Genomic DNA, 144179 nt, shown 5'->3' on the forward strand with positions numbered 1-144179 from the left:
CCTTAACTATTTGCTCTCATTTCAATGGTTTTCCTCACGTGTGCTGTCTGCATAGAACAGTTTACCAAATGCCCTTCATATTCATGGGCTTTCACATCAATTCTGGGAATACGTCACAACTTTGGAGGATCTGTATGGATAGCACTGAAATGCTACAGGATTAAAGGATATTAAGTGTGATTTACGTTTAAACTGTTTATCCCTTTAGAAGTACCCAATTGTGTGGCAGGGGCTGCTAGCTCTGAAGAATGACACAGCCGCAGTACAACTACATTTTGTGTCTGGCAACAACGTGCTTGCCCATCGGTCACTTCCAGCACCTGAGGGCGGGCCTCCTCTCCGAATTGCTCAGCGCATGAGGCTGGAGGCAACACAGCTGGAAGGTGTGGCACGCAGGATGACGGTAAGTGATTTAACAAGGGTTAAAGCTGCTGAAGGGCAGTGAACGAGTTATCTTTTTAAAACACTGTCTTAAACATCGTGACTCTAATTTGGGCAGAAGCAGGGTAGAAAGTAACTATTGTAAAGACTACCTGACATTCCTTTTTGTTTTCTAGGTGGAAACTGATTACTGCTTATTGTTGGCATTACCATGCGGTCGTGATCAGGAAGATGTAGTAAGTCAGACAGAGTCATTGAAGGCTGGTTTTATTAGCTATCTACAACTCAAACAAGCTGCTGGAATCATCAACGTTCCAAATCCTGGCTCAAATCAGGTATGTGATCAAACAGAAATTCAGATGCATGATTTTTGTTCACCATGAGGTCAAAACAAGGGATTAATGCAGGTTGAGGTGCAGTTCTTATCCACACGGGAGTGACTGATTATTCCCCTCTGACCTCGTCTTGTATACTGTATCAATGTTATCAATTTGAATTAGCTTTACTGCAGCAACTGGAAAAACCCTGATGTCCCCAGCAAGCGAAGAGAAATCTGGAATGCAGCCAAGCAGCATCAGAGGAATGTAAACCATTCCAGTGGACTGTAGGAACCAGCTATTTCCATTTTGCATTGAGATGCTGTAAACAATAATGTGTGCTTCAGGCAGAGGCAGTTCCATAGTAAAAGAAAGGTCACTCTAGTCTCTTCCTTCCCTCACCAAAATTAAGCAGTTTTGCATTTTTTCTGTTAACATCTGCCATCTTCTCTTGACCAGTTTCAAATGCCTCTCCTCATAGTATGATTTTTCCAGTTAACTGAATTTCAGAAGAGGAATCTCTGGTCATTGTAGAAATTGTACATGTTGATGGATCAAAGGAGAGGGTTTCATTTTTTTGATATTTCCAGCATATGAGTGCTTGAATAAGGCTGTTGTTTGCACCCCCTCAAGTAATTAAAATGAAATCTTTGTTAGTGAGCCAGTTTTTTGAATTTCAAAATGGAACATAGGTTGAAATTTGTTGGGAATTATTTTGCTATGTTGAAAGTGAAACCTTTTGTGTCAGTTATTCTACAGAAAACCTGTCAATGTTTTTATGTTTTGAAGGCTGCACCCACTGATCTTGTGTTTTATCTCTTTGCAGCCTGCTTATGTTCTTCAGATATTCCCACCCTGTGAATTCTCTGAAAGTCATCTGTCCCGTCTAGCCCCAGATTTGCTCGCCAGCATCTCCAACATCTCCCCTCATCTAATGATTGTCATTGCTTCAGTGTGAGCATTTGGTTTGCTCTCCTTTTTAATCTTGGACTCCGTTACACTGCCAACTGCCAATCTTCTTCCAAGCAGGGCCCGATTTGGACAATGGGCAGCTACGTGTTTACAATGTTTCCAGCCCTGGGCGAACTGGTGGGTTCCAGTGGCAGAGTGGAAACCCCTCTATGTAATCCTGCACTCTCGGCGATTCCTGTTTATGTGAATTGGGATTACCATTGCACTATATTAGTGACTTGGTGACTGTATGGCAGTAGATTGCTATGGATCTTATCATGGTAGCATCCTGGATCCCCTCTGATGGACTTGAAGGCAGGACCTCAGAATCCCTACCTGTATCAGCAGGGCCAGAGTTGGGATGCTTTTCAACCCCACCATCAGTTGTAATGATCAACTCTTTCCTTTTGTAAATCTCCTTTCTTCGAGAAGGAATCAAATGGGCTGATTGCTGAGAGAAGAGGGATGAACAGTTTAAGCTGAAAAGGGAAATAAAGCTGGTGGGAAATGCTGAATCCTTGGAACCATGAATTCAAACTTTACTGAGATGAAAAAAAACATACAATTTTACCTGTGCCAAAATGCATTTTCAGAGAAATCTTATTTTCATATGCGGACTTTGTACTTTCATTCATTCTTAAGTGCGCTTCACTACTCCCTAACGCTGCCCTTCAAGATGTGAGAGTATTTTATGCTTGTCAGGACATCTGTTCGGTCTGATTAATTTATAAATTCTTTCCACAGTCCTTCCTTTGTTTTTTTAATCCTTTGTTGTTTGGAGCGATCCGAGTCTGATTTAAGCCAATGTGGTGAAAAATGGTCTCCAATACGCAGCAAAAACTGGTACTCAGTAAACAAGCCCCCCTACTCCTAATAGGACGGGGATGCAAGGGGACTGGTACTCCCAAGAAAACAGAGGCTGCGCCGTCTGAGCCAGCCATGAATGCTGTAACTACCTACCGGCAGCAAGCAGTCTCCTTGTACTTTTTAATGGCGTTTGTACATAGTACTTTTGGAATTCTGTGCTTTGGTCTGATCTGATTAACTTGTGTAAAAAAGAAAGGAAACCCCAAACCCCCAGACTTGAACCGTGTTACACAGTGCTGTAAATATTTGTAAAACTCAAAACAATTCTTTCATGGTAATGTTGAAGGCACTTATAATTTTGATACACAGAATAAAAATCTTAGCACATTATAGAATTTATGGCAGCATTCTCTCTGTACTGAGTATGTAAATAGCCTGCCAGCTGGCAAAGTCTAGTCCCTGGACAGCCAACCTTTTCAGGTGACCTGTAAAGATGTAACTACCTTTTTGATGAGTAGATAATTGTTAAGATGTCTAACAGACTTGTCTCTCCAACATCACTTGCTTTAGCCTGCATACTCCATACAACTGTGGTTACTGCACCTTCTGGAATTACCTTGTGACCATAGATTCCTCTAAAGTGATTTCAGGGAGTAACTCTAATAATGAATGTGTTAATTCTGACACTGTGACTGTATGTTATGATGTGCTTATATAACTATACTGTTAATGCACTGGGAGCAACTAGAGGAGAAAGTAGTACCAACTTGCTCAATCTAAGAAATGTGTGTTTCTTTCCTGGTTTTAACTCTTCCCTTTCCATCTAATTGGATGCATAAGGAAGGAAACTGCTAATTCATCTTCCTTTTTATATCAGGCGAAGGGATGGAGACATCTCATTGGAACTGCCCTAGCAGTCTGCTAGCTTTATTATATAAAGTTATCAGCAACTGCACTATTACATCTTTAACATGATTTTGCAATTTAACAGGGTATTTTTTTAATTGATAGAAGTAGAAAATAGTGGAGCTTTGGTTAATTGTTGAAAAGTTTGAATAATTTATATTGTGCACATGCTAGGAGAACACTAGGCCTTTAAATTATTTTCCTAATTCAAAATTTGATGCGATTGTGTGTTAGTCAAATGCACAGTGGTTAGCACTGCTGCCTCACTGTGCCAGGGACCTGGGTTCAATTCCCACCTTGGGTCTGTGTGGAGTTTGCACGTTCTCCCTGTGTCTGTGTGGGTTTCCTCCGGGTGCTCCAGTTTCCTCGCATAGTCCAAAGATGTGTAGTTTAGATGAATTGGCCATGCTAAATTGCCCCTTAGAGTCCCAAGATGTGTAGGTTGGATGGTTTAGCCATGGTAAATGTGTGGGGTTACGGGGACAGGGCGGGGGGACATGGCCTGGGTAAGATACTCTGTCAGAGAGTTGGTGCAGACTCAATGGGCAAAATGGCCTCCTTCTGCACAGTAGAGATTCTATGATTCTATGAATGTTTAATGTAATTATCCTAAACCAGGAATTTGAGTTTACTAGTTTTACAAAACTAATAATTAATTAGAAGTTTTGAAGTCACCAAAACCTAAAATGGAATATAATCAGAATTTTAAATCTAATTTAGATAATTATGAAAATTAAGGTGCTTTATACATTTCTCTAATTCTGCTTTATTATCTTTATAATTGTCATAAAAATCATTGTTCAAGCTTGAAAGGGTTTCAGCTGTCAGAAAGGTCAAGTCTCTTTTTACCTTTCTAACTGAAAGAATTCGGTATTTCTAGTAATCTTATTACGGGGCTGAGTCATCACAGCTGCTTCAGAAATACTTGATTATCTTTGTTCAGAAAACAAATTGAGAGGAAAAAACCTGTTGTGCTTGAATAATTTACACTGTTGGTGTTTGGAGATGTTGGTGTTTGGAGATGCATCTTTGCAAACCTGTGTTACACTCCAGTAACATCAGGACATTTTGTACTGCGTTATATTTCTAACAGGCAAGTACCAGGAGCAGCCAAAAACAAGAGTGTTTTAAATTTATAAATGAATGTCAAGATCAGATCGTGTGGTCTCTACAAGATAAAACCATGTTCTGGAGCCGTGACCTTCAGCAGATTCCGTTAAAGTTTTGACGGGTACCATAAAACTGAGCATCAGTTAAGAAATAAACCTACCTTGGATCAGATCAGGATACTTTTAAAGCAAGACACAAGTTGGAGGGGTTCCTCCCTCATAGTTCTGTGGATTTATTTCTGAGTCCAGGAAGAGATCCATGTTCAGTCTCTGGTCTGTGCTGAGTTGACCTCAAGAGAGACGATTGTAAGGACTTCAGTTGTTTTGTGTTTGGAAGAAGGTAATCATCCAGGGTTCCTGCGACTGATTATTATTCAGTTGCTCTTGCTGGAAGCATGTGTGCCAATGTGGAGATGTTGGGTAAGACTTAGCTATGCCAGCCCTTAAACAGCCTACTGCCACTCATTATCAGAGCTCACACATCTTTGGAAAAGGTAGCAGAGGGGGATCTGTGATTTGTGCTGTGCTAGCTTATTGCTGCTCAACTGATACCCACTATTGTTAACTAGCCTCTCAACTAGACTTGAAGATTGGCCACTGGACCAATAAGCTGGAGGACTGTCTGTATCTGGAACTGCACCCAATCACATTAACACTTCCATGAGGAAGGGAGAACATTTGGGGGTAAATAATAGGAAAATAATTGAAATCAGATAAATCGTAAGGAGATCTGATAAACGGTTGCTGGTTTATTCTGTACTGCTATGTATTATATCAGGATGTTGTCACTATATTTTTCCATCTAAACCTCCCATGATTTGCAACTGTTTCTGTCACTGTGATATATTTATGTTTAGACCTGATATTTTAAAAATTGATATACTGTGAAAGACTCCGTTACAAAGCTGTTTTACCCATATTTTTACGTGATATTGGCAGCAAAACTCATCATTATTTTACTGAGGCTGTGATAGTTTAACCCCACCATACAAATTTACAGATTTGTCCATGGTTATCCCATTTACTGCCTCCACTTCTTGCTGCCCTACAGCCTGATGCACTCCATATAAAATTTGTTAAGATCACATTGATTTTACTTGAGTTAGTCCCAGGAGCATCATAATCGGGCGGCATGGTAGCACAGTGGTTAGCACTGCTGCTTCACAGCTCCAGGGTCCCGGGTTCGATTCCCGGCTCGGGTCACTGTCTGTGTGGAGTTTGCACATTCTCCTCGTGTCTGCGTGGGTTTCCTCCGGGTGCTCCGGTTTCCTCCCACAGTCCAAAGATGTGCGGGTTAGGTTGATTGGCCAGGTTAAAAAAAATTGCCCCTTAGAGTCCTGGGATGTGTAGGTTAGAGGGATTTAGCGGGTAAATATGTGGGGGTGGGGCCTGGGTGGGATTGTGGTCGGTGCAGACTCGATGGGCCGAATGGCCTCCTCCTGCACTGTAGGGTTTCTATGATTCTATGAATCAGTCCAAAGATTACAACCATTAAAGTTGTCATTCGTTCATGCCAGTCTCCCTGTATTGGTCCCTTCCAAAATGAAATCTGCAATCTAATGTGATCAATACAGTCAGGACATGTCAATTTCATTGAATCATTTATCAATATTTTGACTAATGAATTCCAATTTTTAAAAGACGTTATCCATGATGTGGGTAAATGTGAATTCCTAGTTGCTCTCAGAAGGTGATGTTAGGCCTTTGTGAACCACTGCCTGGTTTGATACAACTGAATGGTGTCAACAACGCTGCATGTTGGAGTCACATATAGGTCAGACTGGATATGGATTTCTTCCCTAAAGAGCATTATTTATTTATTTATGTCACAAGTAGGCTTACATTAATACTGCAATGAAGTTACTGTGAAAATCCCCTACTCGCCACAGTCCGGCAGCTGTTCGGGTACGCTGAGGAAGAATTTCGCACGGCCAGTGCACCTAACCAGCATGTCTTTTGGACTGTGGAAGGAAACCGGAGCACCTGCAGGAAACCCACGCAGACATGGGGAGAACATGCAAACTCCGCACAGACAGTGACCCAAGCTGAGAATCGAACCCGAGTCCCTGGCACTGTGAGGCAGCAGTGCTAACCGCTGTGCCACCATGTCGCCCAATTAATGAACCAGTTATGTTTTTATGACAGCCCAACATTTACATGGCCATTATTAATGATACCAACTTGCTTAGAACTTTTTAACATTAAATTCAAATTCTCAAACTGCCTCGGTGAGATTTGAACTCTTGTTCCCTCGATGGCTGGTCCAATAACATAACCACTACATGGACAAAAGAGTTGAACTCCTAAGATGAGGTGAGAGTTACTGCCCTTGACATCAATGCAGCATTTAACCAAGTGTAACATCAGGGAGCCCTATCAAAACTGGAGATAATGGGAATCGGGGGGGGGGGGGGGGGACTCTTTGTTGGTCGGAGTCATACCTAGCACAGAAGGAAGCCATTTGCCTTCCATATTTGTTCAAAAGAGCTGCACGATTTAGTCCCACACCCCAAACTTTCCATAAGATCATAAAAAATAGGAGCAGAATGGCCCATTCACTCCATTGAGATTGCTCCACCATTTGATAAGATCATGGGTGATCTGATTAACTGCACTTTCCTGTCTCTCCTCCCTAAAACTGAAATCCTTTGCCAATCAAAAATCTGTCTTAACTCAACCTTGAGTATATCCAATGACCCAACCTCCACTGCTGTCCGTGAAAGAGTTCCGAAGACTAATGACTCTCTAAGAAAATTCTCCTTGATGTCTTCTTAAATGGGAGATCTCTTACTTTTAAACTGTGCCCCCTAATTCTAGATTTCCCCCAAAAGAAGAAACATCCTGTCAGCACTTACACTGTCAAGCCAGCTCAGAATCTACGTTTCAATAAGATCACCTCTCACTCTTCTAAACTCCAGAGAGTACAGGTCCAATCAACTCATCCTTTCCTAATAACACAACCCTTTCATCCCAGGAATTAGCCAAGTGAAACTTCTCTAAGTCACATACCTTGTTGCGAATGCTGGTTTAAAGGCACAAATAGAGGTAAGTGGATATGATCTAATTGCCATTATGGAAATGTGGCTACAGGGTGACCAAGACTGGGACCTGAATATTCAAGGAGAGTCAACGTTTCGGAAGGACTGGCAAAAAGGGTAAGCAGGTGGTTTTGTGCTGACAAAATAGATGGAAATCAGTACATTAGTACAGAGTGGAAAATTAAAATGTGGAATCTGGGTGGAGCTAAGAAACAGCAAGGGGCAGCAAACATTGGTAAGAGTTGTTTATCGGCCGCCAAGCAGTAGTGGTAGTGTAGGGCATGGTATTAAATGGGAAAAAGTTAAAGTTTGTTTATTAGTCACAAGTAGGTTTACATTCACACTGCAATGAAGTTACTGTGAAAATCCCCTAGTCGCAGCACCTGTCGGTATGCAGAGGGAGAATTTAGCATAGCCAATTCACCTAACCAGCATGTCCTTGGACTGGGAGGAAACCAGGGCATTTGGAGGAAACCCATGCAGACACAGAGAATGTGCAAACTTCACATAGACAGTGACCCAAGCCGGGAATCGAACCCGGGTCACTGGCGCTGTGAGGCAGCAGTGCTAACCACTGTGCCACCGGTTAGAAAAGCGTCTAGTATGGGTAATAAAATAATCATGGGTGATTTCAATCTGCATATAGACTGGGTAAATATGAGCACTAATGCTTTGGAGAACAAGTTTCTGAAGTGTGTTAGGGATGGTTTTATAGAGCAGTATGTTGAACTGATGAGAGAACTGGCTATTTTAGATCTAGTATATAATGGGAAAGGACTAATTAATAATCTTGTAAAAGAACTTTTAGGGATGAATGACCATAATATAGAATTTTATGTTATGCTTGAAAATGAGTTCAATCTGAAGCCAGGTTGTTAAATTTGAACAAAGGAAATCATGAAAGTATGATAGATGATGAACAATCTTTAAAGAATTATTACACAGTTTACTGCAACCATACATCCCTCACGTCACAAAAACCCAAAGGTAGAGTCAGTTAACCGTGACTAACAAAGCAAGTTGAAGATTGTGTAAAATAAAAGGGCCTATAAGGTTGCCAGAGGGTTGTCTTATGAGGTAAGGCTTTTCAGATTGGGTTCATTTACACTGAGTTTGGAATAGTGAGGGGTGACTTGATTGAAGTAAATAAGGTCCTGAATTATCTTGACAAGGTGGACGTGGAAAGGATGTTTCCCCTTGTGGGTGAGTCCAGAACTAGGGGGCACTGTTTTAAAATTAGGATTTTAGGATGGAGATGAGCCTTGTGCAACTTTGGAATTCTGCCCGGAAGGTGGTGGAGGCAGGATCATTGAATATTTTGAAGGCAGGGGTGGATAGGGTGTTAGGCAATGGAAACAAATGTTGTCGGAGGTAGATGGGGATGTAGAACTTGAAGCACAGATCAGTCATGACCTTATCAAATGGCAGCGTGGGCTCAAGGGGCCAAATAACCTACTTCTGCTCCTATTTCATATGTTTGTTAATAGTAGTAAAGTTGGCAAGATTTTAGAATACAACAAACGAGGACAAAGAAACTGATAAAAGGAGAATAGAATATGAATGTAAATGAGCAACAAATATAAAAACAGACTAAATGCTTATGTGTGTCCGTTACAGGTAGAGTCAGGAGAATTTATAATAGGGAATAGGGAAATGGCAAAGAAGTCTAAATGATTACTCTGTGACTGCCTTCACTGAGGAACATTCAAAAAATCTCCTGGAATTAGAAATCCAAAGAACTAGGGAGAATGTGGAATTGAAGGAGATTATTAGTAAGAATGTTGTATCGGAGAAATTAATGGGACTCAATTGGTAAGTCCCTGGTACTTGTTATTCTGCACCCCAGAGTGTTGAACAAGGTAGCCTATGGAGATAATGAGTGCATTGGTGTTCATTTTTCAAAATTCTATAAAATACAGAATGATTTAGAATCCTTACAGTGCAGAAAGAGGCCATTCAGCCCATTGAGCCTGCACCAACAATCCCACCTAGGCCCTATCACCGTAACCTCACCTATTTACTGTGCTAATCCCCTGACACTAAGGGCCAGTTTAGCATAGCCAATCCACCTAACCTGCTCGTCTTTGGACTGAGAGGGGAAACCGGAACACCCGGAGGAAACCCACGCAGACATGGGGAGAATGTGCAAACTCCAATCAGTACAAAAGCCACACAGATGTCTGCAGATTAGAAGGTATAAAATGTCACCGCACTATTTAAGAAGGGAGGAAGAGAGAAAAGAGGAAAGCAGAACTGTTAGCCTTGTCATCAGTAGTAGAGGAAATGTTACAATCTATTCTAAAGGATATGATAAATGGACACTTGGATAACAATGATCTGATTGGGCAAAATCGACATGGATGTATGAATGAGAAATCATGCTTGACAAACATGTTAGATTTTTAGGATGTTACAATTGATAAAGGGGACATATAGTAATCGGAGGTTAATTTGCAAAATTAAAGCACGTGGAATAGGAGATAATATACTGGTATTGATTAAGGATTGGTTAACAGGCAGAAATCAGACAGCATGAATAAATTAGTCATTTTCACGATCTCAGGCTGAGAGTAGTGGGGTATACAAGGATTAGTACTTGGTTCCAGTTGTTCACAATCTATAGCAATGATTTGGATGTGGGACCAAGTATAATATTTCCAAATTCGGGGATGACACAAAGCTAGGTGGGAGTGTGTGTTGTGAGGAAGGTGTACAGTGGCTTCAAGGGAATTTGGACAGACTGAGTGGGCAAGAACATGGCAGATGGAACATAATGGGGAAAATTTGAGGTTATCCACTTTGGTAGGAGGAATAGGTTATTTTTTAAATGGTAAGAAAATAGAAAGTGTAGATGTACAAAGGGACCTGGTGTCTTTGTAAATAAATCAGTGAAAGCTAAAATGAAGGTGCAGCAAGTAATTAAGGAAAGCTAATGGTATGGCGTTTATCATGGGGACTTGACTACAGGAGTAGCAAACTCTGCCTTCAATTGTGTAGAACCTTGTTAGACTGCGCCTGGTGTACCGTGTGCAGTTTTGGTCCCCCTACATTAGAACGGATATTCTCATAGAGTGCAGCAAAGGTTCACAAACAGGATTCCTGGAATGAAAGCTACAAAATATTTAAAGGGATAGACAGGGTAGATGCAGATAAGATGTTCCCCCTAATAAGAGAGTCAGAACCAGGGACACAATTTCAAAATAAGGGGGACTGGAGGATACATGAAATTCTTGAAGATGGTGGAATCAGATTCCATACTTCCAGAAGACAATTGGACACTTTGAATGCCTTTTTGAAATACAAATACGCATCTACATCTACTGGTTCCCCTTTTTCCATCCTACTTGTTCTATCCACGAGGAACTCTTAATTTGTTAAACATGATCTTTCCTTCCCTGAACAGTGCTGACCCTGTCTGATTGTATTCTGATCTGCTAAGTGTCCTGCTACTACCTCCTTATTAATGGATTCTAGCATTTCCCCACTGACGGATGTTAGACTGTCTATCGTTTATTGCTTTCTGGCTCCCTCCTTTTTTGAATAGTGTTAGAATTGCCATTTTACAATCTGCTGGGACTTAGAGTCATAGCGGTTTACAGCATGAAAACAGGCCCTTCGGCCCAACTTGTCCATGCCGCCCTTTTTTTTTAAACCCCATAGCTAATCCCAATTGCCCGCATTTGGCCCATATCCCTCTATATCCATCGTACCCATGTAACTATCTAAATGCTTTTTAAAAGATATAATTGTACCTGCCTCTACTACTACCTCTGGCAGCTTGTTCCAGACACTCACCACCCTCTGTGTGAAAAGATTGCCCCTCTGGACACTTTTGTATCCCCTCCCACCTTAAACCTATGCCCTCTAGTTTTAGACTCCCCTATCTTTGGGAAAAGATATTGACTATCTACCTTGTCTATGCCCCTCATTATTTTATAGACCTCTATAAGGTCACCCCTCAGCCTCCTACGCTCCAGAGGAAAAATGTCCCAGTCTATTCAGCCTCTCCTTATAACTCAATCCATCAAGTCCCGGTAGCATTCTAGTAAATCTTTTCTGCACTCTTTCTAGTTTAATAATATCCTTTCTATAATAGGGTGACCAGAATTGCACACAGTATTCTAAGTGTGGCCTCACCAATGTTTTGTACAACTTCAACAAGATGTCCCAACTCCTGTATTCAATGTTCTGACTGATGAAACCAAGCATGCTGAATGCCTTCTTCACCACTCTGTCCACCTGTGACTCCACTTTCAAGGAGCTATGAACATGTACCCCTAGAGCTCTTTGTTCTGTAACTCTCCCCAATTCCCTACCATTAACTGAGTAAGTCCTGCCCTGGTTCAATCTACCAAAATGCATCACCTCGCATTTGTCTAAATTAAACTCCATCTGCCATTCGTCAGCCCACTGGCCCAATTGATCAAGATCCCGTTGCAATCGGAGATAACTTTCTTCACTGTCCACTATGCCACCAATCTTGGTGTCATCTGCAAACTTACTAACCATGCCCCCTATATTCTCATCCAAATCATTAATATAAATGACAAACAACAGTGGGCCCAGCACTGATACCTGAGGCACACCGCTGGTCACAGGCCTCCAGTTTGAAAAACAACTCTCTACAACCACCCTCTGGCTTCTGTCAAGAAGCCAATTTTGTATCCATTTTGATACCTCACCCTGGATCTCTGGACCTGTTCAGAACCTAGGGAGTTTTGGTAGATAACAATCCAATGCATCCACTATTTGCTGTCGTTTCTTTAAGACCATCAGGTCCTGGGGATTTTTCAATCTTTAATGCTATTAATTTTTAATTGTACTCGTTCTCCAGTGACGGCGACTGTTTAAAGTTTCTCCTTTTTGCCTCTTGATTTTTAACTATATTTGAGAGGTTTTCTGTGCCTTTCACTGTGAAGATAGATTCAAATGTTTGTTCAAATCTCTTCTGTTTCCTCTTTTTTAATTTATTCAGGGGGATGTGGGTGTCACTGGCCTTGTATTTCTGAGGACATTTTAAGAGTCAACCAGATTTCCTTCCCTAACGGGCATTAGTGAACCAGATGGGTTTTTACAACAATCGACAATGGTTTCGTGGTCATCAGTTGACTTTTAATTCCAGATTTTTTTAAAAATTGAATTCAAATTGCACCATCTGCCTTGGTGATGATTTGATCCCTGGTCCTCAGCGCATTATCCTGGGCCGCTGGGATTACTAGTCCACTAACAATACCACTATGCCACCGCCTCCCCCATTTCCCATTACTAATTCCCCAGTCTCGCCCTCTAAGGAACCAGTGCTTATTTTGGTTACTCTCTTTTTATATACTCGCTTTTACTGTCTGTTCTTGTAATTTTTGCTAGTTTTCTCTTGTTTCCAATTTCTCCCTCTATTTTATTTTAGTCAGCTTCTGGTTTCTAAAATTATCCCAACCTTCTTGGCTACCACTAATCTGCTAATCTTTTGTACATAATTTCTTTCAATTTGATACAATTCTTAACTTCTTAGTTAGCCACAGCTGGCGTATTCTTCTAATGGTGTCTTTCCCCATAACCGTTCAAGTACATGTCCAGTTGTCTTTTGAAAGTATGGAATCTGGTTCCATAACTTCAAAGATTTCTATATATGGATCTATGTATCCTCTGCTGACCACACTGTAAAAAGTGTAATGTGTTTTGGGGCAGCCAGTGGTCATAAAAGGCAGTACATAAGGGCAAGTTTTTTCGGCTCTTGCACTCATGACTATGGCGCTATTTAGATTATACTGCCTCACCATTTCATTTCTCCCAAAATGTGTCACTTCACATTTAGCCTCATTAAATGATGTGCCTGCCTATCTAATCAACCTGTCCGTGTCCTCCTGAAGTTTGCTACTGTTCTCATCACTGTTTACTACATTGCCAAGTTTTGTATCATCCACAAATTTTGGAATTATACGCTCTGTAGCCATGTTTTGATCATTCATATATAACCAAAAGTGCAATGGGGTTCTAATACTGGGAGCCCCCCCATTCCTTTCCAGTCAGAAAAACGTGCATTCAGCGCTACTCTCTGCCTCCTAACTATCGGCCAATTATTTACCCAAGTTATTGTTGTTCCTGAATACCATTTACTTCCGAGTGCAATGAGTGATGTCTTGAAAATCCAAATGTTACAACATCTACTGCACTACCTTCATCAATCCTCTCTGTTACTTCATCAAATAACTCAACCAGGTCAGTCATATCCTATTTGCATACAATGCCGGCTGCCCCTTAGTAACCCATGCCTCTCCAAGTAAAAATTAATTTAGTCCTTGATAGTAGGCTCTAATAGTCTTCCGAGCGCCAACATTAGACCAAAGGCCTATGGTTACCAGGTTGATCTTTCTGTTTGAGATAGTTTTCTGCTATTGCTTGGCCTGCAAGTATCTTTCCAAGATGGTCAATTTTCTGCACTCCTAAAGCAAAATGCATTTGCCTTTTTGGTTAGGAAATCTACACTTCAAAGAAGCATGGATCTGGGGCGATCTGATCAAGTTTTATCAGATGATTAAAAGGAATTAATTGTATTCAAACAAATAGTTTGTTCCAAGTAAATATATAGGGCTGTCACAATTTTAGGTTCTATAAAGCAGATCTAAGCTTGACACCAAGAAGGTGATTCTTTTCACAGAAATTGGTCGACCTTTGGAATAGGCTAACCTTTTCTTCAGTGCGTGTTAATTGTTGAATTTCTTCAAATGAGAACTGGGGTGAAGATGATTCTTAAAGGCAAGATTGGTCTTTGTTCTTGACTGCTAAAATGGCTTAGAGAGGAATTTCCTAGATTTTTTATTAAATCTGTTTTTTCAACTCTCCCCGGAAATCACCTAATTTCAGGTAAAATGGGGAGTGTGTAAATTGTGATGCACAAGCTATCACAATCGTATGGGGCAGGCTGGATAGACCAGGGTGTCTTTTACATGTGAGTGGAACGGAAGCAATTGCAGATTAAGCAGGAGAAAGAGGTTAGAATGTGTGCAGTCACATCAAAAAGATTGAATTGTCTGGAAAGTCGGTGTATGTAGATTTTTAAAAATTCATTTGTGGGACATGGGCGTTGTTGGCTGGCCAGCATTTATTGCCCATCCCTAATTGCCCTTGAGAAGCTAGTGGTGAGCTGCCTTCTTAAACAACTGAGTGGCTTGTTAGGCCATTTCAGAGGGCAGTTAAGAGTCAACCACATTGCTCTGGAGTCACATGTAGTAAGAAGTCTCACAACACCAGGTTAAAGTCCAACAGGACTAACCTGTTGGACTTTAACCTGGTGTTGTGAAACTTCTTACTGTGCTTACCCCAGTCCAACGCCGGCATCTCCACATCGTCACATGTAGGCCAGACCAGGTAAGGAAGCAAATTTCCTTAAAGGATATTCGTGAACCAGAAGGGTTTTTCTGACCATCGACAATGGTTTTTAGTAGATTCTTAATTCCAGATATATCTTATTGAATTCAAATTCCACAATTTGCCGTGGGGGGGGGGATTCAAACCCGGGTCTCCAGAACATTAGCTGAGTTCCTGGATTAAAGGTCTAGTGATAATACCACTAGGCCAGTGTCTCCCTAAGATGTGATGTAAGAATAGCATCTGACTTAATACTGATGCCCACTCACCAAGGCCAAATAGCCCAACAAAGCCTTTTGCAGTCCCTTGTGTAAAGCATGGCCATTTAGATGAGGTACCAGAGGACTTGACACCCTCTGAATGAAAAATAGAATTGTTGGTTTTAGTGTTGGCCAACATTGAAATTGGAACGAACCACCGTAAATAAAATCCAAAATCAATCTGACTCACATTTTTTGGCGCAGTGGGGACCCTTGGGGTGAAAAATTTATATTAAGTTCTTCAAAAGGATATTGAATAGATTGCATGACTTGGGGTTAGTATCTGACTGTTTATGTGCAATGGGTCTTGTTCCTTGGAACTCAATAGGCTAACTTAAAACCATTTTTTCCTTCAATGCAACCCTACTTTCCTAGTAGGCCAATGGTTTCAGCATTTATTTAAACAAAAGAAAAATGTTTATGTTTCGGAGATTTGTGCAGAAATATCTGATAATGGGAGCATTATTGTTCTAGGGGATTTTTTTTTGAAAATTCTGGATAACAATGATCTTTTTTCAAAACAGCATCCGGTATTGTGTCAACCTGGGTCCTTCAATCGCACAGTGTGTGGAAGTTTCTGAACAGCGTGGTCGTTTTAACTTGTAGCAGGATTTCAAGGTGTTCCAATGAAAAGATTCCAGCAGAATTGCTAGTATATCTCCTATCTTATTTGGTTTGTGCTGATTTGCTTTCTGAGCTGTTGCCATGTTTTCCCATTCCCCCGACAGGGTGACAATGATTCTTTAAGGCAGTTGAACCGTATTCCACAGCTGGATCCACTCTGGAATCATTTTGGTACAAAGAATGCTGTGTAGCTGGGATTCTTGGCAGAATGCCAGCAAGTGGACTGAAGACAATGCACACACTGTGCTTTTCACTCACTCAGACGTTGCACAAACAGCCAAGAAACTGAAGCTTGAACGACAAGAGGGTTTTGCATTTCAGAGGCTCAGGTGTTCACCAACTGTGACTGTCAACAAGGCCAACAGAGCAAAATATTTCCTTAATTTTTCAGAGCTTGGCCTGTGTTTCGGTTCCTTATTAAGTATGTACAAAGGCTGAGAATACAAGCTGTGGCGATCCTTTGCTGTTTGTGGTAATAATCCAGGTCCTCTTTCTCAACCCTCACAATGTGGTCACCTTACATTTCTGTCGTGGCATTGACCAAGTCAAAGATATTGGAACAGGTGACCCAAAAGCTTGGTCAGTTATGTTTTAAAGTGTGTCTTAAAAGAGGGTAAAGAAATTTGGGGAGATAATTTCAGAGCCCAGACGGTTGACAGCACAGCCACTCATGGGGAAACTGAGCTGAAGATGCACAAGATGCCAGAGTTAGAGGAGTGCAGAGTTCTTGGAGGATTGTCGGGTTGGAAGAGCTTGGAGAGAAAAGGAGGACAGAGGCCATGAAGAGATTTTGAACACAAGATGGTAGTTCTAAAACAAGGCTTTGGTGAACTTTGCACCACTGTAGGACAGTGAGTACAGATTGATGAGTGATGTCTGCTTCTCACTTTCATGATCTTGTTCTGAGCTCCATTGCTAACTCATTAGGTAAATTAGATGGCACAGTGGCTAGCACTGCTGCCTCACAGCGCCAGGGACTCGGGTTTGATTCCCGGCTTGGGTCACTGTCTGTGTGGAGTTAGCACATTCTCCCCGTGTCTGTGTGGGTTTCCTCCCACAGTCCAAAGATGTGCAGGTTAGGTGGATTGACCATGCTAAATTGTCCCTTAGTGTCAGGGGGACTAGCTAGGGTAAATGCATGGGGTTACGGGGATAGGGCCAGGGTGGGATTGTGATCGGTGCAAACTTGATGGGCTGAATGGCCTCCTTCTGCACTGTGGGATTCTCTGATTCTATGACATGGCCTTGTGTTACTGAGCACAAGGAACGTGAAAGATCAAGTTTTGATCCATGACTGTGCGGAAATTTGCTTTGAATGGAAGTGTCCCAGTTGGCTCCTCAGTGTTGTCAGTGGGCTTGGAAAGCGGAGAAGGAATGAAATATGCACAGTTCATCCTGATCAATATCAGTGACACGTACAAGAAAGCTCAGTCATGGATATCGGACTGGGCTCCTGCATAAATTACTGGCATCTCATTGTCTAGACTTGCATGTGAAAAGTGGTTACTTGGATGTGCTCCATGGCGAGAGCAGCACCGTTTAGAGCAAGGTGGCAACAAAACGGAGATACTCATCAATGAACAAGTATACTCATTAATATTCTCTTCCTGACCTTAATGACTAACAGATAAAATCAGTATACTTATAAAACATCGCTATGCCTGGCCAGATTTGAGACTATACTAGTGGCCTCCAGGATACAATGAGGAGCCAACTGAAACTGTTCTAGAGTTTCAGAAGAGTAATGCAGTGGTTTTATTACACTTTTTAAAAACACTTCCCTCATTGAATTCCACCTCCCTCCCCAATCATCCCGAACAACACCACATCACCCATTTGGTATACAGAAAGCACACCTGCTCCCCTGTCTTGACACATTGCTTTGTCTGTAGCAGTATAGTGCACAGGATGCTGAGATACTGGTTTTCCTTGTTAGAAAGGGTAGCCTTTTGCTTGGAAGCTCCTCCAGAATCAACAGTATCTACACAAGGGAACACCTGTAATTATATAGAAGCATGAATTGATACAATTCCAAATCCAGAAGGACGCTTTGACCATGTGACCTTCAAAAGCTTCTAGAAAAACTGAGGGCATGGGATCCAAGGGGCTGCTGCCCTGTGGATCCAGAACTGGCTTGCCCAAAGGAGGCAGAGTGTGTGTATAGATGGGTCTTTTTCTAAATGGAGGTCGGTCACCAGTGGTGTGCCCCAGGGATCTGTTCTGGGACCCTTGCTGTTTGTCATTTTCATAAATGACCTGGATGAGGAAGTAGAGGGTTGGGTTGGTAAGTTTGCCGACGACACGAAGGTTGGTGGGGTTGTGGATAGTCTGGAGGGATGTCAGAAGTTACAGAGGGACATAGGTAGGATGCAAGACTGGGCGGAGAAGTGGCAGATGGACTTCAACCCAGATAAATGCGTAGTGGTCCATTTTGGCAGGTCAAATGGGATGAAGGAGTACAATATAAAGGGAAAGACTCTTAGTACTGTAGAGGATCAGAAGGACCTTGGGGTCCGGGTCCATAGGACTCTAAAATCAGCCCCGCAGGTGGAGGAGGTGGTTAAGAAGGCGTATGGTGTGCTGGCCTTTATCAATCAAGAGATTGAGTTTAGGAGTCCAGGGATAATGATGCAGCTATATAAGACCCTCGTCAGACCCCACTTGGAGTACTGTGCTCAGTTCTGGTCGCCTCATTACAGGATGTGGAAAAGATTGAAAGAGTGCAGAGGCGATTTACAAGGATGTTGCCTGGATTGCGTGGTATGCCTTATGCGGATAGGCTGAGGGAGCTCGGTCTTTTCTCCTTGGAGAGATGTAGGATGAGAGGAGACCTAATAGAGGTATATAAGATGTTGAGAGGCATAGATCGGGTGGACCCTCAGAGGCTTTTTCCCAGGGTGGAAATGGCTGCTACAAGAGGACACAGGTTTAAGGTGCTGGGGGGTAGGTACAGGGGAAATGTTAGGGGGAAGTTTTTCACACAGAGGGCGGTGGGCGAGTGGAATCGGCTGCCGTCAGTGGTGGTGGAGGCAAACTCAATAGGGTCTTTTAAGAGACTCCTGGATGAGTACATGGGACTTAATAGAATGGAGGGTTATAGGTAGGCCTAAAAGGTAGGGATATGTTTGGCACAACTTGTGGGGCCGAAGGGCCTGTTTTGTGCTGTAGTTTTTCTATGTTTCTAAAAGCACCTTGATGCATTGTCGGGGGCTCAGAATGTTACCCCAACCCCTCTTCCCAAAATAGGAGAAAGTTTTGTGATTAGTTTAGTTTTTTTATTAGTGTCACAAGTAGGCTTACATTAACACCGCAATGAAGTTACTGTGAAAATCCCTTAGTCGCCACACTCTGGCGCCTGTTCGGGTACACTGAGGGAGAATTTAGCATAGCCAATGGGCTATGGGCCACGGTAGCACAGTGGTTAGCGTTGCTGCTTCACAGCTCCAGGGACCTGGGTTCGATTCCCGGCTTGGGTCACTGTCTGTGTGGAGTTTGCACATTCTCCTCGTATCTTCGTGGGTTTCCTCCGGGTGCTCCGGTTTCCTCCCACATTCCAAAGATGTGCGGGTTAGGTTGATTGGCTATGCTAAAATTGCCCTTAGTGTCCTGAGATGTCTAGGTTAGAGGGATTAGTGGGTAAAATATGTGGGGGTAGGGCCTAGGTGGGATTGTGGTTGGTGCAGACTCGATGGGCCGAATGGCCTCTTTCTGTACTGTAGCGTTTCTATGATGAATGCACCTAACCAGCACGTCTTTCGGACTGTGGAAGGAAACCCATGCAGACATGGGGCGAACGTGCAGACTCCGCACAAACAGTGACCCAAGCCGGGATTCAAACCGTGTCCCTGGTGCTGTGAGGCAGCAGTGCTAACCACTGTGCCACTATGATTACTTCTGTTGTTAGAAATTAAGAACTTTCTTTCAGGAAATTAATAGTCTGAGAGTTCCTGTGAGGATAGATAATGCATCTCTGAAGGGGGAATGTTGATCAGTGCTAAAAATTTATATTAAATAACAGCTTCAGCCGATCTTTGATATGGTAAATTCTACCATTCACAATTACAGATCACTAACATGGGCAGGGTAGGAATAGCAATAGGCACCAAATTTGATCTTGAACAGCTGGTTAGTAATCCCAGAGTCCACAGGTACACAGAACAAGAAAAAGACATTTTCTGCTCCTCCCTTTCTCAATTTCCTCCCTATATCTTGTTCCCTGAAGACAGGAACATACCAACACATTGCTCCTTGTGTGACAGCAGTCCTTTGCAACTTTATATGGAATTGCAGTACTAGGACCCACCTGTGTGAGTGCTAGTACTGCAATTCAATGGAGGCCATTTAAGTTAAACCATCTGCTGCCTTCATGACATATCAGACATATATAGATCACCCAATGGTGATCGGGAATTGTGGTCTGGAGGTACAGAGACCAATCTTACCACTTCTCGTATTACTCAGACTATCAGCTAACAGCACTGACCTTGTGTCGAACTGGTGAGCTTCCTGGTCAGTAAGACTGCATATCACACCATATTTTTATCCACTGAGTTAGGCGGGGTTAATGAGGAAGTAACTAATGCAAATGAATAGGACACCATATAATTTCAGGCTAATAAAACAGGATTTCAGAAACAATAGCTACAGTGAACAGCTTGTCAAGTCAAGCTTTCACACTAGCTCAGAGAAATCCATAGCATTAACCATTAGATTAATTTGGGTCCAATATAGTTTGGCTGGATCCAGCTCCTGCTCTGTTTTAAGAATAATTAAATTGATCAATAATCATTAGAATCCTTACAATGCAGAAGGAAGCCATTCGGCCTGCACCAATAGCAATCCCACCCAGGCCCTATCCCCGTACATAACCCCTGACACTAAGGGGCAATTTAGCATAGCCAATCGACCTAACCTGCACATCTTGGACTGTGGGAAGAAACCCACGCAAAAACTGGGAGAATGTGCAAACTCCACACAGACAAGAGGCTGGAATTGAACCCGGGTTCCTGGCACCTTGAGGCAGCAGTGCTAACCACTTTGCACTCTGTTTTAAAAGTTCTGCATTATAACAGTAAATAGGGAATAACCTAATCATTATCCTGATTCCTACCAAGTGTAAACAGTTGTGTGAGATGCACTGTTGGCTTCTGAAACACATTCCTCTAGACATTGCAACGTTGAGCAGACTGGTAGACAATGAATCATTGGGTTGGGTGGTGAACTAGGTGAGTAATAGATTGAAACACTGACAACAAGTTAGAGGTCTTGCAAACAATCTATTGCACAGTTAGTGCAATGTATGAATAAGAAAAAACAAGGGACTCTTCCAAAAGAAAATCCCAGGCATTGGCTGCTCTTTGGTACACCAGAATAAGTTGTCTGTTCTGGGAAAACAATTACTAAGTAGGAGGCAGATTTACTACCACTATCTGCAAACACTGATTTATTAATTCAGACACAAAGATTTCAAGTTGATATGTGCCATTACTTGGATTTAAGACTTTACCTATTAGGATCAGGTTACATAATACATAGGGAATTTCAAAAGGAGTTCTGTCCATTTAAGAGAAGTCATCAGAATCTCTATGGCCAGAAATAGCACTCACTCTCACCTGGCAAAGTTTCCAATACTTCCCAACCAAGAAGGCAGTTATGAGATAAAAATCTATTTTCCTTCCAGCTGATTAGTGTCACAAGTAGGCTTGCATTAACACTGCACTGAAGTTACTGTCAAAATCCCCTAGTTGCTACACTCCGGCGCCTGTCCGGGTACATTGAGGGAGAATTTAGCATGGCCAATGCACCTAACCACCCTGTCTTTCAGACTAAGGGGGGAAACTGGAGTACCTGGAGGAAACCCAGGCAGACATGGGGAGAATGTACAGACTCCGCACAGACAGTGACCCAGGTCGAACCCGGGTCCCTGGTGCTGTGAGACAGCAGTGCTAACCGCTGTGCCGCTCACCTGGAAATGGCCTGTCTTTCTCTTTCAGATACTGATTGGCCTGTTGTGTAAAATATCTAACATTTGCAGTTTTGCTTTTCATCTCTACCCTGCTGCGTGCGCCACCGTTCTGAGGTCCACTTTTGTGATCAAACTGTTGCAGGGGGCAATTGTTGTGCCATCGAATACCTATACGCGCCAAATTACTGTCCTAGCTGCAGATGTAATCTTTGAGGTGAATCCAGATATGTAAACCGCATGACATAGGTACATAGCTATTGTTTTCAAAGTCAATGAAAGCTCTCCAGCATGAGAAATATCGTTCCATGTTGAATCCTTTCCCAGTAATAAGTATACAGGAATATGTCCGTATAGAACTCCCAACACTAGTGTCCGAGACCAATGACAAGAAAGTTCTCAGTCTTCCAAGGTTAGAAGAAAGTTAATTAGACTCTGTTTTTAATAGTTCTTGGAATTTTGTATAAACAACATTCAGGTTTAAATGCCTTGCTGCGGTAAACTCTTCTGAACCATAGAAATGTAATTGTGCAGAAAAAGGCCATTCAGCCCATCATGTCTGTTCCGACCAACCACGAGAAAAAGGAAACTAGCTGCTCATTTTAATCCCATTTTCCAGCACCTGGTCTGTATTTTGCAAGCTCCAGCACTTGAGACACAGATCCAGATACCTTTTAAATGAGTTGAGTGTTTCAGTCTCGATCACCAACTTAGGCAGTGAATTCCAGATGCTCACCACCCTCTGGGTGAAAATGTTTTTCTTTATGTCCCCTTCATCCTCCTACAAATCACCTTAAATCTATGTCCCCTGGTAATTGACCCCTCAGCTAGGGGAAACAAGTCATTCCTCTCTACCCTGTCTAAGCCCCTCATAATTTTAGGCACCACAATGAGGTCACCCATTAACCTCCTGTGTTCTAAGGAAAACATGATGTGGAGATGCCGGCGTTGGACTGGGGTAAATACAGTCAGAAGTTTAACAACACCAGGTTTAAGTCCAACAGGTTTATTTGGTAGCAAAAGCCACACAAGCTTTCGGAGCCCCAAGCCCCTTCTTCAGGTGAGTCACCTGAAGAAGGGGCTTGGAGCTCCGAAAGCTTGTGTGGCTTTTGCTACCAAATAAACCTGTTGGACTTTAACCTGGTGTTGTTAAACTTCTTACTAAGGAAAACAACCATAGCCTATCCAATCTCTCCCTATAGCTGCAATTTTCAAGTCCTGGCAACATTCTTGTAAATTTCCTCTGCACTCTCTTCAGAGCAGTAATGTCCTTCCTGTAATGTGATGATCAGAACTCTACACAAAACTCCAGCTGTGGCCTAACCAGTGTTTTATACAAGTTCCATCATTACATCCGTTTTTATATTCAATACCTCACCCAATAAAGGAAGGTATTCCGTATACTTTCTTGACCACCGGGTCCTGTCACTTCCAAGGACCTGTGGACATGCACCCCAAGGTCACTCAGTTCCTCAAGCCCTCTCAACATCTTCCCATTTATTGAGTGTTCCCTTGCTTCGTCTGCCCTCCCCAAATGCATTACCTCACACTTTCCCGGATTGAATTCCATTTATCCACTTCTCTGCCCATGCAACCAAACCATTGATAGTCTGGAGTCAACAGCTATCCTCTTCACAATCAAGGACACAGCCAACTTGTGTGTCATCTGCATTTCATTCTTGTTACTGTGACACAGCCCCAGCTGCGTGTGGCGTTTACCAGTTCATTGAAATCCAGTCCTGCAGCATCTACTGGTGGCAACAAAGAGGCAGCACAAGCAGACTCCATTAACAGCACAGAAACAAAACAGATTAGTCATTGTGCAGCGGGCGCTGTGGGATATCTCCTCTCTGTCTGGGGTTGTGTTTCACTGCAGGAAAATACCGTGTCCCACATTAACTACAGTCCGAGTACAAACCAAAAAAAAACCAGAATTAAAAGCATGTTTTAGGCATTTTCAGTGCGTTTGCCTAATTTCTGATGCATTAATCTTCAGGGATAGAAGACATAAAAGATCTTACTTAACTACCCCAACAGAACAGGAAAATCTGGTAATTAATTCACCAGGCCCCTAGTTTCTGAAACTTCCCAAAATCCAAACATTTTGCTGTCTCCTTTTCCATACTGTGTAACAGCGCCACCCTCTGGCCACCCAGCTATTTTATAGAATCATAGAATTCCACAATACAGAAGGAAGCCATTTGGCCCAACAAGTCTGCACCGACCGACCACAATCCCACCCAGGGCCCATCCCCTTAACCCTAGCTAGTCCCCCTGACACTAAGGGGCAATTTAGCACGATCAATCCACCTCACCCACCCCTACGGGTGGCATGGTAGCACAGTGGTTAGCACTGCTGCTTCACAGCTCCAGGGACCTGGGTTCGATTCCCGGCTTGGGTCACTGTCTGTGTGGAGTTTGCACATTCTCCTCGTGTCTGCGTGGGTTTCCTCCGGGTGCTCCGGTTTCCTCCCACAGTCCAAAGATGTGCGGGTTAGGTTGATTGGCCATGCTAACATTGCCCCTTAGCGTCCTGAGATGCATAGGTTAAAGGGATTAGTGGGTAAAATGTGTAGGGATATGGGAGTAGGGCCTGGGTGGAATTGTGGTCGGTGCAGACTCGATGGGCCGAGTGGCCTCTTTCTGTACTATACGATTTCTATGATTCTATGATGATGATCTTTGGACTGTGGGAGGAAACTAGAGCACCCGGAGGAAACCCACGCAGACGTGGGGAGACTCTGCACAGACAGTGACCCAAGCCGGGAATTAGACCTGGGTCCCTGGCGCTGTGAGGCAGCAGTGCTAACCGCTGTGCCACCCCATGCTTCCAATTTTGATTGGAAGAAATTCATTCAACACAGCAGGAGGCAATCTGGCCCTTCAGACCTGTGACTTCCCACTTCACAGTCCTGCAAACGTTTCCTTTTAAAGTATATATCCAATTGTTTAATGAAAGATACGATAAAAGCTGCGTCCACTACCTTTTCAGGCAGTACGTCTAATAACTTGTTGGGTTTAAAAAAAAACTAAATGTGTTTTTAAACATGGAACAAAAAAAAACCATGAAGCCCAAACTGGAAATTCATGCAGCCGGGAATCCCCAGCTTTCTCCCCGGCTGGGATACAGCTGCCTGGATTCACGTAGTCTTTCTGTTTCTCAGGTTTGCACCAAGTAAGATTAACAGGAATTTGATTGTGGGCATTAGTTAAACCAATCATAATCCTCACCCAAACATCCACACAGTAATTCTGTGCAGATTCCTGGGTAATGATCAACAGTAAAAACCTTGGATGATTTTTATTTCATTCCCTTGCTGATGATTACTTGGGTGGCCCCGAGGCAGCAGTGGTTAACACCGCTGCCTCACAGTACCAGGGACCCTGGGTTCGATTCCCAGCTTGGGTCACTGTCTGTGCGGATTCTGCACGTTCTCCCAGTGGCTGTGTGGGTTTCCTTCGGGTGCTCCGGTTTCCTCCCATAGTCCAAAAGACATGCTGGTTAGGTGCATTGTCCATACTAAATTCTCCCTCAGTGTACCCGAACAGGCGCCGGAGTGTGGCGACTAGGGGATTTTCACAGTAACTTCATTGCAGTGTTAATGTAAGCCTACTTGCGACACTAATAAATAAACTTTAAACTTAGCAATGTCACTCACTCCCCTTTTTACAGATCCCATCTCCCCATTCATGGCCCCTCCATTCTCCCTCAGTGTACCCGAACAGGTGCTGGAATGTGTCGACTCGGGGATTTTCACAGTGACTTCAACGCTGTGTTAATGTAAGCCTAGTTGTGACAATAATAAATAAACTTTTAAAAAAACCATATGCAAGACTTCGACTACTGCCCTGGTTCGGATCAATTAACGCAGCATGGATGACTGAGCCTGGATTTGTCTGGTTATAACTCAACTTATATAATATTTACCACCTAGCCATTGAGGGATGTCCAACTATCTGTTTTAACTCTGCTCCGTATTCAGTGACTGAATCTGTATTAAACCTGTGGTGAGTCGGAAGATATCCCAAACCCTCCACCTATTGGGTAACATACTCAATGAAGTTGCCCACACCATGGGGGCGACGACATGTTCAGAAGCAACCAGTCCAATTAATTTGGAACCCTGTTTATAAAGGCGTTCACCAACTAAAGGTAGATGGGTCCTGTAAATTACCCAACTTGGAAAAGACTATTGTTTGAGCTGGAACTGCGGTGCCTCTGGTAAAGCGATGACCATAACATGAAATAAGGCAGTCCAAGAGTTATCTCGTGTGGGAATTGAGGAAAGGAAATGGAACCTTCACTCATAAAACACAGAACGGCATCACTTTATCTATTATATTCTTTGGAATTGATCCAAACTTTTAAAAATTATTTACAGAAACAGAAGTGCCCATTCCGATAGGTGGAAAAGCTCAAGACAGGTTGTGAGTGCAGAATTGAGTATTCATCTTAAATTAATCATTGTCAGTTTTCAAATAAATTTGATATACCATGGACACAAGTCACTGCAACTTGTGTGAGGTCGGAGGGGGCGGGGAGGGGGGTGGGAGAGAGGAACAGAGAAATTACTGAAAGACCTTTAAGGGGCTTTTTTTGTTATACCATTCATATCTCATTCCTCCTCCTCAGCATTTACTCCAAGTTCAGACAACGACAATCAACATTTCGATTGCCAGAGACACAAGCATGCAACCCACAAGAAATCTGAAAATTCCTACATCTTGCTTAGACTGAGGAGGAGAGACAGACAGGCATACTGAGGTTATTTGGCAGGGACGAGTTGAGGTAAACCAACATTGCAGATTCTGAGAGAGGTCTTAGCCCCCGAGGACAGGAGTTTTATGGTGGGACCAACTCAAGAGCCCTCCCGACCTTCCTTCTGCTCGAACTGGTGAGTTCAAATGGACGTGAAAGGAAATGAAAGACTTGCGAACTCATGTCCCTGCACCATGATTTAAATTCCTGCTTTGCTCAGAATTCAACTGGAGCAATTCACTGAAGCATCAAAGTCTCTACCACTTCATAGACAATATTCAGACCAAGAGATATTACAGAGACACCGGGTACACAGCAGAAATTACCCTTTGAAATTGGGGCAACCTCAGACACTGTGATCTAATGGGGTTCCCAGAAATTGTGTTAAATAAGTAAAGGTTTGAGAGCCCAAGTTCTGAAAAGTTGAGAGAATTTCAGCTAGTGCCAAAACCACAGTGATCGATAGCATCGATTTGAGGGAAAAAAAACTAAAGATGGCAGTTCATCTGTGCGACCAAAGAAAGGAAAATCATGTTCCTTAGAGGGGAAAAATCTCTTAAAGGGGCAGGCAGTTTATATTCCAAAGATGCAAGCTCTAATGCTGGCTAAAAATGTTAACGCTGGAGCACGGTTTAAACGTTGAAGCACTGTTTGCAATGTGCTGTAAAAGTGGTTGCTCCAGTTTCAGTGCTCGGAACGGGTTGGAGGTTTGATGGCTCGGATAGGTGGATGGCAGGTGGAGGGGGCGGGGGGGGGGGGGGAAGGTGGGATGGTGGTATCTCCCTAATCACAAACAAGCTTTCTTCCCGCACTTTACAGTCCACTGGAAGCCAATACCAGGTGGCGTCAACTTCCAGTCTCAGAACTGGCCCCAGATTCAGAGCAGCAAAGACGTTGGTTTAAAGATCACATCAGCTGCAAGACTGAATCGGCAGCAATGCGGCACTGATATAACCAGCCAGTGGTAATGGTTTGAAAGTAGTGTCAAGCTTTTACATAAGTTATGCCAATGGCACATCCGCTTTGCAGAATATGGATCCAATCATAGAAGTGCTTTAGCAGGATTCTCAACAGCTTTGCTTCTGGGTGACGCCTCTACAACCAGCAATAGAAGCTGATGCCCAAGGTAGGCTGTCCACTTTCTCTTTTATTATTAAAATGGGCCTTCGGCTGGACTGTCCCACATTACAGAACCACTTCTCGTCCGACACAGAATATGCCATCCAGCACAGGGGAACCGAGCACAATCTGTGCAGCAACGAGGGAGCTGGAGTTCTGGTGGGAGCTGGGCCCCCCCCCCCTCCAGTGGAGTGCACAACACAACATACCCTCACCTAGTACTAATCACAATACATTAGACTGATCCCATGTAGTGCATAATGTTGACTCCAGCTTCACAATCGTGGGTTCAAACCCATGGGGGTGCTGAAACCGCGAGTTTCCCCTCCTCCCCACCAACCCTTACCGAGCTGGACCTAGTACATTCAATATGAAGAAAATCAGAGATATCTGGGACAGGGCACCCATGTCCAGCTGAACAACAAGTGCTATCAGTTTCAGTTTTCCATCGTCCTGACCTTCTTGCTTTGTCACAGTTCTCCAACTGTAAATCCTCTGTGTTGTTGCTCATGTTAAGTCTCATTTTACAATGTGATTCGATCTGGAAAATGCGTTGGTCTCTTCACATGTAGTAGCGTAGCAGTTACTGAGTGAGTCTTGCAGCTTCCTATTCTTTAATGAGCGAGTCGTGGCTGCGTTCAGCATGGTCGATGTAACAGCAGTACATCTCTGTGTTATTATGCTACATATCTTTGCACAGTGTACCTGGCGTGCGCGCGTATAGAATGCCCCTCACTGCGAGGGATTCTGGCAGCTCACGACTTGAGTCTGTTCGGCGACAGCGGACGGGAGATCTGTCCCATCCCGCGTTCGGAACAGGAGTTCTCCCGGCTGGATGACATGCTCAGTTTGCCAGCTGCCATTGCTGTATTGCTGGTAAAAGTCTGTGTCAGCCTGGAACATGACCAGGGCCTGGGCTGTATGGATGCGCACATGCTGTGCCAGGCTGTTGGCATCTAGGAACTTCTCCCCACAGGAATCACAGGCGTACAGGATGTGTGCATTTGGATCTGAGAAGGGAAAGCAGCCGTTAGAGATGCCATGAACCAATGATGCCAACACTAAATTAAGTATGGTTGATATGATCCCCCCATTCTGCAAAATTATGGATTGATTCATAGTTGTTTGGTAGCACAGAACTTGAGTATTGCTAAAAAAAGGAACATGGTATTGAAGCTTTTAGTCCTGCACTCATCAGGGCAGATGCAAGAATGCCAAATTTCAAAGGAAGTAACTATTTATACTGCATGACAAAAGAGTGCTGATTGGTTGGCAAGTCAACTCTGGTTGAGGAGTTGCCACGGTGAATGCACCTGGAAAATATTGTCCTCCATATCTTTTTTCTTAATTAAAAAAGGGGCAATTGATAGAGTGTTGAATGAATACTTCACATCCATCTTCACCCAAGAGAATGAGGACATTGGTATGGAATTCAGGGAGAGAGACTGTGAAGTTCTTGAGCAAATTGACAGAGGGAAGGACCAGGTATTGGAGGTTTTTGCAGCCTTAAAAGTGGATATATCTCCAGGCACAGATGAATTGTGTCCCAGGCTGCTGTGGGAGGCAAGGGAGGAGATTGCAGGGGCTCTGACCCAAATTTTCAATTCCTCTCTGGCAACGGAGGAGGTGCCAGAACAGCTAATGTGGTTCCGCTATTTAAGAAGCATTGTAGAGATAAACTAGGGAACTATAGACCAGTAAGTCTCACATCATGGTAGGGAAACTATTAGAGAAACTTCTGAAGGAGAGCATCTATCTCTGCGTGGAAAGACAAAGCTTGATCAGGGATAGTCAGCATGGCTTCATCAGAGGGAGGTCATGCCTAACAAATTTGATTGAATTTTTTGAGGAGGTGGCCAAGTGTGTCGACGAGGGTGGTGCAGTCGATGTAATTTATATGGATTTCAGCAAAGCCTTTGACAAGGTCCCACATGGGAGACTTGTAAAGAAGATAAATTCACATGGGATACAGGGTAATTTGATAAAGTGGATTCAAAATTGGCTCAGTTGTAGGAGACAGAGGGTGATGACAGAAGGCTGCTTTAGTGACTAGATCCAGTGGTGTATCACAGGGATCTGTGTTGGGCCCCCTATTATTCGTCATTTATAAAAATAACATTGATGACTATGTGGAGGGTAGGATCAGTAAATTTGCAGATGACACAAAGATTGGACGGGTGGTTAACAGTGAGGCAGAGTGTCTTGGGCTACAAGAAGATATAGACAGATTGGCCAAATGGGCAGATAAGTGGCAGATGGAATTTAACCCTGAAAAGTGTGAGGTGATACACTTTGGAAGGAGTAATTTGACAAGAAAGTACTCAATGAATGGTAGGACACTAGGAAGTTCTGTGGAACAAAGGGACCATGGCATGTTTTTCCACAGATTCTGAAAGCGGAAGGGCATGTTAGTAGGGTGGTGAAAAAGGCATATGGGACACCTGCCTTTATCAATCGAGTAAGAAGTTTAACAACACCAGGCTAAAGTCCAACAGTTTACCCCAGTCCAACGCCGGCATCTCCACATCATGTTTATCAATCGAGGCATAGATTACAAAAACAGAGAAGTCATGTTGGAGTTGTATAGAACTTTGGTGAGGCCACAGCTAGAGTACTGTGTGCAGTTCTGGTCGCCACATTATCGGAAGGATGTGATTGCACTGGAGGGGGTGCAGAGGAGATTCACCAGGATGCTGCCTGGGATGAAACATTTAAGTTATGAAGAGAGGTTGGATAGGCTTGGGTTGTTTTCGTTGGAGCAGAGAAGACTGAGGGGCGACCTGATTGAGGTGTACAAGATTGAGGGACATGGACAGAGTGGATAAGGAGCAGCTGTTCCCCTGAGTTACGAGGGGACATAGGTTCAAAGCGAGGGGCAGGAGGTTTAATGGGGAAGTGAGGAAAAATCTTTTTACCCAGAGGGTGGTGGTGGGCTGGAATTCGCTGCCTGGGAGAATGGTATAGATGGGTTGCCTCACATCCTTTAAGAAGTATCTGGATGAACACTTGGCACATCACACCATTCAGGGCTATGGGCCAAGTACTGACAGATGGGATTAGGTGGGAGTTCAGGTGTTTCTAATGTGTCAGTGCCAACTCAATGGGCTGAAGGGCCTCTTCTGTGCTGTATGGTTATATGATTCTATGAATTCCTAGATATGTCCCTTTCGCCTATGCAGGACAGGTCCCTGTGGCTTCTAGCAAGTGGGCCACATTGCGAGCCCGACTAGTCAACTGTGACAACCAACCAGCATACTTCTGAAATTTGGCATTCTTGCATCTGCTCTGATGAGTGCAAGATGAAAAGCTTCAACAGTTTGTCTCTTTTTCAGCTGTACACGTCTATTATTTAATTTCATAACTATGCATCTTAAAAATCTAGGTTTTCACTTCAGTTCAATACTGAAGGAGTGTTGAACTGTGCCATCTTTCAGATGAGACATTAAACCAAGGCACTCTGCCTCAGGCCACGTGGAAGATCCCAAGACTCAGAAGAGGAGCAGAGGAGGTGCCCTTGCTTTCTAGTCAATATTTATCCATCAATCAACATCATCAAAATAGATTCTCTGATCATCATTATCATGTTGCTGGCTGAGAGAGCTTACTGTGCGCAAATTGGCTGCTGCGTTTTCTACATTGCAACAGCAACGACACTTCAAAACTCTTAGAATGCCCTGAGGTCATGAAAGGCGTTATACAAATGCAAGTATGTTTTTATATTTGGTGATGTGTTATTTTCCAATTGACCAAGTCCAATCTGGATTGGCTGAATATCAACAACAGGGACCCGAGGGGAGCATTCAAGTCTTCCTCAAAATGGATAACTTAAACTGGGAACTACTTGAACGAGTGGAACACATGGGGGCGAACAATGGGATATAGAAGAGTTACAAGAGAATATAGAGGAGACAGGAGAGACTGGGATGCACAGGAGATACAAGGGGGGATACACAGATACAGACAAGTTGGATACACAGATACAGACAAGACAAAATGGGGAGCAGAGGAATATAACGGAGAATCAACGAAGGACACACTGAGTCTGGTTAGGAAGTTGTGTTGTTTACTTGGTAGAACGTTATGTCAGTGTTTAAGGAAGTCTCAGCACTGAGGCTCCAGTCATTAACTCCAATTGCCTCTTGTGATGGTCAGAGTAATCCTCACCTGCTTCCTGAACCTGTTCCACCGCCTTTGTAATCTCTGCTTTCAGCACTTCAGTCTCATCTGCAGTCACCGCTGTTGCCACAGGGACCACTAAAAGGAAATTAACGGTTAACACTGTGAATACAGAGGCAACAGTGCAACTGGATCTATAAAGGCCATCACTGATCGAGAGACAAGTATCAGAGCACGCACTGCTGCAATGCAAACATAAATCTGGCTGGTGATATTTACACTCACATGATGCAACCATGTTGATCCCTGGTTTAGATCAATGTTCACTTAGTGTTGGCTCTAGATTTACCAGTCATGTTGGACACAGCAAAATGGTTCATCGTTTCATTGTAAAACCACAGTTTGCTTGGCAGTTCAAATCACTATTTGGCAGTTTGCTGCCTGCATTGTTTCAAAGGTACGTTTATACAGGTACGTGCATGTACAATGGGTGTCAGCTGCGGCTTAGTTGGTATCATACTTACCTCTGAGTCAAATCTCACTCGAGATGTGGGCATAAAACTCTAGGCTGACACGGCGGTGTAGAGTGAGTGCTGCACTAGCTGACTAACTAGTCAATATTATATTGCTGTGGGTGGGAGCAATTTAGTTCCTGTGTTTCCTACAACAGTGACCACACTTCAAAAAGTACTTTTTTTATATTCATTCGTGGGACATGGGCGTCGCTGGCTGGCCAGCATTTATTACCCATCCCTCGTTGCCTGAGGGCAGTTGAGAGTCAACCACATTGCTGTGGCTCTGGAGTCGCATGTAGGCCAGACCAGGTAAGGACGACAGATTTCCTTCCCTAAATGACATTAGTGAACCAGATGGGTTTTTCCGACAATTGCCAATGGTTTCATGGTCATCAGTAGATTCTTAATTCCAGAGTTTTTTTTATTGAGTTCAAATTCCACCGTGGCGGGATTCGAACCCGGTCCCCAGAACATTAGCTAGAGTTTCTGGGTTAATAGTCTAGCGATAATACCACTAGGCCATCGCCTCCCCATTTTGGCTCCAAGCCACTGTGGGACATTGTGAGGTTATGGATAGTGCTATATAAATTCAAATCTATCTTTTTTTTGTTATATGCTGTGTTCTTGACTGGTGTCATAGTAATAGGAGTGTTCACCTGTCAGCTGGGTCACTGCAGTAGCAGCCAGTGCCTCAGTTGCTAAGGTAACCATGGTATCTGTTGTTACAGTGACAATATTCCTTTCTTCTTCATCTTCTTCTTCATCCTCGTCTTTAGTTTTGAGTTTTTTAAGGCCGGTCTTTCCCTGATGGACAGTTTTGACGTGTGATCGCAGATTGTCGACGCGATTAAAGCCCCGTCCACATGTGTCACAGAGATAGGGCTTTTCGCCTGTGCAGGAAGTGAAAGATTATTAGAACCAGCACTTAATAAATTCAGCAGGCTGCAGATTATACTCAATGTACCTTAACTAGTCATTGGATTATGTAACCAGGCCCCAGATTGTACCCAACATACTTTAACCTGGTCTTGTATATCCCCAGCAAGCATTAAAAAGGCCCCACATTATAGCTGCCAAACTCTAACCAGCTTCTGCCGATGCACCAGATTACACTGAACAAAAATCTCAGACTAAACCCGACACACTTAAACCAGGTTCCAGGTTTTTTTTTCATTTGTGGGTCATGGGCGTTGCTGGCTGGCTAGAATTTATTGATGTGGAGATGCCGGCGTTGGACTGGGGTAAACACAGTAAGAAGTTTAACAACACCAGGTTAAAGTTCAACAGGTTTATTTGGTAGCAAAAGCTTTTGCTACCAAATAAACCTGTTGGACTTTAACCTGGTGTTGTTAAACTTCTTACAGAATTTATTGCCCATCCCTAGTTGCCCGAGGGCAGTTGAGAGTCAACCACATTGCTGTGGCTCTGGAGTCACATGTCGGTCAGACCAGGTAAGGATGGCAGATTTCCTTCCCTAAAGGACATTAGTGAACCTGATGAATTTTTCCAGGAATCAGCAATGGCTTAATGGTCATCAGTAGATTCTTAATTTCAGATTTTTTTTATTGAATTCAAATTCTAACATCTGCCGTGGCGGGATTCGAACCTGGATCCCCAGAACATTAGCTGAGTTTCTGGATTAATAGTCTAGCGATAATACCACTAGGCCATCGCCTCCCCTGCATATACCCAATATGCATTAACCAGGCCTCAGGTTATACCCGATACACCATGGACAAGCTTCAAAATTATACATGGCATTCGTAAACTAGGCTCCAGATCATACCCGGGCCAGGCTCCAGAGAAAGGCAACTGCAGTTGATCCAATCTCTACACTGAAGGGTCGTACATCTATGGAGTGTCTTCCAGTTCCAGGAATGAAACAATCCGCCTCAAGTCCACCGACAGTGGGCGAGTTGAGTACATGATTCATGTCGTGAAACTGGAGTGGAGTTTCAGATTGACTAAACTGATTTTTAAAAATAATTTGTCTGAAAATGCTAATATTTATTTATCGGCAACAAAGTGACCTGATTATCTTTAATTAACCATAGAAGGTAAGCCTGGAGTCTCATGATGGCACGGGTAGGTAGGGGTTTGGCCCCTCTCACTTAAAGACATTAGGGAACCTGTTGGATTTTTGCACCAAAAGATAGTTTTCATTATATTTTTATTTCCCCTCGATGCTGGTGGTATCAACTCCTAGGCTGCTCCAATGGCAGAACCACTGTAAGAAGTTTAACAACACCAGGTTGAAGTCCAACAGATTTATTTGGTAGCAAAAGCCACAAGCTTTTGGAGCCTTAAGCTCCTTCTTCAGGTGAGTAGGAATTCTGTTCACAAACAGGGTACATAAAGACACAAACTCAATTTACAGAATAATGGTTGGAATGCGAATACTTACAGCTAATCAAGTCTTAAAGGTACAAACAATGTGTGTGGAGAGAGCATTGCTACCAAATAAATTTTGCTACCAAATAAACCTGTTGGACTTTAACCTGGTGTTGTTAAACTTCTTACTGTGTTCACCCCAGTCCAACGCCGGCATCTCCACATCAGAACCACTGTACCCAGTCTAATTGATTGCTGTGAAACTATACTCCACATGCAATACATTATCTTGGTATCAATACTGGGAATAGTAATCCTGACAGCACCTAGGATATAACGAGGAATCTTCTATATAGCATGTAAATTCCCTGAATGAACTCAAAATCTGCCAATCCCAAGCACAGACAGGTGGCCATCAGTGGAAGCCGCCACTGCTCACCGGTATGGATGATGACATGTTTGGCGAGGTCCCCGGCATTGACGAACGCCTTGTTACAGATATGGCACTGGTGTGGCCGGATGTTGTCATGGTGCCGAATGTGATTGGCCAACTGACTGGACTGGGTAAACCTGAGGGAAGAGGAAGACTCAATGAACAGAGTGAGCATGACATAATAAAAAACCTCAGAACTGGTCACCTCTGTATAATCTTTACAGGTTACCTCAATATAATCCCTCACCTTGGAACTACCCCATTAACCCTCCCTGGAAACTGGTCACCAGCCAGTCTTTGGTTGATCTTAGGTCTTCTCTCTAATTTTCAAACTTCACGATGGTAATCCAAATAGATAGAACAAAGAGCACAGGAACAGGTCCTTCGGCCCACAATGTTGTGTTGAACATTACGCCAAATTAAACTAATCCCTTCTGCCTGCCCTCGGTCCAATCCCTCCATTCCTCGCATATTCATGTGTTATCTAAAAACTTCTTAAATGCCCCTATTGTATCTGCCTCCACCACCACCCCTGGCAGCGCGTTCCTGACACCTACCATTCACTCTCTGTGTAAAACACTTGCCCCTCACATCTCCTTTGAACTTTCTCCCTCTCACCTTAAGTGAATGCCCCCTTGATAATTCTTTATGCTGGCTGCTCTCTATTACTGACCTTTTCCCACAGCGATCACAGACGTATGGTTTCTCCCCCGTGTGCTGACGGATGTGAGCAATTAGAGAGCTCGCCTGAGTGAAGCTTTTCCCACATATGATGCAGATACACGGCTTCTCACCTGCAAAACACCTCATTTAATGTAGCCAGGAAATCACAGGGGAAGGCAATGGAAAAGGCGAAGGTGTACTTGTCCAAAAGCAGTGTCGCAATGATTCAGCTTCTCGCCCATTCCCCCAGTTTAAGAATTTCTTCTCTTTCCCACCTCCATGCCTTCCAACAAACCACCAAAACTCTACCCTCCTCTCCAGGAAGTGCCAGTTCTTCCCGAGTGGCACAGACCCTCACCCATGAGTTGAGACAATGAGTGCCAAGAGGTTACGGCAAACACGGATGGCAGCCAAGCCAATCCTGACCCTGTCTTCTTCGCCCGTTGATTACATGGGCATTTTCTAGCAGGGATCACGTGAGGAGAGATACGAGGAGGGAATAGACGCGACTGATTTCTCCCCTCCTTGGGGCACTGAGTCGAATGTAGCATCTCTGTCACCACTCTAGCCAACTGCAGGGATTGAATCTGGGACTTGTTTGGATCTGGGTGTAGGCAGGCCTGTGCTGTCTCTAGTTACTAAGCAAACAAATTGCCAAAGTGTGACTGTGGCTTAGGGTGGGGTGGGAAACAACTTAAAAGAAAAACAAAAGTGAAGAATGGCCCAGCCTGCACTTGGTAAATGTCGATCCAGGGCTGGCTGCACAGGTCACATGGTTTGAAAAAAAAAACACAGCCACAGAGACCTGACATAACCACAAAGGAACGTTCCCTATGCCCCAGGCAGGAACAGCCTCGAATATAACTCTCTAATTGGCATTGCAGCTCCACCTATGGCCCTCATGATGCTGTTATGATTCACCGACAATTACAGCCAGCTCTCGAGGCATCTGTCAACAAGAGTTAAGTAAAGTTTATTTATTAGTGTCACAAGTAGGCTTACATTCACACTGCAATGAAGTTACTGTGAAAATCTCCTGGACGCCATACTGTTCGGGTACACTGAGGGAGAATTTAGCATGGCCAATGCGCCTAACCAGCACGTCTTTCGGACTGTGGGAGGAAACCGGAGCAAACCCACGCAGACGCGGGGAGAACGTGCAGACTCCGCACAGACAGTGACCCAAGCCGGGAATCGAACCCAGGTCCCTGGCGCTGTGAGGCAGCAGTGCTAACCACTCTGCCCCCCCCCCCCCGAGGCACAATTAACAGACAATACAATTCCCACAATAGCTTCAAACTTGATTTTCAAACCCATCTTCTTTTTTTTGGAGGTGCTGGTGTTGTGAACACAGGGGGTTTAATTCTGAACGGCAATGTTCCTCACCTGAAGGTATTTCAGACGCTTACCTGTGTGAATGCGCACGTGACGTTGCAAAGCTCCAGGATCGGAAAAGGCTCGCTGGCAATGTGGGCAGACGTACGGCTTCTCCCCACTGTGGATCCTCAGGTGCCGTTTAAGATTTCCTGCAAAGTAGATACATTGGGTGAAGAGAGATTGAATAACGGAGAGCGATCTGCAGGACAAATGGGTTCCAGCCCCAGGAAAGTCACGCGGCAGCTCACAGCTCTGGAAAGAGACACCTTTTTGTATTATTCATTCATGGGATCTGGGCATCGCTGGCTGGACCAGCATTCGTTGCCCATCCCTAACTGCCCTTGAACTGAGTGGCTTGCTCGGCCATTTCAGAGGGCATTTAAGAGTCAACCACATTGCTGTGGGCCTGGAGTCACATGTAGATCCAGGTAAGGATTGCCTTTCCTAAAGGATATTAGTGAATCAGACTTTTTTTAACAATAATCCACAACTGTTTCATGGTCATCACTGGACTTTGAATTCCTGATTTTTTATTGAATTTAAATTTCCCTATCTGATTCGAACCTGGGTCGCAGAGGATTATCCTAGTTTCTAGATTTCTAGTGCAGTGACAATACCACAACATTATCACTTCCCCCACATTATAGCTCGCAACTTCAGTGAGGAGGACAGTATAGCTTGTAGCTCCAGAGAGGGGCACATTCGAGAGCTCCAGAGAGGGGCACATTCGAGAGCTCCAGAGAGGGGCACATTAGAGAGCTCCAGAGAGGGGCACATTAGAGAGCTCCAGAGAGGGGCACATTAGAGAGCTCCAGAGAGGGGCACATTAGAGAGCTCCAGAGAGGGGCACATTAGAGAGCTCCACAGAGGGGCACATTCGAGAGCTCCACAGAGGGGCACATTCGAGAGCTCCAGAGAGGGGCACAGTGCAGCTCATTGCCCCAGAAAGAGAAATAAAAGAAAGATCCCACAAACAGCAATATAACCATAATCCGTTTTAGTGATGTTAGTTGGGGGAATATCGGCCAGGACACCAGGAGATCACTCCTGATCCTCTTCGAATAGTGTCAGGATTATTTTACATCCACCATAGAGTGTTGCTGGCTTAATGTTTTCCAGAAAATCTCTTTGAAAGTGCAGCGCGCACTCAGCACCACAGTGAAGTGTCAGCCTGGCTCAAGGCTCCCGAGTGAGGTTTAAATCTATAAACATCTGACTCAAGAAGGAAGAATGCTGCCACTGAACAGGAGGTTTCGCCAGTTTGCCACTCTCCAACCCTGGAAAACAAAAGCCAATTTGCAGCCCCACCCTCCTCAATCTGGCTGCCAACGACAAATGGAGTTTAGCATCTTTCTTGATAGCTTGACTGCTTACAGCTGTAACTGCCCGCAATGTCGGGAAACTCCTGGTGTTTTATTACACATTTCACAATGTCAGTGTACACAGGTCACAGCAAGCCCAGTTCTCACCTGAAGTGGTGAACTGCTTCCCGCATTCCCTGCACTTCAGGGGTCCATCCACAATGTGAATCTTGAGGTGGGCTTTCAGGTTCCCCAGCTATAAAACAGACAAAGTGACAACAAGCCTCATTACCAGCCGATCCTGTATTTAGATTTTGGCAGCAAGCATTAGTGATCAGGATCCAGAACAAACCACCTAAAAACTCAACGAGTGCGCCTGATGACAGCATTCCTGTTCTAAAGCCTTCTTGCCATGCGGAAACTGAGTAAGATGGCCCCCTATTGGCACAGGGCACTGACACGGAAGTAGGCCTGGATCCCGATCATCAGGTGAATTCCGACCTTAGCTGTTGGCCTCGGGCAGAGCAAAGTGGAGCTTCCAGAAGAGAAATTGTCATATCCAACAGCAGTCAGTTCAGCAGCAGAGCCTTGATACATTGCTGAGAGAGATCTAAAACGTGGGCACGGTGTAAAATAAATGAGTTGAGGGTTAGGAGACAAGGGATTGAGGCAAACTAGGTTCTGATAAAGACAAAGTCATTTGTCTCCCTCCAACACCACCGCCCCAAGTTAGGCACCTTTATCCACACCATAACATGGTTGGGATTTGGACAAGAGGCCACAAGCAGAGTACTGCAGCCAGTTCTGATCACCGCACATCAGGAAGGATGTCCTGGAGCAGATTACAGAATGGTTTCAGGGGTGAGGGATTTTGGCTCCAAGGTTAGCTTGAAGAAGCTGGGATTGTTCTTGAAGAATAGGAGTGTGCGGGGAGATTTGATAGAGGTGTATAAGATTATAACAGGTTTAGATAAGGTAGGCGAGGTACGAGGATTAGGGGACACAAAGTTAAGATTTTGGGAAAGAAATACAGGTGGGATATGAGGAAGAATTTTTTTTTTTAATGTAGTGAGTGGTAATGGTCTGTGACTCACTGCCAACAAGGGTGGTGGAAGCGATATGATTAATGATTTCAAAAGGAAATTGGTTGGGGAACTAAGTTGGGCAAGTTAATGGGGCTAAAGGTAGACAAGTCTCCTGGTCCTAATGGAATGCATCCCAGGGTACTAAAAGAGATGGCGGGAGAAATAGCAAATGCACTAGTGGTAATTTACCAAAATTCACTGGACTCTGGGGTGGTTCCCGCAGATTGGAAAACAGCAAATGTGACGCCACTGTTTTAAAAAGGAGGTAGACAAAAGGCGGGTAACTATAGGCCGGTTAACTTAACTTCTGAGGTAGGGAAAATGCTTGAATCTATCATCAAGGAAGAAATAGCGAGACATCTGGATATAAATTGTCCCATTGGTAATACGCAACATGGGTTCATGAAGGGCAAGTCATGTTTGACTAATTTGGTGGAATTCTTTGAGAACATTACATGTGGAGTGGACAATGGGGAACCTGTGGATGTGGTGTATCTGGATTTCCAGAAGGCATTTGACAAGGTGCTGCACCAAAGACTGCTACATAAGATAAAGGTGCACGGTGTTACAGGTAATATATTAGCATGGTTAGAGGATTGATTAACTAACAGAAAGCAAAAAGTGGGGGTCAATGGGTGTTTTTCTGGTTGGTGATCAGTGACTAGCGGTGTGCCTCAGGGACCGCAATTGTTTACGATTTACATAGATGTTTTGGAGTTGGGGGCCAACTGTAGTGTGTCAAAATTCGTAGATGACACTAAGATGAGTGGCAGACCAAAGTGTGCAGAGGATGCTGAAAGTCTGCAAAGGGATATAGATAGTCTGTGAGTGGGCGAGCGTCTGGCAAATGGAGTACAATGCTGGTAAATGTGAGGTCATCCATTTTGGTAGGAATAAAAGCAAAATGGACTATTATATAAATGGTAAAAAATTGCAGCATGCTGCTGTGCAGAGGGACCTGGGTGTCCTTGTGCAAGAATCTCAAGGAGTTGGTTTGCAGGTGCAGTAGGTAATTAAGAAGGCAAATGGAATTTTGTCCTTCATTGCTAGAGGGATGGAGTTTAAAAACAGCGAGCTGTATAAGGTGCTGGTGAGGCCACACCTGGAGTACTGTGTACAGTTTTGGTCTCCTTCTTGAGAAAGGATATACGGGCACTGGAGGGGGTGCAGAGATGATTCACTAGGTTGATTCTGGAGTTGAGAGGGTTGGCTTATGAGGAGAGACTGAGTAGACTGGGGCTATACTCATTGGAATTCAGAAGAATGAGGGGAGATCTTGTAGAAACATATAAGATTATGAAGGGAATAGATAAGATAGAAGCAGGGAAGTTGTTTCCACTGGCAGGTGAAACCAGAACGAGTGGGCATGGCCTCAAAATAAGGGGAAGCAGATTTAGGGCTGAGTTGAGGAGGAACTTCTTCACACAAAGGGTTGTGAATCTGTGGAATTCCCTGCCCAGTGAAGCAGTTGAGGCTACCTCGTTGAATGCTTTTAAGGCAAGGATAGATAATTTTTTGAACAGTAAAGGAATTAAGGGTTACGGTGAGCGGGTGGGTAAGTGGAGCTGAGTCCATGAAAAGATCAGCCATGATCTTATTGAATGGCGGAGCAGGCTCGAGGAGCCAGATGGCCCACTCCTGCTCCTAGTTCTTATGTTCTTATTTGTTCTTAAATTTGCAGAGCAACAGGGAGAGGACGGGACTGACTGGATTGCTCCACAGAATACCAGCACAGATTAGATGGACTAAATCATCTCCCAGGGCAGCACAACGGTACAATGGTTAGCACTGCTGCCTCACAGCACTAGGGACCCGGGTTCGATTCCTGGCTTGGGTCACTGTCTGTGCGGAGTCTGCACATTCACCCGTGTCTGCATGGGTTTCCTCCGGGTGCTCCGGTTTCCTCCCACAGTCCGAAAGAAGTGCTGGTTAAGTACATTGGCCATGCTAAATTCTCCCTCAGTGTATCCGAACAGGTGCCAGAGTGTGGCGACTAGGGGATTTTCACAGTAATTTCATTGCAGTGTTAACGTAAGCTTACTTGTGACACTAATAAAATAAAATAAAAATCAGGGAATACCAGTGGAGAAAAACACTTTTGGACTCAATATTGAGTTCAACAACTTTAGATCATAATCTCTGCCTCCAGCTAGTTATGTGTGTTGTGTCTTTTTTAAACCGGCGAGTTTCCTCCTCTCTATCCCTTCATGTTGCATTCAGATGGCTGCTAACCCCTCACCCGGACACAACCAACGTCTCTTTACCACAGCCTTATTCTCCTCAAATGTTTCACCCTAAACTCTTTTGCTATTTAATCTCTCCCTCCCTCCACACAATCACAAGCCCCTCCTTCCTGCCCCGGGCCCCTTGCACTGGCTTTAAAATTCCACCATTAATAATTAATAAATAAATCAACCAACCAACTTTGTAATGACTCTATAACAGATGCTGGTATCATTAATAATGGCCACGTAACTGTTGACTGTCATAAAAGCATAACTGGTTCATTAAGGTCCTCTAGGGAAAAAATCCTTATCTAGTCTGACCTATACGTGACTCTAATCACAGCCAACATTGGCACCGTTCAGTTGTACCAAACCAGCCAGCTGTTCACAAACACCTCACCTCTGGAGTTCAGTTCTTTTGGCCATGTTTGAACCAAAGCTGTAGTGTGGTCAGGAGCTGACTGACCCTGGCAGAACCCAAACTGAGCAGGTTATTGCTGAGCAGGTGCTGCTTGATAGCACTGTTGGTGACCCCCTTCCACCACTTTACTGATGATCAAGAGTGGACGAATGGGGTAGTAATTAGCCGGGTTGGATTTGTCTTGCTTTGTGTGTACAGGACATACCTGGGCAATTTTCACACTGCCGGGTAGATGCAGGATTATAGCTGGAAAAGCATGGTCAGAGGCTTTATTCCTTCATGGGATGTGGATGTTATCAGCAAACCCTGTATTCGTTGCCCACCCTTAATTGCCCTTGAACTGAGTGGCTTGCTCGGTCATTTCAGAGAGCAGGTAAGATTCAACCACATTGCTGTGGATCTTTTTTTTGTATTCATTCGTGAGACATGGGCGCCGCTGGCTGGGCCAGCATTTATTGCCTATCCCTAGTTGCCCTTGAACTGAGTGGCTTGCGAGACCATTTCAGAGGGCAGTTGAGAGTCAACCACATTGCTGTGGATCTGGAGTCACATGTAGGCCAGACTAGGTAAAGCTGGCAGGTTTCCTTCCCTAAAGGACATCAATCGCGACAGCTTCTGGAGCTTCAGTACTATTGCCGGAATACTGTCAGGGTCCATAGTCTTTGCCGTATGCAGTGCCTTCAGCCGTTTCTTGATGTCAAGTGGAGCAAATCAAATTGGCTGAAGCCTGTCATCTGTGATGCTGGGGACCTTTGAAAGAAGCCAGGATGGATCGTTCACTCAGCACTTCTAGCTGAAGATTGCAGCAAATGCATCAGCCTTTTCTTTTACACAAATGTGCTGGGCCCAATCATTGAGGCTCTGGATACTTGAGGAGCCTCCTCCTTCTCCAACGAGTTGTTTAATGTCCACCACCATTCACAACGAGAGGTGGCAGGACTGCAGAGCTTAGATTTGATCTATTGGTTGTGGGATTGCTTGGCTCTATCTGTTACCTGCTGATTTTGCTGTCTGGCATGCAAGTAATCCTTTGTTGTAGCTTCACCAGGCTGACATGTCATTTTTAAGAATGTCTGGTGCTGTTCCTGGCTTGCCCTCCTGCACTCTTAATTGAACCTGGGGTTGATCCCCTGGTTTGGTGCTAATCGTAGAGTGGGGGAATTGGCCAGGCCATGAGGTTACAGATTGTGATCGAGTACAATTCTAGTATGAAAAGGCAATTACATTGAATCATTTTCAATGTGGCTCCCTGTATCAGGTTTTTGGTTGATTATTGTGGAGGTGACTAAGCACCTGTCGGAACAATTCCCCCTTGGAATTCTCACCACCACACAGATTCGAGAATCCAAATAATCTTTTGGGGGAAAATAAACTCTTGCTTGCTGTCATGTGATGGGCTTTCAGCCATTGCTTAAGTTGCCATTTTAGCGCCATCGTATAGTTCAAAGAATCAAAGAAGAATCATAGAATCCCTACAGTGCAGAAGGAGGCCATTCAGCCCATCGAGTCTGCACCGACAACAATCCCACCCGGGCCTTGTCACCGTAACTTCACGTGTTTACCCCACTAATCTCCCTGACACTAAGGGGCAATTTAGCATGGCCAATGCACCTAACCTGCACATCTTTGGACTGTGGGAGGAAACTGGAACACCCGGAGGAAACCCACGTAGTCACAGGGAGAACGTGCAAATTCCACCCGAGTCGGGAATCGAATCCGGATCGCTGGTGCTGTGAGGCAGCAGTGTTAACCACTGTGCCACCATGCTGCCCACTGTGCCACCATACCGCCCACTGTGCCACCATACCGCCCACTGTGCCACCATACTGCCCATCAATGGCGTGGTCTCAGGGGTAGGGACTTACTTGCTTGATATAGTGTCAGAGCTTCATATTTAGATACTAGCCCCATTCTAGGCTGAGTTCACTTCACCAGGGCATCAGTGTTATAGTGATCACCCCAGTCCAACGCCGGCATCTCCACATAGTGATCCAGGGACAGGGGAGAATGTGAGTAAGAGTTAAAGAAGAATCAGTCAGGGTTCCCACTCCCAATCGTGGCCCAGTGACTCTTGTTAAAAGAAATATTGGTGCACACATACCACAGAATCTCCTGTGAAGCTCCTCTTGGCCAATAGCCTGTAAGACACTCACTGACTTGATTCCCACACTGGACAAGTACCACAGGTTGACATGGGCTATAGGGACTGTATTCTAACAAGGACACTATACCTACTCAGAGGAAGGAGAAGAGAAGAGGCAGTCTTTCTTACCTGATTAAAACGTTTCTCGCAGTGTGGGCACTTGTGAACCTTGTCGGCGTCGTGCATTTCCAGGTGCCTCATTTTGGCAGTGGGGTCAGAGAAGGATCTCTCGCAGTAGTCGCACTGGTAAGGCTTCTCGCCGCTGTGAACCAGCTGGTGGCGTTTCAGATTGCCAGAGGTGGTGAACGTCTTCCTGCAGTCGTCGCACGTGTACTTGGCCTCGCCTGTGTGTCGCTTCTTGTGCAAGTTCAGCAAACTGATCAGCCGGTAACTCTTCCCACATTCTTCACAAGAGTGAGGTTTAACAGGACTGTGGAGAGAGCAAATGCAGTCAGCACAGAACTCCAGTCACAGGTTGCACATGGCATGGTCACAGGCTCTTGACTTCTTAGGGAATTGTATTGAATCATCAACAATTTCACCAATGTCACTGGAGTTTATCAGTGTCCTGATGCAAACGCATTCAAAAATTGCACCTTAATTTATCTCTTCCAATTGTTACCAGCCCTCAGTGAGTGGTAACCCCACCAGGTGCTACACAGCTGAAACTGTTCCCTCCAAACACAGCCCAGGTTTGGAATTCAGAATCTGGAGTTGGGCTACGTCCTGTCAGGGGTGGCACGGTGGTTAGCGCTGCTGCCTCACAGCGCCAGGGACGCGGGTTCAATTCCCGCCTCGGTTCACTGCCTGTGTGGAGTTTGCACATTCTCCCCATGTCTGCGTGGGTTTCCTCCAGGTGCTCCGGTTTCCTCCCACAGTCCAAAGATGTGCGGGTTAGGTGGATTGGCCATGCTAAATTGACCCTAGTGTCAGGGGGATTAGCAGGGTAAATATGTGGGGTTACAGGAATAGGGTCTGAGTGGATTGTGGTCGGTGCAGACTCGATGGGCCAAAAGGCCTCCTTCTGCCATAGTGATTCTATGATTCACTACCACAATGCCCCTGCCACCTTCAGTGTAGACTTTTCAAATATGCACCCTGGTGGCTTCTGCAGCAACTCTTTTCACAAACTAACTTCATCCCAAATTCAACCACCTAAATTCTATCCCATGACACGTCCTAGTCACCACACTTTAATTCCTGCCAAACCTTACTGGCTCTCTGTCCCTCAGCATATCAATTTCAGAATTCTCATCTTCAAATGCCTCCTGTCACCTCTGATTCCTTTCCCAATTACTTTATATCTGTGCACCTTCCAGCCACTGAACAATCTACTTCCACTAGTTAGGTAGTCTTGGACTTAGGGAGCATAGCCTAAAATTCAGAGCCAGATATTTCAGGAGTGAAATTAAGAAATACTTCTACACAAAAGACAATAAAAGTTTGGGATCATCTTCTGAAAACAATAATTGATGCCAGATTAATTATATATTCTAGATCCAAATTTGATAGATTTTTGCTTTTCAATGGTATTAAGGAATAAGGAGCAAAGATGGGTGCATGGAGTCAGGTTGCAAATCAGCCATGGCCTCACTGAATGAGTGAACAGGCTTGAGGGACTAAGATAAAAAGCAAAATGCTGCGGATGCTGGAATCTGAAACAAAAACAGAAAATGCTGGAAAATCTCAGCAGGTCTGACAGCATCTGTGGAGAGAGAATAGAGCCAACGTTTCGAATCTAGATGACCCTTTGTCAGAACAGCAGCTCTGTCGAAGGGTTATCCAGACTCGAAACATTGGCTCTATTCTCTCCTCACAGATGCTGTCAGACCTGCTGAGATTTTCCAGCATCTTCTGTTTTTGGCTTGAGGGACTAAATGGCCTGTTCCTATGAACCAACAAACAACTGGGTCGGTACATCTCAGGAATTATTCACATTGACTATGAGTAACGACGCCGTGGTCCTTCCATACCTGTGCGTCTTCTCATGTGCTTTGCAGGCAGCAGGGTCGGAGAATGCTTTATTGCACTCCCTGCAAGTGAATGGCTTCTCTCCAGTGTGAATGCGAACGTGCCGTTTGTAATTTCCCGTGTGTGTAAACTCCTTCCCACAGTCCTACAAAAAAGAAAACACAGATGGGTTAACAAGGTTGTAATAATGAGAGCCATGGTGGCGGGCATGCTTCTACTGTCCCTGTGGAAAGGAACAAGGTAAGAAGTTTAACAACACCAGGTTAAAGTCCAACAGGTTTATTTGGTAGCAAAAGCCACAAGCTTTCGGAGCCTTAAGCTCCTTCTTCAGATAAGTGGGAATTCTGTTCACAAACAGGGCATATAAAGACACAAACTCAATTATATGCCTTTATATGTCTTATTATATGTCAATTATATGTCTTTATATGCCTTGTTTGTGAACAGAATTCTCACTCACCTGAAGAAGGAGCTTAAGGCTCCAAAAGCTTGTGGCTTTTGCTACCAAATAAACCTGTTGGACTTTAACCTGGTGTTGTTAAACTCCTTACTGTGTTTACCCCAGTCCATCTCCACATCACGAAAGGAACAAGGCCAGGAAGCACATTATCCCAGATAGGGTAAGCTTACCAGTCACTGTAGCAACCAATATTATTTTCAAAATGACTGATTATCAGCTGCCCCGCGATGCAGTCGCAGGATCTATCTCTGTGGATATGTCCATGTCAGGCGCGCACAAGAACAGCCACGGCTACAATGTTCACCCAAGCCAAACCTGCCATCGTCCAGGGGGGGCAACCGTGAAAGAACGGCCACTTGTTTCAGATGCAGGAAAGTAATCGCCAGTGACAAGACTGTGAGCAGAATCATAGAATCCCTGCAGTGCCTATCGAGTTTACACTGACAACAATCCCACCCAGGCCCTATTCCCATAACCCTACATTTTTACTCTAGTCCCCCTGTCACTAAGGGGCAAATTGGCATGGCCAATCAACCTGGGTTCAATTCCTGGCTTGGGTCACTGTCTGTGTGGAGTTTGCACATTCTCCTCATGTCCGCGTGGGTTTCCTCCGGGTGCTCTGGTTTTCTCCCACAGTTCAAAAATGTGTGCGTTAGGTTGATTGGCCATGCTAAAATTGCTCCTTGGTGTCCCTGGATATGCAGGTTAGAGGGATTAGTAGGGTAAATGTTTGGGGATGTGGGATAGGGCCTGGGTGGATTGTTGTCGGTGCAGACTTGATGGGCCGAATGGCCTCCTTCTGCACTGTAGGGCTTCTATGAACCTAACCCACACATCTTTGGAGTGTGGGAGGAAACCGCTGCACCCGGGAGGAAACCCACGCAGACACGGGGAGGAAACCCACACAGACATGGGGAGAACATGCAAACTCCACGCAGACAGTCACCCGAGGCCAGAATTGAACGCAGGTCCTTGGCGCTGTGAGGCAGCAGTGCTAACCACTGTGCCACCCTCTTGATTCAGCATCTTCAGCAGACTTGTGGTGGTTAAGGGGAGGAGGGGTGGGGGGGCATGGGTGGAAACAAAAGAAGTCAGTTAACCGGCATGAGCTGTTCATGAAGTGGCAACAAGATTCCCCAAGGTTAAGGGGCTAGAATGGTGGAAGGTATTCTAAAGCAGGAGAGGGAACCCAACCTGTGCGAGTAAGTTTGCTGCAGTGAACTATTACCTTGCACTTGTGTGTTATTGATCCGTAAGGACGGGATTCCGTGCGGTCGATGTATGGTCCAAAGCGGCGACGTCTGGTATCGTGAGCACCATCTTGATCATCCAATGTTGTGTCCGACTCTGAGGCACCATCTAACTTCTCACTGAGCTCAGAATGTGTTTGACTCTCTCTGCGACTGTGTGTCATCACATCCCCATTCTCTTTGATCTCTGTCTCATCATCCTGTTCCACTTTATCTACCTCCGTGAACTCATCTTCTGTTGCCTCTGTGGAAAAGAACAAAGATGTGGAGATGCCGGTGTTGGACTGGGGTAAGCACGGTAAGAAGTCTCACAACACCAGGTTAAAGTCCAACAGGTTTATTTGGGAGCACAAGCCACAAGCTTTCGGAGCACTGCCCCTTCATCAAGTGGTTGGGGGTTGTGTTCACAAACAGGGTATGTATAGACACAAACTCAACTTACAAGATAATGGTTGGAATGCGAGTCTTTACAGGTAATCAAGTCTTAAAGGTATAGACAATGTGAGTGGAGAGAGGGTTAAGCACAGGTTAAAGAGATGTGTATTGTCTCCAGCCAGGACAGTTAGTGAGATTTTGCAAGCCCAGGCAAGTTGTGGGGGTTACAGATAGTGTGACATGAACCCAAGATCCCAGTTGAGGCCATCCTCGTGTGTGCAGAAACTGATAGCCAAGTTCCGCACACATGAGGACGGTCTCAACCGGGGCAGAAACTGATAGCCAAGTTCCACACACATGAGGACGGCCTCAACCGGGATCTTGGGTTCATGTCACACTATCTGTAACCCCCACGACTTGCCTGGGCTTGCATAATCTCACTAACTGTCCTGGCTGGAGACAATACACATCTCTTTAACCTGTGCTTAACCCTCTCTCCACTCACATTGTCTGTACCTTTGAGACTTGATTACCTGTCAAGACTCGCATTCCAATCATTATCTTGTAAATTGAGTTTGTGTCTATACATGCCCTGTTTGTGAACACAACTCCCACTCACCTGATGAAGGGGCAGTGCTCCAAAAGCTTGTGGCTTGTGCTACCAAATAAACCTGTTGGACTTTAACCTGGTGTTGAGAGGCTTCTTACTGAAAAGAACAAAACTAGCAGACAAGTTATCCCAAATAGGGCAACCTTATCAGTCCACTGTAGCAACCAACATTCTTTCAAAATGGTTGACTATAAGGTGCCCGGCTGCACAATCGCAGGTTCTATCCCTGGTCTGTGTTGAGTTGGCTGATCTCAGGTGGAACAGCAATAAGGATACCATTAGCCTTGGGACAAGGAAAGGAAAAATTTGGTTCTCACCCCTGACCTCCATTCAGTGACTCCTGTTGGAAGGTGTGTGTGTTTATATGCTGGACAGAGAGAGAATCAGGCTTTAACATCATCTACAGTTATATATCTGCCAACACTCACGGTTTAGGCTTTCATATGAAGAATGACCAGTTAGATGAGGTACCTGTGGAACTTTAAGCTAGAGTCAGCACGGAGAAAAAGAGAGACATTGCTTGGGGATAAAAAGGAAAGTAAAATTGACATCTCTTCCTTGCACTGGCTCACTGTTCATCTCCCTCTCTCATTCTTAAAAATAGAAACATATCGGTGGCAGGCTGTTTGGAAGCATGGCGGCCATTGAATGTCTAATTGGTTGGTACTAATCTAATATTGACAACCAACAAGAGGGTCTCACTGAATAGTCAAGAGCTCAGATTTATCGTGTTCACCTGATCAGACCAGACCAGACCAGACCAGACCAGTGCGAGTATTGTACAAAAGGGCACATTTTAAAAATAAGTAATGACACTACGCCCATCTGAAAGAGCTACAACCCAACTGATGACATTACAGACTGAAGAAAATACCTTCATCGGGATTCTCTGAGGTACTGCATTCTTTGGTGTCATCTGAAGTGTTTTTCCTGGCAGGAAGGTGTCGGCGTTTACCATATATCTTTGAGACAGCATCTTTCACCATGTCCCCTATTGGCAAACATAACCAGAGATAAGTCACAGAGACTGAGGTAACCTACATGCAGACACACCCTCAACAAGGTGATAAATCAGTTGGGAATGCAAATGGCTCGAAGCCAAAGTGAACATAAACGTGACTGGCTGACAGCACAGCACAATGCAGCATTGATGCATTTACACTGTGCAGAGGGGTAGAGGCTGAGCTCCCAAACACAGCCCGAGGTTCTGGATTCAAGTCTCACTCTGGAGCTTGAGCACAAAAATCGAGGCTCACACTCCAGTGCAGCCCTGAAGGAGTCCCGCAGTGTTGGAGGTGCTGTCTGTTGAATGGAGATATTAAACCAAGGCCCCAATTGGCTGCTTGGGTAAGGTGCCATGACACTATCCCTCACTCGACAACACAAAAATCCTAGTCATTATCACATTGCTGTTTGTGGGAGTTTGCCGAGTGCAAATTGGCTGACACATTTCCTACATTGCAACGAAAAAAAACTTTATTGCCTGTAAAGTACTTTGAGGTGTCTGGTGGTTGTGAAAAGTGCTATATAAATGCAAGAATTTCTTTCTCTCCTGGGACGGGCGATTGAGAGAGAAGAACAAGCAAACTGGAGGGACTGCATCTCCTATTGACTGGCAGAGGCCTCTCTACCCACAGATGGCAGAAAGAGTGCATACTGGAATGTGGAGAAGTAAGCTCTGTACAGATGTTTCAACACTTAATGACAACAGAATATAATTTAGTGTAGCTGCAAATTTGACGTTAATTTCTAATACAATATAGATTTCAAACAGCTGCTTTTACCCCCCTTTTAGTTTCTGTTTTTGTCTCAGGAGAGTCAGACACAGATCCCAAGCCAATTAACTCATGAGTGTCAACAGCATGAAGACTCCAGCATTTACAGCAGAACATTACTAAATCACTCTAGATCTGTCTTGCAGAGCATGGTGGCACAGTGGTTAACACTGCTGCCTCACAGCGCCAGGGACCTGGGTTCGATTCCCGGCTTGGGTCACTGTACATGTGGAGTCTGCACGTTCTCCCCGTGTCTGCGTGGGTTCCCCCCCAGGGTGCTCCAGTTTCCTTCCACACTCTGAAAGACGTGCTGGTCAGGTGCATTGACCATGCTAAATTGCCCCTTAGCGTCCAAAGATGTGTATGTTAGGGGGATTGGCCATGCTAAATTCACCCTCAGTGTACCCGAACAGGCACCGGAGTGTGGCGACTAGGGGATTTTCACAGTAACTTCATTGTAGTGTTAATGTAAGCCTACTTGTGACAATAGTAAATAAACTTTAAAACAGAAGCTCTTGAACTTTGATCACTGATTTCCACCCACAGCCTCTGACTACCTGGGGTAAAAATTCATGGCAGCAATGAGACAGGCATGGTAAATATATGGGCACAGGAAAGGACACTGACTGACCAGGCTTGTAATCTTTGTCTTCATCATCCTCATACTCCATCGTTGTGTCATCGTCTTCTGACTCCACTGCTGCTTCCTCCCTCACTTCATCAGCTGGCTCCTTCTTTTCTTTTTCAGGACAATCCGTGACCTGTTCTTTCTCCTGTTTTCCATCACTGCTCTGCGTCTCCAGCCCTGTTTCTGTGACAGGATTGGCACAGTTAGATGCAGACACCGTCTCAAACTACAAATTGTTTCTACTCGCTCTTTGAGTAGTTTTTAAAACTTTGTGCAGGAGGAACGAACAGGATAAAGAGTTTAAAATGCCCTTTTGTCTCCTTCATACATACCGCTAGCCGAAGGAGAGGGCTTCTCTTTGGTGGTAGCCAGGGACAGTGTGCAGGACTTACCTTCGATGAAAGTGGCACAGGTGCTGACAATGTCGTGCATCTGAAGGAAGCCGGCCACCGCCTGCACGTCAAAAACGTTCGTCGAGGTGAGGTTGAGTTTGGCTGTGTACATGAATTCTAACACCTGGCCGAGACCTGTGAGAAAGTATCTCATATCACTGGAGTTCAGTCCATCCCTGGTAAGCACATGAAGACTTCCCAGCTGGTCAGTCCTGAGCCACATTAGTTTCAAATGCTCGAATCTATTTCTCAGTGAGTCTCAAACTCAAAGCTGGAAATTTCACCTCATCGAACCGAGCAGAGCTGTTGTGAGACCATACTTCAGACCTTTCAACAATCCAATTGCCCAGCATCATGTTGCTGCCAGCACACTTCGTAAATGCAATTTTATGTTAGATATTTTCCTTCCCTTCCCCTCCTTGATTGGGAATAGTTCCAAGTGTGCCAGATTCCCTCATCCAAGTGATGACCCTTCACACAACCTGGGCACTTGAGGCAAGATGCAGCATCCTCACTCTCACATGGGCTGAGATTGGCCAACTTAAAGGCAGATTAGGGATCAAACCCGAGGCCGGTAACGTAAGCCTGCGCTGCAATGCAGTACTGAGAGAGTGCAGCATTTGGGATGAGAAATTTAGCTGAGGTCTTGTCACCCTTCTCAGGTGAATGTGAAAACATCCCGCCACACTACTCAGCGGAGAGCGGAGAACTACTTCTGATGTCCTGGCCAATATTTACCCCTAATCCAACAACAAAGACGTACCATTTGGTAATTTATTTCATTTCCATTTTTCTGTGCGAACAGTGGCTCTGCATTTCCTATATTTCAACAGTGATTACACTTGAAAATGAATTAATTAGCTGTGAAGAGCTTTGGGTCGCTCAGTGCTTGTAAAAATGCTGTATATATGCAAAACCTCTTTCTTTTCTAACATGTGGAGCTCAGACTCAGACTGTATATACCCAGAGAACCATAACATCCTTCTGAAAATAGAACAGGGGAATTCTAGTTCAGATTGTTTGACGTGAATTAAGGCACCAGGCTAATAAGATTGGCTTTAATCCAAGCTCATCCTAATGGCTTTCCACCTCCTCTGCACTGTGAGCCTGAGTGCTCGCATCCCCAATTTCTTACCTGCTGCATTGCTGATGTCCAGGTGCACCACGTCTTTCTGGTCCAGGAACAATGTTCTGAAATACTCGCTGCACGCAGCCAGAACTGCCTTGTGCGCCTTAAAATCGATGCCGTCCACAACAAAGGTGCAGTCGCAGAGCAGCCCAAGATGCCTCTGGTGATTCAACTGCTCCAGAACCTGGTGACTGTGCTGAGGAAAATCCATCCCTGGACAAGGGGGAAAATCAAAGATCAGCCAGAGTCGCAGTAAAGATCCCGTCAAGCTGCACGACATCTGGGCTGTGTCACGTTCATAGAATTATAGAAGATCAAATTCAGGTGTGAATTATACAGTAAAGGACACAACCTTAGAAGCATTGACATACAGAGGGATCTGGGCGTATAGGTCCACGAATCGCTGAAAGTGGCAACACGGATGGATAAAGTGGTCAGGAAGGTATACAGCATGCTTGTATTCATCGGCTGGGGCGTCGAATATAAAGGTTGGCAAGTTATGTACAGCCGTATAAAACCTCAGTTAGACCGCATTTGGAATATTGCCTGTAGCTCTGGCCGTCATACTACCAGAAGGACGTGGATGCTTTGGAGAGCACGCAAAGAAGGTTTACCAGGATGTTGCCTGGTTTGGAGGGTATTAGATATGATGAGAGGTTGGATAAACTCGGATTATTTTCACTGGAAAGACGGAGGCTGAGGGGCGACCTGATAGAAGTCTACAAAATTATGTGAGGCATAGATAGGTTGGATGGTCAGAGGCTTTTTCCCAGGGTGGAAGGGTCAACTATAAGAGGGCACAGGTTCAAGGTGAGAGGTGGTAAGTTTAGGGGAGATGTGAGGGGAACGTTTTTCACACACAGGGTGGTGGGTGCCTGGAACGCACTGCCAGTGGAGGTGGTGGAAGCAGGCATGTTAGCAACGCTCAAGGTGTATCTTGATAGACACATGAGCGGGAGGCCGAATGGAGGGATAGAAACCACGTATCGGTGAAACTTACTGGGCCAAGGGGTCTGTTCTTGTGCTGTATTGTTCTTCGAATCCCTACAGTGCAGAAGGAGGCCATTCGGCCCATTTGGCCTGCATCGAGAACAATCCCACCCAAGCCCTATCACCATAACCCCACTTATTTACCCCGTGAATCCCCTCACGTTGATTATTTAGTGCACTGATTTCCAACAGATTATATGAAATGCCACAGTTTAGACAAAGCAAGAAATTTCAACATCAATTCAGGCTACGAAGGTTGGTTCATGATGCTCATATCTGGCTACCGAGTTAACTTGCAGCAGATGAATTAATTTTCTGACAGTAAATGTTTGAGCTGACCAAGATTCATACCTTCAAATACAGACCTCATAGAAGAAATCATAGAAAACCTACAGTGCAGAAAGAGGCCATTTGGCCCATCGAGGCTGCACCGACCACAATCCCACCTAGGCCCTACCCCATATCCCTACATATGTACCCGCTAATCCCTCTAAACTATGCATCTCAGGACACTAAGGGGCAATTTTAGCATGGCCAATCAATCTAACCCGCACATCTTTGGACTGTGGGAGGAAACCGGAGCACCCGGAGGAAACCCACGCAGACACGAGGAGAATGTGCAAACTCCACACAGACATTGACCCAAGCCGGGAATCGAACCCAGGTCCCTGGAGCTGTGAAGCAGCAGTGCTAACCACTGTGCTACCGTGCCGCCCTGTTTGGAATTTTTTTCACTGGATGGTTTATATGTGTGATTGGTAGGTTTCGCTGCTTTTCAAAGCTGAAAAGGTGCCACAGAATAAAACATTCCTAATTCTGCATTGAATTGACTTCCTTTCTAAGAGAGGCTACTGAATGAGTGTTGTAAAAAATGGACTGTCTTCTGAGGTTGGGACCAAAGAAAGCTTCACCTTGCATTTATCCCTCGCTAACTGTTTGGTGGAACACTGTAGAGAGAGCTTTACTGTGTAGCTAATGATCCTATTCTTAAACTTAAGAACTTGATGCCGATATTGGTGTCCAAACTAGAAAATATTCCATTCCTCAGCAACATCCCTTGCTTTGAAAAATCACAGCATCAAAAAAGCTTAATAATTACAAACCTGTTACAAACCAACTACAAGCTCTGACGAAGGGTCATCCAGACTCGAAACGTTGGCTCTATTCCCTCCCCACAGATGCTGTCAGACCTGCTGAGATTTTCCAGCATTTTCTGTTTTTGTTTCAGATTCCGGCATCCGCAGTATTTTGCTTTTTAACAAACCTGTAGTTCTGTTCCTTCACACGTAATGACAGAGCATTTCACCTGCTCATTGAGTATCGGTGCATAGAAACGGAATTGTGCTCCTTCTAAACCAGCACACAAGTTAATGCCATTGGGATGGTGGGAAGGAGGAGAGAGGGAATGGGGGCCCAAGACAAACGGAGCTTTGCTCTCTAAAATAGCTTGCTCCTCAATGGACCGGTGAGGCAGCCCCTCACAATAAAGGTACACATTCAACCTGGGGAAATACGAAAGCTGATAAGGCTGGGGTTAGGCTGTGAGTCGAACAACAGAAAAAAGGATCCTGAGACTATGGGGACGATTTTCCCACTTCACCACACCTGGCATAGATCGTGCCAATCCTGGAAAATAGCGTGCGGGCCTAAAAATCGGTTTTGCATGGAGCGGTTTGCAATCATCCCGGCCTCTTTCTAATGGCATAAACCAGATCGCGCACAGAAAGAGTGCAGAGCTGATTTGCATGAGATTGATTGGATTTCAGTCTCATTAGTGAGCGTGGCACGCAATCGTCCCCCCTCTTCCGGGATGTTCCCACCTCTCCAGCGGGATGTCGCATGACCGGGAATCACTACCAGTCCCTTGAAGTGTGGTTTAGGCGCAACAGTTGCGAGGGTGAGCAAGGAGGTGAATACCGCTTAGCATCAATCTCCAGGCTGCAAGAGGCCGGGTCAGCCATTGTCATGGTGCGAAGTGGGGGGGAGCCTTCAAAGGTACAGGGCCTTGGAGGACCTCGGGCTGGGTCGGGGGCTCCTCAGGTCTGTGGGTCACAGCAGGGTCAGGGTTCCTGAGGTCTGGGGTCATCGCTGGGTTAGGGTTCTCCCTGACTGCTGAAAGACCTCGAGGGGTTTAATGTGAGGTTGAGTTTAAATCCCACGAACGTTGCACTGTTTACCCTGCTCCACATCTGCTGTGGAGAAGCCGGCGTTGGACTGGGGTAAACACAGTAAGAAATCTCACAACACCAGGTTAAAGTCCACTAGCTTTCGGAACTGGCTGTTCCTTCGTCAGGTGGGTGGGAGTTCAGGTGGGTGAGAACTCCCACCCACCCGACGAAGGAACAGCCAGTTCCGAAAGCTAGTGGCGTTTGCTACAAATAAACCTGTTGGACTTTAACCTGGTGTTGTGAGATTTCTTACTGTGTTTACCCATCTGCTGGACAGGCTCTGTGGTTTACTGAGGACATTCCATCCCAAGCTCCACTAACAGTCACAAGCATCAGGCCTGGCAGCTGTCGCCCCCATCAAGGGAGCTCTGCAGATGTTAACACGGGTCCTCACACTGCACAGACTCTGCAGTGCTCCCTACAATGGGCATCCATTGCATGAAAGTGCTTCTCTACCATCTGTCTGAACTGCACACCATGTCTGGAAGCCACTTTGCACCATATATCAAGGTAGGTGCATACAGGTTGATACTGCACAGATTCCTCAATGAGGATGTTCCCAAATTCACCCTTATGCCTTACGTGAGTGCCAGAACGCTAAGCCCAGTCTGCCTCATGCTGCCACCATTGGTCTGTAGTATCAGAGGTCCACATCCAGAGGGACAGCTTTGCATGCAACTGCACTGGGGTGCAGAAGACATTCTGCTGCATCATGTGAAGAGAGCGTCCTGTGACCATGTGGGGCATGGGCAGTGCCTAGGGCCGCTGAGGCAATGATGTGATAACGTTCAGCGGCCAATTGAGGTGGCGTGTGGCACTGGGGCTGGTGTAGGATTGTCAGCTTCCAGAATCATGAGGACACGGGGTGCTGGCAGGGGTTGAGGGCCCAGGATGGATAACCTTACAGACCATCTACTCGCCCCCCCCCCCCCCCCCCCCCGCCTCCCCCAAACCCGAGATTCAGCCAGTAGAGTTGGCAGTAATTCTCGTTGCTGCTATAGTAACTGACAGACGTCACCACCTGCGGCAAGGCCAACCCAGGCCATAGGCCGCCCCAGAACAACAGGGGGCCGCTGGTCAGGATTACGGCTAGCTGCCCATCGGCCCATGGAGGGGGCCAGAAGACAGTGAAGAAGGAGACCTTGACTGTACAGGTCCCGCATGTCCTATAACGAGCTGCTGGACACCATGTGCCACCGAAGACTCCGCCTGAGCAAGGAGACAGTGCAGCACCCGTGCCACATCCTTGCAAACCTGGCACCTCGTGGGGGAGGAGGACACCCGCTCCCGGTGGCCGTGAAGGTCACAGCAGCCCTGAACTTCTACACCCACTGGATCATTCCAAGGTTCAAGCGGGGACTTGTGCGGCATGTCCCAGTCATCAGCCCACAAGTGCATCCAGGTCACAGATGCCCTGTATGCCCAGGCATCCCACTACATCCATTTTGACCCATGCCAGGCCTAACAACATATCCACATTGCAGACTTCACCACCATTGCCACTATGCCTCAGGTGCAGGGGACTATAGATGGCATGCATGTTGTCCTGCAGGCCCCATGGAATCAGGGTTAAGTGGGTGATGAGGATGCCATTCCAGGCTGTCGGTGCATCTCGGCCTCCATAGCCCTCACTTCTAGGACTGCTTGGGGGGCTGGAGGAGAATGGACCAAAGGATTACAGACGGAGGCGTCTCACATCAGTAGTGGGAGGACTGTTGGAGAAACCTCAGAAGGACAGCATTTGGCCCCACTTGGAAAGGTGTGGGTCGCTTAGGGATAGTCAGCATGGCTTTGGCACTTCGAAAAAGTGATTGAGTGTCTGGATGAGGGATGCACAGTTGATGTAGTTCATATGGCTTTCAGCATAGCCTTGACAAAGTCCCACATAGGGACTAACTGAGCCCTGTTGAAGCACATGGAAGTCAGGGAAACTCGGCAAGATGGATCCGAAATTGGCTTAGTAACAGGATATGAAGGGTGGTGGCAGCAGGCTGTTCAAGTACTGGAGGCTGGTGTCCAGTGACATGCCACAAGGTTCAGTACTGGATCTCGTATTGTTTATATATACATAAATGATATAGGTGATAATGTGGGGGGATGGTCAGTGAGTTTGCAAATGACACCAAGGTTGGTAAGGTGGTTCGTGGTGAAGACAGTGGTCATAGGATAGGTCACAGGAACATATAGGCAAGTTGGTCAGTTGGACAGGGCGAGGGTGGTATTTTACCTTGATAGGTACGAGGTCATGCACTTCGGAAGAGTAACAAGACAGGGGTGTATGTAATGAATGGCATGACACCGGGCAGCTCAGTGGAACGGATTGATCTTGGGGTACTAATTCACAGATCCCTGATGGCATAGGGCAGGTTAATAGAGTGGTTGCAAAGGCATATGAGACACTTGCGTTCATCAGTCATGGCATGGAGTACAAGAGCAGTAAGGTTATGTTGGAGCTGTACAGAATATTGATTAGGCTACAGCTGGTGTAGTGTGTGTGCAGTTCTGGTCACCTCACTATAGGAAAGGTGCAGTTGCATCAGAAGAAATACTGCAGGGGGTCATCGGGACCTGCCTGGGATGGAGCATTTGAGCTATAAGGAGAGATGGGATGGGTTTGGATTGTTGTCTTTAGTGCAGAGAAAGCTGAAGGGGGGACATGATTGAGATGCATGAGTTCATGAGGGGTAAGGACAAGGTGAATGGGAAGCAGCTGATTTCCTTGGTTGAGGGGTCAATCACGTGAGGGTAAGGAGCAGGAGTCTCAGAAGGGATTTGAGAGAAAGCTTTGCATTCAGTAGGTGGCGAGGATCTGAATGCACTGCCTGGAATGGTAGTGGAGGTCGGTTACCCTACAACCCTTTGGATTTGGATGAACGCTTGGAATACTACTGTATTTAGGGACATGGCACTGTTGCTGGAAAATTGTATTAATGCGACTTCAGAGGTAGTTATCGTCGGTGCAGACTCGATGAGCCAAAGGACCTTTTCCGTGCTGTATAATGCATTCTGTCTCTATGGGTACAGGTGGGTTACGAAACTCCCTGTGGGAGATGGCTCACAGAAAGAGGTATCGTGGCTTTGGGGTGTAATATCCTTTAATTGTTATCCTGTACAGTGCATACTATCCTATCCCTGACTACAGTGTCTGCCTTTACCCGTGCCTTCTTAGAGACCCTACAACTTCTTAATAATAGAGTCATAGAGGTATTCAGCATGGCCCTTTGGCCCAACTTGTCCATGCTGCCCAGTTTTTACTATTAAGCTAGTCCCAATTGCCCACGTTTGGCCTATATCCCTCTATGCCAATCTTACTGTCTAAATGTTTTTTAAAAGACAATATTATACCCGCTTCTACTACCACCTCTGGCAGCTCGTTCCAGACACTCACCATCCTGTGTGTGAAAAAATTGCACCTCTTGTACCTCTCCCCTCACACTTTAAACCTATGCCCTCTAGTTTTAGACTCCCCTATCTTTGGGAAAAGATGTTGACTATCTACCTTATCTATGCCTCTCATTATTTTATAACCTCTATAAGATCACCCCTATGCCTCTTACGCTCCAGGGAAAAATGTCCCAGTCTATTCAGCCTCTCCGTTCAACTCAAATCAAGTCCTGGTAGCATCCTAGTAAATCTTTTCTGCACTCTTTCTAATTTAATAATATCCTTTCTATAATCGGGTGACCAGAACTGTACACAATATGACAAGTGTGACCTTACCAATGTCTTGTACAACTTCAACAAGACGTCCCAACTCCTATATTCAATATTATGATCAATGAAACTAAGCATGCCGAATGCCTTCTTCACCACCCTGTCCACATATGACTCCACTTTCAAGGAGATATGAACCTGCACCCCTAGATCTCTTTATTTTCCAACTCTCCCCAAAAACCTACCATTAACTGAGTAAGTCCTGCCCTGGTTCGATCTACCAAAATGCATCACCTCGCATTTATCTAAATTAAACTCCATCTGCCATTCATCAGCCCACAGGCCCAATTGATCAAGATCCCATTGCAATCCGAGCTAACCTTCTTCACTGTCCACTATGCCACCAATCTTGATGTCATCTGCAAACTTACTAACCATGCCTCCTATATTCTCATCCAAATCATTAATATAAATGATAAATAACTGAGGACCCAGGAATGATCCCTGAGGCACACCGCTGGCTACAGGCCTCCGGTTTGAAAAACAACCCTCTACAAACATCTTCTGTTTTCTGTCATCAAGCTAATTTTGTATCCAATTGACTACCACACCCTGTATCCTGTGAGATTTAACCTTATGCAACAACCTACCATGAGGTACCCTGTCAAAGGCCTTGCTAAAGTCCATGTAGATAACGCCAACTGCATTGCCCTCATCTACCTTCCTGGTTACCCCTTCAAAAAACTCAATCAAATTCGTGAGACATGATTTTCCACTCACAAAGCCAGCCTGACTGTCCCTAATCAGTCCTTGCCCCTGGACTATCTCTCAGGATACCTTCTAACAACTTACCTACTACAGATGTTAGTCTCACCGGCCTGTAGTTCCCAGGCTTTTCTCTGCAGCCCTTCTTAAACAAAGGCACAACATTTGCCACTCTCCAATCTTCAAGCACCTCACCTGTGGCTGTTAGGGGACTCTAACAGTTCCCTCTGCTAGGGGACCCGCAATTTCCTCCCTAGCCTTAATCTTAGTCTAGCACTACGTCTAGATGATTCCCCAGGGTGCACATCGGAGGTGGAGGCAGTCCACTGTGTCCCATGCCCCTTGATGCCCTTGGTGGACATCCCCTGAAGGCCGGGACCTGGGGAGCCTCAGCCCACTTTCGGGTATCATGAATGGAGCAATGCAACCCTTTTCAGCCCACTGCCCGTGAGATGCACCGGTGTCAGGAAGGTGCAATTCAGAAGGTCTGGAGACTTCCGGAGTCTCCTGGGTGGTCCCCAGTGCTTCCTCCTCCCAGGTAATGTTCCTGGGTTTGAATCCCACCACAGTAGAAGGTTAACTAATGTCTTTATTCTTAAATACCCCCTAAAATGGCACTTAAGAATGGGTAATAAATGCTGGCCAACATCCCATAAATGAATTAAAAAAATATTTTGTGGCAGTGCAAGTGGAGTGGGAATTTTAAAGACAGTGATTGGTCGATACAAGAGTTTGTGTTTCCATTATTGACTCATATCAGGATCTGACATTAATTTCAACATAGACAAAGCACTTATAACATAAGGGACCCGGGTCTCACAGCACCAGGAGCCCTGGTTCGATTCCAACCTTGGGTGAATGTCTGTGTGGAGTTTGCACATTCGCCGTGTGTGTGGGTTTCCTCCAGGTGCTCCGGTTTCCCCCCACAGTCCAAAGATGTGCAGGTTAGGTGGACTGGCTTGCTAAATTGCCCCTTAGTGTCCTAAGATGTGTAGGTTAGATGGACTAGCCATAGTGAATTTGCAGATTTACAGGAATAGGGCAGAGGACGATGGCCTGGGTAAGACACTGTCAAAAAGTTGGTGCAGACTTGATGGGCCAAATGGCCTCCTTCTGCACTGTAGGGATTCTATGAACACTCAGGTATAACAATACTTGGGATATTTATTTCCAGTGTTAAAACTTTTCACAATACATGAAGCAGTTTCAAGTTTCTCTAACATTAAAATCACACTAAAAATACATTTTCCCATTTGCTTTTGTACGTCAATATAGAGCTGAGATTATTGAAATTTTCATTTCATCCTGCCCTGCCCCAGTCTAGCTCAAGCCTTGGCAAAAAAGCAGAATCCCATACTTTTAAAAAATCTTTCACGGGATGAGCATTGTTGGAGCTGCACTTCTCCAGGCAAGTGGAGAGTATTCATCACATTCCTGACTTGTGCCTTGCAGGTGGTGGACAGACTTTGGGGAGTCAGAAGATGACTTACTCACCAAGGAACTCCCAACTTCTGACCTGCCCTTGTAGCTAAGTATTTATAGTGCTGGTCCAGTTCAGTTTCTGGTCAATGGCAACCCCCAGGTGGTGGATAGTGGGGCATTCAGCAGTGGTAATATCATTGAAAGTCATGGGGAGACAGTTGGATTTTCTTTTGTTGTAGGTGGTCATTGCCTGGCACATGTGGCACAAATGTGACTTGCAACTTATCAGCCCATCATTGAGTAGAATCACAGATTCTCTACAGTGCAGGGAGGCCATTCAGCCCATCAAGCCTGCACCGACAACAATCCCACCCATCCCCGTAACCCCATACATATGCCTGAATGTTGTCCAGGTCTTGCTGCATATGGGTAATACTTCAATATCTCAGAAGCTGTGAATGGTGAACATTGTGTTAGCATCAGTGATCATCTGACCTTACGGAGGGAAGGTCATTAATGAAGCAGTTGAAGATGTTTGGGCTTAGGACACTACCCTGAGGAACTCTTGCAGTGATGCCCTGGGACTGCGATGACTGACCTCCAACAACCACAGCCCATTGTTGACAGCAGGATATTTTATCTTAATGCAGAGAACTGATCTGCTGTGTGTGGTCAGGAATATCTTTGCTGGTCTATTCCTTGCCGTGAACCGTGATGGACAAATTTTTTCCTCGGTACATTTAATGTTGTGGCGGAGATGGCAGTTCCTTCTTAACCACTCCTGACTAAAGATTCACAGTTTCATAACATACTTGTTACCTCAATACGAATGGTCCTCAATTTAACAGATTATAGGTTAGCACCTTCATACGTTTAGCCTCCTCATCTGCCCTCTCTCCAAATGCATGTCTATGCATTACATCTATCATTCTCTCTCCCTTAGTGTTTGTTAATTTTCCCAATGTTCTGGTATCTCCCTGTATATTATCCTTCTCTGTGCCCTGGCGTTTCCCTTCAATATTCCCTGCTGTCCCACGGTGACCCCATTTATAGGCTCACCCCACCCTAAGGCCGGCCTGTTTACTGAACTCTATCCAAATATTTCCCTGTTTATTGACACTCAGCCCTGCTGTTTCCTTATTCATTGTCTCTCCTTCCCTTGGTATCTCTCTATTTATTGATCATCTGTCCTTTCGTTCCTGCAGAGGGAACCTGGTGTCCCTCCATTATTACCCCTCCGTTTATTGGCCGTCCATCAATTGATCAGTGTATTGGCGTCTCTGGGCTCCATTAACCCTCTCTGTATCTATTGATCCATGCATTGTTTGAGCGCGCCTGGCGGACCCTGCCTCGTCTCCATGATGGCGGCGGGAGGCGAGTCCGCGGCCTCCTTCTACCCCCTCTGCCTCAGAGCGCCCTTTCCTTCAGTCACTTTCTGAGGCGCGCTGCCAGCTCCCCCCCCCACTCCAGTCTAAACCTCACCTTTCTCTCTCCTCACGGGCTGTTGCTTGGGTCCCGGCTCGATTTCCCCCCGCCCTCTCTTGGGCCTGCTATCGAGGTTTGTCGCGCTCGCCGTGCCGCTGCTTCGGGCTAGCTGGGCCCTACCGCCGCTGCCGCCATCTTTTCACTCTCAGATCGATTGCTATAGCCGGGGCTTCCAGCCGCCACCAGAGCGCATGCGCCTTGTTGTGAGCCGGGTCCGCTCCAAAGGACGGGGATCGGAACTGGGCCGCGCTGCGCATGCGTGACGCCGTTGCCTGCCGGCACCCTGGTGCCGTGTCGGGCGCCTGCGTGTTTCTGGCCGGTGGCGTCTTGCGCCTGCGCACGGAGGACTGCACGCGTGCGCCGTGCGGCCGGGGGCGAGTGAGCCGAGAAGCTAAAATGGAAGATGAGGAAATCGCGGATAATTGGGAGGAAGCGGCCGATAGTGGGGTAAGGAGCGGCGGGTGAAGCCACGGCGAGGCTGGGGCTTCTTCGAAACAGGCCTCGTGGTCTGTCGACGCGGTTAAATAGTTTTCTCAAGGTCCGAGAGTCAAGCGGGAGCGGAGTGTGCAACAGTTAAAAGGGTCCCAGTGAGTGTCGGCCACAAGTGTGGGGTTAGGCAGCAAGGGGAGCGGCATGAGAGAGAGAGAGGGCAATAGAGCAGGGCAAGGCCTAGGTGTACAGTAGCTTGGAACCGCCACGCTCTACGTAGGAGTCGGTGTCGGCAACAGGAGGGAGACTAAATATCCTAACATGGCCAGAAAAGGCATTGGGAGCGAGTGATGCGGATTCCAGAGCGACAGAGGTAATATATCCACAGCAGGAGGAGGTGCTGTCTTCGCCAACTCCCAGCAGTGGACACTGGCTGATCTCCCACCCCAGGGGGGGAAGATATGGAGTGGAGGGCTGTCATGCTGATGACTTTTCCAACGAGAATGATTGGAAGAGAAATAAGTACCTCTCGGAATAAAGAATGAACTGTTTAGATTGATTTCTTATCAAAGGTACTTGCAGATAAGGCAATTTATTTGTACTTTCCACCACAGAAACACAATTCTTGTTCCATTTGGCTTTTGGACACCTAATTTTGTTTTTAAAAGTTGAGTGTGAGGGTATTTTTAAAATTGGGTCATGCAACAACCTGTGGAATTCACTTGATTGAAATCCGTATTCTCGGTTTTCTGGATTCCAAACCAAATACTTTAGCAAAGTTTTTTTAAAACTTTTATCTCCACCCCCCCCCACCCCCACAATGTTATTTATTGATCTAAGTTTCCTTGCACGGTTATTCAAATAGAACAACAATTATGTTTCTGCAGTGGGAAGAGTGTACCAAAAAATGCCTTGTATGCAAGCACATTTGGGGAAAAAAAATCAATGTAAGCAGTCCATTCTTCAACGTCCCAAAAAACGTAATTATTGTTGAGACAAGGCACCTTTGGAATTTTGCCCAGCAGCCTACAGCAGATGTCAATATTTTAGATGAGATGTGCAATGTATTTCTGGTAGCCTAAAAATTGATCTTTTATAACATTGGACACATTATTGCCTACTTTGGCATCATTTGCGCCATTGTCAATCGTGTTGTTGCATGAAGTTTATTAGCCATAACGTTTTCCAGAGCAGTAGAGTTTTTAGAAAAAACCCTTGTTGAAGGGGCAGGTTGCAGTTATTTAAATATTGGTCAAAGCTTATACGTTCTTTAATGAACTGGTTAAAAAATTTTAAAACATCCATCTTCCATAAGAAAAGGTAACTAAACCAAGAAATTCACCATCTTCCTAAATACAGACTTGAATTCTGACTACACTGACTTGAAATTGGCAAACTATAGATATTTAAAGTAATATTTGAGGTGGTTACCCAACCAATTTAAAACCATAATCTAGTTTAGGAATATTGTGTGGTGGCCACAATTATTTGAAAGTTATAAACTTGTTCTGGGAGTCTTATCTGATGTTGCAGCTTTAAGAACTGGTACAGCAGAATTATTTTCCAGTACAAGTCCCTCCTTGCGATCCCTCTCATCAGCCTGTTGGGAATCAGATCCAGAAAATATTATGGAAGGCCCATTTAATGGCTTCAGTGGCCAATGCTCTTTCTGAATTGAGAAGCTTAGATTAAGGATAAAGGCTGATAGCGCAGAGCACCTCCAGGCTAGAAACAATTAGAAGGGAAAGAGAAGGATGTAGAAAGTTCCAAAGTTGAGTCCCTGGAAGAAAACATTTGCATTAAATATGCTAGGTTGTATAATGTGCAATGTCACATTGATTATTCACACGTATTTTCAGAAATATTTTCAGAGGGAGCGATACAATTTGCCAAAAAGCCTCAGCTCGGATGTGACAGCTGATCTTGTTCTCCTAACAGCAGTCATGCCCCCCCCCCCCCCAGTTACTAAGTCCAGTGCTAATGGGAGTGTGTGTTCACCTTCAGTGATCTTGCCAGCAAGATCTCTGTAGAGCTGCCAGCTTTAAAATCAATACAGAGCCTGCTTGATTAAATGCACTCCCGAGATTGCTCCATATGGGTTTTAAAGTTCGCAGTTTCACCTAGAATGGTATTGTAGAGGCTGTCAGCATGAGTATATACTGCCTCTAAAATTATCCCTGTAGCCGGGGAGAAGAACCAATGTTGGTTTAGAGGAATAGTTTTGATTTGGCATCTGAGAGTTGGTGTTGCTGAGTGCATTAGGAAGAGGAGCTAGATAATTAGCCATGGCTGCAAAGAATCTTGCTGGGTCTAAGTTCTATTGGTATGGTCTAAGCCGTGTGGATAGGCAAGGCAGTGCCAAAGCAGTCTACCTTATTTTCAACATTCTTGATTATCTGCCTGAGTGATCTGCTCATTGCAGTAGATAATTGAGGTTCCACCACAGACATAACAAGGTCGATGCAAAGAGAATACGGCAACGTGGTTTCCTTCTGTGCGATTTTTAAAAAAATACAAGATATCCAGTTTTTATTGTTATTTCTTGTACCCAGAATGTGCAGAATTTGGTATTACCTGGACTCTGGGAGATTGAACAGTTATGTTGGTGAAAGCCAGAGAGTGTAATGTCTGGAGAAGATGGCAGCTGATTGTAAAATACAAAGTGAATACTGGAAATACTCTGGACTGACGACCATCAAGGTTTCGCTCCTGAAACTGCATTCTGTTCTCTGCAGAGATGCTGATTGACTGACTCTGATTTCAGTATTTCTTATTTTGCATTCCAGTGTTTTGCTTTTTCATTTTAAAAGGTCCCTGACTTCCCTACAAGCACTGAATGTTTAGAGGAGCACTGACTGTATCCTTGAAAATAGAGAAGAAATATTGCAGTGGGGCAAGAGAAATTGATTGTAGTTGAAAGTTGGGGAGGCGATGGCCTAGTGATATTATCGCTAGACTATTAATCCAGAAACTCAGCTAATGTTCTGGGGACCTGTGTTCGAATCCTGCCACAGCAAGTGGTGGAACTTGAATTCAATAAAAAAAATCTGGAATTAAGAATCAACTGATGACCATGAAAACATTGTCAGAAAACTCCATCTGGTTCACTATTGTCCTTTTTAGGGAAGGAAATCTGCCATCCTTGCCTGATCTAGCCTACATGTGGCTCCAGATCCATAGTAATGTGGTTGACTCTCAACTGCCCTCGGGCAACTTGGGATGGGCAATAAATGCTGGCCAGTCAATTATGTCTCTGTCCCATGAATGAATTTTAAAAAGTTGCTTATTGGACTACAAACTTCTATCCTGTCCAGTTCTGTTTGTGGGGATTGTTAAGATTGTATTCTCTTTTTTGGGGATTGTAGAATTGAAAGATTTGCAACAACTCACTATCCCCCCCTTTTAGCCATCCCAAGGTGCTTTTCGTATAATTGATTGCTTTCTCAAAGGCAGTGACTGATATGTCTGCATATATGGCAGCTAACTTCCACAAAAAGCAATTGGATGAATAAATGGTTAGTCTGCTTTTGGTGGTGTCCTTTTGACCAGGACACACAGCTTGCTACTGTTTAACTAGTGCCATGATTTTATTTTTTCACTGAAGGACAGCACAGCACCTCACAACAGTGCAGCTGCTTCTTCACTGCTGTGTTGGTAATGTCAGTGCTAGGTGTGCTCGCGTTCTGGAGTGGGACTTGAACCTCCAAGCTTCTGATTCTGTGGCAAGTGCACCAGTTGAACCAAGCTGGCGCCAAAGAGCTGCTGAAAGCAAAAGAGTTTGGTATGAATGTTGTGACCAAGCTTTTTAGAAAATGCTTTATCAGAGGAGCTGATCACATAGAAACAGACCGTTGAATCCATCAAGTTGGCTCTGATCAAAACAGGAAATGCTGGAAATACTCTCGTCTTGAAGCACCTGCGGAGAGACAAACGAGTTAATGTTTCAGGTCAATGATCTTTCGTCACAACTGGCGAATGTCAATTCTGATAAAAGGCCATCAGTTTGAAATATTTACTCTATCTGCACAGATGCTGCCAGGCTTGCTGAGTATTTCCAGCGTTTACTGTTTTGATTTCTGATTTTCAGCATTCACATTTGCCTAATTCTGCCCTGGCTTGTTTACTTTTCTATATGGGCTACTATTTGGGGTTTGGCAAGGTAGTAGGGCCTGGAGTATGAACAGGTGAAAGCTGCTGTTAAACTTGCTAGAGACACGCAGAACTGTCTTAAGAATTGAAGTAAGCAAGATTTTTCTTCCTCCCCACCTCTGAGGATGTTGAGGAAATCAAAGTGTAGCAATTTAAGCACACCCCTGGCAGGATAAGTAGACGTTGAGTACTGAGGGCATTAATGGAACGTAGTTTAGAATTAGCAGAAGAATGAATAGGGTTGTATGGTGCGTGGAAGAGACTGATGCAGTGCCCTGGTGAAACTGGGTTAATGGAAAGGAGAAAATGAACATGTAGTGAAATCAGGATGTGGGCATCACTGGCAAGGGTAGTAGCATTTATTACCCATTCCTTGTTGCTCTTAGGAAGGTGGTGTTGAATTGCTGCCTTGAGTGTCTTGCTGCAAGAAGAATTGAACATAAAAGTAAGGATGTTATGTTTCAGTTATACATGGCATTGGTGAGACCACATATCAAATACTGCATAGTTTTGATCTGTTTATTTAAGGATGGTTGTAAATACATTGGAAACAGTTCAGAGGAGGTTTACTAGATAATTGGAATGAGCAGGTTGCCTTATGAGGATGTTAGGAAGGCTGGGCTTGTTTCCACTAGAGTTGAGGAGTGACTTGATTAAGTATGAGTTCCTGAGCGGTATTGAAAGGATGATCCCTCTTGTGGATGAGTTCAGAACTTGGTGGTGGCGAACTGTTTTAAAATTAAGGGTCATCCTTCTAAGACAGAGATGAGGAGGAATCTTTTCTCTCTGAGGGTTGTGCGACTTTGGGAGCTCTGTCTCAGAAGGCGGTGGAAGTGTGAATCACTGAATATTTTAAAGACTTGAGGTAGATTGATTCTTGTTAGGCAAGGGAATTAGTGGTTATCGGGTATAGATGGAGAATGTGTAGCTCGAACCACAAAGATCAGCCATAATCTTATTGAACGGGCTATTTTTGCTGCTATTTTGTATGTCCTGCTTGGCCATTTGAGAAAACAGTTAAGTTGACCACATTGCTGTGGATCCGGAGTCACATACTGTAGGTTCGAAAGGTGGATTTCCTTCCTGAAAGGACATCATTGAAATAGGTTTGTATGGCAATCTGGTAGTTGCTTGGTCACCATTATTGATATTGGCTTATGGGGGAATTGGACTAGTGTCTTTGGATCATTAGTCCGGTCCTCTGGATCAGAGAGAGATTCAGTAGCAAAAGTACTACAATACTGTACCCTGTAATACCAGATACCTGTGAACACATGGCAAAAGTGTGTTGGCGAGGTAAGAGAGGGTCATCTGTATTGTGGGATTGCATCCAAGCAAGGGAAAGAAACTTAAAAGTTGCCAAAAGATATGTACTGTGTGGTAAAAGTCATTAGTGTTGATGCCTGGGTATTAGCAGGGAGAGGGATCCTCTCAACAGCAGTCTAATTCAGGATAACTGGTTTTGGTTAGGAAAGACTTTTGTCTTTGATCCAAAAACTCTGAATTCAATACTGTTTAGTAGTTTTGTCTCTGTACAAATCAGACCTGTACAGTTTACATAATGTTAATAGTAGTGTGCACTATAGGTTTGAAATCTGAGCTCTTCAGTGTCTTCCAGATTCCTTGCATGTAAAGGAACACTGTAATTGGCCTTTTTGCTTCTGGGATAAGGAGAGGGCAATGCATGTGCAGGTATTGAGCAAGGAAAGAATTGGGCTTTCCTTAGCACACCCCAGTTGAATAACTGATATGTACATAAGAGCTGTTTGGTGGGATACAAATAGACTGTTGATGCATTAGTGAATTCGCTTGTAAATGGTTTACTGACATCTGATATTTTAAACTTCAAAATTACCTTTTCAGTGTCTTGCTGAAACTGCTATGACCTTTCCAGAGACATGTTTGACTCTGCCATAATGATAACTGATATTTTTAGGGAACATATGCACTTCCTGCAGCGTAGCATGGCTGTGAGGCAGTAGTAACTGTACGTGCAGACTGGATCCCAGGTGTCAGACTTCATCCTGAAACTAAGCAAAGTGAGAGAGCCCCACTCCATCCATTTTTAGGAGCTTGATTATCCTCTCACTTATCAGTTTGCAATTCAAATTTAAAAGTGGTGATGTGAAGTGTGAATGTACCTGCAGCCAAACATCTTTCTGGGAGAGAAATGATTGCCTTCTTTAGGATAGCTGCAGCGTTTTGCCAACCCCATTGATACAGCTAATGTTGCATCATCCTTGCCGCCCCAATGCCTTTCATTTTCTATTTTAAAATGGCCATAAATCGAAATGCAATGTGCCTTCTGTCACATCTGCCATGCTTCTAAATCCCACTTCGGTAGGTTTCAGTTTCAATTAACGTATGATTTGTGGTGCACTAAACTGGCATTTGCCTATTCTGCTTTTTCCAATTTTATTTGGTGGAATTTCTTTTGATTGCTTTCGCTCTGCCTTTGCGTTTACCAGACCTCTTAATATATCTGCAATCCAGTTAATCCACTTAGATTGATCATTACCTTCTTTTGTGTGTATTTCTGCATATGGTTTGGTTTTGGGTGAATATTGTTTCACTGAGGAACTGTGTATGTACTTTTACATGTGTTTGTTTCCTTTCTTACAGGAAATTGATCGACGACTGGAGGCAAAACTAAAGATCCAACAGAAGGAAAAGTAAGAGCTATAACGTTTTTAAAATATCAGTGAAATTGTTTGTTCTTGGCTTTGCTTGATGACTCGATTGGTAGGCACCCCACTCTGTAAAATTGAAGGAAGTCCCTAGTCAGTGCTGCCATAACACATTCAGGAGTTAGAAATCACCGTTTAACTTTTCAAAGCTCATCTACTAATATTCCAAATCTGCCATCACAGCCAACTCTAATCCAAATGTAGTTTTGCCATGATAGCCTCATCTAGATTATTACCGCCTTAATTTATCCATCTTTAAGTAAAGGTCGTCTTCCTAATTTTTTTTTCCTTAACTTAATGTCCTTGACTTTTAAAGTACTGGGTTTGACCATCCCTAATTGCCCTTGATAAGGTGGTGGTGGACTGCCGCCTTAATCGCTGCGGTCTGTGGCGTAGGCACATCGACGGTGCTGTCAGGGAGGGAGTTCCAGTGACAGTGAGGAACAGCGATATAGTTCCAAGCCAGGCTGGTAGCTTGGAGGTGCAACTGTTCCCACTATTTGCTGCCCTTATCCTTCTAGATAGTATTGATCATGAGTTTGGAAGGTGCTGGCAAAGGAGCCTTGGTGAGTTGCTGCAGTGCATCTTGTAGATGGTACACACTGCTGCCACTGTTTGTCGGTGGTGCAGGAAGTGGATGGAAAACCAATCACGTAGGCTGCTTTGTTCTGGATGGTGTCAAGCTTCTTGTGTTGTTGACACTGCACTCATCCGGGTTAGTGGAGAGTATTCTGAGACACTCCTGACTTGTGCTTTGTCGATGGTTGGCAGGCTTTGGGGAGTCAGGTGGTGAGTTACTCGCTGCAGGAGTCCTAACCTCGGATCTGCTCTTCTAGTCACAGTATTTATGTGGCTGATCCAATTCAGTTTCAGATCAATGGGAACCCCCCCGCCCCCCAGCATGTTGATAGCAGGGGATTTTAGCAATGTTAATGCTATTAAATGTCATGGGGTGATGGTTAGATTCTCTCCTGTTGGAGACGGTCATTGTCTGACTGTTGTGTGGCGTGAATATTACTTGCCACTTGTCGACCCAAGACTGGATATTGTCCAGGTGAAGACAGTTTCAACTGAGGTTTTCAAGAAAGAATTGTGATTATCTAAAGAGAAATTTGTAGGGCCTGCAGGGAAAAGCCAGGGGATTGGGACTAGCTGAGTTGCTGTTGCAGAGAGTCAGCACAAACACAATGGTCTCCTGTGTTGTGATCGTTCTATGATTTTCCTTTAAATTAAGCTGTGGGTCTTTTGTTCTAAAATGTGGCAGCGTTTAGAGTCTCTACAATTGGCTTCAGTAAATTGCGTTTGGGGAGTGGTGTGAGGGAAGTCAGGGTTGATGCTTTTTCATCATTTATCTCCAGATTCCTGCTGGAATGTGTAACCCAACATTGATGATGGGATTACGCTCAGAGGAAATGTTTCTTCCAGTTATAGCTTTCGATACTTGCAGGTGAAGAATGATTGCTTGAACTTGGTTGTCGTAACCCAGCACTTATCACCACCTTTTAAGGAAGGAAAGGGGTGGAAATTGTATGGAAACGTTTTCTTCGATTGGACAAATTCATGGGCAAGGTTAAGGCAAATAGGCATCTTTACTTTTTCCAGTCTGGAAGTTAGGAAGGGTTGTAGAGGCAGCAATGTTGTCTTCCAATATCTGGACCTACTTCGACAATCAACACAAACAAAAACAGATTAATAAGACATTTGCTGCTGACAAATTGGCTGTTGTTTTTACCCAATGTCTATGAAATTAATGTGTAAAATTATTCGGAAATTCTGAGGTGATGAGACAAGTGATTTTTGGAGGAATCTGCTGATGTACTGAACAATCGACCATGCATCATGTGGTGCAAGGTGCATTGAGGCAGGGTATTTAGTGGTACACGTATAAGTTAGCTTAGAAGAATTGTATTTTTGAACTAACATTGCAGTCAGTAACATGGGAAGGTAATAACGCTTGCATCCCTGCTGTGCCTTGTAAACTGAGTCAGGCACTCTTTCTGGTGGGATGTGAAAGTGCATGGCAAAACATTAGCCATAGTATTGGCAATAGTTCACAGCAGAAATATGATGTCTGACTTCAGAACAATTGTGAGAACAGGGGAATTTTTAAGTTTTTAATTTATGCTTCAAAAAACTTGCTGGGGATTTCTAATCCTGCTGGTTATCCAATGATCAGCTCCACATCTGTTATGAATGAGTGCTTTTCGAGCTCTTCTGTTTGGAGGAGAATGTGCCAATATTGACAAGATTCCTGTTCCCACTTCCAAAAGATGGTAGTCCAGTACAATTGCAAAAAATTATTATTGGTACATAGCAACAGAAATAAAAGTTAAGGTTTATCAGTCACAAGTAGGCTTACATTCGCACTGTAATGAAGTTACTGTGCAAATCCCCTAGTCACCACACTGCGGCGCCTGTTCAGGTACACTGAAGGAGAATTTGGCATGGCCAATTCACCTAACCTGCACATTTTTGGAGTGTGGGAGGAAACCGGAGCACCTGGAGGAAACCCATGTAGACACAGGGAGAACGTGCAGACTCCGCACAGACAGTGACCCAAGCCGGAAATCAAACCCGGATCCCTGGCACTGTGAGGCAGCAGTGCTAACCACTAACATGCAGAAATCTGACAGGTGATCCTAAGTTGAAAATTAGTTCTATAAATGGGACAGGAGAGAGAATCAGGCGTGGCTATTCTTTTTCTTTTCAGTAACTTTAGAGGTGGGAAGATTGGGCTGAGGTAAAGATGTGGAAATCATGCATCCAGGAATCTGGATTACTTTGTGCTGAAAGTATTCCAGTAAGTGCTATGCAGTGACCCGAGGTGGGTAATCACTTGTTCTTTTGGAGTAGATGTGTACAACTGCAGGTAAGTCACTGAGTTGTACCATCCAAATAAGGAAAGTGACCTCCATAACATATTATATCAAGACAGTTATTTGCAATCTATACTCACTGTTGGGTACCAGATCTGCACCCAAGGTTTACTATGAAGTCAGACTAGATCCCAACAATTTTTCTCTTTTGGCATAAATGTGAGGAAGTATGTTTTGCTCCAGGCATACTTCTACTGATAAACTAGGGCATGTTTACCAAAACAAACTTTAATTAACAACACTGTTTAATTATAACAAATGAATCAGCTTAACCTTTAACAGTTGAACAATACTTAAAATGAAAGGAAATGATTCTAATTTCTAACTTATGACTATATCAATTCCAATGAAGCAATATTTATCTCATAGGCGTAAAACACAGGCATACTTGCTTTAACTTTTGTTAATAGTTCTGGTGCTTTCAGAGAGAAAGAAAATGAGTTTCAGCAGCTTACAGAAGATATTTAAGTTCAAGCAATTCTCAGCCGGAACTCCACTTTAAAACTGGTTAGCAAATCCAGGCATACGTGCTTTGACTTGGGTTAACAGCCCTAGAACTTTCCGAGAGAGAGAGAGACTCTTCTTTCTACCAGCTCCAGGCAGCAACTGCCTTTTGTTTAAAATGAAAATGAAGCTGATTCTCTGCTACAAGTGTAGCTCTTCCCATTAACCTAATTTACCTCCCATTACTTAAGGTAAAAACCCCCATTAGGCCTTCTGCTGCTAAATAAAGTTACATGGCTAAAATGGGTAATTAGCCTGCTTTCTCAGAATCTGCTACATTCCTTCCCAGACAAACTGACTTACTAGAAAAACACTGCCTCTTAAAGCAGTATCCCCTTAAACATAAAATATATAATTAGAACAGTAGCATCACATCACCCATCCATCAAAAATATCTTGAATGATAGAAGAGCTAGAATGTCAGTCTGTACTTTGCCAGCAATACAAGAGAAATTAAAAAGAATGTTGGGATTATGCAGCACAAAGAGCAATTAAACTTTGATCTCCCCCCTTATTCAAGCAATGGAGCTTGTGGATTTGATCAAAAGGACATTGTTTTGTTCTCTATTTTGCAGTGTGACAGCCCTTTCTTTTACCGGCACGGTAGCACAGTGGTTAGCACTGCTGCTTCACAGCTCCAGGGACCTGGGTTCGATTCCTGGCTCGGGTCACTGTCTGTGTGGAGTTTGCACATTCTCCTCATGTCTGCGTGGGTTTCCTCCAGGTGCTCCGGTTTCCTCCCACAGTCCAAAGATGTGCGGGTTAGGTTGATTGGCTATACTAAAATTGCCCCTTAGTGTCCTGAGATGCGTAGGTTAGAGGGATTAGTGGGTAAATATGTAGGGATATGGGGCTAGGGCCTGGGTGGGATTGTGGTCGGTGCAGACTCGATGGGCCAAATGGCCTCTCTGTGCTGTAGGGTTTCTAAGATTCTAAGAATGATAGTGTATCTTCCAGCTTACCATGAGTTTGACTCTGGGAGCTCCTACATTGCAAAGTACAGCCTGTTTGTTCCCCAGCAGCAAACCACTTTTAATCATAAGGTTTCACTAAGGTCTGTAACCAGTTGAAACAAGTGATCGATCACTTATGACTCCACTTCCTTTATCTCTTCTGCCATGCACTTAATGACTGCTACCAATAATTGAGATAATTATTTGAGACCACATGGTTTTGGGTAGGGAGTGTATTTACTAAGATTCACAAGCTATTACAGTTTTATGGGACAGGCTGCATGGAGCAACGTATTGTTACCCATCTGGCGTTATAACAGTGAAGATGAAGAAATGCTAGTAATCTGTGGTTGGAGGTGTATTAAATATGGTCTAGAAGCTGCTACTTCACTTGGATGAGCCATTGAACAGGTCTGCTTGTTTTGTTATGGCAGTTTTAAAAAGAAACCAGTCCCCTACTTTGTTAGTCTAGCCTGACAAGAAGAGTGGGTTGACACTCTTGTGGGAAGCCAGCAGTGCACTATGTCATCACTTCACAACTCTGCATTGCTGCTGCCATTCTTTCTCATCACGTCTTTTATTCAAGTTCTGCCATAGTCTCTTCCTGATCTATCTTCCAGTTGGATGTTGCCTCATGTTTTTGTGTTTGACAAAGCATTTAGGGGGAGTGGCATTCCTGAAGGTCTGTCATAGTGTTTTTATATTTAAACAGGAAATCAAAACTGGCGCCTAAAGTTCCCATCGTCATACAGGATGACCTCCATCCAACACCCTGCACCCCACAGATCCGCATTCTAAAGAGACCGACGAGTAACGGAGTGGTCAGCACGCCGAACTCTGCGACAAGACCACCTCCACAAGTCAAGTCACTGGCGCAGAGAGAAGCAGAATACGCAGAAGCACGGAAACGTATCCTGGGGAGTGCAAGTCCTGAAGAAGAAGACGATAAAGCTAATACAGACAGGTAAATGACAAGTCAAGGGATTTCTCATCTGCCAAAGTTCCACTTTTGATTTATTTACATAACTGACTCGAATTGAGAGTAGCAGCCATTTAGTCATCCACTGGGTATGGATTTACCAATGTCACACTAAACTATACTTGCTGTAATCGATTTAATGGCAAATGATGATTATGCTATCTTGTTTACACCTCCTCCAGACCATTTTTAAAAAATTTAATTGTCCCATTACAATCTCCTTTTGACTTGCACCATCATCTCATTTGACATTTAATATCTTCTGCCTTCCATTCCATCACAGGCCTTTCTTTCTGTTCTCCCAGCCTTATCATCCTCTAAACCTGTCCCTGTACTTAAAATCAGTCACACCCCTTGACTTTTTCCAGTTCTGGGGGAAGGTCATTAACTCGAGGCTCTAATTCCATTATTTTCGCTCTCTCGCTCTCCAGATGCTACCTGATACACTACATTGTTTGCAATATTTTCTGTTTCACTTATTCTAGATTTCCAACATCTGCAGTACCTTTCCTCTGGCTTACTGTTGAATTGTTGGGGCAGAGCCTTTCCACTATGGTCAGACATATATGATTAGTCAGTTATTTAGAGATGTCTGCGGGGAAACCGACTATAGGTTTCTAGCAGATCTCCTTTAAGAAGATGGCTTTTTATGCATTCTAGTTTTGTTACAAGTAAACAATTGCAAGATTTGTATACTGGACAGTATTTATATCTGAACCCAAGACCACCAATGAGTGATCAGTGCCACTGAAGCACCGAGGATAAGTGAAACTTGTAATAGTTCTAATTGTTTGCTATTGACCACTGATGAAAAGTGTACAAACAAAAAAACAGAATTAAATTTGCCTGTAATGCTCTAGAATCAAACAGCCTGCCAGTATTTGCTCATCCTGGGTGTCTGAATTCTGAGAGTAATTTCTGGCCAGAGATTCATTGCTTCCAATGAATTTATATACAACGGTGCCACTTGTCCCATCTCTCAAAGTAACTCCAGTGGGGAAACATTTCCATCCTTTTTCACCAATGGGACCTAATAGCACAAAGGACCTGAGCAGTGGAATTCAATTTAGAATGCCACAAGTACTCTTCCTTTGTAACATTCACGCTTGGAATGGGAAGCTTAATCCATCTCGTTGTCACATTGGGGATGGGTGTGAGGAAGAGTTCGGGTCAAATTAAAAGATTTATTATTTGAGATAACCTGTTTTTTCATGATTCAAGAAGGCATCCCAACTCCTAGACATATCTAACCCCGCTTACTGCTCAACTTAGCCGCAGAAGGAGATTTTAATTCATTTTAGGCAGTCACTTATTTTGAAGATGTTGATTGGAAGAAACTTGAAGGATCCTCCCGTCCAGGTAGCAAATTTCACCTACATAATAGAATTTTGCTGAAGTTTCATATGGCCTTTCATTTTTATGCATGTTGAAACTATGGATAAAAAGGGTGTGACTGCAAGGTTCACATTCTTTCAAAGTTTTATTAGCTTGAGAAACCTCTCAATCACTATCTCCTAGTGCTTATTTCCTGATTTCAAAGCTTTCCAATGGACCAGTTCCCACAGGTATATTTAACAGGTTCATGTCAAATAGTTTGAGAGAGAATGGGGTTTTTAGATGTTTTGGAGTATATTGTAAGAAGGTGCTTGTGTAAATTTAATAAAGCTTTTTATTATTCATTCATGGGACATGGGCATTGCTGGCTGGCCAGCATTTATTGCCCATCCCTAGTTGCCCTTGGGAGGGCAGTTGAGAGTCAACCATATTGCTGTGGCTCTGGGGCCACATGTAAGGACAGCAGATTTCCTTCCCTAAAGGACATTAGTGAATCAGATTGTTTTTTCCGACAATCGACAATGGTTCCATGGTCATCAGTAGATTCTTAATTTCTGTTTTTTTTAATTGAATTCATATTCCACCATCTACTGTGGTGGGATTCGAACCCGGGTCCCCAGAACATTAGCTGAGTTTCTGGATTAATCACCTAGCGATAATATCACTAGGCCATTGCCTCCCCAGCTGCGTAAAGGTTACAAGAGACAGGTTTTCTGGGAGGTTTAAGATGTGAAAGGTTTGTGCATTTGTAATAAGATATGGTGGATTTGAGGTACAAGAGGTTGGATCTAACATTTGCATTTTTTGATAAGTTGAGGGTTTTTTTGAAAATCAAAGAAGTCAGAGGTGACCAGAAGCATTTTGCAACTTGCACGTTTTTCATGAGTAAACAGAAGGAAGTATATTACATTTTAATTGCCCTGAAAGCTGAGACAAAATAGAAATACAAGAGATTTTATCTTTTGGAAGGATTTGAGTTTGAGTTGTAAGAACAATGGAACCTAAGATGAGAGTGGGAGAAAAGCTATTTTGGAATTACTGTGGGGAACTTTGTTAGCTGTGTGGGAAAGATGAAGTTGCAGTTTGAATCATCCATCCAGCCAAGCCAGAAAAGTCTTAAGTTGCAAAAAACAGTCTTGTTTCTGAAGGCTTCCTGGATTTCCGCATCAGTGAAAGAAAGGTCATGTGGTACACCTTATTAAAATGGCAGCAGCTTTACCTTTGGTAACATTACTGAATATTTATAGTTAAACATCTGTACGGGAGTATTGCCTGGGAGATGTTTGCATGTGGGTCTGACCAAGTACGGAGCCTTTTGGGCAGAATGTTTTGTAAACTAATTTTAACTGTGCAACTAATCTTGTGTGCTTAAGTTTTCTTGTTAATAAGCCTTTTATCATAGAAATCATAGAAACCCTACAGTGCAGAAGGAGGCCATTCGGCCCATCGAGTCTGCACCGACCACAATCCCACCCAGGCCCTACCCCCACATATTTTACCCGCTAATCCCTCTAACCTACGCATCCCAGGACTCTAAGGGGCAATTTTTTTAACCTGGCCAATCAACCTAACCCGCACATCTTTGGACTGTGGGAGGAAACCCACGCAGACACGAGGAGAATGTGCAAACTCCACACAGACAGTGACCCGAGCCGGGAATCGAACCCGGGACCCTGGAGCTGTGAAGCAGCAGTGCTAACCACTGTGCTACCGTGTCGCCCTATACTTTTGTGGGTCTGACCAAGTGTTACTGAACTTCTTGCTGTTGAGATTTGCAAGTTTTCTACTTTTTCAGAATACAAAACCAGAAATGACCCATAAGCCAAATTTCCCTCTGGGATTTGGTTTTCACAGCAATTGTATGCTGTGGTCATAACACTAGCCTTGTACTTTTAAGCTCTGTCCACATTTGATTTATGTCTTTGTACAGGTAGTGCCATCTTGTTTTTAAAACATTTTCCTTCCCTTCTCTCTCAAAGCCCTTGGGGCCCATGAATACAGGTGTCCTCTTCAACTTTGCCTAGATGTACTGCAGGAGCTCACCAAGGCTCCTTAGGCAGCATCTTCCAAACCCATAAGGGTAGCAGACATGTGGGAACACCACAACCTGGAAGTTCCTCTCCAAGCCACTCACCATCCTGACTCGGAAATAAATTGCTGTTCCTTCATTATCGCCTGGTCAAAATTCTAGAATCCCTTCCCGTACAGCACTTGCACCACAGGAACTGCAGAGGTTCAAGAATGCAGTTCACCACAACCTTCTCGAGGGCAATTGCGGATGGGGGATAATTGCTGGCCAGCCAATGACACTCATATTCCATAAATTAATATAAAGTAACTGTACCCTCAGTGAGGTGAATTTGTTTAATATAGACACTCTTATGGACAAGAGCCCATGATAGATTTGGCTATCTTCTCCCTGTGATTTGAGAATTGCACCTGTCACTGACAATCACTACTCCATCTTTATATCCTGATGCTTTATTGGTTAGAAATGGGCCACCAGTTGTGTTGACAGAACCTGTCAGTTTGTAAAGTTGTGTGAATTGCTTCTTTATAGGACATATACACTAGAGTATACTGCTTGCAAATCGAAACTCGCTAAATGATCAAGTAAATGCACTTGTCTGCTTGCACACACAAAATCTTTATCATATTGCAAGTTGTCCTTCTAAGCCTAAGGATATATATTTAATTGGACAGGCTGTTGTCTACTTTCTACCAGACTTTCTACCGCACTTAAGTGTTGCTAGATTAGAGTTCTTTGGTATGTGTAGGATACCATCTCTCACTGAATAATACCCTTGAAGATGGATATATTTTTATTTATCCTTTTAAACCATCTTGTCAACTAAATGTGATCTGTAGTATTCCGCTTATACTTAGTTCCCTTTTCACTAGGTATTGGCTGTGCTGATGTTCCATCAAAAGTGCCTCCTTTTTAAGATTGTCTCTTCTCTTTCACTGTGTCGTATTAAAGTAAACATTTCAAAAACATTTTTCTGTTCCATGATTAGTAAAAATAAAGCCCCAAGGGGGTACTTGTTGATTAGATTTTTGAGAGAAAAAAAATCAAGTGTCTTTCAATCCAGTTAGATAGCTAAGGCTGAGCAATGAAGCCAGTTGACATTCCATCTGCACACTCCAGTATTGGATGAACTTCATGTTGAACACTTCGCATTTTTTGTACATTAGATAATCCTATCACACGTGGTGTGCAGGATCATACCTGTTTGTCAACAGAACATACTTAACTGCATTCAGGGACATAACGACATTTAACCTTCAATCCATTTGATTAGATTTATTATTGTCACATGTATTATATAGTGAAAAATATTGTTTCTTGTGTGCTATACAGAAAAAGCATGCCGTACATAGGGAAGGCAAGGATAGAGCGCAGAATGTAGTGTTACAGTCATAGCTAGTCATAGCTTTTGGGATAAATACCATCTCTTAAATATGTGCAACAGTATGCTTGATCAAGAAACTTGACATTCTCAGCACCAATCTGATACTATCTCCAGCAAATGCTAATTGCCTTTATTTTTCAGGCCGACCAGGATCACCCAGTTGGAGGAGACCAGGCAGCAGAGCTGTGTAATTCGACAGCCCCTCGGCCCTGATGGTACACAAGGCTTCAAACAGCGCAGATAAAACGTGGGCCAGCGAGCGCGCTTTGTAAAACAGAACTCTCCAGGACCGAGCGTGCAGTGTTGGACAGAGAGAACGGACTCAAGCAGAGGACCTGATCTGCTTCTCTTGCACTGTGATCCCCCTTTGCTCCGCCCACTGTGACTTTTCTCCTTGCGCACTGTGACCCCTGCTCCGCCCACTGTGGTTGGCACACTGCTGTGAGCTCTCCAAGGAAACCGTGAAGGGGAGGTTTCTTGCAATCAGACTGGCCAAGAATACATTGTGTGCCATTTCTAACCAGAAATTTGCTCCAGCAATAATACTGTTCAAGAATGCTCGATAGTTTATCTTTTAATTTCAGAAAAGAGTTTGACTATGTATTAGTGATGGGTGCTGTTTGTCCTTTTTCAACCCACACTTCACAGGATTGTTTTGGTTTCTTCCCACCCAACCCATTACTGCAAGATAGTCCTTCAAGGGTAATTATCTTGCTATGTGCAGTACATCAAAAAATCCATCAGAAATGCACCCATTTTAAGTTTGGCTCATCTTTAGCTATTTATTGTAGGCTGTATTTAAAATAAATGTTTTCGAAACATCGTATCTGGAGAAAGAGGCCAAAAACATGAAATGATCCACAAAAGGAATGTGGAACCCAGGCTGTTTGGCACAGCAGGCCAAGGGGTACACAGCGGTTGTGTTCAGTGGTGCAAATGGTCTGTTATAAAACTAATTCCTGTCGGCTTCCTGTCCTCCCATCCATAGTAAGCGAGCAAGTCCGTTGGTTACCGGAGAATTAGTTGAGGAGGGAGGGGCGGCACGGTGTGGGGTAGGAAAAGAGAGAAGCTCAAATAGTGGCCGTGAATGTTGCAGTACCTCGCCCACCCGAATGTGGTTGGCTGCATTGGCCAAATTCCAGCTGACCACCAGGATTTATTTTTTATATCAAAAACTAATACGGTGGTGTGATTTAAAAACAAAAAAAAAATGGCATACTATAGGGTAGCACTTGGGTGCTAGCTGCATAATGCTGTGGTCACGTGATCTTATTCCAGCACTGCCTTATGCTCAAATTCACCAGCTATGCTTTGTGCATGATGGTTTTTGGTATAAACTGCAGGATAGGTATAACTTGCAGTGGTAGAAAAATCTCTTTGTAAAAGAGGATGTCTCGGCAAAGGCTATATCTGTAGTTAATGCTGCTCCCGTTGTGGGTCAGTGCAGAGCAGTATTGCTGTCAGAAACTGGGAAGGTTTTCGACGTGTTCTGTTTGGAACCTTTCCAGTTTTACAAAGGGGAGAAATTAGAAGAAGAGAGAAGGACAAGAAATAAATGTAATTATTTTAATAAAAAGGGAAATAAAATGGTTCCAATCAAATTATATGTTGCTTAGAGGAGCTGAAAGGTTTGAGGCTATGTAGTGGAGCCTGAGATTTTGGTACAGTTTTTTTTGTCTCCCTTCTGGTGGTTGTGTGCATTCTGTGCCCTGCTGTCTGACACTAAAGCGAGGTGTTCCAGTTACTGCCCATCACTAGTACATACTCTTAGTATTTTTAAAGGCAATGCCTTTGTTTTCTAGAATCTCAAACAAAAGCTCTCTAGGTCCATCTAATGTTAAAAGGGCACATATGTAATTTCCTTTTGTGTGGCTCACACATGAATCATCTGTCTTGTGTTTGCGCAAATGCGCAAGTGTTTGTGTACGTGTGTATTCTGTATATGTGTCTGCCTGCGAACAAAATATTGCTTCTGTGTGTTGGGGGGGTGGGGGGAGGTGGGGTGGAGTGGAGATTAATTGATGAAGATTGGTAAATTTCAACCAGTGCTTGGGGGGGAAAAATATATTCGCCGCCTCACTCCTGTACAGCTGCTAGCACAGCCTCTCAATACACCAGCCATCAAATTATTTGCCTGGGGCATAAAACATGACTGAATTGATTCGGACTGGGGTTGAATGGGCTTCAAATGCTTTCCACGGTCAGATGAAAACTAAAATGTCAGGCCCTGGAAGATTTTTAAACTTTTATAATGAATAATATTCAAAGTGCTTCCCCGGCAATTGTTAATGTATTCCTTTTATTTTCCTGCGTAACTTGTTCCCAGGTTTGGGTTGTCAGTCAGTGAGTTATTTCCACACTACCTAGCATTTCACTTGATCAATGGACTGACACTAAACCTGATCTCCTGGTGTTTGTGAACTTGGCACAACTGGAACAATTGCTTCAGACTCTTCAGAAAATACTTGTTCTGTAAACAATAAAATGGCTGACTCACTGCTGGTTCTTTGGGTTAATATGCTACATCTTGTGGTGTATACACCACCTGGAAGATCACGGTTCTAATCTCAATCAGCCAGGCAGTGGTGGCCCTTACAAGTGACATCTGTGCCCCTGGGACAAGGAGAGGAAAATCCAGACAGTTTTTACATAGTTATTCAGTAATTATTAGGAATGGGCATAGGCTCAATTTTTTTTTAAAAAATCCTGCTGTTTTTCCTTTTTGATTTCCCCTCTTTCCGCCCTACTCCGGTCAAATAACCTACCGATGCACATTGTTCAGCTCACACATCACTTGGACTTGGTACTGTCTATGTAACCGTACCCAAACCCGAGTTAAATGCCTTCAGAAGATGAAAGGTGGAGATGGAAATTTTGAGGTAATCACTGGATTGGGGGATTTATCTTTCTGCAAAAAGACAAAAGTACTTATGTACCTAAAGCACAGTTGGGTTAATCAAGCAAGTAATTATTTTGTTTCCTGGCCAGAATTACAATCAGGCAACTAGTTTTTTTTAAAATCAAGCTCTTTTTTTCTCTTGCAGTTATTGATTTCAAAGCCCTTGTGTCTAATGGTAAGCCAAAACAAGCTAGTTTACAAATAGAGCAAACTTATAGTAGAATACAGCTGAAAGCTAGCACTCGTATGAATTGTGCAACATTCTGGTGTTTCCTGGGGTCTGTTGGACTTGAGAGTCATTGCCAAGGAAGACACGCGTTTGCAAACACTGGTATTGTATGGACAGAATGAAATAAACTAGCAAAGTCAAAACCAATCTTGTGAACAGGACTGTGGAATGGTGTCATGTTCAGTTTGCTTGGACTGGAGGATTAAAATGAGCTTTAACATTGTGTACACTATCCATTATCAGTAAAAGGTAAATAACCATAGATTCTGAATTTGGAATACTAAATAAAATCAGGATGCAACTTGACATCATTGTAGAGAAGGCAATGATTGCAGACCAGTTTCCGCTCAGTAATAGGTCACTGTCAGTTGTGAATGGGGTGCAGACAAAATGGCTGGGGTGTGTTGGGGAAATGGCCTGTCCAATAAAGCTAAGTGCGACTTCTGAATATACAGAGATGTGAATCTTGTTACCTTTGTCTGCATGTTACAAAGTCTTTGTCAAAGTACAAAGTCCTGAATGAAAACCTTTAATGAAATAAGTCTGCACAAAGATTGTCCTGCTGCGTGAAATTATTGATGTTTTAATCTCTGCTAATCCAGAGGCTACAGAATGATGGTGCTGCCTCCCCTCATTAGGGTTAATATCTGGCCCCTCTGTCCTTTTACCTTTTCAGACAACTTTTCTGAAATCAGGCTTTTATTATGTTTGGAATTGCTGCAAACCCGTGTATGATAGTTGCCAACTTGTAGTGCCATTCAGAATTTCGGGAAAAAGTATATAAAAATCAGTGAAATTAACAATTTACGGTAATATTGACTGGACCATAGTACTGTAGATGGACTGGTTTGTAATCCAATTTGGCCAGTAAAGATGTTTTGGCAGCTCGTGGATAAAGGAGAGATATTGAGGAATAATGGTTTGAAGCTTGTACAGTCATGTGATAAATGAGTAGTCAATTTTCAGGAACTGGTCTCTAATGTAGACTGTCATTTCACTACGCCTGTTCATCGCCACAGATATCATAAGAACAAACATGAAATCATTTCAGAGATGCAAAAATGGTCCAGTTACCTTTCAAGCCTTGTAAAAGGCTCCAATTCTATTGTGAGATCAATTTGCTGATTGACGAATAGATGAGGGAAACCATATGCTGTATGTGTTCCAGACCTTTCAGAGTTGAGGCCATTTTTTAAAAAAATGCATAATCAAGGCCACTTTCATGACTGAATAAGCTAAATTCTGTCTTTGGCTATAGCTGATTACTAATCAGTTGGTTGGAGATCGCACTTTGTGCATTCTTTTCATAAACAGTAAGCTAGTCACCTTCATCTTAATTCCCTCTGCAATTTACTTTAATCACCACTTGGTCTGGGTTCTAACAGCCAGATATTGGTAATGTACCAGCACTCCCAAGAAACTTGACTTCACTCTGAAAGTAGTTGGCTCAAGGGATTCTTCGTTTTCTCAGGAAATTGGCAAAGTCAGAAGTAAATTCACAAAATGGCAAAGCGAAGTGAACATAGATGTTAAAATTCCTATTCAAAAGTTGATATAAAGGTTATTTATATTGCACCTAAAGATAACTTGGCATCTGAATTGTGTGAAATGGGTGTTAGAGCAGAAGACTGCTCTGCCTCAATGGTTATAATGGAATGTGATGCATGTGGAATTTATAAACTGCTGGAACTAAGGGACCTCCAATAATGTCATGAGGGACACTAAATGTCCTTCTGCGATTATCATTGACATTACAGATGCTTGAACGGTACAATGTTTGTATGTGACAGGTATATAATTTGGTTGGAAGTTGCTTTTAAAGAACATTAGAACTTGGTTACGTTTTTCACTCGCTTCTCAGAATCTCATGTATTTTTGAAAAAATGATCACATTGTCCTTCGACTAACGTAAGGTAGAATGCAACTTGAAGCAACGAGTTGCCATATTTGCTGAGGAAGCTGTAGGTGTTGCTAATTTAAATATAAAATGTCATTGATGTCTCTTCTTCACTGCCCTCCACCTCACCCCCAAGACTAATGTTGGCAATTACCCTTGACCCTAATCAGAAGGTTCAGCCAGCACAGCCAGTTGACGACTAGATCTGAATTATGAGGAATTGTGCTTCATTTGCCGTACATTTTTAATTCTGCACAGAATGTTGCAGACTGAAATTTGGACTTGTACAGAATTGGCTGTCAGTATTAACATTGCTACCGGACTCCTACATGCAAAATGGCTAACAAGAGTACCATGCTATCCCTTAACAGAAATGGGTCGACCGGATGATTGCTGACTACAAAAAGGATTTGTAGGGCTTTTCAAACGTTCCGATTGTCACTGTGACTGAAGGTCATGTAAATAGTAGCTTCTCCACACTTGATGTGTTTGATGGATTCAGTTAGTGCGTAATAATAATGGGTCATGATTTCCATTACATTGTAGTTTGTATATCTTGTTACATGGAGAAACAAGCTTGGTCTCTGAGACATTGAATTGTTGGATCCTTGATGTGTTGGATTCCCAGTCTGAACATATTCAGTTTTATCTGAACTGTGACACATGCCACTCGTATGCAATCTGTCAGAGCAAAGGGGAACTTGCAAGTAGACTTGCGTCAATCAAGTAAATATCCTGGGGAACCATTTGAGGTGTTGCATAGAATGTACTTATATGCCCGAGTGCTGAACTGTACTCCTGACTTGGCAGGAGATAAAAAAGTAACTGGAAGTGGAGGGGGACAAAAACAAACTGAAAACATTGCAAAACGCTGGAATTGTTCAGTGGTCTAAGTTAATGTATCAGACTTGTTTGTAAGAGAGCTTGACTTATGTACAAAATCGCTTTTGTGCACAGTTGCTTCGGGTTTATACTTATTGGCTTAGTGCAATCAGTGTCTGGTCTTAACTTGAGAGTAAGTACGTGGACTAAATTTTTTAATGTTCTAAATCTGTCTCTTTTAAGCAATGGTTCGCCCTGATGTAAAGAGCGTGGTGGTTCTTTTAAAGTTGAGTGTGTAGCCAGCAAAAGGACAATGGATGTATATCAAGCCAGTAACATTCACAAATGGCATTTATGCTTGTTGCTACGCTTGTATGAGGATTACGCTGGGAGTATGCTGCTTTATTGCTATCGATGCTGTTTATTTTTCATAACTTTTGCAAAATGGCGCCCTTCTGTCAGCACTGATTCCTCCCCCCCCCCCCCCAATTTCCCCTTTTGAAGATTTCCAAGTCAGTCCAGCTGCTACCCCTGGGAACATGACACATCTTAAGAGTTGCCCTGATTCAAAAGAAAGAGTTGGGAGCCAGGCTTGGTTTGCATGGATTTGTGGTTTGATTAATAAGTTTGCACCTTAGTTATAAATGCAGGCAAGTTTGTTTTTTTTTTGTGTGCTGCAGCTTTCACCTGCCCTTTTTGTACATGGCATATACTGTCCATTCATTGGGACTTTTTTGAGGGTTCATTGTCATGGTGAGTCCACATGGATGGTCAGCCTACACACTTTGCGTGCAAATCAGTGCTTTGAAAAGATGCTGTCATTGCACTTCAGTGAGACAGTTGTATATTGCCGAGCTTGAGGAACTTCTCATGGATCCTGAGATCTATTAAACCTCAATTTATTTCATTTATAAACTGTGCAGTATAGTTTGGGGCTTCTTAGGGCATAATCTCTTTGGGGGAAAAAAATGTTTGACACATGGTTTATTTGGGCATATGATGCAAAGACAAAGATCACTCATCTCACCTTGTTCCAACAAAAAATGGTTATCTCATTAAATCTTAGAAATACACAATTGGTCAGTCAGCATCTGAAAGAAAGAGATCTGTAAATGTTTTAAGTGGGGCTCTTGATCAGAGTGGCTACTCCCTGTCACCAAACAAAGACAGTTCCTTGGAGTACTTTATGAAGAAACAGCCCCTGTAAGCTTGCAGAATGCTTTCTCTGTGAAATTGTCCATCAGGTTCTTGCATGCTGTTGCACTTCAAGTCAATGGAAGTGGTACACACTCGTGTGCCATGTGGTTAGTGATGTAAACAATTGCTAGGTACCAGTCACAGAATCAAAAGTAAATTCCATGCTTGATTGTGTTGACTAGCAGGTTATTGTCGGGTAAGATGTCTATCACTGTATTTTGTCTTTATTTACTGGCAATGTACACAATGTAACGTTTGGGATTCAGTGTTAACAGCTGCTGTTTGGTTGAATTTATTCTAGTCCTTCCCATTTGCATGAAGGCTGGGAAAGATGTGCAAATATTGTTTTTAATTGCCTGTTTAACATCTTTATCGATAGATGCTCTTGCTACTGTCTTTTTTTTTTATTTTATATTTTATCCTGCAAACTCATCTGGACCCCTTGAAGCAGCATTTTCTTACAGCATTCAGAGAAGGAAAGTTCTGGTCTGAGAGTGCTGGACATAATCTGTACAACTTCTGTTTATAACTGACTGGCAAAGTTAACTATATTTTGAGTAAAATTTTATAAGTTTAGCCTCAACAGTTTGGCCTGATTTTTGGTGTGTTTTGCTCTTTTTGTCTTACTTGAGGAAGGTTTCTTAAAGATTCCAGTATATTTTTCTGTGACAAGCAGAACAGCGCAAGAGATTTCAAAAGGAGCGCAAGACGGTGGGAATAGGAAAAGGATATTTAACTTGTTGGGCTTTTTTCTCTCATATTTCAGACCTCAATCATCTAATTTCCTTCCTTGGTTTAAAATCTCCATTTCTCTGCCCTCTGATTCCACGGTAGATCCAATTCTTGCCAGGTCCGATGCAACTGAAAAGGGAAAAATGTGAACTCTGAACATGGGAGTCTGGATCTGAAACGTTAGCTGGTCCTTTTGATGCAAGAGTACTTTTCAGATATTATTTATTTGACATCCAGCATTTGTGCTTCTGCTGTGACTAAATTCAGTAACATCCCAAGTATTTTAAAAAAGGAGAACAAGAATGATTTGAAAATGTGAGGCACCTACAAGCAATTGAAGAGGAAAATGCAAGATGTGGAGAAATGAGCAAAAGACTGACCACTAACCACTGAGCGTAGTTATGTGATTGGCTGTAACGATTAGATGAGATCTGCAACTCTTTAGTCAGTTCCAGACATCTGCTTTTCTGAACCGGTTTTCTGATTTTTCCAAACTGTCTCCCCTCTGCACCTCTCCTGAGTTCAACATTCCATAGAACCATAGAAAATTACAGCTCAGAAACAGGCCTTTTGGCCCTTCTTGTCTGTGCCGAACCATTTTATGCCTAGTCCCACTGACCTGCACTTGGACCATATCCCTCCACACCCCTCTCATCCATGAACCCGTCCCAAGTTTTTCTTAAATGTTAAAAATGACCCCGCATTTACCACTTTATCCGGCAGCTCATTCCACACTCCCACCACTCTCTGCGTGAAGAAGCCCCCCCTAATATTCCCTTTAAACTTTTCTCCTTTCACCCTTAACCCAGGCCCTCTGGTTTTTTTCTCCCCTAGCCTCAGCGGAAAAAGCCTGCTTGCATTCACTCTATCTATACCCATCAAAATCTTATACACCTCTATCAAATCTCCCCTCAACCTTCTACGCTCCAGGGAATAAAATCCCAACCTATTCAATCTCTCTCTGTAACTCAGCTTCTCAAGTCCCGGCAACATCCTTGTGAACCTTCTCTGCACTCTTTCAATCTTATTTACATCCTTCCTGTAACTAGGTGACCAAAACTGTACACAATACTCCAAATTCGGCCTCACCAATGCCTTATATAACCTTATCATAACACTCCAACTTTTATACTCGATACTCCGATTTATAAAGGCCAATGTACCAAAGGCACTCTTTATGACCCTATCCACCTGTGACGTCACTTTTAGGGAATTCTGCACCTGAGCAAAAATTTGCTCAAATGTCTGATTTAAAAAAAATTGAATTCAAATTTCATCATCTGCTACAATGGGATTCAAACCTGGGTCCCTAGAGCATTACCCTGGATCTCTAGTCCAGTGACATTGCTACTGTGCCACTCCTTCCCATTAGAAAGACAGCAGTAGGCACAGTTGCAGGTATCATTCACCTGTCCCAATGTGAACAAGAGGTGGGACGAGAATAGCGGTATGACGAAGATTCGGACTCGGATTGCTGGATTCAAAGTCTAGAGTGCTGACCATTACACCATGGTAAGAAGTCTCACAACACCAGGTTAAAGTCCAACAGGTTTATTTGGTAGCAAATACCATAAGCTTTCGGAGCAATGCTCCTTCGTCAGATGGAGTGGTCTCTGTTCTCAAACAGGGCACAGACACACAAATCAAATTACAGAATACTGATTAGAATGCAAATCTCTACAGCCAGCCAGGTCTTAAATGCACAGACAATGTGGGTGGAGGGAGCATTCAACACAGGTTGAAGAGATGTGTATTGTCTCCAATACACAGGAGACAATGTATTGTCTCAGACACACAGACACAGGACAGCTTGTGAAATTGTGCAAGTCCAGGAGTCAAGCTGTGGGGGTTACTGATAATGTGACATAAATCCAACATCCCGGTTTAGACCGTCCTCATGTGTGCGAAACTTGGCTATCAGTTTCTGCTCAGTGACTCTGCGCTGTCGTGTGTCGTGAAGGCCGCCTTGGAGAACGCTTACCTGAAGATCCAAGGCTGAATGCCCGTGACTGCTGAAGTGCTCCCCCACAGGAAGAGAACAGTCTTGCCTGGTGATTGTCGAGCGGTGTTCATTCATCCGTTGTCGTAGCGTCTGCATGGTTTCCCCAATGGTTTCCCCATGGTTTCAGGAAACGGAACCCTGTGCGAGAACCTCTCCGGCTATGTCGAGGGCATCTTGAAACCCATTGTACAAAGAACCCCCAGCTTTTGTCGCGACACTACGGACTTCCTACAGAAACTCAACACACATGGAGCAGTTGAACCAGGAGCACTCCTCGTCACAATGGATGTCTCGGCACTCTACACCAGCATCCCCCACGATGATGGCATTGCTGCAACGGCCTCAGTACTCAATGCCGTCAACTGCCAGTTTCCAGATGCAATTTTACAACTCATCCGCTTCATCCTGGATCACAATATCTTCACCTTCAACAACCAGTTCTTCATCCAGACACACGGAACAGCCATGGGGACAAAATTCGCACCTCAATATGCCAACATCTTCATGCACAGGTTCGAACAAGACTTCTTCACCGCACAGGACCTTCAACCGATGCTATACACTAGATACATCGATGACATTTTCTTCCTTTGGAGTCATGGTGAGCAATCACTGAAACAACTATATGATGACATCAACAAGTTCCATCCCACCATCAGACTCACCATGGACTACTCTCCGGAATCGGTTGCATTCTTGGACACACACATCTCCATTAAGGACGGTCACCTCAGCACCTCACTGTACCGCAAGCCCACGGATAACCTCATGATGCTCCACTTCTCCAGCTTCCACCCTAAACACGTAAAAGAAGCCATCCCCTACGGACAAGCCCTCTGAATACACAGGATCTGCTCGGATGAGGAGGATCGCAACAGACACCTCCAGACGCTGAAAGATGCCCTCATAAGAACAGGATATGGCGCTCGACTCATCGATCAACAGTTCCGACGTGCCACAGCGAAAAACCGCACCGACCTCCTCAGAAGACAAACACGGGACACGGTGGACAGAGTACCCTTCGTCGTCCAGTACTTCCCCGGAGCGGAGAAGCTACGGCATCTCCTCCGGAGCCTTCAACATGTCATTGATGAAGACGAACATCTCGCCAAGGCCATCCCCACACCCCCACTTCTTGCCTTCAAACAACCACGCAACCTCAAACAGACCATTGTCTGCAGCAAACTACCCAGCCTTCAGGAGAACAGTGACCACAACACCACACAACCCTGCCACAGCAACCTCTGCAAGACGTGCCGGATCATTGACATGGATGCCATCATCTCACGTGAGAACACCATCTACCAGGTACATGGTACCTACTCTTGCAACTCGGCCAACGTTGTCTACCTGATACGCTGCAAGAAAGGATGTCCCGAGGCATGGTACATTGGGGAAACCATGCAGACGCTACGACAACGGATGAATGAACACCGCTCGACAATCACCAGGCAAGACTGTTCTCTTCCTGTGGGGGAGCACTTCAGCAGTCACGGGCATTCAGCCTTGGATCTTCAGGTAAGCGTTCTCCAAGGCGGCCTTCACGACACACGACAGCGCAGAGTCACTGAGCAGAAACTGATAGCCAAGTTTCGCACACATGAGGACGGTCTAAACCGGGATGTTGGATTTATGTCACATTATCAGTAACCCCCACAGCTTGACTCCTGGACTTGCACAATTTCACAAGCTGTACTGTCTGGAGACAATACACATCTCTTTAACCTGTGTTGAATGCTCCCTCCACCCACATTGTCTGTGCATTTAAGACCTGGCTGGCTGTAGAGATTTGCATTCTAATCAGTATTCTGTAATTTGATTTGTGTGTCTGTGCCCTGTTTGAGAACAGAGACCACTCCATCTGACGAAGGAGCATTGCTCCGAAAGCTTATGGTATTTGCTACCAAATAAACCTGTTGGACTTTAACCTGGTGTTGTGAGACTTCTTACTGTGCTTACCCCAGTCCAACGCCGGCATCTCCACATCATTACACCATGGAACAGGCCTTTTTTTTATGAAGGAAAGAGTGGCAGGGGGGAGAAATGGAACAGCTGCTGACAAGGAATGGGGGATGGATGTTACAGGATGGTCAATGTTTAGAATTCTCTCCCCCTGTGAGCAGTGGAGGCTGGGTCATTGAATATATTCAAGGCTGAATTTTTTGATTGTCAGGGAAGTCCTGGGTTATCGGGGCAGGCAGGAAAGGAGAGTTGAGGTCATATTAGACCAACCATCATATTGACAAGTACAGTAGGCTTGAAGGGGCCAATGGCCTATTTCTGTTTCTTATGGACAAGAGACCCAAGACGGAGGAATGCAGTGTGTACACAGTAAGCAAAAGGAAACCAACAGCTGTTAAATGACGGGGTGAAAAAGAAATGCTTCTCCCAACTCTACACTAATATGTAGGGATCACTGGAAGACTGACTGTAGCCAATTGTGCCACCACTGCCAACGTGATGAGGTTCACTAACTCAGTACAGATTGAAGTTATGAGGTTACACTGAGGCTTCATTTGAAGCAATTTTTTTAAAGCGGCATCTCGGCCGTTTGGCTAAGATGCAAATGAGACCAAGCCTTGAAGGAGGTGCAATGCCTGCTCCAATCAGCTTGGATCATGTAGATCAAGCCCAAGACAGGAAGTGGTGAGCCTGTCTTGTCAGCTCGGATCTGGAATGTCTCGCTTGTTGAGACTTTGAATTGGATATAAACAATAGGAATTGAATTTGGAATATTCTTGTTCATATGACATGGTGACACACTGGCACCCATTTTTTGGGTATATTCTTCATTTTTGACTTGTAGCAATTGTAAATGATTCACTTTTTTGCTTCAGCAAGCTCCTGCCATGCTAAATGGGATGAGACAACAAGCATTTTACCTGTGGGTTGTGGAGCATTTCATTATTACCATAGTACTGGCCAGTCCTTGTGTTCATGTGGCCCACTCCAGGACATCAGCATAAAAATCTAGGCTGACACTCCAGTGCTGCTGAAAGTGCCTTCTTTTGGATGAGACATTAAAGCCCTGTTTGCATGGTGGCCATTAAGAGATCCCATGCCACTGTGTCATTTTATAGGCAGTACAAAATAATGGCTGCAAGGGCCTGGGGAGGTCAGGTGCTCATGAAAGGTATCATGTGAATTGTTACATATTACATGTGTGGTAATTAAATATATTTTGATTTGATTCATTGTCACATGTATTAGCATACAGTGAAAAGTATTGTTTCTTGCACGCTATACAAAGTGCACTGTTCATAGAGAAGGAAAGGAGTGTGCAGAATGTCGTGTTACAGTCATAGCTAGGGTGTAAAGAAAGACCCAGCTTAATGCAAGGTAGATCCATTCAGAAGTCTGATGGCAGCAGGCAAGAGCTGTTCTTGAGTCGGTTGGTACGTAACCTCAGACTTTCGTACCTTTCTCCCCAATGGAAGGGAGAACGTCTGGGGTGCGTGGGGTCCTTGATTATGCTGGCTGCTTTGCCGAGGCAGCGGGAAGTGTAGACAGAGTCAATGGATGGGAGGCTGGTTTACGTGATGGACTGGGCTAGTCATGACCTTTTGTAGTTTATGTAAATATATTTCATTTGGAGGGCTCTAATGGGTCAGTAGACAAGTACTTGTGCACAAATTACATGGTACGTTTGAGGTGTATATCCACTTTTAGTTCAAAATAAATTCAAAAAGCTGCTGTTGGTTTAATTTTGCAGGGGAAGCTGCTTTATTTTTCTTGTAGTCAAATCCACCTCCTTATGGTTAAATTTGGAAAAGTTCTGGATCATTGTTCTGTGGGTCTGGAATCTGATGATGGATAAATTTTTAATTCAATGTGTATTGAGTGTTAATCTCCTGATGTAGCTCTGAAATGAGAAAGTATTATATATCCTTAGCTAATTTCTTAATGTGAGAAGCACGTACAGAATATTACTACTTTTATACATTTTCTGGAGTTCTTAGTAAATCCAGACACCTTTTCCATCGAACCCTGGTTGGGAGGCTTTTTTTAAAATACTTTTCCAATTCAATCAAATCAAGTCCAATTCAGAGTCTCAACAAGTTGAGACATTTCCGATCCAGGCTAAGACAGGGCATGCAACCCTCTACCCTGTCCTGGGCCTGATCTACATGAGCCAAGCTGATTGGAGGAGGCACAGGTCTTCCTCCTCCAAGGCTTGATCTCATTTACATCTTAGCCAAAAGGCCGAGATGTCGCTTTTTTAAAAAATTGCTTCAGATGAAAATAAATGTGACCCAATGACCTCAATCTTAGCCAAAAGGCCGAGAAGCGATTTCGTCTGGGCAAATCCTGAAACGACACCTCCTCCTCTTATTGTAGGCGCCGCGGGAGTCTCCTCCAGTATCCCGTGATGCCGCGGGAGTCAATGACGGCCAGGCGTCCTCCAATGCCCCGTGATGCAGCAGGTGCCCGTGGCTGGCGGCGCCTCCTCCTCCAGCATCCCGTGATGCAGCGGGGGCGCCTGTGTGGCTGGCGGCGGCGGCGGCGCCTCCTCCTCCAGAATCCCGTGATGCAGCGGGCGCCGGGTGGCTGGCGGCGCCTCCTCCAATATCCCGTGATGCCCTGCGATTGTTGGGTGCGTCTGCATTGGGTCCTCCTGTAGTCGGCGGTGCGGCGGGCAGTAAGATGGCGGAAAGTGATTATGAGTCGGTGCTGTGTGTGAAGCCGGAGATTCACGTTTACAGGATCCCACCGAGGGCAACGAACCGGGGCTACAGGTACGGATGGGGTGGGGTTCGCGGGGCCTTCGGGAGAAACGGAGTGACAGCTCGCGTTGATGATGACCCACGGTCGAAGTGACAGTGGAAGTTCCCGTTTCTCATGAAGGAAGTGTTCGAGTAAAGAGTTTGACTGAGGGAGGCGACAAATAAACAGAATAACTCCCAGGTCGGGAAATAATAGATCATCGAGAGAGGGGAAACGGGATAAAGTTATCGAGGACAGTGGCATGATCCTGATGGGAGTGAATTGTGTATAATCCCTGGGGCAGAGGGATTGATCTGTCCTAGAATCTGGAACATTAACACTGGGGAAAATGATCATTTTCAACATAGATGCCTCTAATCACACATCTGAGAGCTGAAAACGTGGTCAGGCTGTTCCTCAGCACGACGATGATGTCCGCAGAGTCGCGAGTTTCTGTCAGGGATCTTTGTGTGGTTCATTGAGGGTTGATTCTCGATATGCAGATCTTTGGATACGTGAGGCAGAATGTCCCAAGAGAGAGTGCGATGCAGTTCAGGATTTGCTTCATTTTCATTCCGCCTCTGCCCTGCCTATCATTGTCGACAGCTGTTAGTGCCTCCCTTTCGAGAATATATCTACAGTGGGAGAGACTAGAACTCGAGGGCACAACCTCAGAATGAAGTGACGCTCCTTTAAAACTGAGGAAGAATCTCTTCAGCTAGAGGGTGGTGAATCTGTGGAACTAACTGCCACAGAAGGCTGTGGAGGCCAGGTCATTGAGTGTCTTTTAAGACAGAGATAGGTTCTTGATCAATAAGGGGATCAAGGGTTACGGAGAGAAGGCAGGAGAATGGGGGTGAGAATCATATCAGTCATGATTGAATGGCGGAGCAAACTCTGGGCCGAATGGCCTTGTGTATCATATAGATTACAGGAACATAACCATTGCTAAATAAGATATGGTTATTAAAGGTGTTGTTCAGGCTATTGCCAAAGGAACACTACTAAGATTCTGACAAGTTGGAAATCTATTTGTTGATCACTAAGAATAGCAAACTCCAAATCATGAGCAGCCAAAGAGTAAGGATCCTGTGAATAAAGCAAAATATAATATCCAGTCCCAGGTAATTTGGGTATCTCTGTTGTATTTGTAATGATCTGAACAGCTAGCTGCTTCAACTTAGACCTCTAGTTATGTGCCCTGTGTTCAAGGTTCAAGTTTGAAACTCTGTTAAAAGTGGTGTTGCTGCCTGAACTATTTGTGTTGAATTATTGCTGCAGGAGTGACAAATGCCACATTGAAGGCCAAAGCTGACTCAATGCAATTGTGTATAGGGTAACTTAACAATGTGCAGACAGTATTGAGAAACTGGCAGAAGGGTACATGTGTTGATGAGTTCTTGCATTTATGGTCTGCCTGCTTGTTAAAACTGCCTGCATTTTCCCAATTGCATCTAAAAATGCTAACCTATTTTACATGTGTTAATAGATGCGATGAGAATGATCACATCTCAACAGTTTATATTGTAATCATTCAAAAATAAAATTAAATGAATGGAAGTACACACAACCAGATATACTCTAGACTGTCAAGTTTCTGGCAAGAAACTACCTCCAGATACTGGCATTAATAATTGGCTGTTTAACCACGACATTTTCCAGTAAAATCAGTGAGCGGCGTGAGTTCCATCTGTGCTATAAGTGACTGACTGGCTGTTTCTAAAATCTTGTGTTATTTAAAAGGGGGGAAAGCTCACCAGGGCACTATAAACAGGTGTGGTACAAGTTGAGTTCAAAGAGCTGTAAAGGGAAATGCGACTGATTGGTTTAGGGGAAGCTCAGATGGCAGCATAAAAGCAACAGTAGATGGAGGTAGCTGTTGCTAGGTTAGTAGGCCAGAGCAGAATTTACTGTGCCCTAAAGAGTGGTAACAGAATGTACCTTTTTCTTGTTTTAAAAAAAAAAGTTGGTGAACCCAGAAACTGACCTTGATCTTGTTATTGAGAACAGTGTTTAGCGGAAACGTTTCACATTGTCAGACAGGATGCTGCTACTACAGAATCTGGATTTTGAACTTGGTGCAAGGTCCCACTGATTCCAGGTTCAGAAAGCGTTCAATAATCATTCGTAATATAGGGCGTGTAACAGGAATCAACTCAGCAGAAGTGCAAGAGCTGGAGTTTGAATTCAGGCTGTATCTATTAACAACTACAACTTATATTTGTATAACACCTTTTAGCACAGTAAAAGTGCCCCAAGATGCTTCACAGCAGTGTTGTCAAATTAAAAATGGCACCAAAGATTGGGGTGGATGAGCTTCATGGAATATTAGGGTGGATGACCAAGAACTTGGTCAAGGAGGTAGGTTTTCAGGAACATGATAAAGGAGGTTTAAGGAGAGAAGTACACTTTGGCGACTGAAGGCACGGCTGCAATTGGTGGAGTGATTAAAATTGGGGCTGTGCAAGAAGCCAGAATTAGAGCTGTACGGATATTCCAGAGAGTTGGAAGACATTACAGAGATAAGGTGTGGCCAAACCATGGAGGGATTTAAAAGCAAGAATGACATTTTTTAAAATCAAGATGGGTTATTCTACTATGCCCCATTGTAGATCAGTGCGCAGAGGGACAATGGGTAACAGGACTTGGTATGAGTTAGGATACAGGTAGTTGAATTCTATGAGTTTCAGTTTATGTAGGGTGTAAAATGGGAGGGTAGCCAGGAGTGTCTTGTAATAGTCAAGGTTGAGAAAACCTGCTGAGAAAGAAAGTCCTATTTTCATGCAAATGCAGTGTTTGACCTTGTTTTGCCAAATGAGCTGCTACTGAGGAACCGGATCCTCCAAGCCTCAGTAGATAAAGTTTCCAATGAAATAAGGATTCTCTCCGTAAAATTGCTCCACAATAGCTCAACAAAGCTACTGACTTCCAAGCAACATACTATGTTTTTCACAGCAGGTCTGCCATGGAGTAATTTAACAGCATGGGTTCCAATAAAACACAGGGTCTGGAATTGATTACACTTCAGGAATTCATTGTGAGAGTTTTGGGCTTTGGAAATACCAGTTAGACTCTGAGAGTTATATTTGTAAGCTTTGTGTAATTGAAAATATTTACTGAATTGCACACTATTTAATTGCATGTGTGTGAAATGCTTGATGAGAATCAACTGAGTAGGCAAGGTGCACTATCCATCCACATTTAAGTTATAGGTAAACAGAATTCTTGCCATGCTGAAATTAATGTCAGTTACTGCCTTCGTTCCTATATTTCTGTTGATTGAGAATATACTGAGGGAGTAGTCTCTGCAGTAGAACCTTAGCAACTACAAACTGATGAAAGTTCCTTCTCTCTCATATGTTTTTGCGATGAGACTCCAAGCATCTCTTTTATTAATCCCTCACTCTATGCTTCTGCTTCCCCATCTCCATTGCTGGCATCAATATGCCTTCAGTTGTGCACGGGCCACTGATCCTCCCAGCTGGGGAACATTGCTGGGTGAGAAAGATAAATGGGCAAAAAGTATCATAAATTTGTAAAGCGACTGGTTTGTACACAAATATTTACTTGGAAAAATCTAATAATTATGATGTGCAGGCTCCTAGTAATTTTATACAAATCGTAAGTGACAGTTGTCAGCAGAATCCACGGACAGTTTGCCACACCAGCTGGTTAACATCACGCTGCTGATCCCTCTGTGTGAAACCACAGAGCATATGTTTCTGGGAACACAAGAGATAGCCAGACTCAGTGCCATTGTTGTTGCTGCTGGACATGTGTTGTTAGTAAACTGAAGCAATTGCTGCATCGATCCCTGCTTCATGTAACTAACTACTCCTTTGTTGATTCAGTGGTGTCTCTGTGATGTGGTATGTCTTGGCTCCAATACCATGATATGGTTTTAGCAACTATTCCCCCCCCCCCCCCCCCCCCCCCCCACCACCCACTTCCCCACCTGGTATCTTCTGGGCCAGAAATCACTGACTGACTCCCAACACCCGGGTGCAGGCAATTTGAGTGTGGAGGTGGGCATGGTCTCTACCATCCTACCTCGCTGCCTTTCATCTGTTGCCCAGCTCAATGTTACTGTGGTAACCTGGTTCCACTTCTTCCTATTGTATGGTAGCCAGAGCCTATCCAGCAAGGGCTTATCAGATGTAGGATCAGCTTCTCCTTGTACACTGATGACACCTGGTTCTACCTCTTCACCACTGCCCTCTAGGCCTTCACTGCCTCTTTTGTGCTGTCGGTTTCGTGTCCAGTTTAAGTGATCTGCACAGCCATTTGATTTTAAATGTTGGAAAGGTCAAAACTATTTTTTAACCCTTGCCACAAATTGTGTATCCTTGCCACAAGGATCCTAGTCCTTTCGTTGGTCACTGTCGTATTGAATCAGACTGCTTTGGCAGCTTATTCAATATTGAGTGTGGCTTCCAACCTCAATTTTTTAAAAAAGGTCTGCTTGTACTTTAGTAAAATTTCCTCTGTTGTCACTCTTGCCTCTATCTTTGTGCCAAGCCTCAGCATATCTCCTTTGGTTCTGCATCCATTTGTGACTAATTGCACCTTTGTGAAGTGCTTTGGAATGATTTTCTATTTTAAAGGAATTACATCAATGCAAATTGTTGTGTCTGCCTCATGCCCTTGCGTGTGCAGAGATCACTGAATAACAATCGGGAGCAAGAGCCGTGGTTGCTTTTATTTGTCTCTCAAACTCCACTCGAATTTAAAGATGTTGGGGGTTAGTTGCAATGCCACAGCCAGGATGCTGACCCTTGTCAGTGTGGTTCAGTATCATACTTGCAGTGTCCGTTTACTGGGTGGTGTAGAGTTCATGCTATTAGACACTTTGTTTTCCTAAAGGATGTTGACTTTGCAAATTTATTTGCTGAATCCAACACGATCCTAGAACCACCAAATAAATGACTGGATTATTTGCTGACGTGGTTTTACCAAGAAAGGTGAAATCAGTCTAAACTGGAGGTGTGTGCCAACTATGTTTCACATGATCAGAGAATTGTGATTTGGAGGAAGAATTGGAACAAATAAAGGAAGGAAACATCAAACAAGAAGTAGAATGCACAAGCAATTTTTTTTCAACTCTGGAACAGAGCAAGATAAAACTAAATGAAAAAATCAATTTAAAAATGTTACTTATAAATAATTTGGCATAGTTAATATCAATAATTATATGTGATACAGACTGGCAGTTTTGTGAATAAACTCCTTAGTCTGTTCTAGGGCGGCACAGTGGTTAGCGCTGCTGCCTCACAGCGCCAAGGACCCGGGTTCGCTTCCCGGCTTGGGTCACTGTCTGTGTGGAGTTTGCACGTTCTCCCCGTGTCTGCGTGGGTTTCCTCCAGATGCTCCGGTTTCCCCTCTCAGTCTGAAAGACGTGCTGGTTAGGTGCATTGACCTGAACAGGTGCCGGAATGTGGTGACTAGGGGAATTTCACAGTAACTTCACTGCAGTGTTAATGTAAGCCTTTCTTGTGACTTATAAATAAACTTTAAACTTTAGGATACTGGACAGTGATATTGAAACAGGAATTGGCCATTCAGGCTAACGCCTGTTCTGCAATCCAATTAGAACTTGTCTGAAAGGTCAGGAGTAGCTAAGTGTTTACTTTTGACATTTCTTGACTATTTCTCCACTGGTTCAATTGCTTCACTCATTTTCTAGGATAGAAATGAGCCACACAGACCACAGAAATTCCAGTTTCTCCTCTTCCTTTTAAGTATTCCTTCAGGATTGAGGGTGACTTGCTTCCACTCCAGTTCCATGAGTTCTGAAATGTCCGATAAGTCCAACATGTGATCTGCAGACTGCCACATGTTGGGCAGATGGTGCTTGGATGGTCATGCGGATTGGTTGTTGGGAGTTTGTGTGTTTTCTCCAAGTCCCCGACGTAGTCTCTGTGTTTGGTGTCTTCCCGAACTAAGCTTTTGGTTAGTCACAGGCTAAGGACTCCCCAAGAGTTGGCGTTTGACTTTTCAGGAATGCTTTGAGAAAATCCTTGAAGCGTTTCTTGGAGTCTCCTGCAGCAACTGAGTTCCAAATGGAGCAGTTGCTTCAGGAGTCATACAAATGCCACGTCCGGCCCAGCAGAGCTGGTTTTGAATGATCAGCGATTCAGATACTTTGTCTTTGGAGATGACACAGCTGTTGGACTGCTTTTTCTGCTGCCAGATTTGGAGGATCTTGTGTACCTCTATGGGTTTGAGCTGCCTGTTGGAGGTTGTCTGAGTCTCCTGAAACATTTAGGAGTGGGAGGACACTGCTGCTGATCATCACCAATGTGAAGGTTAGGCATGTTGCATTTGGTATGGGAAAGGCGAAATCAGCCAGACTCCCTGTTCCTTATTCTAATCCATCCATTCCTCCTTTCTGTGGACACAAGAATCTTTGATCTGCTTCATTACAATCAAATAACTGGTTCAGGTTCATGCATGAAGAGTGAACACTTAAGCAGTCTCCTGGAGGGCATCTTGAAAGGATCACTGTCAAAGAATAAAGAAAATTATAGCACAGGAACAGACACTTTGGCCCTCCAAGCCTGCACCGACCATGCTGCCCGACTGAACTAAAACCCCCTACTTTTCTGGGGACTATATCCCTCTATTCCCATCCTAGAAACATAGAAAAACTACAGCACAAACAGGCCCTTCGGCCCACAAGTTGTGCCGAACACATCCCTACCTTCTAGACCTACCTATAACCCTCCATCCTATTAAGCTCCATGTACTCATCCAGGAGTCTCTTAAAAAACCCTATTGAGTTCGCCTCCACCACCACTGACGGCAGTCGATTCCACTCACCCACCACCCTCTGTGTGAAAAACTTACCCCTAACATCTCCCCTGTACCTACCCCCCAGCACCTTAAACCTGTGTCCTCTCGTAGCAGACATTTCCACCCTGGGAAAAAGCCTCAGAGTCCACCCGATCTATGCCTCTCAACATCTTAAACACCTCTATTAGGTCTCCTCTCATCCTTTATGTCTCATGTTATTTGTCCAGACGCCCCTTAAAACTCACTATCGTATCTGCTTCCACTATCTCCCCTGGCAGTGAGTTCCAGGCACCCATCACCCTCTGTGTAAAAAATAAACTTACCTCGTACATCTCCTTTAAACCTTGCCCCTCGTACCTTAAACCTATGCCCCTTAGTAATTGACTCTTCCACCCTGAGAAAAAGCTTCTGTCTATCCACTCTGTCCATGTCCCTCATAATCTTGTAGACTTCTATCAGGTCGCCCCCCCCAACCTCCGTCGTTCCAGTGAGAACAAACCAAGTTTCTCCAACCTCTCCTCATAGCTAATGCCCTCCATGCCAGGAAACATCCTGGTAAATCTATTCTGTACTCTCTCCAAAGCCTCCACATCTTTCTGGTAGTGTGGTGACCAGAATTGAACACTATATCCCAATGGCGGCCTAACTAAGGTTCTATAAAGCTGCAACATGACTTGCCAATTTTAAAACTCCGTGCCCCAGCCGATGAAGGCAAGCATGTCGTATGCCTTCTTGACTACCTTCTCCACCTGCGTTGCCACTTTCAGTGACCTGTGTACCTCTACACCCAGATCCCTCTGCCCATCAATACTGTTAAGGATTCAGCCATATACTGTATATATCCTATCTTTATTAGACCTTCCAAAATGCATTACCTCACATTTATCCAGATTAAACTCCATCTGCCATCTCTCTGCCCAAGCCTCCAATTGATCTATATTCTGCTGTATCCTCTGATGGTCCTCATCGTTATCCGCAAATCCACCAACCTTTGTGTCGTCCGCAAACTTACCAATCAAACCAGTTACATTTTCTTCCAAGTCATTTAAATATGTCTTTAGAAGAGATGGGGAATTTTAATTTTAAAAAAAGATAGGACTCAACATTTCAATGCCTTGAGCCAAAGTCAGCATCCACATGAGCTGTGGGCAGAGTTTTTGTCTACAGATGTAGGGGATATCTCTTGTATTACTCATATGTGTGAAACACAGATTTTTAATAACTGCAAATTCTAAAGTTTAAAAAAAAAGCAATTCCCTCAGGACATCCTGAAGCACTTTACAGCCAATGAAGTTCTTTTGAAGTGTAGTCATCCAAATGACACTATCTTCAACGGTGCAGCATTTTCTCAGATTTTGTTCAGATCTTTGGACTAGGCCTTTTTTACTCAAGAATCACAAGTTCTCAGTGGCAAAAGGAGGAAGAGAAACTGAAAGCCAATGTGCTTGGGTCATTATGTTCATTATTGTTTCAATTATGTCCTATTTGCCCCTGGAGAGGATTGTATCTTGGTTTTTAAATGTCTTTGTACTCCACAATTTTGTGTGCAGAATACAAAACTGAGCATAGATAGCAACAAGAAGTTTAACAACACCAGGCTAAAGTCCAACAGGTTTATTTGGTAGCAAAAGCCACACAAGCTTTCAGAGCCTTAAGCTCCTCCTTCAGATGAGTGGGAATTCTGTTCACAAACAGGGCATATAAAGACACAAACTCAATTTACAGAATAATGGTTGGAATGCGAATACTTACAGCTAAACAAGACTTGATTAACTGTAAGTATTCGCATTCCAACCATTATTCTGTAAATTGAGTTTGTGTCTTTATATGCCCTGTTTGTGAACAGAATTCCCACTGACCTGAAGAAGGAGCTTAAGGCTCCGAAAGCTTGTGGCTTTTGCCACCAAATAAACCTGTTGGACTTTAACCTGGTGTTGTTAAACTTCTTACTGTGTTTATCTCAGTCCAACGCCGGCATCTCCACATCATAGATAGCAGTGCCATAGAACAATCGAATTATTTAACCGTGCAAGCTCCTGAAAATTAATCATCCAGGCGCACTGCCAAATCTTCTTATGTTTCCGTCTTTGTCTTCAATAACTGAAGCGCACACACACATCGGTCCCAAGAAAAGTACCCAAACTACATTGTTTAGAGAAGCAACCAGGGGATTTTTCAAACTCTATTATGCACATTTCATAAGAAATTGAGTCACAGTCACGAGCTCCCAGGTTTGATCCCTGGTCATTGCTTACTGATCTGATCAGGACCAAGACAGTCATTTGATGTCCCTAGCTTAAGGAAGACAATAAACCAGCTAGGATTTCTGATCACTAACTAATGAAGGTTCCTGGAAAATGCACCCATGTGGACATTGGAGAAGGACTGGGTGAAACTCGGCTGTTACGGCCTCCATTGTTGAAATAAACTGGCAATGTTATTTAGAGTTGTACATGAATAATGGCCGCTTGTCTGAGATCTCTGGAGACTGTCAGGGTCTGTGGCACAGGGTGCACAATGTCTCTAGATCAGAAGTATGCAGTCAGGGAGGATGTTCACACTGAAAGTTCAAAGTTTTCCGGTGCTTTGTTCTGGGTGATCAAGTAGAGTACATGAAGTTACTATTAAACCAGTTTTGGGGCGGGAGAAATATTGTAATGTGAATTGACTTCCTGCAGTAATCATCAGTGTTCATTAAGATCATGGACTGCATAATGGGGTACTGACGTGTTCAGATATAGGCCTGTCTATAATTCCATGCACAGAATTATATCTGGGTCAATCTGCCTATTTTGGACACTATCACATCACGTGATGGGAGAATGATGTGCTTTTATTACTAACCGAAGAATAAACTCCACCAGCCTAGGTTCACCCTGACTAATGGTGCAGCTACTGGCCTCAGATGATTGCTTATTACACAAACATGCCTAAGAACAACAATATAAGTTCCAAAACATTTCCGATGTAAACCTACGAGTGTACTTGTGTGCCAGAAATGTGAAGGGCTGACTAATGTGAATGCCTCGACCACTGACTACGACTAGAGTCAGCGATATCTGCCGTTCGATGTATGAAAATCAATGTTGGAGTACAGCAGTAGCACTGATGAGCAGAGGGTGTTTTGTTTCTAAGTAACTTTGTTATAAGACTGTCCCCTTTTCCTGCTCAGAGCTGCAGATTGGAAGTTGGACCAACCTGACTGGACCGGGAGACTCCGGATAACAGCAAAAGGAAATATTGCCTACATTAAGTTGGAGGACCGGATTTCAGGTATTTGCTTCAGCTCAGCCATTCAAACGGCTTGCGAGGTGATCGGTGTTCAACTCGGAGAGCTCAGTTATAACTTTGAATCCTGTGCAGAAAACTTTCTCCCACCACCCTAAAGAAAAAGTATACGTACTGTTCAGGCCAAATGAAGCCCCCCTAGGGCGGCACGGTAGCACAGTGGTTAGCACTGCTGCTTCACAGCTCCAGGGACCTGGGTTCGATTCCCGGCTTGGGTCACTGTCTGTGTGGAGTTTGCACATTCTCCTCGTGTCTGCGTGGGTTTCCTCCGGGTGCTCCGGTTTCCTCCCACAGTCCAAAGATGTGCGGGTTAGGTTGATTGGCCATGCTAAAATTGCCCCTTAGTGTCCTGAGATGCATAGGTTAGAGGGATTAGCAGGTAAAAATATGTAGGGATATGGGGGTAGGGCCTGGGTGGGATTGTGGTCGGTGCAGACTCGATGGGCCAAATGGCCTCTTCCTGCACTGTAGGGTTTCTATGATTTCTATATTCACACGACACTCAAAGGTGTGAGCACCCTGTCGATATCAAATTTTTTGAATAGTCAGCAGAGATCCCTGATTGCTACCATGATTTTAGCATGCTGTGAGGGAGAACGTGCTTCCTATTGTAATACTTATCCCATAATACCATCAAATGAAATGATAGTGCCAATGTTCCTGACATCAAAATATTTTTTATAATGCAATGATTAAAGATGCCTGCTGTAACAGTGTGTGGGGAAAGTAGTACTTGTTTCCTGATGGGTGTGGTTTGATAATGTGTGTTTAGCAAGTATACTCCGTGGTGAGCTCTTGAGGCCACACTAACCACTGTGGAAAGTTGGCTTGTGGCTGACACAAGTTGCTGCTCAGATGCTAGGTGAAATGGTGTTTAACTCTTGTATTAAAAACTGAAAATGTTGGAGAAACTCAGCAAGTCTGGCAGCATCTGTGGAGCGAGAAACAGAGGTAACTTCTCATGTCCATATGTCTGTTCGTCAGAGCTGAAGAGAGGTAAAATTGTGGTGCATTTTATACTGTTATACTCTCTTCAACAGAATAAAATCCACACACCTCTTCAGCACTCGAAATCTTCACTCTGTTTCTCTCTCGACAGATGCTGCCAGACCTGCTGTGCTTTCCAGCATTTCCTGCTTTAATTTCAGGTTTCCAGCATGTAGTATTTTGCTTTTATTTTAACCATGTTTTGTTGGCGTGTTTTCTCCTCAGGAGAATTGTTTGCACAGTCCCCAGTGGACCAGTTTCCTGGGATTGCAGTGGAGAGTGTTGTTGACTCGAGTAGATACTTTGTAATTCGCATCGAAGATGGAAATGGTAATTTTATCTGGGAGGGGGGGGGGGGGGGTGTCGGTAGTTCTTTTTCATTTCACTAATGTATTGAAATGCATGGATTTTTGCACGATTTTGGCATTCAGGGTAACCTGTGAATGTTTTTGTTGAATTATGTGGCTGCAGGTGATTCACAGCATCTTCAGCAGCATGTCAATTAATTTATACTTCTATCTTCCATTATAAGGCTGTCTAAAGTGTGATTACATGTAGGAAATCACACAAGGACTAAAGAGACCAAGCATAAAAGAATGAATTTATATTTATAATGTGCCTTATTGAATGCCTGAGCATCGCTGAATGGTTCACAAAATAAATTGTTTTCTTTCCTGATGTGCCCCAATGTTCCCTCTAATTTCAAAAACATCATGTATTTATATCACCTTTAAAGTAATATTGTTACCTTCTAGGGCATTTAAAAACTCTCCATTTTGTGCAGCTCATTTGTTGAACTGAGCTGGGCGGCACGGTGGCACAGTGGTTAGCACTGCTGCTTCACAGCTCCAGGGACCTGGGTTCGATTCCCGGCTTGGGTCACTGTCTGTGTGGAGTTTGCATATTCTCCTCGTGGGTTTCCTCTGGGTGCTCCGGTTTTCTCCCACAGTCCAAAGATGTGCAGGTTAGGTTGATTGGCCATGCTAAAATTGCCCCTTAGTGTCCTGAGATACGTAGGTTAGAGGGATTAGCAGGTAAATATATAGGGATAGGGGGGTAGGGCCTAAGTGGGATTGTGGTCGGTGCAGACTCGATGGGCCAAATGGCCTCTTTCTGCATTGTAGGGTTTCTATGATTCTATGAACTGCATGGTCGCTTTAACTTGCCACATGGCTGCACAGACCTACAGATGGGCGGCATGGTGGCACAGCGGTTAGCATTGCTGCTAACCAGGGATCCGGGTTTGATTCCTGGCTCGGGTCACTGTCTGAGTGGAGTTTTCTCCCTGTGTCTGTGTGGGTTTCCTCCGGATGCTCCGGTTTCCTCCCACAGTCCAAAGATATGCAGGTTAGGTGCATTGGCCATGCTAAACTCTCCCTCAGTGTACCCGTACAGGTGCCGGAGTGTGGCGACTAGGGGATTTCCACAGTAACTTAATTGCAGTGTGAATGTAAGCCTAATTGTGACTAATAAATAAACTTTACTTTAACTTTAAGATTAAAGGGACCACTGGCTTTGCCAGTTTGACTCCGAGAAAACCCATTTCATAGAATCATAGAATCCTACAGTGCAGAAAGAGGCCATTTGGTCCATCGAGTCTGCACCGACCACAATCCCACCTAGGCCCTACCCCCATATCCCTACATATTTTACCTGCTAATCCCTCTAATCTACGCATCTCAGGGGCAATTTTTAGCATGGCCAATCAACCTAACCCGCACATCTTTGGACTGTGGGAGGAAACTGGAGCACCCGGAGGAAACCCACGCAGACACGAGGAGAATGTGCAAACTCCACACAGACAGTTGCAATTGCTGCATACTCATGCAACTTAGAGGAAACACTGATGTGCATTGCTATTTGTATGTGAAGACAGTAACTGTTTTGCAAATAAATCCCTCATAGATTGGTTAATCTGATTTGACTCTGGGGCTTGCTGCACTTTTTTGAATAGTGCCATGGGTTTCTTAATGTCACCTAAATGGGCAGAAAGAACATATCAACTGAAGGGGGGTTTCTCCAATACTGCAGCCCTACATTAGCCTAGAATATGTGTTCAAGACCTGAGGGGGAGTTTTTGCATCCCATCTTCCATGGGAATCGTAATGGGCAGGCGGGGGGGGGGGGGGGGGGGGGGGGGACGACGACCATGCAAAGGTCCGTTGACCTCGGGTGGGATTTTCCAGTTTTAGAACATAGAATATTACAGCGCAGTACAGGCCCTTCGGCTCTCGATGTTGTGCCGATTAGTGAAACCAATCTAAAGCCCATCTAACCTACACTATTCCAATATCATCCATATGTTTATCCAATGACCATTTAAATGCCCTTAATGTTGGCGAGTCCACTACTGCTGCAGGCAGGGCATTCCACGCCCTTACTACTCTCTGAGTAAAGAACCTACCTCTGACATCTGTCCTATATCTATCACCCCTCAATTTAAAACTATGTCCCCTCATGCTAGCTATCACCATCCGAGGAAAAAGGCTCTCACTGTCCACCCTATCTAATCCTCTGATCATCTTGTATGCCTCTATTAAGTCACCTCTTAACCTTCTTCTCTCTAAAGAAAACAACCTCCAGTCCCTCAGCCTTTCCTCATAAGACCTTCCCACCATACCAGGCAACATCCTAGTAAATCTCCTCTGCACCCTTTCCAATGCATCCACATCCTTCCTATAATGCGCTGACCAGAACTGTATGCAATATTCCAAATGTGGCCGCACCAGAGTTTTGTACAGCTGCAACATGACCTCCTGGCTCCAAAACTCAATCCCTCTACCAATAAAAGCTAACACTCCGTACGCCTTCTTAACAACCCTATCAACCTGGGTGCCAACTTTCAGGGATCTATGCACATGGACACCGAGATCTCTCTGTTCATCCACACTACCAAGTATCTTACCATTAGCCCACTACTCTGTGATCCTGTTACTCCTTCCAAAGTGAATCACCTCACACTTTTCCGCATTGAACTCCATTTGCCACCTCTCAGCCCAGCACTGCAGCTTATCTATGTCCCTCTGTAACCTGCAACAACCTTCCGCACTGTCCACAACTCCACCGACTTTAGTGTCATCCGCAAATTTACTAACCCATCCTTCCATGCCCTCATCCAGGTCATTTATAAAAATGACAAACAGCAGTGGCCCCAAAACAGATCCTTGCGGTACACCACTAGTAACTGAACTCTAGGATGAACATTTCCCATCAACCACCACCCTCTGTCTTCTTACAGCTAGCCAATTCCTGATCCAAACCACTAAATCACCCTCAATCCCATGCCTCCATATCTTCTGCAATAGCTTACCGTGGGGAACCTTATCAAACGTGTTACTGAAATCCATATACACCACATCAACTGCTTTACCCTCATCCACCTCTTTGGTCACCTTCTCAAAGAACTCAATAAGGTTTGTGAGGCACGACCTACCCTTCACAAAACCGTGTTGACTATCCCTAATCAAATTATTCCTTTCTAGATGATGATAAATCCTATCTCTTATAATCCTTTCCAAAACTTTGCCCACAACAGAAGTAAGGCTCACTGGTCTATAATTAGCAGGGTTGTCTCTACTTCCCTTCTTGAACAAGGGGACAACATTTGCTATCCTCCAGTCTTCTGGCACGATTCCTGTAGACAATGATGACATAAAAATCAAAGCCAAAGGCCCTGCAATCTCCTCCCTAGCCTCCCAGAGAATCCTGGTATAAATCCCATCCGGCCCAGGGGACTTATCTATTTTCACACTTTCCAGAATTGCTAACAACTCCTCCTTATTAACCTCAATCCCGTCTAGTCCAATAGCCTGTGTCTCAGTATTTTCCTCGGCAACATTGTCTTTTTCCTGCGTGAATACTGACGAAAAATATTCATTTAGCGCCTCTCCTATCTCTTCAGGCCCCACGCACAACTTCCCACTACTGTCCTTGACTGGCCCTAATCTTACCCTAGTCATTCTTTTATTCCTGACATACCTATAGAAAGCTTTAGGGTTTTCCTTGATCCTACCTGCCAAAGGGGTGAGTGCGGCTGGAAAATCCCACCCCTGGAGTGAGATACAAGCCCACGAGCTTCAAAAGAGAGGAAAAAAATAATATGTTAAAGACAATTTTAAAGTACATTGATGGTTGTAACGATAAAGCATTATAAGCAGAGCTTTCATTTTTACATCATTGAGTAATGTGGCATTGGGGGAACAAGATAATTTAACACATTTCCCTCCTTTCTCCATTTATCAGTGAGTAGTGAAATAGACCTGCATACACTGGTTCTTTTTTTCCTTCATCTCCTCCCAGACTGAGATCAACCAATTTGGTAGCTAAAAGTGGTCAAACCTGTGGTAAAGTAACTTTACCAGAAGGTCAGAAGAAAACCCAGTGTGTAACTATGTTGGGGCAGTTTAAATTTGTGAAATTTGCAGTTCCCATACACACATGTAAAATATGAAAATTCAATATGGAGTTATCTACACAACCTTATATCTACACATCAGTTTGTATTGTGTAACTGGTGACTTCACAAAAGCAACAACCTCCAGGTTTATATCAGCAAGCTCCTACAGTTGAGGGATGATCTAATCGAGACATTTAAAATGGTTAAGGAATTGAGAGTTGATGAGTGATTCTAGATTAAGAGAACATAATCATTAAATTAGTACTAGTCCATTAAGGGGTGAAATAAGGCAATATTTTCTCACTCGAAGGGTAGTGGAAATCCGAACACTCAAATCGCAAAAGCCTGTGAATTCTGGGTCAATTAATCAAGAACAAAGAATGATAAATGAAGTTGAAGTGCAGATCAGCTAAGATCTGATTAAAAACTGAAATAGACTGAAGGGGTTGATTGGCTCACTGTAGATTCTTATGAGTCAACATGTTATGGGTGGTACTTTAATATTGGATAGGTGCTTTGGCCATGCTAAATTCTCCCTTGGTGTACCTGAACAGGCGCTGGAGTGTGGCGACTAGGGGATTTTCACAGTACTTCACTGCAGTGTCACTGTACTACTTTTGACATTGCACGGTGGCACAGTGGTTAGCACTGTTCCCTCACAGTTCGATTCCCAGCTTGAACGTTCTCCCTGTTTCTGCGTGGGTTTCCTCCGGGTGCTCCGATTTCCTCCCATAGTCTGATAGACATTCTGGTTAGGTGAATTGGCCATGTGAAATTCTCCCTCGGTGTACCTAAACAGGCGCCGGAGTGTGGTGACTAGGGGATTTTCACAGTAACTTCATTGCGGCGTTAATGTAAGCCTACTTGTGACACTAATAAATAAACTTTTTAAAAAACTTTAAAACATTGATATAGTCCACGCTCTGCTGGCTGGAAGGAGGATGTGTAGAATGTGAAATTGTAAATACTGTCTCGTTTGACAAAAGCTATTTCATTTTCCAGGGCGACGTGCATTCATTGGCATTGGATTTGTTGACCGGGGCGATGCTTTTGATTTTAATGTCGGTCTCCAGGATCACTTCAAGTAAGTTGCTTAGCATCATAGTCCTGACAAATTTTTGATTGATGGCTTCTGAACAGATGGATCAAATGTTGAGATCAAGAGATTGCAAGACTTATCTAAAGTCCGCGGAGCAAATTGTAGTAGGGTTTTAACTTATTCTTAACCACTAAAGAAAGATCATATTTCCATGTTTCAGCTCTAATGGCAGAAGCTACCACGCTATTATAGTTCAATTTTGGAATCTTACAAAATACTGTAAACCTAACACTTGAACACCCTGGAATGAATCGTATGACTCAAATCACTGATGAAGACTGTCAAGTGGCACAGTGGTTAGCACTACTGCCTTACAGCGCCAGAGACCCGAGTTTGATTCCTGGCTTGGGTCACTGTCTGTGCAGAGTCTGCCTGTTCTCCCCAGTGTCTGCGTGGGTTTCCTCCAGGTGCTCTGGTTTTCTCCCACAGTCCGAAAAATGTTCGGGTTAGGTGCATTAGCCATGCTAAATTCTCCCTCAGTGTACCCGAACAGGCGCCGGAGTGTGGTGACGAGGGGATTTTAACTGTAACTTCATTGCTGTGTTAATGTAAGTCTACTTGTGACACTAATAAATAAACTTTAAACATCCAGATTTCCTTTTCTTTTATTTAAGAGCTAATTCTCCCCGTGTCTGCGTGGGTTTCCTCCGGGTGCTCCGGTTTCATCCCACAGTCCAAAGATGTGCGGGTTAGGTGGATTGGCCATGCTAAATTGCCCCTTAGTGTCAGGGAGACTAGCTAGGGTAAATGCATGGGGTTATGGGGATAAGGCCTGAGTGGGGTTATGGGGATAAGGCCTGAGTGGGATTGTGGTTGGTGCAGACTCGATGGGCCGAATGGCCTCCTTCTGCACTGTAGGATTCTATGATTCTAATTTTAATTGTAAATTGTGATTTACAAAGCTTCAGCTATTCCCAATCAACAGGTGCATTTTTCTTTTGTTTTGTAGATGGGTTAAGCAACAGAGTGAACTCGCCAAACAAGCTCAGAATCCAGACTCCGGACCAAAATTGGACTTGGGATTCAAAGAGGGACAGACCATCAAGCTAAGTATTGGGGTGAGGCACAACAGATTATCTGTTATTCAAAATAAGACCAGAGGTAAAAAAATTTAAACAGCAAAAAGTAAATTTAAATCAGATAAAAGAAGGAGTTTCTTCACACACAATATGATAAATGCATGGGATATCAGGCACGCCCGGTTTTAGGAGTATTCAGAGCAAACTTGGATACTGGAGACATGGGGCTTCAGTTGGAAGAGTTCAAGAAATTGGGAAGATGGAGAATCTGAGTACTGAGGAGATGCTTTTCATAGAAATCGTAGAATCCCTACAGTGCAGAAGGAGGCCCATCGAGCCTGCACCAACAACAATCCTACCCAGGCCCTATCCCTGTAACCCTGTTAGTCCCCCTGACACCATGGGGCATTTTATCACGGCCAATCAACCTAACCTGCATTCTCTAGACTGTGGGAGGAAATCGGAGCACCGGAAGAAACCCACGCAGACACACAGAGAACGTGCAAACTCCACACACTCGCCCGAAATCGAACCCAGGTCCCTGCTGCTGTAAGGCTAACCAGTGTGCCACCGTATAACAAGTAAGTGTAGGGTGGGTAGATCCTTCGATGGGAGAGTTTCTGGGTTTTGGTGGATAATTTGAGTATGGAGAGAGAGATTGGAAAATTCATGCAGCCATGAACAGTGGCTCTAACACGAGTAAGAACTCTGATACGTACAAATTATGTTGCAGCAATATGGTAGGGCAAGAGTGTTCAGTAAGTAGAATTCTGGCAATATTTCTGTGGTATGGTTGGCAACTGCAAGTATAAATGTGCTAAAGTATGAACTGTTTTCACTTGAGGCGAGGGGAATTGGGGTGGGGAGCAGATATGTACCTCGTAAAATCTTCCAGTAAGGAAGGTACCAGATTTGATCCCTGATCTGTGCTCAGTTAACTGCTGTTAGTGGGGGTATTAATAGGGGTGTTTCACTGTTCCTTGAGTTAAGGAAAAGAAACATTAACCAGCAATCCTACTCTTGATTGCAGTTCAAAGAGACTTCTGAAAAATAAGTGCCATCAATATCAACAAGGATAGAATTGGACAAACAGCAGACATTGTTTGAATGGGCCAGATATGAAAAGACATCTGGCAATAATGGAACAATACTGCAGTTTAAGCCAGAATCTGCATGCAAGGTTAAAGGGAGAAAATTGGAACGTATCATGTTTCATGTTGTTTATGTAATTTTAGCTTAATGGAAACCATTCCCAACATATTTTCATTTTCAGAATGTACGGAAGAAGGAAAACTCATCGACTAAACCTCGTTTACCAGGTACTGGAATAGGCCTCCTCCCGCCACCTCCAGGGGCTAAAGCACCATTCCTGCTTCCACCGCCAGGGTCACAGGATGTGATGCAGCAGCCTACGCAATCGTCTTCAGCAGGTATATAGTACTCCAGTCGAAAGATGAGAGTTTCACTGTGGCCCTGTTAACCGGTATCCTGGCTGATACTCATTTTCTCTCTGGGTATAATGATCTGAAAAGGAGAGATCTGGTTATTTCATGCTGGGTTCTTTTTGCTTGCGTGTATAATCTGAGCAACTGCAATTGACCTCTTGAGTCTATAAGCAGCTCGAATCGCTTGGATTTGTCTATTTAGACCACTTCCTCAAAGAGATTGCTTGAGCAGTAGCTTTAAAGGAATAAGCCAGGTTAAGCACAGTTCTGTCTTAGCAGCTGAACATCACAAATGTATTACAGACAATGATTGTAGTGTTCATAATCAGAAGATGGAGACAGTTGTATTGCAAGTGCTGAATTAGTTATTTGATTAGTTTTATGACTGGTTTTGTGGATTAATCCTGATCTTTATGGTGCGTACTGCCTCTGCAAATACAGATTTCATTGATCAGTTGGTTCATTTCATTTTGGGTTGTGCCTGCTGGTTTCATTTTAATTATGACTTTTCATTATAATTTTTTGCAGAAATGCTGACAGATTTTGATGCCCCTGAATCGTGTCCCGTTTTGGCTTCTCATACTGCCTCAACTGATGTGTGGGGAGACTTTGCAACGGCAACCAGGTTTGTAGCACATCCACTTTAAACTTTACATCAGTGCAGATAAAATGGATAAAAGCAAATTACAGTAATCCCCCGTCTAGAACACCTTTTTTTTGGTTTGAGCAGTTTTCAAATAGGGGAATCTTTTTGTTTAACGCTGCCAGCCACGAGCTCAATTTTCAGCTTAGCACACTTGGCAAGCCTTGAGGGACTGAATGGGCAGCTCCTGTTATTTATATATCTCTCTGTTTCAGTCTGCCTTGGTGAGCAATGAAATATTTCAGCTTCTCCTGGTGAGTGCTGACTCATTCTCCTAGCCTCTGATGATGGTACAAAGATGGATTCCCTGTCTCTGCTAATGGAACGGGAATGATCCCCTAACTCTCCTGATGGGAAAAGGACCACCTTCTGGCCTCTTTCTGTTCCTGTCCCCCTGCTTGGGCTGTGTCTGCAGCCACTCTGGGCTCTACCAGCAGTAACTCCAGCCGCAGTTGGGTTTCCAGCCTTCCTGGGACTTTGCTTGCTAACAGCCGGTTAAGATGCCCAGGTTCTGGGCCCGGTAGCAACCTGGGATTCCAGGCCTGATGCTTAATCCTCACCTTTTCTGCATCCATGTTGCTGCAGCAAATGAACAGACAAGATCTCTGTGTCCAACAGGCTTGGTCAAAGCTTAACCTAAAGATTACAGGTTCGGAATGTAACCCAGTCTTACTACATTCTTTATTATGGGAAATTTATTTTTGTTTGGCATGTTTTTATTTAGCATGTTGTTTTTCAGGAACACTGGCGTACTACGTGAGGGAAAGGTGTATATAATAAGTGCATTATAATGTTTGTCAAATCAGAACAACTGTGGTTGCGTTTACTTAGTGCATGAAATAGCCAGCAGTTACCAAGAGTTTTACATTAAATAATTAATGAGTTAATTTACAGGGAGTCACAATACACTGGTAAAGAAACATTCTAGAATGCTAATAGATCTATTACTGTGTCAGTGTGAGTCAAAGCTGTTAGACAAACCTATTTTTATTACGTTCATTATTTACATTTTTTTGCACTTTTCAAAAGGTTTTGCACATTCTGCTGAATAGCTACTGAATGAGAGCTTTTGAAAAACAATTGGGGGAGTTACAAACCTCATCTAATTGAAAGATTAGGAAAAGCTTTTGTTTCTAAACGACAGTGGACAACTGGGGTGAATCTTTACTTTTCAACAAACCTGGGTCAATTATATTAAAGATGGGGAAGTCGGTTTTAAAGAGAAATTAACAATGTGATTTTTTTTTAAATTTAGTTTTGTTGGTGTGTAGGTACGAAGGGACTTGAATCTGTTGGTGGCAGAGAAAGAAAGTGATGGAATGCATTGACTCTGGGTGAAGTCAGCTTAGTAAGGAGTCTAACAACACCAGGTTAAAGTCCAACACGTTTATTTGGTAGCAAGCGCTTTGCTATTTGGTAGCAAACGTTTGCTACCAAATAAACCTGTTGGACTTTAACCTGGTGTTGTTAGACTCCTTACTGTGTTTACCCCAGTCCAACGCTGGCATCTCCACATCATGAAGTCAGCTTGACAGGCTAAATGGTCCTGTCTTGTTCTATGCTTCATATAATTTCAATACAATTCATTTCAGGATTCTGTTGTTGAACGGGTTATTGGATTCTGTCTTTTCACTCTGAAACCTGGGTCTGAACTTATCCCAGACTTGAGATAAAATATTTCTGGGAGAGTACAGGGATTGCTACCTTCATAATTTAAAAACATGCACAAAATGCCTTCTGATAATTCTTAACTTTCTTGTCCTCCAGCTCTGCGACAAATCAAGTGGCCCAGAGCACCAATTGGGTTCAGTTTTGACGTGGGGCGTCCTTCTCCTTTGAAATTGCGATCCTGAGAGACCATGATTGACACTTCTTTTCTGAATGGATTCCTGGAGGTGCGATGCTGCTGGGAGTTCATGGTGTCAGAGCCAGCAGGATTCTGGACTCTCCGGCTGCAGCCTTGGAATTGTCATTTCCATTAATAGTGCATCTCTACCAGAACATCTGTCCCATCCTTGCAACCACAGTGTTGGCAAGAGCCCAGACATGCATCGCCATGTAGCAGTGCTTTTGCTTCACAAGTGATTGGACTCCATTTCATAAAGGTCAATGGGACACAAATGTATATCAAAAAGGAGTTACCATGTTTTATTGAATTTTTTTTTTTACACAAGAGCGTAATGTGTAATAATGGTCCTCACTAAAGCGTTCCTTAAACACACCACATCACACTGTTTCACACAGGCACTTGTGTTCAGTAGATTTCCATTCCATGTGTGATAATCTTCCATTGTAACAGCTAGTGGGGTGGGGGAGGGTGCTGTGAAGAACTGATTTGTACTTAAAGAACAAAGCACTATGATTCACTGAAGTTCTGCAGAATCACGTGCCACACGAGGAAACAGGTCTGCATCATACTCCTTCTAAGTGGTGATTTTGTAATCAGTGACAGATTGATGTGGCCGGTGATGGATGTGTTGTATGATAGCAGAATACTAGGCCTGTAAGTACTATCTGCTTTTTCTTTTCCACAAATTTTGTCTGCTTTGGCCAGTGACCTTTAACTTTTGGGCTGACCTGTGAACTATTAGTGTCTGTAAATAAGAGTTTGTCTATTTCAGTATTTATACAGATTGGTTGGAGGGAGGAAATCCTGCAATCTGCGGTGGGGAGGGGTGGGGGGTGGGATTGGAAATTGGGGAGCTGTTAATGTTAACTCTGGGTTCAAATCAGGGAATTTCTTTAGAGTTGGGAAGAGTGTTCCAAATAAAAATGTCTATTGAAATTATGTCTATTTGGAAATGTTGAGTTTTTCTGCTGTTCCAGTGTGCCTCCTAACTAATCAGCTACCACTCAACTGCTGTAACATTGATAAACACGGTAGCTGATTTGTACGTGTATGGATCCCACAGGGAGTTTAATGACATTTGGACTGTTGGTTGCGGGCCGAAACATTGGTCAGGACATCTGGAGAACTCCATGCTCCTCATCGAATGGTACAATGGGACCTTTTGTGCCCAGTGCAACAGGCAAGTCTAGAAGGCTGCACCTCCAAAAGTGCAAGCACTCCCATCACTACTGCAGTGGCAGGTCAACCTAAATTGTGCTTGAGATCAGGAGTGGGGTTTGGACCCATTGGCTTCTGACTCCAAGCCAAATGTGTTACTAATTTGGCCGGGCCAACATACAGAAAAGCAGTACTCCCCAGAGGAACAGATGATACCTGTGATTTCATTAATGAAAAGAGGTACAATAATCTGCACACTGCTGAAAGGAGGAATTCAGCGATTACCTTGGTGACGAGCCTCTTACGAGCATTTGTTTACTAGTATATTGAAGAGAGGTGCATATTAAAACATATTGTTCCCAAATCTCAAGAGTGGTGTTTAAGCTGGAGCTGAATTATGGTTTGTTAGCGTCTAGGGGAGGAGTTTGCTATTGGTTACCTGCCACCACAACTGCAGAACAAAGACTCTGTCTCTGGCTCGGTCTGTCCCCCGCACTGGCTCAGATAACCAGTTTAAATAAAGGAGAGCTATTCTACAGCAAACCCCGCCCCAGGGACGCTGAATGTGAAACCTCACCTAGCATTGACTACAGCAGCTCAGTTAGGGATCACCCAGTTTGCCTGACTGCTGATGTTGTAAGTACTGACTATTCCTGATTTATGATTAACTTGTGATGGCTGCAGCAGAATTTAACAAACATTTTGTTTTAATGCGTTACGTACAGAAGCAGAACTGTTATTTGGGCGTGAAATAGCTAACCATCAAACTGGCAGAATTCCTAAATTATTTCAAACAGAAGTCTTTTTTGGTCTGAATCACCTTAAAATCCTAAAGATTATAAAAGGATCTTGCTGGCACGTCCATAAAACCCTGAGGCTAAGGTATGACGGACAAATTGATATTTTCTTCTTTGTACCTGGAAAATGATTTAGAACTTTTCTCCACTTGTATACTGCTGTGAAAGCTTGTCTGGACTTTATTTCAGAATCACTGTCTCTGTAATCTAATGTATAAGCAACAGTTTTGAATGGAAAATGAACTTCTTACACTCCAGAGCAAGCCATCCAAATTGCATGCTCAGTTTGTGAACAGTATTTTTGTTTTAATTTTCTGTGCCACCCCTACCCCTGCCCAGCACTGTATTCTACCAGGGGTGCAGTTCTATTGACGCCAAATGCCATCATATGTGAACTTAAGCAGCAAACATAGAGAGAGGAGGGACATCTCGGTAGACTCTGATTCAGCCTTACCCACTGGCCAGAAACATTGTAGAAGTGGTCTGAGGTCTGGCTGATTTCTCTCACCCAGATACCTCTCTGCTGTTCCCCCCCAGCTGAGATGAGTGATGGAACCTGCCACTTTCCTGTCTCAATAGTCTCATTATTGAACTGCATAGTGCATTTGTCAACTAAGCTTTCTGTGTGATTGTGAACCATAGTAAATCATATCTGAAGTTGATCATTTGGAAAAACAATGTTGTAGGGCTGCGTATGATTGATACGTGGGAAGTTAGACTTGAGTATAACTCTCTGTTTTCTTAACCAATATCAGTGAAGCTGCAACTGATCACCCATGACAGTGGTAGGTAGCATTGTAGCCTGTGAGTTAGAAGATTGTGAATTCCATCCCCACACCTGAAACATCGAGTACACAATCTAGATTTACACTTCTTTGAGTACTGAGGGAGTGTTGTGCTGTTCTTAGTGCTGCTTTTCCGATGAGATGGGTGGATGTAAAACAAGAAATCCACTACTCCAGGAAGAGCAGATGAGTTCTGGTATCCTGGATAACATTTATACGTCAACCTCACATCACTTTTGGAAAAGAAAATGCATTATTTGCTATTTGTGAACTGTAGTTCAGAGAAGGTTCATTCAACTAATATCTGGGATGAATGGGTTATCTTATGAGGAAATGTTGGCCAGGATTGATTTGAATTCATTGGAGTTTAGAAAGGTGAGAGGTGATCTTATTGAAACACAAGATCCTAGGAGGGTGTGACGAGGTGGATGCTGAGCGAATGTTTCCACTTGTGGGAGAGACTAGAACTAGGGCGACACAGTTTTAAACAATAAGGGGTCTCCCATTTAAGACCAAGATATGGGGGACCTTTTTCTCTTGAGGGTTGAGTGTCTTTGGAACTCTTCCTCAGAGAATGATGGAGGCAGGATCCTTGAATATTTTTAGGGCAGTGGTAGCTGGATTCTTGACTAAGAAGGAAGTCGAAGGTTATTGGGGTGAAGTAGAAATGTGGAGTTGATGCCATGACCTTATTGAATAGTGGAGCAGGCTCGAGTAGCCTACTGCTGTTCCTGATATGTCTTTTTATGACCTTATGCACCAATTAGCTGCCATGTTTCCTTACAACAGGGAACAGAGTTGATAATTTAATCAGCTCTGACGTGCTTTTTCACGTCCTACGTTTGTACAAGATACTATACACATGCAAGTTTTGTTATCCCCAATTCTTTGTATTTAATAATTGCTGCAGTCCAAGTTCATAAGTAGATTCCAATGAGTTTTCAGACCATGGCTCCATTTCTTTGGAATTTGGTTCTTTTATTCATTAAGAAGCGTAAGTGAAGGACCGAGACTTCTAATGTAAAAGTGTTTACCATCAAGGCTGAAGAGCGTATGTGTTAAATCAGAAAATAATGATAGAATCCCTATAGTACAGAACCCACCGACATTGACAGAGCATCTCACGCAGGCCCTATCTCTGTCACCCTACATATTTATCCAACAACACATCTTGGGACACTAAGGAACAATTTAGCATGGCCAATCCACCTAACCGGCACATCTTTGGAGGGTGAGGGGAAACCAGAGCACATGGAGGAAACCCAGACAGACATGGGGAGAACGTGCAGTCACCCGAGGGCAGAATTGAACCTAGGTCCCTGCCACTGTGAGGTGGCACTGCTAAGCACTGTGCCACCGTGATAAGTTAATTTTAAATGCTTGTAGATTGTAGGAGGAAGGGCATTAAGCAGCGGCATAGAATTGGCAGGCAAGTTCTGAATCGCCATAACGATTGATTTGGACTTTGGTGGAAAGAGGTGTTCAAGGTAAGAAAGGTCACATATTGGGCCATATTGCAGTATTAATGTAAGCCTACTTGTGACTAATAAATACTGACGGCCATAATGGTGACACTAGCTCCTAACACTGAGCAAAACTGGCGAGAGCGCCTGAATTTGCAAACATCAGTCACACTTCACCCCATGACCTTGGGCTGAATGTATTCACAGCCAATACAAACTGGTGTGGTTTGCTGGAACAGGATTAGTTACGGGCGGCATGGTAGCACAGTGGTTAGCACTGCTGCTTCACAGCGCCAGGGACCCGGGCTTGATTCCCGGCATGGGTCACTCTCTGTGTGGAGTTTGCATATTCTCCCCGTGTCTGTGTGGGTTTCCTCCGGGTGCCCCCGTTTCCTCCCACATTCTGAAAGACGTGCTGGTTAGGTGCATTGACCCGAACAGGTGCCGGACTGTGGCTACTAGGGGATTTTCCACAGTAACTTCATTGCAGTGTTAATGTAAGCCTTACTTGTGACACTAATAAATGTACTTTAAAAAATCTTTGAAGCCTTTATGGTTTTGAGACACAAAGCAGAGAATCAAGTTCAGCAAGTGGCGCAGCGAAAGGGCTGGAGGCTGATCCTGGGCGTATGAGGACAGAGATGTGAAGAAGGCCGGGACAAACGTGGCCTTTTTTGTTTAAAGCGGGGGGGGGGGATTGCCGTCTACCAGGTGACAAAAGGGGGAAATCTTGAGAACTATTTAAAACAAACTTACCTAGAGGTTCTCCAATTCGAAAAACAGCAGGTTGTCCGCAAATGACAACAATTCCTGACAACGCAGGGGCTGGGGAAATTCCCTCCAAACATTTAACAGAGACAGCAGTGGGGGGCATTCTGAGCAGTGGGACTAAGGTTGTAAACACATTCCTGCCCTTGTACTGTTATTGAACCCTGGAGCTTTTAATAGTGTGAACTCTGACGGGTTTAAGAAAAACTAGGTTTTAAAAACTCAACATGCTCCTGTTCACTTTAACAGAAAAAAAGCCATTTAAAAAGTAAAAATACTCATGGTTGAGATGAAGCGGATGTAATTCCCCCTCCTGCACTGATTGTATCCGTGACCATCGGAATTCCCCATATTTTCCGTTTCATCGCACTGGGAATTTTACCCTACGATTCTTAATGATTTGAGGTAAAGTGCCAGTGTTTTTTTTCTCCAAAATTGAGCTACCTGTATAGTCTGTTCATGCACAGTGCAAGTCTGGCAAGGGTCAGTGTCCTGTGTGCACACCCGAGCTTTAACCAGGTCAGTGCCTGTGACCTTTGAAATGTTAACCTGGAATCAGAGCAAATTTAAACCCAGCTTGTACACACCGTGTCGATTTAGCCAGGGTCAGTCCCTATATCTCCCAGACAGATTTAGCCAGGGTCAGTCCCTATATCTCCCAGACAGATTTAGCCTGGGTCAGTCCCTGTGTATTCCAGACAGATTTAACCTGGGTCAGACCCTGTGTATCCCAGGTAAATTTAGCCTGGATCAGTCCCTGTGTACCCCAGGCAAATTTAGCCAACGTCAGATCCTGTGTACCCCAGGTAGATTTAGCCTGGGTCAGTCTTTGTGTACCCCAGGTAGATTTATCCTGGGTCAGACCCTATGTGTCCCTGGTAGATTTAGCCTGGGTCAGACCCTGTACACAGGCTGCAGGTTTAACCCGGGTCTGTCTTGCATTGCACGCAAATTAAGCTAAGCTTTGACCCAGTTTCGGTTGCGGTTAGCGCCCTGTTGGCCGCTCTGCTCCTGACCGGCTCTGGAGACAGCCCCAGCCGGTACTCGGGATCGGAGCAGGAAGCGAATGAGATTGAAGACAGCAGCCGGGGAGCAGCGTTTGACCCCCCGGGCAGGAGGAGAGCAGTGCCCGGGGGTGGGTGGGAGGTAGGAGGCAGCTTCACAACACACAACAAAAGCAGCGGCAGTGGAAGGCGGAATTTAATGCAGATTATTGTGTGACCTGGAAACAGTAACTAGGAGGCCAGCTCAACCTGACCAGCAGCCGAGCGAACATAGAAATGATAGCGAAATCTCAGACTTCGTGGCTCGCGTTTTTGTTGTTTGATGGGCCTTGGAAACATGTGCTGTCGTTATTCCTAATTCAACGTCTTCCCCATTTGAGACTTTCAAATACAAGAGGTGGTTAGCACTGCTGCCTCACAGAGCCTAGACCCGGGTTCAATTCCAGCCTTGAGTGACTGTGTGGAGTTTGTACGTTCTCCCTTTTTCCTCCCACAGACCAAAGATGTGCAGGTTAGGTGGATCGGCCATGCTAAATTGCCCCCTTAGTGTCCCAAGATGGTTAGATAGATTAGCAATGGTAAATGAGTAGAGTTAAGGGGATAGGACGGAGGGGAGGGTAAGATGCTCTTTCGGAGAGTTGGTGCAGACTCAATGGACTGGATGGCCTCTTCTTTGTAGGGATTCTATGAAGCTCCCTCTCCTGTGATGAGGTGCAGATGCTGGGGTCGGACTGGGGTTGGGCACAGTAAGAAGTCTCACAACACCAGGTTAAAGTCCAACAGGTTTATTTGGAATCAAGAGCTTTCGGAGCGCTGTTCCTTCACCTGATGAGGGAGCAGTGCTCCGAAAGCTCGTGATTCCAAATAAACCTGTTGGACTTTAAACTGGTGTTGAGACTTCTTGTTGTGAGACTTCTTACTGTGCCCCTCTGTGATGACCTTGTTGTATCTTCGATCACAGGGAGTCATGACTGCCTTCTTGACCATCTGGATTAAGGGTATTAGTGGGCTAACTATGGGGTTTACGGGTACAGGGCAGAGGTAAGATGCTGTTGGAGAGTCGGTGCAAACATGACGGGCCAAATGGCCGCCGCCTTCACTGAAGGGATTCTATGATAAATGCCAGTAAAGTCCCAGAGAACATTAACGTTACACTTACATTTCATTCCAAAAATAAGTTTATTTATTAGTGTCACAAGTAGGCTTACATCAACACTGCAATGAAGTTACAGTGAAAATCCCCTAGTTGCCGCACTCTGGTTCCTGTTCGGGTACACTAAGGGAGAATTTAGCATAGCCAATGCACCTAACAGCTCGTCTTTCGGACTGTGGGAGGAAACCGGAGCACCCGAAGGAAACCCACACAGACACGGGGGAGAACATGCAGACTCCACACAGACAGTGACCCCCAAGCCAGGAATCGAAACCGGGTCCCTGGCACTGTGAGGCAGCAGTGCTAACCACTGTGTTGCCAATGCCAGAATGGGAAATGATTATGGTGTGCCCTGCCATTAGTTTCCAGCATTTTCTGTCTTTATTTTAGACTTCCAACATTTCTTTTGGTCTAAATTTTGTGCAACTTTAAAGACTTGCACTGATTTGGGGGTTGTGACTGATACAGACCGGATAGCCGTGTGCCTTAATCCTGGAAAGGCCCCTCACCTTTTCTGGTGTAACAGTGACCCCGCCTCAGAAAGGTAAGCCAGTTGGTAGCAGTAGTTGTCTCTTTGGATCAGAGGGGTTCGAGAGGACTCCATCAGCTTCCATGTGTGTGCTAATTACACCTGGCTCTACCTTCCCCACCACTTCACTCCATTCCCCGTAGCTATCTCCATGTTGTCACACTGACAAGTCATGGTGTGTAAGCATTTGTCTCCAGTTGCACATTAGTAGCAATAAAGCCCCAGATTTTAGGCCCAACACCATAAACGCTGCTCCAACATTAGTCCCAACTTGTTCTAAACTCAGCTGTGCACATCCTGCCCTACACCAAGGCCAATATTCTCATTGCTCCACTCAATACGTAGGGAGTGAGTTTTATTCCTTGATTTTTTTTTTTCTCTTGTAAAATGGCCAAAGAGGTAGATGATCTGTTTGAATGATGGTGCAAGCTGAATGGGCCAAATGGCCTACTCCTGTTCCTATGATTTCCTTTCCTCGTTGTTTCAGATGAAATGGGTGAAAATGTGGGGGAGAAGGGGGTCTTCTGAGCTCCCATCTTAGTTTCGGCAGCTCCTTCCTGGTTAAGTAAGGAGACAGTAAGAAGTCTCACAACACCAGGTTAAAGTCCAACAGGTTTATTTGGTAGCAAATACCATAAGCTTTCGGAGCACTGCTCCTTCGTCAGATGGAGTGGAAATGTGCTCTCCAACAGTGCAAACAGACAAAATCAAGTTGCAGAATACTGATTAGAATGCGAATCCTACAGCCAGCCAGGTCTTAAAGGTACAGACAATGTGGGTGGAGGGAACATTAAACACAGGTTAAAGAGATGTGTATTGTCTCCAGACAGAACAGCTAGTGAGATTCTGCAAGCCCAGGAGGCAAGCTGTGGGGGTTACTGATAATGTGACATAAATCCAACATCCTGGTTTAGGCCGTCCTCATGTGTGCGGAACTTGGCTATCAGTTTCTGCTCAGCGACTCTGCGCTGTCGTGTGTCGTGAAGGCCGCCTTGGAGAACGCTTATCTGAAGATCCAAGGCTGAATGCCCGTGACATGTACATTGGGGAAACCATGCAAACGCTACGACAACGGATGAATGAACACTGCCCGACAATCACCAGGCAAGACTGTTCTCTTCCTGTGGGGGAGCACTTCAGCAGTCACGGGCATTCAGCCTTGGATCTTCAGATAAGCGTTCTCCAAGGCGGCCTTCACGACACACGACAGCGCAGAGTCGCTGAGCAGAAACTGATAGCCAAGTTCCGCACACATGAGGACGGCCTAAACCAGGATGTTGGATTTATGTCACATTATCAGTAACCCCCACAGCTTGCCTCCTGGGCTTGCAGAATCTCACTAGCTGTTCTGTCTGGAGACAATACACATCTCTTTAACCTGTGTTTAATGTTCCCTCCACCCACATTGTCTGTACCTTTAAGACCTGGCTGGCTGTAGGATTCGCATTCTAATCAGTATTCTGCAACTTGATTTTGTCTGTTTGCACTGTTTGAGAGCACATTTCCACTCCATCTGACGAAGGAGCAGTGCTCCGAAAGCTTATGGTATTTGCTACCAAATAAACCTGTTGGACTTTAACCTGGTGTTGTGAGACTTCTTACTGTGTTCACCCCAGTCCAACGCCAGCATCTCCACATCATAAGTAAGGAGATCCCAGAGTTCGCTATTAAGTGTGATCTGTCTTTAAAAAGTATCTGGATGAGCACTTGGCGCATCATAACATTCAGGGCTATGGACCAAGTGCTGGCAGATGGGATTAGGTGGGAGTTCAGCTGTTTCTAATGTGTCGGTGTAGACTCGATGGGCCAAAGGGCCTCTTTTGCACTGTATGATTCTTGAATCCAAAACAAGGGCAAATTATATCATTCATCTCACATGAATTCAGCCAGTTCAGGCGGCACGGTAGCACAGTGGTTAGCACTGCTGCTTCACAGCTCCAGGGACCTGGGTTCGATTCCCGGCTTGGGTCACTGTCTGTGTGGAGTTTGCACATTCTCCCAGTGTCTGCATGGGTTTCCTCCCACAGTCCAAAGATGTGCGGGTTAGGTTGATTGGCTATGCTAAAAAAAATTGCCCTTAGTGCCCTGAGATGCGTAGGTTAGAGGGATTAGTGGGTAAAATATGTAGGGGTATGGGGGTAGGGCCTGGGTGGGATTGTGGTCGGTGCAGACTCGATGGGCCGAATGGCCTCTTTCTGTGCTGTAGGGTTTCTATGATTCTATGATTCTAAAGATTAATATCAATCATATAGAAAATTAACTTTCACTAACGCCAGATACTATAGTCTATGATGATGAAAAATTGGAGCTTTGGTGATGAGGCAGTGCAGTTTGATGCAGTACTCTGTCCATGCTGCTGTGTATTCTGACCTGAAGATAGTTTTTTCTGGTGCTGTACACTGAATTTTCTGTTTTTAAAAAATCTGTTACTTTTCATTTTCCAATATCCCACTGTACCCCTTGACCCCACTTTGTTTGATTTAATTTACTGTCTGAAGGCATTTGCAGCTTTTGCTGGCGGTGTCTGTTTCGCTGCTCCCTGAAATAGTTGCAGTCCTTCAGGTCTTTTTGACATTTACCTCATAGAAGAAATTCCTAGAATCCCTACATCACAGAAAGAGGCCATTTGGCCTATTGAGCCACCACCAACAACAACCCCATCCAGGCCGTAACCCCATGCATTAACCCGACTAATCCCCCTGACACTAAGGGGCAATTTACCATGGCCAATCCACCAAACCTGCACATCTTTGGAGTGTGGGAGGAAACTGGAGCACCCGGAGGAAACCCACACAGACATGGGGAGAGTGTGCAAACTCCACACAGACAGTGACCTGAGGCTGGAATTGAACCCAGGTCCCTGGCGCTATGAGGTAACAGTGCTAACCATTGTGCCAACATGTCACCGTTTGAATGGTTTGGCTGAAAACTGGTTGTGGTGTGCAGGATTGTTGACATGAGCATGTGGTCTATCAAACACTAAGACCTCAACCAGAGCTACAGAGTTTTTAAACCCCCCCCCCCCTCCCCCCCCCCCCCCCCCCCCCCCCGCATCCCCTTTCCCTACACATACAATGACTGTCGCTAGATTTGGTTCTGTCAGCCTCTGTCATCTCACCAAAGTAAACATGCCCAGATAATGAGAGTTAATGGATTATTGACCCATCATGGCTAAGCTCAACATTCCTTCTACCCCCCCCCCCCCCCCCCCCCCAAAACCTGTGGTCTCATGGTGTCATCTGTGACCCAGCGATTGTGCTCTCACCTCAGAGTTAGAAGGTTATGTGTTCCAAGTCCCACTCTAGAACTTGAGCATTAAAAAAAACAAGGCTGAGGTTGCAGTGCAGCAGAGGGGTTGTTGCAGGTGCTGTCTTTAGGATGAGATGTTAAAACTGAGGCTCTGTCAGCCTTTCTGATGGATTTAAAAAAATCCCCAGGTGCTGTCTTGAAGAAGTGCCCTGACCAATATTAACCCCCTCCAATCAACATCATAAAAGTAGATTATTTGGTCATTTTCACCTTGCTGTTCACGGGAGCTTGCTTTGCACAAATTGACTGCCACCTTTCCTGGATTACAACAGCGATTACTCTTCAAAAGCATGTAATTGACTGTAAAGTGCTTTGTGACATCCCGAGGTTGTGAAAGATGCTATATAAATGCAAGTCTTTCTTTCCGAAGCTAATTGTAATCTTAGCCCACCATTCTGCCTGAGATACACTAAATGCACCGACCAGGATTTGAGTTATTGAGATTAATGTTGTTCTGTCAAAAATTAAACCATTGTTGGGACTGTTTTGGCTCTGTGGGACTGGGTGAAATCTGGAGGATGCATGTTATCACAGGGCAAGGCCACCCTGAGTCTCAATGATAGCATTTGTTAGAGTCTTTGGTGCATAAATTAGGAGCAACTGCTACTCAGGTAACATTCTGCCAGTCGCCTCAATACATTTCAGAATTAGTAAGAAGTCTCACAACACCAGGTTAAAGTCCAATAGGTTTATTTGGAATCACGAGTTTTTGGAGCGCTACTCCTTCATCAGGTGAAGGATGATAAAGGAGCAGTGCTCCGAAAGCTCGTGATTCCAAATAAACCTATTGGACTTTAACCTGATGTTGTAAGACTTCTTACTGTGCCCACCCCAGTCTAACGCTGGCATCTCCACATCATGGCATTTCAATTTTTTTTAAAGTTTATTTATTAGTCACAAGTAAGGCTTACATTAACACTGCAATGAAGTTACTGTGAAATTCCCCTCGTCGCCACACTTCGGCGCCTGTTCGGGTCAATACACCTAACCAGCACATCTTTCAGACTGTGGGAGGAAACTGGAGCACCTGGAGGAAACCCACGCGGACACTGGGAGAACATGCAGACTCCACACAGTCACCCAAGGCAGAAAAAAGGTCCCTGACGCTGTGAGGCAACAGTGCTAACCACTGTGCCACCATGCTGCCTTTAAACACTTGTTTTAAAATGTATTTTCCCCACTCTCATTTAGTGATTAACTTTGTATTATATTCCCTGGTTGCCTACAGACTGGTCAGTCCAGCTCTACACAGATCACCCAGCAATCATAGTGGTGTCTAAAAGGGATCTCCTTACACTTTGAAACTCAGAAGCATGATAGTCATTTAGACTAAATGTGATGGCAGATGCTGGTGACAAGCTGAGCAGGTAAAGCTCGATAATAAAGAGACATAGGAGAAAAACATAATCAATTAGAGTTCAAATAAAAATCTGTGTATTCACCAATGGTTCCTACATTACAATGTCTGCAATTCAAGTACTTTACTGCCTATAAAGTGTTTTGGGATGTGCTGAAAGCATGGAATGTGCTATAGGAATGCACACCATCTTTCTCAAGCAGTACCCAGTCTAGTGTTAAGGGATACAGAGAGGGCACACACCAATCTTTTTGCGCCAACCAAATAAACTAAATCAAATTAACCAGGGGACAAACTAAAAGGGGCAGTACAGGCAAAAGGAGGGGAACCGCCCGAAACACAGGACAAAGTGGAAAGGAAACTTAAAACGTCAAATCAAGATGTGATTAAAGGGGTCAAGAATGCACTCCAGTCCCTGCGATGCCCAGCAGGCATGGAAGGCATTAACGGGTGCTCTTGGCCACCGCATGCTCCCTCTCCAGGGACACCCAGCCACAAATATAGCCGCGGTAGAGGGACAGACAGTCAGGTTGGATGACCCCACCTCGGTCGCCCGCTGGCTGGACCCCTGTTTATGGCAAGTTTTCTCCACATTATGGCAAGTTTTGCCAGGCCCAGGAGCAGGTTGAGAAGGCACACACCTTTATCCTGCATCTGTGCCAAGTTAATCTTCCTCAGCTGGGGCAATGATAGGAGCACAACAATTGGCCTCCACACCTCTTGAGTTAAGAAGGGGGGTGAAAATCAGTCATTTTTCCTATCTTCTTTAAGGTTAAGTGGAGACGAGTAAACTGGGGGGAAAAAAGATCCTGATATATGACGCCTGCTGTGACCTAGATTGATAATCTTTAAGACATTCTGCTGTTGTGCACTGGTTTGGTCTGGAGGCTTGGAAGCCTCTGGCATGACATTGAATGTCGATTTGTGGGATTTCATTCAGAACTAACTTCTATCATTATTATCAGTCGAGGAGCTCCCCATGGAAAGGGCAGAAAGAGATTACTGCAAATACAAATCAGCAGGTGGAAAACGTTGCTACTTTCTCACAAAGGAACACATGGGGATGAGGGCATATTTATATATTTTTTTATTCTTTCATGGGAGGTCGGTGTCACTGGCAAGGCCAGCATTTATTGCCCATCCTTTTTACAACAATCAATGATAGTTTCACGGTCATCATTACTGAGACTAGCTTACAATTTCAGATTTTATTAATTGAACTTTAAATTTCACCACTGCGGTGATGGGATTTGGTCCCCATAGCCTTCACCTGAGCCTCAGGATTACAAGTTCATTACCATTATGCCATCATCCCACAATGCCCCTCTTACTACAAGTAATCATCTCATGGAAATACCAACTTGAACTTTGAATTATTTTTGGGAATTAGGTTTTTTTTATTAATTCATGGAATGTGGGCGTCGCTGACAAGGCCAGCATTTATTGCCCATCCCTAATTGCCCTTAACAGGATGTCTCGCTAAACCCTTACAAAGAGGGATTTTAAAAAATTCATTCATAAAGTAACTGGCCATTGTTAAAGTTACAAAGCCAATGCGCAGAGTGGACCAGGCAAACCCGAATTCATCTCCTTGCTTGCTCCAAAAACCAATTCAAATTTAATCTAATTCATGGTCCCCACACAAGAGACAAACAAGATCCAAGCTGCACCTGATCCTGGGCTTGATCTGATGCTTTTGGGGGGGACGGGGGGTGGAATTTTCCCGTCCTGCCCACCACAGGAATCTTGACGGGTGGGGGGGCAGACCATGCAAAGGTCCACTGACCTCGGGTTCGATTTTCCGGTTTTGGGGCGAGCGTGGCTGGAAAATCCCACCCTTGATCTTAGCTGAAAGGTCGGCCAGGCCAGCATTTATTGTCCATCCCTAATTGCCCTTGAGAAGGTAATGACCTTCTTGAACCACTGAGTGTCAATCACATTGCTGTGAGTCTGAAATCACTTATAGGCCAGACCAGCATAAGAAGGGCAGATCCCTATCCCTAAAGGGCATTAGTGAATCGGGTGTGGTCTTTTTCAAAGCAATTCAGTAGTGACGTGGTCAGGATTGCTCTTGCTAGCTTTTTATTCCGAAGTATTTATTCACTAAATTTAAATTCACCAGCTGTCTTGATGGGATCTGATCTCTGGGTTGTTAGTCCAGTAACATAATCACAGTGCTACGTTTCTTGACATAAAGCCAAGATAAAAAGGGAACCTGGAAGATACACAGCTGGTCAGTCAGTGTGCAGCACCCTTGCCTTTGGAGATGAGGAATTTAAGTCCCACTTCAAAGACTTGAGCAGAAACCCCAGTGCAGTAGTGAAAGAGAGTAAGAAGTTTAACAACACCAGGTTAAAGTCCAACAGGTTTATTTGGTAGCAAAAGCCACACAAGCTTTCGAGGCTCTGAGCCCCTTCTTCAGGTGAGTGGGAATTCTGTTCACAAACAGAACTTATAAGACACAGACTCAATTTACATGAATAATGGTTGGAATGCGAATACTTACAACTAATCCAGTCTTTAAGAAACAAAACAATGGGAGTGGAGAGAGCATCAAGACAGGCTAAAAAGATGTGTATTGTCTCCAGACAAGACAGCCAGTGAAACTCTGCAGGTCCACGCAACTGTGGGAGTTACAAATAGTGTGACATGTCACACTATTTGTAACTCCCACAGTTGCGTGGACCTGCAGAGTTTCACTGGCTGTCTTGTCTGGAGACAATACACATCTTTTTAGCCTGTCTTGATGCTCTCTCCACTCCCATTGTTTTGTTTCTTAAAGACTGGATTAGTTGTAAGTATTCGCATTCCAACCATTATTCATGTAAATTGAGTCTGTGTCTTATAAGTTCTGTTTGTGAACAGAATTCCCACTCACCTGAAGAAGGGGCTCAGAGCCTCGAAAGCTTGTGTGGCTTTTGCTACCAAATAAACCTGTTGGACTTTAACCTGGTGTTGTTAAACTTCTTACTGTGTTTACCCCAGTCCAACGCCGGCATCTCCACGTAGTGAAAGAGGGCAGCGATGTTGGAAATGCTGTCTTTCAGGTCAAAAAAATTCAATGGGAATTGGGTCAAAGGATAGTTTTCCCTCGGCTAAGACCTCCGAAACAGATTGTGGTCATTAACCTATTGGTGTATATAGGAGATTGTTGGGTGAAAATTGACTGCTGGGGTTCCTACAATGTAACTGACTATATTCAAAAAGTATTTCATTGGCTATAAAACACTTTGGGACATCCCTGGGTCATGAAAAGTGCTATACAAATGCAAGTTCTTTCTTTCAAGGTATGTTAAAGTTACAAAGCCAATGCGCAGAGTGCATTGTTTTTAGGTCCAGTGCAAACTCAATAATTGCTGCCTCTGAATTTTATAATTGCCCCTGAATTGAGTTTGATACCCTCCGCTTCACCTCCATCGGGCACCCGCTCCTGGTGCAGCTTTGCTGTTGGAGGGGGACAGTGATGTCGGAGCTGCTGTGGGGAAGGGACTTGTCAAGGGCACAGAGTATTCATCACGCAACAATTGCGGAACAGGGAGACAATATTAAGCTGTTCTGTATCGTGTAAACATGGTGCCATATGAAGTCTCCAAAGGCATTTCAAGCCACCTGATGGTCACAGCAAGTGCTGCAGGTGGCAGCAAGCAGGCAACATTTGGCATACAGTTACCACGGAGACAGACGCATGCAGTTGCTAGGAGGAAATTAAAGTATCTCTGCATGCAGAGTGTCTGCTGGGTCCTAGAACCAGTTATCTCTCCGTTCAGGTTTTCACTGGAGTCTCCAGCTATCCTGCATTTCAGAGACCCTGTTCATTGCACTTGTCCTATATCTCCCATTGCTCTGTTCCATAGAATCCGCAGAATCCCTTCAGTGCAGCAGGAGGACATTTAGCCCATCGATTCTGCACCAATCCTCCGAAAGAGCATCTTGCCCAAGCCCATCCCCACCCTATCTATGTAACTCCTCAAATTAAAGTTTAAAGTTTATTCATTTGTGTCACAAGTAGGCTTATAATAACACTGCAATGAAGTTACTGTGAAAATCCCCTAGTCGCCACACTCCGGCGCCTGTTCGGGTACACTGGGGGAGAATTTAGCATAGCCAATGCACCTAACCAGCACGTCTTTTGGACTGTGGGAGGAAGCCGGGGGGGAAACCCACGCAGACACGGGGAGAATGTGCAGAGTCCACGCAGACAATGACCCAAGCCAGGAATCGAATCCGGGTCCCTGGCGCTGTGAGGCATCAGTGCTAACCACTGTGCCACAATCCATCTAACCTACACATCTCTGGACATTAAGGGGCAATTTATCATGGCCAATTCACCTAACCTGCACATCTTTGGAGTGTGGGAGGAAACCGGAGCACCTGGAGGAAACCCACGCAGACACGGGGAGAATGTGCAGAGTCCGCGCAGACAGTGACCCAAGCCGGGAATTGAACCCGGGTCTCTGGCACTGTGAGGCAGCAGTGCTAATTACTGTGCCACCCTGCTAGCAGACTAAGGCACACTGGAGTTTGAGTAATCTCGGTGTAACCATGGTTTTGCTGTTTCAGATCGTTAATTTTCTTCATTTCATTGTTTCAATCCTGGTTTTATCAATCACAATTGTCTGGTCTAATTTCCAAATTCTCCATTGAGCAATGAAAGAAAGGCATGCCTTTCTATCGCACCAATCAGACACTCACAAGTTCCTGGAGCACTTTACAACCTCTGAGTTCCTTTGCTTTAGTTCAAACTCCACACAGACAATCGAACCCGGGCCCCTGGCACTGTGAGGCTGTCAGTCACTAATTATTTTCCTGCTTTTCTGTGTGTTGTCATTTTATGGTTCTAACTCCCTCTTTTTCCCCACTTCCTTTCTCACCAACTTCCCCCATCCCCTGGACGTATTGCTTTGTTCTGGAGTCCAGGTTCCAGAGTCTGCTGGGCCCGCTAACAGATCACTCAGGTAGTCAGATGCGAGCCAAGACAGTATTAGTTGGGTATTCAATCGTGGGGGGTGTGAGGGGGCATCACAACCAAACTTGATTAAGCACTCGTCCTGCATCCAGACACGCACCTTCCAGCAGGTGTCATTGGACAGTGCTAATAGTTGATTTGTCCCCTCTATAACCCAGGACGTTAAGGTCAATTGCAGTTTTTTAAAATACTCAACACAGACGAGGGATGAAATCTTTCTGCTCCACATGGTTCAGTGCCAATCAAATGACGCATTATCAACTAAGTCATTAGAATAGATAGGGGAGGTGATGGCCTAGTGGTATTATTGCTAGACAATTAACCCGGAAACTCAGCTAATGTTCTGGGGACCCCGGTTCGAATCCCACCCCGGCAGATAATTTGAATTCAATAAAAAATATCTGGAATTAAGTATCTACTGATGACCATGAAACCATTGTCGATTGTCGGAAAAACCCATTTGGTTCACTAACGTCCTTTAGGGAAGGAAATCTGCCGTACTTACTTGGTCTGGTCTACATGTGACTCCAGAGCCACGGCAACGAGGTTGACTCTCAACTGCCCTCCAAGGGCAACTAGAGATGGGCAATAAATGCTGGCCAGCCAGTAGCACCCATGTCCCACAAATGAATAAAAAAAAGATAGGGCATGTTGTGATTTGCACTCAACTAGAATGGTGCAACTGTGCATGTGGAGCAAACGCCTCGTTCAAGACCTGGTATATATGTCTCAGCCTCTGCCTAGACTCCTACCAAATCAGTGGAAAGAAAGTCAATTCAACAGCAGCATCCTCTCCCAGGTCAACATACCCGGCATCGCGGCACTCACTAATCACTCCAAACCAGCTCCGACGAACAGGACGTGGCGTTCGCAAGCCTGGCACCAGACTCCCGAAGTAATTGTTCTACTCTGGACTTGATCACAGCAAGACACTGCCAGGACAAGGGAAACACTTTGGGGATGTCCTCAAAGCATCACTGAAGAAATCAAACATCTCATGCGAGTCTCTGGCTTGTGAGTAACCAAAATGGAGATGGTTTATTTGGGAACCATGATGTGAAGATGCCAGCGTTGGACTAGGGTGGGCACAGTAAGAAGTCTCACAACACCAGGTTAAAGTCCAACAGGTTTATTTGGTATCACAAGCTTTCAGAGTGCTGCTCCTTCATCAGGTGATTTATTTGGGAAGGCACTGAGCACATTGAGAGACTTCATCAGGAGAAAGAAGAGGCAGCGTTGAGGATTCAAAGAGAGCACACAAACCTCCAAATGATTCACCTACCCAACCCTTCAAACATCACCTGCCCCGTGTGTGGCAGAGTCTGCAGACTGCGTATTCAGCTTGTCAGCCACCTAGAGTGGAAACAAGTCTTCCTTGATCCCAAGGGGCCTAGGAAAAGAAGAGCCTCCTCCTGTGTTGAGTTAGAAAGAAAGACTTGCATTTATTTTGTGCTTTTCATGGTCAGACGTTGTACAGTCCATGATGTAATTTTCTGAAGTACAGTCACTGTTGTAATGTACAGAAACATGGCAATCAATTTGTGCACAGCAAGCTCCCAATAAGCATAGAATCCCTCCAGTGCAGAAGGAGGCCATTCAGCCCGTCAAGTCTTCACTGACAACAATCCCACGCAGGCCCTATCCCTGCTAATCTCCTAACACTAAGGGGCAATTTAGCGTGGCCAATCAACCTAACCCACACATCTTTGGACTGTGGGAGGAAACCCACGCAGACACAGGGAGAATGTGCAAACTCTACACAGTCAGTCACCCAAGGCTGGAATCGAACCCAGGTCCCTGAAGCTGTGAGGCAGCAGTGCTAACCCGGCTCTCTATGAAATAGTGCTATGGGACCTTTCTTATGTTCTTATGTTCTTATGTCTACCCTGGGAGGACAAACGGGGTCTCAGTTTAGTGTCTCATCCAAGCGAAGGTGACCGTGATAGTGAAGCACTGTCTCAGTACTGCAGTAAGTCTGCTTAGATTTATGTGATCAAGTCCTGGAGTGAGACTTGAGCTTTCGGACTCAGAGGTGGGAGTGTTACCAACTGATGCAGGGATGAAAGGTCTGTGATGGTCTAGGTTGTGGTTTTGGGGGAGAGACGTTGGTAAATTTCTACATCTGATGCATGTCTTGGTGTGAAATTCTCTTTCACATTGTCTTGGGATGGCCTTGGGATGTTAAAAGCCGCTGTTGCTGCATTGAATGATGTGTGTCTGGGCAGGTTCAGGAGCAATCATAGGTTATCCATGTCTGTGTTTGGGTCAAATCATTCCTGAACTTTACACTTGGATGTTTATCGGACATTTAATCAATGCCCATCGGACACTAGGACCTCTCGGGCTCCATGAGGGTGAATCTTGTCTCTCCTCCAGTGTCTGTCTGTGTTTGGGAGTTGTGGAGGGGGGGGGATTTAAATTAATCCCGGGTCTGACTGTTGGGAGCTCAGGGGGCGGGAATAACAAGGAACAACAGATTGGAGAATATCGTCTAATGATAAACACACTCAGACGAGGCACTGAGGTTGGAGACTCCAGAAGGTGTTTGCAGAGATTGATACAGACAGAGAGAGAACAAAAGACAGAGGAAGCAGCAATGAAAGAAGAGTCTGCACCCTCCAGGCCTCCCAGGAGACCCACAGCTAGATTGTAATTTCACTTCATTCATTCCTGGAGTGAGTGGCCTGAGCAAGCCACCCTCCAGTCCCCCCCCACCACCACCTTGACCTGTTCTCCAGGGTGCAGAGTGGAAACTCCATTTGAAAGTTCCTCTTGTGTTATCCTGACCTTCCCATGAGCTCATGTGGAGACTTTGCAGCCGAGGAGGGTTCCAAACTGGAATCGGTGATCCAGGTTTGTGAGCCGCTTTCAACTCAAGTGTTTTCCAGTCGGTCAGTTTTTAAAGAGATGAGACAGTGTTGCGCTGGAACAGTTTCCATTTCTTTTTGCCTGCTATGTGTTTAGCTGAGGGCAGCTCAGCCTCCCTCGGGGTCTCGGCTGGGGGGGAAAGGAACCGGCTTCATTCTCTCTCTCAGCCCAGGTTTAGTTCTGACTCCTCCAGGCTATAAGTTCTGAAGGCGATGCCCTTCCCTAGTCACCTGCAGACTGGGAGATATTTACACGGGAGGGAAGACTCAGAGGTTGACCTGACATCAACAACTTTTTTTTTAAAGAGTCTGCCAGTCTGTTTAATGCAGATTGTACAAGAGGACATTGCTGTAAATGTAGGAGATGGGAGAGTGAAAGATAGTGGGGAGTTCAGTGTACACAGGAGACGGTGAATGGATAAAACACTGACAAAAGAGTCAGTGGGGATGATATTATTCACTAACTCAAGAGGGAAGAAAGTTAGATAAATACTTTATTTTAGAAGGAAAATGAATGTGATTTGATGGATCCTGAATACTGGATCCTATCAAACGGACCCTTTTCCAGTCATTTATTTTCTATATGTCTGATCCAAGTGGCTATTCTTCATGTGAACCCACACAGTGAGTATCAAGAGGACTCCGACTGGAGGGAGAAAACTGTCAAATCTTCCTTGGAGGAGGAATTTCTTCAGCCAAAGGGTGGGGAATCTATGGAATTCATTGCCACAGAAGGCTGTGGAGGGCAGGCCATTGAGTGTATTTAAGACAGAGATTGATAGGTTCTTGATTGGTAAGGGGATCAAAGGTTATGGGGAAAAAGTGGGAGAATGGCAGCACGATGGCACAGTGGTTAGCGCTGCTGCCTTACAGCACCAGGGACCTGGGTTCAATGCTCGACTTGGGTCACTGTCTATGTGGAGTTTGCACCATCTCCCCGTGTCTGTGTGGGTTTCCTCCGGGTGCTCCGGTTTCCTCCCACAGTCCAAAGATGTGCAGGTTAGGTGGATTGACCTTTCTAAATTTCCCCTTAGTGTCAGGGGGACTAGCTAGGGTAAATGCATGGGGTAGTGGGGACAGAGCCTTGGTGGGTTTGTGGCTGGTGCAGACTAAATGGGCCAAATGGCCTAATTCTGCTCCTATATATTATGCTCTTAGGGTCTCATCCACTAACAGCACTTTTCATAACAAGACAGCATGTAGCTGGCACCCTGGCCTGTTGTCCCCCCCTCTCTGGTCCAGATCTGCTAATTCAGCACAGACCAAGAGCAAACCTGTGATCCTGGGGTGTGTCCCGTGTTACACCAAGGACGGCACAGTGGGCAGCACTGCTGTCTCACAGCGCGGGGGCCGGGTTCAATTCCGGCCTTGGGTGACTGTCTGTGTGGAGGTTGCACGTTCTTCCCATGTCTGCGTGGGTTTCCTCCGGGTGCTCCGGTTTTACTCCCACAGACCAAAGATGTGCAGGTCAGGGGGATTGGCCATGCTAAATTGCCCCTTAGTGTCTGAGGGATTGGCAAGGTAAATATGTGTGGGGTTATGGGGAATGGGTGGGATTGTTGTCGGTGCAGGCTTGATGGGCTGAATGGCCTCCTCCTGCACTGTAGGGATTTTGTGATCCATGTAACAACGTGAGTAATCGAGGGAAGAATGGTTTGATATTTGTTTGGGTCCTTTCAGGGACTCAGTTGCATGGAGGGAATTGAGTTCGATTAAGCCCGAGTACACACCTCCATGTTGGATTTAACAACAACTTTCTGGAGGGCAGCAATTCCAGATTGTTTGTGAATTCACCTAGGGGTTTCCCTGGTGCGTCGCTTTGACATGTCTCTCCCCATCTCTTTGGCAGACATTACAGAGCACGGTGCAGAGTGCAGAGAACCGGAAAGGAGTTTTATTTCGAGGAGATACTGAGGATTCACCCTTGACTTGTCTTCCAGCCAAAATACGAGAAATCGTTACCAAAAACCTAACACAGGAAGAGAAATCAGGTAAGGACAGGGAGGAAGAAGAGCCATCAGAATGAAAGCCCACCCCTCACTGAGACTCATTCCAACTGTAAGTAACAGTATTTCCACAGCCGTAAAGCCATGGAGTGACCCTTATCCTGCTAAATAAACAAAAACTGAAGGGGTGATCCTTACACTGCTGAATACACAGTAACTCGGAGTGACCCTAACCCTGCTGAATATACGGTAACTCGGGGAGTGATCCTTACTCTGCTGAATACACAGTAACTCGGAGTGACCCTTACACTGCTGAATACGCAGTAACTCAGGGAGTGATTCTTACCCTACTGAATACACAGTAACTCAGAGTGACCCTTACACTGCTGAATACACAGTAACTCGGAGTGACCCTTACCCTGCTGAATACACAGTAACTCAGGGAGTGACCCTTACCCTGCTGAATACACAGTAACTGAATGGCAATCCTTCCCCTGCTGAATACACAGTAACTCAGGGAGTGATCCTTACCCTGCTGAATACACGGTAACTCGGGGAGTGACCCTTACCCGGCTGAATACACAGTAACTCAGGGAGTGATCCTTACCCTGCTGAATACACAGTAACTCAGGGAGTGAAGCTTATCTTGCTGAATACACAATAACTCAGGGAGTGACCCTTGCACTGCTGAATACACAGTAACTCAGAAAGTGATCCTTCCCCTGCTGAATACACAGTAACTCAGGGAGTGACCCTTATCTTGCCAAATAAACAGTAACTGAATAGCAATCCTTCCCCTGCTGAATGCACAGTAACTGGAGAGGTGATCCTTACCCTGCTGAATACACAGTGGGTGGGATCTTATGGCCTTGCTCGTCCCAAAACCGTAAAATCCCACCCAAGGTCAACGGATCTTTCCATGTTCCACCTCTTGCCCGTTCCGATTCCTGTGGCGGGCTGGGCGACAAAATTCCGACCAGTAACTCAGGGAGTGACCCTTACCCTGCTAAATGAACAATATCTTGGGGAGTGATTCTTACCCTGTTAAATACACAATAACTGGAGGAGTGATCCTTACCCTGCTGAATAAGCAATAACATTATATGTTACACAGGGAATGAGCTTTATTCCATTGAATAAGCAGCCACTCTGTGCAGCAACGTAGTGAGTTATTCTTAACCACAGTTACACATTTCAGAATGTATTAATGTTGTTGAGTATCCAATCTTGCTAGAAGTAGCTAGTTTTTGCAGGGTTTTGATGTTTTCCTGGTTCCCTCTGCTGTAGCATCACCCCTGGAGATGACGTCTGTGCTGCCTCTTCAGGAAGAGAATTGTATTTTGCAGCAGGAGTTATCCCGTGTGGAGGATCTCCTGGCTCAGAGCCGGGCCGAGCGAGATGAGCTGGCAATTAAATACAACGCCATCAGTGAGCGGGTAAGTGACCCAAAAACACCTGTGGGTTGATGTGGCCTGAAAGTCACGACTTTGTACTGGAGACGGGTTAGGCCGGATTAGGCAATGTTATTTCAAAATATTCAGTGCAAGGAATACCAAATCTCTGACCTACTGTCATCAAGGCATTTATGTGATTGTTTCACGGTGACACTGAACAGCGGGTTCATGCTCTGTTAGTTGGTGGTGGGCTACTTTCCTGAACTGGTGCAATCCATGTGGTGCAGGAATCCATAGTTTGCTGGAGAGTTCCAGGGTTTTGACCCAGTGATAGTGCGGTTACAGACCTTAGAATCATAGAATCCCTACAGTGCAGAAGGTGGCCAACAACAACAATCCCACCCAGGTCCTATTCCTGTAACCCCATATATTTACCATCCTAATCCCCCTGACACTAAGGGACAATTTACATGACCAATCTATCTAACCTGCACATCTTTGGACTGTGGGAGGAAACCGGAGCATCCAGAGTCAAGTCATATGTCTAAGTCAGGACAGTGTGAGACCTGGAGGGGAACTTGGAGATGGTGCCGCCCTTGCCCTTCTTGGTGGTGGAGGGCATGCATTTAAAAGGGGCTGCCAAAGAAGCCGTAGCACATGGCTGCATTGGGTCCTGTAGATGGTACACACTGTCAGATGTGGCTCAGTGTGTTTCACACTCGCCTCAGAAGGATGTGGTTCAAGTCCCACTTCAGAACATTTAAGATGACATCTCACTGAGGGAGTGCTGCCCTGTTGAAGGTGCTGCCCTTTGGCAGATATGGTAAACCAAGGCCATATCTGTTTCAGCAGGTGGATGTAAAAGATCCCATGGCACTATTTATTTCAAAGAAGAGCAAGGGGTCTTATCCCCCAGTGTTCTGACCAATATTTCATAGAATCATAGAATCCTACAGTGCAGAAGGAGGCCATTCAGCCCATCAGGCCTGGACCGACAACAATCCCACCCAGGCCCTATCCCCCCTATCCCTGTAAGCCGACGTATTCACCCTGCACATTGCCCTGACGCTAAGGGTCCATTTAGCATGGCCAATCCACCTAACCTGCACATCTTTGGACTTTGAATATTTATCTTTGAATATTTATCCCTCGACCAAAAGAAACATTATCTGGTCATTATCACCATCGCTGTTTGTGGAGTTTTGCTGAGCACATATTGGCTGCCTGGCTTGTTGTAATGTGTTAGGGGGCGGCACAGTGGCACAGTGGTTAGCAGTGCTGCCTCATAGCTCGTGGGGCACAGGTTCGATTCCCGGCTTGGGTCACTGTCTGTGTGGAGTTTGCACGTTCTCCCCGTGTCTGTGTGGGATTCCTCCGGGTGCTCCGGGTTCCTCCCACAGTTCAAAAATGTGCTAGTTAGGTGAATTGCCCGTGCTAAATTCTCCCTCAGTGTATCCGAACAGGCGCCGGAGTGTGGCGACTAGGGGTTTTCACAGTAACTTCATTGCAATGTTAATGTAAGGCTACTTGTGACAATAATAAATAAACTTTAAAGACAAGTGGTTGCATTGCCAAAAGTGCTTCATTGTCTGTAGACTGCTTTGGGATGTCCTGAGCTCTTAAAGAATTTAATTTTTCCTTCCTATAGGTGAGAACCAAACTCTCAAAGTGTATTTATGCCCCGTCAGCCTGGTTTTTCCTTCAGTTGACTCCGATTGTAGAAAGTAGCCTGTTGTACTCCCCATTGATGTGATTGCCCCATGACTTGGCACAAGGCACCTTGTTTGGGATTGCAAGCTGTGTTTAAGCTGCTGCCACGGATTCATCTCCTGTGAGGAATGTGCTTATGTTTCAGGACTGTGGTGAGTGGAGGCAGCGGCTCAGGAGCAGTTGGCCTGCCTGGACTTGCCTCTCCTTTTGAGTAACTCATTGGCATGTCTAAACACGCCTCAGAATGGACCCGAGATTCGGCATCGCAGATTGTTTCCAATTTAAGGCCTGTGATACGCTTGCAACACCTCACATTCTGCGCTACTGCAATGTGTCACAGGCCTGACTACCTGGAAGCCTCAGGTTTCACTTTCGAGTTTCCCACTGAGCTCTGTTGGTTGCTGTGTTGAACAGTGGGGTATTGAGCCGTACAGACTAGGGGAGTCTCGGCTGATGCAGTGGACTTGCATCAAGTCTCCGTATCCCAAACACAAATTGTAGAGACCAAGCAATAAAATATTTCCATAAAAGTTGAAGTGGTTCTGATTTGAGCAAGCGGGCTCTCAAATACAAAGTGAGACTTTAAACCCATTTATCATAGAATCCCTACAGTGCAGAAGGAAGCCATTCGGCCCATCGGGTTTGCACCAAGAACAATCCCACCTAGGTCCTATCCCCATAACCCCGCAAATTTATCCCGCTAATACCTCTAATCTACGCATCCCAGGACACCAAGGGGCAATTTAGCATGGCCAATGCACCTAATCCGCACATTTTGGATTGTGGGGGGAAACCGGAGCACCCGGAGGAAACCCACGCGGACACGGGGAGAATGTGCAAACGGACAGTGACCCAAGCCGGGAATTGAACCCAGGTCCCTGGAGCTGTAAGGTAGTGTGCTAACCACTGTGCCACCGTGCCGCCCCTGATCTGAGCTTAAACTATAGCAATTTTCAGCATAGAAGACCATTCAGCCCATATCTGTGCTGAAATGTTTTTCTGGAGCAATGCCAAACTAATCCCGCTGCCTCACTTTCACCCCTCACTTTCAAATATATATCCAGTTTTCTTTAAAAACACGTAATGTTCTCTGCCTCAATCTCTACCTGTACAAAAACATTCCACGCTGCTCTGACCCACTGCTTATGGATTGATTAGGGAGTGGGGGAGTCAGCCCAGTCTCTGCCCCAATACTTATTTCAGAACGTCTGCCACGAAGTACCTCCGTGCGGGCATCAAGTGAGGGCATGATTGGGGTTTCACTGCAATGCCTGTCTTGATGTAATATCCTGCCCATCGTTATGGTCAGCACACACTCACACTCTCTCACAGTCACAGTCACTCTCACAGTCACACTCTCTCACAGTCACACTCTCTCACAGTCACTCTCTCTCACACTCTTTCTCACACTCTCTCTCACACTCTCACTCTCACACTCTCTCTCACACTCACTCTCTCTCTCTCTCTCACTCTCTCTCTCTCACACTCTCTCTCACACTCTCGCTCTCACACTCTCGCTCTCACACTCTCGCTCTCACACTCTCGCTCTCACACTCTCGCTCTCACACTCTCGCTCTCACACTCTCGCTGTCACACTCTCGCTCTCACACTCTCGCTCTCACACGCTCGCTCTTACACTCTCGCTCTCACACTCTCGCTCTCACACTCTCGCTCTCACACTCTCGCTCTCACACTCTCGCTCTCACACTCTCGCTCTCACACTCTCGCTCTCACACTCTCACACTCTCGCTCTCACACTCTCGCTCTCACACTCTCGCTCTCACACTCTCGCTCTCACACTCTCGCTCTCACACTCTCGCTCTCACACTCTCGCTCTCACACTCTCGCTCTCACACTCTCGCTCGCTCACACTCTCGCTCGCTCACACTCTCGCTCGCTCACACTCTCGCTCGCTCACACTCTCGCTCGCTCACACTCTCGCTCGCTCACACTCTCGCTCTCTCACACTCTCGCTCTCTCACACTCTCGCTCTCTCACACTCTCGCTCTCTCACACTCTCGCTCTCTCACACTCTCCCTCTCTCACACTCTCCCTCTCTCACACTCTCCCTCTCTCACACTCTCCCTCTCTCACACTCTCCCTCTCTCACACTCTCCCTCTCTCACACTCTCCCTCTCTCACACTCTCCCTCTCTCACACTCTCCCTCTCTCACACTCACACTGTCTCTCACACTCACACTGTCTCTCACACTCTCTCTCTCTCACACTCACACTCTCTCTCACATTCTCTCACACTCTCTCACACTCTCTCTCACACTCACACACAGTCTGCTCGCACATTTGAAGCCTTCCATACCCAGCGGGCGGTGCAGGGACTGGGGTTCGTTATCAACCCCTTTTATTTT

The 144179-nt window shown here is 44.5% G+C and overlaps 5 protein-coding genes across 18 annotated transcripts in view; 4 read left to right on the forward strand and 1 right to left on the reverse strand.

Annotated features, from left to right (window-relative positions):
• spen (spen family transcriptional repressor) overlaps nt 1-2851 on the forward strand; it is a 93461-nt gene extending 90610 nt beyond the window's left edge. For all 11 annotated transcript variants that reach the window (XM_078238971.1, XM_078238976.1, XM_078238973.1 and 8 more), the window contains 3 exons: nt 209-403; nt 558-716; nt 1525-2851. In XM_078238971.1, coding sequence (XP_078095097.1) covers nt 209-403; nt 558-716; nt 1525-1656 — 486 coding nt within the window. In that variant the 3' untranslated portion in view covers nt 1657-2851. The remainder of the gene's footprint in view (nt 1-208; nt 404-557; nt 717-1524) is intronic.
• A 23121-nt stretch (nt 2852-25972) lies between these two features.
• On the reverse strand, nt 25973-63421 carry zbtb17 (zinc finger and BTB domain containing 17). 3 transcript variants are annotated; one of them, XM_078238996.1, is made up of 15 exons: nt 63280-63421; nt 52805-53011; nt 51670-51804; nt 51281-51460; nt 49749-49865; nt 47868-48133; nt 46182-46324; nt 44338-44638; nt 38503-38590; nt 37066-37182; nt 35667-35787; nt 35000-35130; nt 32886-33119; nt 31763-31852; nt 25973-28608 (listed from the first exon to the last, which is right to left on the reverse strand). In XM_078238996.1, exons 2-15 carry the CDS (start codon nt 53007-53009, stop codon nt 28331-28333), a joined length of 2406 nt encoding a protein of 801 aa, XP_078095122.1. In that variant the 5' UTR covers nt 53010-53011; nt 63280-63421; the 3' UTR covers nt 25973-28330. The 3 variants fall into 3 exon arrangements, with proteins under 3 accessions (XP_078095122.1, XP_078095124.1, XP_078095123.1); XM_078238998.1 differs by lacking the exon at nt 51670-51804 and having other exon boundaries at nt 63280-63407; XM_078238997.1 differs by lacking the exon at nt 49749-49865 and having other exon boundaries at nt 63280-63407.
• An 86-nt stretch (nt 63422-63507) lies between these two features.
• szrd1 (SUZ RNA binding domain containing 1) lies at nt 63508-88227 on the forward strand. The gene is made up of 4 exons (XM_078239011.1): nt 63508-63729; nt 70483-70532; nt 75593-75844; nt 80749-88227. The coding sequence occupies exons 1-4, from the start codon at nt 63538-63540 to the stop codon at nt 80849-80851; spliced, it is 597 nt and encodes a 198-aa protein (XP_078095137.1). The 5' UTR covers nt 63508-63537; the 3' UTR covers nt 80852-88227.
• A 6681-nt stretch (nt 88228-94908) lies between these two features.
• LOC144509942 (adaptin ear-binding coat-associated protein 2-like) lies at nt 94909-118859 on the forward strand. 2 transcript variants are annotated; one of them, XM_078238968.1, is made up of 8 exons: nt 94937-95121; nt 105054-105154; nt 106382-106486; nt 111555-111636; nt 112601-112709; nt 113944-114100; nt 114644-114740; nt 116526-118859. In XM_078238968.1, exons 1-8 carry the CDS (start codon nt 95030-95032, stop codon nt 116572-116574), a joined length of 792 nt encoding a protein of 263 aa, XP_078095094.1. In that variant the 5' UTR covers nt 94937-95029; the 3' UTR covers nt 116575-118859. The 2 variants fall into 2 exon arrangements, with proteins under 2 accessions (XP_078095093.1, XP_078095094.1); XM_078238967.1 differs by lacking the exon at nt 106382-106486 and having other exon boundaries at nt 94909-95121; nt 116526-118818.
• A 17784-nt stretch (nt 118860-136643) lies between these two features.
• Nucleotides 136644-144179, forward strand: part of crocc (ciliary rootlet coiled-coil, rootletin) — a 108175-nt gene continuing 100639 nt past the window's right edge. Inside the window, exons 1-3 of the mRNA XM_078239017.1 lie at nt 136644-136749; nt 138613-138754; nt 139997-140145. Of these exons, the coding sequence (XP_078095143.1) occupies nt 136690-136749; nt 138613-138754; nt 139997-140145 (351 nt within the window). The 5' untranslated portion in view covers nt 136644-136689. The remainder of the gene's footprint in view (nt 136750-138612; nt 138755-139996; nt 140146-144179) is intronic.

The sequence above is a fragment of the Mustelus asterias genome, chromosome 22 (genome assembly GCF_964213995.1).
Source record: "Mustelus asterias chromosome 22, sMusAst1.hap1.1, whole genome shotgun sequence".
Lineage (NCBI taxonomy): Eukaryota > Metazoa > Chordata > Chondrichthyes > Carcharhiniformes > Triakidae > Mustelus > Mustelus asterias.

Coding starts and splice junctions, on each gene's coding strand:
- zbtb17 (XM_078238996.1), bottom strand. CDS start 53,009: ATGGATTTTCCTCAGCACAGTCACCAGGTTCTGGAGCAGTTGAATCAC. Junction 51,805..52,804: donor GGACATCAGCAATGCAGCAG/GTAAGAAATTGG, acceptor ACTTTCTCACAG/GTCTCGGCCAGGTGTTAGAA. Junction 31,853..32,885: donor TGCAGTGACCCAGCTGACAG/GTGAACACTCCT, acceptor ATTTCCTTTTAG/TGGTCCCTGTGGCAACAGCG.
- szrd1 (XM_078239011.1), top strand. CDS start 63,538: ATGCGTGACGCCGTTGCCTGCCGGCACCCTGGTGCCGTGTCGGGCGCC. Junction 70,533..75,592: donor AAGATCCAACAGAAGGAAAA/GTAAGAGCTATA, acceptor ATATTTAAACAG/GAAATCAAAACTGGCGCCTA. Junction 75,845..80,748: donor GATAAAGCTAATACAGACAG/GTAAATGACAAG, acceptor TTTATTTTTCAG/GCCGACCAGGATCACCCAGT.
- LOC144509942 (XM_078238968.1), top strand. CDS start 95,030: ATGGCGGAAAGTGATTATGAGTCGGTGCTGTGTGTGAAGCCGGAGATT. Junction 95,122..105,053: donor GCAACGAACCGGGGCTACAG/GTACGGATGGGG, acceptor TTTCCTGCTCAG/AGCTGCAGATTGGAAGTTGG. Junction 106,487..111,554: donor TCGCATCGAAGATGGAAATG/GTAATTTTATCT, acceptor TTCATTTTCCAG/GGCGACGTGCATTCATTGGC.